The sequence below is a fragment of the Culex quinquefasciatus genome, chromosome 3 (genome assembly GCF_015732765.1).
Source record: "Culex quinquefasciatus strain JHB chromosome 3, VPISU_Cqui_1.0_pri_paternal, whole genome shotgun sequence".
NCBI classification, from domain to species: domain Eukaryota; kingdom Metazoa; phylum Arthropoda; class Insecta; order Diptera; family Culicidae; genus Culex; species Culex quinquefasciatus.
In genome coordinates this window covers 26,561,940-26,675,486 of record NC_051863.1, presented here as the reverse complement: position 1 = coordinate 26,675,486, position 113,547 = coordinate 26,561,940, and the positions used below count along the sequence as shown (strand labels likewise).

Genomic DNA, 113,547 nt, shown 5'->3' with positions numbered 1-113,547 from the left:
ATCTCGAAAATTCTTAAATTCTTAAATTCTTAAATTGTTAAATTCTTAAATTCTTAAATTCTTAAATTCTTAAATTCTTAAATTCTTAAATTCTTAAATTCTTAAATTCTTAAATTCTTAAATTCTTAAATTCTTAAATTCTTAAATTCTTAAATTCTTAAATTCTTAAATTCTTAAATTCTTATATTCTTAAATTCTTAAATTCTTAAATTCCTAAATTCTTAAATTCTTAAATTCTTAAATTCTTAAATTGTTAAATTCTTAAATTCTTAAATTCTTAAATTCTTAAATTCTTAAATTCTTAAATTCTTAAATTCTTAAATTCTTAAATTCTTAAATTCTTAAATTCTTAAATTCTTAAATTCTTAAATTCTTAAATTCTTAAATTCTTAAATTCTTATATTCTTAAATTCTTAAATTCTTAAATTCCTAAATTCTTAAATTCTTAAATTGTTAAATTCTTAAATTCTTAAATTCTTAAATTCTTAAATTCTTAAATTCTTAAATTCTTAAATTCTTAAATTCTTAAATTCTTAAATTCTTAAATTCTTAAATTCTTAAATTCTTAAATTCTTAAATTCTTAAATTCTTAAATTCTTAAATTCTTAAATTCTTAAATTCTTAAATTCTTAAATTCTTAAATTCCTCAATTCTTAAATTCTTAAATTCTTAAATTGAGTTTTTGATTTTTACGTTTTACAAATTTAATATATTTATATTTGTAAATTTTTCATGCTAGATTTTTATTTGAATTTTGGAAAACATGAGCCCAGTCACGAAATATTCTAGCAGAGCTGGTTCTGTCAGAATCCTGCTAGAACCATGGAACGTTTCTGCTAGAATCTAAGCTAGAATGCTGTTGGAATATCCACCTCTGCTAGAACTCTGCTAGAATCCTGCTAGAACGCCGTGACTGGGAGTTTTTGAGTGTTGGAATTTCGAGGTTTTCGTAAATTTGTATTTTCAAATTTCTATCCAGGTTTTTAAACGAAGATGGCGTGCGAATGGTGAACGCCCGAAAAGTCAAAATCACGCAGTGGTACCAACATTGCGAAAAAAAGTGCCATGGCATGACCGCCACGTTTTTTTTTAATGTTGGTGCTACTGCGCGATTTTGACATTTCGGACGTTCACAATTCGAACGCCATCTTCGCTTAAAAACCTTGATATTTCAATTTATTAAAACTTTTGAAATTTCTACTTGTAATTTCTGAAATTTTTCAGGTTTCAAATTTTTAATTATTCATGCTGTTGAATTTATGAATACTTTTATAATAAAAATCAGTCATTGGTCGAACTGTTGATTGTTTGAACTTCTGTCAAAATTTTGTCACCCGCGTCCAAACAGCAACTTTTTTTTTGATTCCGTTTTGTGCGGATGTTCGAACACAAACCCATGTTCACGCGAGTTTCAAACTTGAGTTTGAACTCTGGTGACAACAAGTGTTTGGTTTGCACGGTTTTCTAAGCTAAAAAGGATTTTTCTGTCGTAAAAATTAAATAATTTCAATAAAATAACTAATTATCGGCTGTAAAAGCACATGTCTGGCTTAAACCTTTGTTTAAGACAAATGTTTAAACACGGCTTCAAACAGTTGTTCGGTGAACCCGACGAACCCTGTTTCAAATAGAACGGTGTTCAAGGTCAAACACGAATGAAGGTTCAAAAGCAAACCGAGTTTGCCAGCGAACTCGTCACCAGGGTTCGATTTCAATGACTGATAAAAATATTATTCAATTTTGCATATTTTTTATTTTAAATTTCCAAATCCAATTTTCAAATCGATTTTTAAAAATATTTTTGTTGTTTAAAATTTCTGTTCTTATTGAATTATTGGTTTTTTAAAATTTTTTTTTTTTTTCAAAATTTTAGTTTATTATTGAATTTACAGCAAGAGAATGGTTATTTGTATGATTATCTTCAAGCTTATTTTCACTCTGGTTTTCATCGTTTCGGTCCCGCTAGTACAGGGTGGCCACCTCGGGAAAAAACCGGGAAAACCGGGAAAAACCCGGGATTTTTATCCACCGGGAGAAAACCGGGAAAAACTCGGGAATTCGACTGACAAACCGGGAAAATATTTTAAGTTTATTTAAATTTTGACAAAAGCCCCTCTTTAATGTATTCAATATCTGGAGTTTTTTTTTTATAGGACCAATAAACCAAATTTTCAGTTTTTGCTTTTTGGGTGTTTTTCAATACCCCTGACTCAAGGCGGTTCTAAAAACACCCAAAAAGCAAAAACTGGAAATTTGGTTTATTGGACCTTTTAAAAAAAACTCCCGATATGTTATTTTCTCAAATATAATATTATTCCTGTTATTCTAAATGATGAAATCGCGAAAACTAGCATTTTTTTCCTCTACAGCAGCGGTTCTCGATTACATGTACCCCTGTGGGTACCACGAGCGGTCTCAGGGGGGCCTGAAAAAACCCCTCAAACGAAATATTTAAGAGAAAAAAAAATTGATTTGAAGCAAAAGCTAACAACCATATTTAAGGTGCAGTGAATTACGGGCGAATTATTTTGACCAATCAGAAAATGTTTAAAAAAATATTTGAATGATAAACCTATAATTTGCATTCGTTAAGAAATTTTAAGAATTTAAAATAAAGTGCACCGTTTTAGAGTTTTTTCTTTTTGTTTTTTTCTACGAATATTTGTTTCAAATTTGTAAATTGTGCCATTTAATTTAAAACATTCAAAATATTTGTAAAAATAATCATATGTTTCATAATTTGGATATTGTTAATTTGACCTTTGTTTGCTAAAACATTAGTTGTGCATAAAATTTAAATCAGGATTTTTTTTAATTTAATGATCAAGATTTGTCCTTCAAAGAAAGCAGTAAAGAATTTTCTCAACCATTCGATTTTTTAAAGCTAAAATAGAATGATTTTTTAATGAAAATAGCTACAACTTCTAAAAAATACTATTAAATAGCATGTTTAAATCTGAAATCAAAACTATTTTTGAAAATTTTTCAAATGTATATTTTGGGCAGTTTAAAAAATCTCTGTTCAAAAACAATTCGTCGGTCATGATAAATTTATACAAAATTATTATTATTAAATATGGAAGAAAAAATAATAGAAAAAATAAAAAAAGTCAAAAAATCAAAAAATAAAAAATAAATCAAACCATCCACATTAACGACCCCCGGGTCTTTTGTGGTCTCTATTGCAAGTTTCTGCTCGAACCTAGGAGTCCGAAGGCTTGAATGGGGAGAGCACCCAAACCTCTTTTTACTCCAAGGAACCTTCCACCCCAGTGTTTGAGCTGACGAACTTTGGATTTCGAGTCCAACCGCCGCCAGCGATTCCACCGGAGTAGGCTTGGTTTGGTGTGTTGTTTGTACTTATGGTATGGAGACGACTCCTACACCTGGAATGACTTAACGGCCTAACAACCAAGGCCGGGACCAACATTTTACTTCCTCATTCGATGGAAGGTTGCAGCAGATGGGAATCGAACCCAGAATCATCCGCTTACAAAGCGGACGGCGTAACCATTCGGCCACGCACTGCCTGTTTTTTTATATTTGTATGGAACTTTCCTGCACTGCTGCCAAAGTGTATACATTTTTGTTTGGACTAATGATTCAAAAAAAGTCAATGAATATTTAATTAACAGAAAGAATATCTCCAAAATGCTTGGCATTTTCAGCAGATAGTTTAAGAAATACAGAAAAACATTTTATTTTGAAGTTTTACTAAGAAAACTGATTTGAAGAAATGTACATGGACGTTGAGTAAAAAAACAAAAAAATAAAATATAACAAAAAAAATTAAAGAACAAGCCATAGTCTCAACATTTGAATGCAAAAAGTGTTTAAAAATGCATTTTACACTAGTTCAGTTGTTTTGCAATTATTAGTCTTCAAAAATGTACGGAAAAACTTTTTGCGATACTAAAGACCGAAAATTAAAAAAAAAATCAAAAGATTATTAAATCAACCCAAACATGCTTAAAAATGATTTCAAACGCAGGGGAATGTATTTTAAATAGATTTCAGCTGATTGCACTCAATTTTCGATTGAAATTTAGATGTTCTATGAAAAAAATTTTTGTTTTGCCCCCTGATTTTTCGGGGCAACTTTGAAGGAAGGGACAAAAACTTTAAATAAAATTTGTACCAGCCTTATGTGTTGAAAAAATCGCAGCTCGATCATTTTTTATGATTTTTTACCATTTTGTGTTTTGGGTATTTCAGACAGTTTTTCTAAATTAAAATTATTTTCGAAAATTTATTCCATCAATCAACTTACCGAAGATATTTAATCGATAAAAAAAAGTGTCAAGATACCGTTTTTTAAATATTTGTATGGAACTTTCCTGCACTGCTGCCAATATGTATACATTTTTGTTTGGACTAATGATTCAAAAAGACTTTTTGGTTAAAAAGAAAGTACTCACCAAAAAATAATAATTAATTCACAGAAATTGATAATTCTTGGAATAATCGTTCTTCTTGAATACACAAAACCTTTTTTCAAAGAAACTTTACGAGCATTTATATAAATGTTGATAACAATGTATTTTTGCAAATCTTTTCTACAAAATTAATAAATTGTAAATGCCATTTCCTGCGTTCTAATAATAATTAATGTTATTCTAAAAAGTTTTTTTATTTTTAGTTTGTAAAATCTATAGAGCATGATGATGAAAAATCCCAATCATTAGAAAAATTAGAGGTTTGGATTGGAAACAGATAAAAACGGCTTCGTTTTCAACTTACTTACTTTGTACTCAAGATATTTGAAAGCTTTCTTGAGGAACTCAAACTTTGAACCAAATGTATGCGTTCCAAAAGTATGTTGATACCAACGTTAGCCTAAAAAAAAACATTGTAATTTGGTTTAAAAACATTCCGGAAAATTCCTTCTGGTCTCGGGAGAAAACCGGGAAAAAACCGGGAAATTGAAAATCGAAATCTGGTGGCCACCCTGCGCTAGTATGAATCAATCGGATAGCGTAGGGAACTCAGGTTGCTGGTTGGTACTAGCAATAAATAGTTGGCGACACGATAGGCGACAGTTAACAAAGACACATTTTTTCTCCATTTTGACCAAAAAGCTATATCTGTCCTTTTAATTTCAAAATTCTGCATTTTAAGATTCGGCAGGGATTTTCAATATTATTATGTGTATCGGTTAAAGGTGGATTAGATAACGTTTTATATGGAGGTTTTCGTTCATTTCACACACACACGTAGATCACGTATTTAGATAAATATTTAACTACAAATCATGAAAAAGTGTCAAACTATCTAAGTTTTCCGTGTAATTTGCGAATCCTGCAGATGAGGTTTAAAACAGTAAATACAGATTTCTATTCATCGCTCGATACAGACATTTCCTCTCACACTGACCTTCCAGCTGACAACCCTGATCGGCCGCATCGCCAAAGATCCAAAACTTCACTCCGGCCCGCGGTACGTGTTCCTTCTTCGATTCCTATTTTTCCGCCGGTAAACCCCATTCGCACCCATGAAACTCTCCGTTGCACTGGTGCTGGTGGCCACCGCCGCCGTCTGCTACGCCAGCTCCGAGGGCAAGCTGAAGATCGGCGTGAAAAAGCGGGTGGAAAACTGCACCGTGCGGACGAAAAAGGGCGACCTGGTGCATATGCACTACACGGTGAGTTGAAAGTTGGGAGGTTTGTGGGTTAAAAGTTTAATGTCTTTTTTGGGGTCAGGGTACGTTGGAGGACGGAACCGAGTTCGATAGCAGCATCCCGCGGGGCAGCCGCTTTCGTTCACGCTGGGGATGGGTCAGGTTATTAAAGGTTGGGACCAGGGCTTGCTGAACATGTGCGAGGGTGAGAAACGGAAGCTGGTAATTCCGCCGGAGTTGGGTTATGGGGAGCGTGGTGCTGGGGACAAGATTCCGCCGAACTCGGTGCTGATCTTCGAGGTGGAGCTGGTCAAGATCGAGCGGAAGACGGAGCTGTAGAGAGTAAGTTAATCTAAGTCAAACCATTGCTCATTTCGGATCGATTCCGGCAAATAAAAGCATTTATTTCGAATCTTCTAAATTCTAAAAATATAAAGTAGGGAAAAAAGACATTTCTTTGTTCTTGAGTTTGTCAAAAGTGAACACTTCCTGCGTAGTTTTCAGATGGGGGAAATTACAAATTTATTTTAGTGGGAAATAATCTGAGAGGGGGGACGATTAAGCTCCTAATACTTTTTGATTGCTTTCCGTATCAGCGCCAGCCGCTGCTTGTGCGCTTCCGTAACGGTGGCGCGCTTGTACGGCCGCAGCTCGTCCGTTCCGAAGCCGGGGATCCACATGTTCCAATTACGCTCTAGAAGAATATCAGAAATTTAGTTCCAATCCACTCTCAAAACGGTCAAAAGACCCTTACCGAGATGCAGCTGCACGTCGCGCACCTCCACCTTGGCCACCTTCCGGTGCTTGGCCAGCAGGCAGGCCGCGTTCACCGTGTTCTCGACAAAGTCGTCCGCGATCTGGAGCAGCAGCTCCTCTACCTCCTCGTCGAGCTGCTCGGTCGGGTCAATCTCCCGGACCAGCTCCTGCAGCCTTGGTTTGGTGAGAATCTACAAAGAAGGAATCTCAACATCACCGAAATCCGAAGCATCTCGAACATCCCACCTGTGTGGCCATGTCGGGCGCGCTGGAACCGCCACCGCCGGCCGCACCCCCGCCTTGGGTCCGCCCGAACCGCCGGCCGATGCCGCCGCACCCCGGAACGGCCGCTCCCGAGTTGGCCGGTGAGGCTTGCGAGGGCGATGCCATGCTGCTGCTCTGGTCAAAGTCAGCGTTCTGCTGGTAATCAATGTTATTGCCTATTACGGACATGGTTCTTGGAGGGTGAGATTGTTTGGTTTTGTTTTTGGTGCTTGCTTTTGGAGTGATAGATAGTGTGTGAGAGCCCTTGGAAGTTAAAGTATTAAAAGCAAGAGAAGAGGAAGGGGCACGCAAGAGACGTGTGCCCAAACTCAAAAACCTAAATCAAGAATAAATTTAGAAAAAAAAAGAAAATATTCCGGTTAGGACAATGTTTACGCTTGGACCATGAACCATTGAACACTCTACCACCAAACTGCGCCTGGAATGAAGGCCCGGAGGTTCCCGTAGAAAGACAAAACAGAACCAAAACACCACAAAAACTACAAGCGTGAATCGTTTGAATAGATAGAGGTTGAGTATTTGTTATTATTCGTGAGTAAGCTTATGAAAAACCTCTGCTGCTGCGGAGTGTCCTCGGAGATCGCGTTCCGAAGCGCCACTGATTGGAGAGTTCCGATGGCGTTTTTACTTTTAGACGGGGTGGTGATGTTTTTCTTTCTTTTCTTTCTCTGCCACACACTGACAGGTTTTGTTTGCTGACACTGACAGGCAGCTGCATGTGTCAAACATTTTTGCTACCAACTTGTTTGGTTGTGTTGGTGTCAGCGGGTTGGTAAAAAAAAGACAGTTTGGAAGGGGGAGGTGGGTTGGTAGCAGAAATTTAAGTTAGGGTAGAGTAGTCATCAATGAGACACGGAGAACAATGATACAATCTGGAATTTTTTAAAGGTCCAATAAACCAAATTTTAAGTTTTTGCTTTTGGGTGTTTTTTAATACCCCTTACTCAAAACACCCAAAAGCAAAAACTGGAAATTTGGTTTATTGACCTATTCAAATAAATAAATATATAGAGAATTTTCTGTGCTTTTCAAAATATTTTTTCGAGAGTGGGCAACAATGGGCACTATCCTTGGGCATGAGTAAGGACCTCGACGCCGTTAGCAATGTTGGCTTTAAAATAAAATTTCGTGATAATATCACTTCCCCCCAGCCAACATTTTTGCCATGCGAAGCGGGCCTCGACGCTGTGTCTAGGTTTAATTCCTAGCTAGGAGCCATCAGTGTCTTAAGAGGTGGTCCCAAGGCCGAGTAGGAGTTCATGAAGCAAATTAGTCGTCTCCACCCCTTTTAAATTGAAAAATGAACTCTGAAACCAGCGCTTACTCACAACAGAAACAGAGGCCTCTTCTAGGCATTGTAGGATAGAATAGATTTTGAAATTTATTTTAAAAAAATATTATTACGTAGCATTTTGATATGTCAAAATTTCCATAGAGTCTCGGTCAATCAATAGTGCGATGATATCGGACAAAATTCGTTAATCTGTTGAACTAACGGTTTTCGGATTATGGTTGTATCGACCATTGTTGCGAATCGAGGGTCTACTGGAGCCTTGACGATCAAATGGAGCCTAACATTTCAAAAGGGCGCATGGGTTTTGTGATGGCAGATCTGTTTCTAGTTGTAATGTACGACAAGACTATTGACGGACGTGACAGGTCGGCAGTTAGTTTTCATCTTTTTTTCTCTAGTATTTTTTATTTCCTTTAAATTTGGAATACATCATAGGTTTCTTTTGTATAGGTTTCCGATTAGTTACATTTTCTTATTTAATTAACTAATAATTTAATTTATTCCGGGCCTTCTTACTTTGAATCACAATTTCAGATTTTCTTTATTCAGTGTTAAACTTAGATTACCGTAACTGCACAAGTCATCCAAGTTCTTACTACTCACACCAACACTAATTTTCTTTCACCTCCCCCCTCCCGATCCCCTATATCTTCCGGTGGTGTTCATTTGGTATGCAATACTAGTTCGGCCACTACCCTTTTTTCCACAAGAAACCGGACTTGGACTGACTTGAGGCCGCGTCCCCCACCTTGCTCCGTAAAACGAAGAGTGGGCAACAATGGGCACTAATTTAAAAAAAAAGGAATAACTGCGACTTTTTTCAAAAAACATACTTAAAACGGTGCACTTTATCAAAATTTCACTAAAGTACTTTTTGATTGATATTGATATTCGATTTAAAAAAAAAAACAGTATTGATTCAAAAATTCATAACTCGGTCAAAGATTTTTGGCACATTCTGGAAATTTTTGAAATTTTGGCATTTAATATCCTCTAAAACATATAAAAAAATAAAAATAGTGTTTTTTTTTGCAAATCATGTTTTAGTGACAATATGGGCGTAATATTGAATGTTTGGCCCGTTTAAAATGTTAGTCTTGATTTTAAATTTTTGAAAATATTTTTTTCGAAAAGATCGGAAAATTTCACGAATGTTTCATGTTTTAACATTGTTAATCGGACCTATAGTTGCTGAGATATTGACATTAGAAAATGGTGGGTTGTTTGGGTGAGACTTAGAAAACATCAATTTTCCTGTTTTTTAGCCTTTGCATAGCAATATCTCAGCAACTATGGGTCGCATCAACAAAGTTGATGTCTCTGTATACGATAAAAGGCTTGCCCTTATGTATATTTTTGAAATAAAAATACAAAAATACAAAAAGTTCAATAAAGCAAAATATAGAGAATTTTTTCAGCTTTTCAAAAATATTTTTTTCAAAGGTGGCAAACATGGGCACTAATTTTAAAAAATGAAAAACTGCGACAATTTTCAAAAAAGTTACCTAAAAATGGCTGTAACGGTGCACTTTATCAAAAATTCACTAAAGTACTTTTTGATTGCAAATTCGATTTTACATCGAAAAATGAAGTTGAAAATTTTTTGCGACCGATATTTCGATTTTTTGAAAAAATCAGTATTGATTCAAAAAATCATAACTCGGTCAAAGATTTTTTGCCCATTCTGGAAATTACTGAAAAGTTGGCATTTTAAGTCCTCTAAAACATATAAAAAAAAATAATAAAAATAGTGTTTTTTTGCAAATCAAGTTTTAGTGACAAAAAGTTAAATAAAAAATCACCAAATTTTATATATGCGTCCCACCTCGCGACGCCCGAGACGCCATTTGATTTTGCTGGGACCGATTTTTCGAAAAAATGCCAAACTTTGAAGGTCTGTACCGAGCTCCAGGATGCTCCAAACTTCAATGTTATATATACCAAAAGATGCGCAAGGATCTGGCCTACACGCCAGTGATGTTTTTGGTAAACGCATTGGTGGCCAAAATGCCTCAAAAAGTGACATTTTTGAAAAAATCTTTTTTTACGGGTTAAATCCCATTTAAAATTGAAGGGCAAAGCGCCAGCTCCTGTTACGTCCAATCAAGCTCATATTTGGGATTTAGGCTCAGTATGCCCACCGGAACAAACCGCTGAATGCCCGCCAAAAAGTCATTTTTGTTACATCCTAGTATATATTTTATTTTGTCTTGTGTGTGTTTTCAAGTTTTGATCGGTTAGAAGAGGTTTTTTTTTACGGGGGACGAAGACCTGCGGCGAGAGTGTCATTCTGCGATGTCGCAGATAAATTTCTTGGCTGATTTTGGAATCCTGCAGCTCTTCTTGGTCAAGCGAAAAAATATCGCTTATTCTAGCGAAGCTGATCCAACAAACAGAGAAGATTTTCACTAAACCAGTAGGTTTTCAAACGGAATTAGGCAGTAAAGACAGTGTTAAATTAAAAATCCACTTGGGGGCAGAATGGACCATCCTTTTCCTGCTATATAAAAAACAATCAAAGGTTACGAAATTTGAGCTAAATGGATTATTTCACTCCTGGTAGCTTAACAAATCACGTTTGATGCAACATTAGAACATATTTTGCATCAAAATAGTTAAGCCTACTACACAGAATTCAGTGAGTTTTTATGTTTGGTGCATTTTCCTTAGGCGGGCCATTCTGCCCCCCCTGCCCCTAAAAGAGAACAGAACCATTTGAAAGGAAGACTGGAAACACCATGGCTATATTTTTATTGCTGTAACATTTTCCATTTACAACGTGTAACAGATTCCTAAAACGGTTCTCAAAACGGGAAGACCATCCCTATATTACCTACAATATAATAAATGCACTTTATTCACTGCCACTTTTCACCAAGTAAAATCAACATTTCTGTTCAATTCTTAAAGTCCTTCAACGGGTAGTGCTCCTTATGCTTCTCGATGTGCTCCTCCATCTGCTTCATCTGATCGCGCAGGTGCTGCGGCATCTCGTGGTACACATCCTGGAACGTTTCGCGCCAGTCCGCCTTCGGGATCTTTTCGCTCTGGTTGATCTGGGCCAGCACCTGCTTCCGGATGGCCTTCACGTGTGCCCCTTCAGCGGCCTCGTCAAACCACCCACGTTGCTTCATAAAGTTCTTCAGCTTCGAGATCGGGTGCTCGGTCGTGTTCCAGATCTCGAGGTCTTCCGCCGGTCGGTACGCCGTACTGTCGTCCGAGGTCGAGTGATGACTGATGCGGTACTGCATCGCTTCCATCACGATCGGCTTGTTGTTCTTCAGGACGTACTCGCGTGCCATTTTGGTGGCGTTGTAAACGGCGAAGATGTCCGTGCCGTCGAACCGGAGGGCGGCGATTCCGTAGCCGGCGGCACGACCCGCGATTCCATCGCCACGGTACTGTTCCTTCGAGGGCGTTGAAATGGCGAACCCGTTGTTTCGGCAGAACAGCATCACCGGACAGTCCAGGGTTGCGGCAAAGTTGAACGCCGCGTGGGCATCACCTTCGGAGGCAGCGCCCTCCCCAAAGTACGTAATCACTACGCGTTGGTTGTCCGGTTGACGCTTGAACGCGTACGCCGCTCCGACGGCCTGCGGAATCTGCGTTCCCAGCGGCGAAGAAATGGTCACAAAGTTCAGCTTCTTCGAGCCGTAATGCACCGGCATTTGACGACCTTTACCCTCGTCTTCCCGATTGCCGTAGCACTGGTTGATAAAGTCCGAGATGGTGAATCCCCGCCACACCAACACCCCAGCCTCGCGGTACTGTCCGTACACCCAATCTTCCGGGCTCAACGCCGCAGCGCTGCCAATGTGGCTAGCTTCCTCGCCAAAGTTCGTCATGTAGAACGAGATGCGGCCCTGCCGTTGCGACTCGTACAGAATCTTGTCCATCGTGTTCAGCAGCACCATATCGCGGAACATCTTGTGCACGACCTCCCGACTCAGTCCCGGATCCTGCGACGCGTCCTCGATCACCCCATCCGCGTTCATGACCCGATAGATCGGCACCGACTCGACATGCTCCGGCAGCACCAGCGTTGGCTTACCCACGAAGGCCGCCTGCGCCCCCGGGAACTTGGCCAATCCCGTCGCCGGTTCAGAACTCTGCGCCTCGCCGTGAATCGCCCGTGTTGTCAAGCACTGAAATGACGACCAGTCAACGCGATCTTCTTCCCAGCTGAGAGTACCCATCCTTACCTTCAACGCGAGCTGGTTCCTGCCGGCCAGCCGACCTGCCAGAACCGATGCCGAGCGGAGCAGGGACATTTCGTTTGTTTTTTTGCAGAACCACGAGCGCGGATAATTACGTCACGTCAAGTCGGTGTGGTCGTCGAGTTGAGTTGAACCTGTTTACGATACGACGTATACGCGCTTGTGATGGTGATAAGAAAAGTGACTCGACTTGCGAGGCGAGCTTAATTTGTTTTGACGAAAACGGCGGTGGAAAGGAAGAGAGAAGACACGATCGCACAGATACACAACGGAACGTTTGGCAAGCCGATCGGTCGATCGATGTAAGCCTGGTACGCAACTGCTTTCGAAAATAAAGTTTAAAATACGGTCCAGTATTTTTATTTTATTTTTTTTTTTCAATTTTAACATTAAATTCGAGTTCTGCGACTTTTTTTTTTAGTCAAATTTGAATAGTTGATTGCCTATTAAACAACAAAATACATTTTTTTCAACTATTGATCCCCGCCGTTTTGGCCGCCATCTTGGATTTAAAAATTCTAGATCAATTAAGCGTATTTTTTTTGCGTGATTTTATTATCCGAAGATTCAATAATCGAGTCTAGACTGTTTAAAAATATAAAAAATATAAACAAATTAAATTTCTCAAAATCAAAACTTTGGAAAATATCTGCAACAGCCTACTCACTTTTATATATTTTTGTTAAATTTTGAAATTTTTCAAAATACTTTATGTAAGAAAGGCAACCATAAAAAAATTGGTTCGAATTTCTAAGTTAAAAATCCAAATTGTGTGAAATTTTTCTGAGTTTCCCAATTAAAATATTTTCGTAATTTTTAAATTTGGTCTAAAATATGAAATGAGGGATATTTTCAATTCCACATTTTTCAAAAGATATGCTTGATTAACCCTCTACTGTCCAATTTTTTTTTTTTGGAAAATATTTATTTTTCCCATGTTCAGGAGGTCATTTTGAGCAACTTTTGTTCTACGAAAAACTTTAATTCTCTTGTTTTATGTTTTTCTTGTTTTATTTTTAGTATTTTAATTTGCATTTATCTTGTTTAGTTTATGATTGTTTTTGCTAGTATTTGGCCTACACTGCCACCTAATATAATTGCATTTTTCCTATCTAATTTTTTCATGTTTTTACAGTCACTTTTTCAATTTTTTTCATGTTTTCCACATTTTCTGCCTAAGAATGGCACCATCATCATTTAAATTGCAAAAAAAAAATGCGTAGATGCATAGTCTGGGACACTACTAAAAAATACTGCATACTTCTTTTTACTGAATATATAGGAGATGTTAGTAAAAACACAGCCAAACTTGACCCCTAAAAAATGACATTTTTAAAAACATTGGCAAAGTCACATAAAACAAGTTAAACCTCCAACCCTGAAATTTTCTAAAACTTTAAGAGTTCTACTTTCCAATGCTTTATAAAGATCAAAAGTTGGTTGGAAAATTGATTTTGGCGATTTTTTAGGTCGAAGCCCGTCCAAAGGCGGGGTTAGGTTGTAGAGGGTTAAAAAATGTCGGTCATTTTTAATGAAAGGATCAGCAATTCTCTACCAAATCGGTCTTTTTTCCTAAATTTTAATTTTTGAATTTTTTAATCCGACTGAAACTTTTTTGGTGCCTTCGGTATGCCCAAAGAAGCCATTTTGCATCATTATTTCGTTCATATAATTTCCCATACAAATTTGGCAGCTGTCCATACAAAAATGAAATGTGAAAATTCAAAAAACTGTATCTTTTGTAGGAATCTTTTGATCGATTTGGTGTCTTCGGCAAAGTTGTAGGTATGGATACGGACTACACTAGAAAAAAAATACAAGGTAAAATTTTTGGTGATTTTTTGTTTAACTTTTTGTCACTAAAACTTTATTTGCAAAAAACACTATTTGTTAATTTTTTTTTTTATTTTTTGATATGTTTTAGAGGACATCAAATGCCAACTTTTCAGAAATTTCCAGGTTGTGCTAAAAATCTTTGACAGAGTTATGAATTTTTTAATCAATACTGATTTTTTCAAAAAATCGATAAATTGGTCGAAAAATTTTTCAACTTCATTTTTCGATGTAAAATCAAATTTTCAATCAAAAAGTACTGTTCCGTCACACGTCGGAGTTTCGCCCCTTCCGCGCAATCAGAAATCCCGACGCCCATGCGCTAACAGCGCAGCCGTTTGACAGCAGATGAAGGAGAGAAAATACCGCGTGTGACGAGCGACGCGGCCAGCACTAGAGACCCTAAATAGGAGACTGGTCTAAGCATGCTAAATCGATCTGGCAACGTATGTTATGAGCTTGGCAACACTGATAAGTTTTGCTGGGCGTAAAGGCAAATGTTCGTTTGGATACGTCAAACTCGCGTCTGTTTGGGTACGTCAAATTCACTTCGTCCAGTCTCCCTATTTAGGATCTCTAGCCAGCACCAGCAAGAAGTTTCTCGACCAACAAACAAGACGGTCGTGTGCGATCCCAGCAGCAGCAGAAGAAAACACAAGAAGAAACAAAGAGAGAAAAGGTGTAGAAGTTAAATACAGTTTAGTTTTAGTTTAACTCCGCCGATGTTTTTCTTTCTGTGGAAATTCCCTCCCCAATACAGTCCGTTGAATAGGATTGGCCCGACGCGGCCAAATCCTCCCCACACCCCGAACAAGTACTTTAGGAAATTATGAAACATTCGTGAAATTTTTCGATCTTTTCGAAAAAATACTTTCAAAATTTTTAAACCAAAACTAACATTTTAACAGGGCGTAATATTGAATGTTTGGCCCTCTTGAAATGTTAGTCTTGGTTTAAAAATTTTGAAGTTTTTTCGAAAAGCTCAGAAAATTTCACGAATGTTTAATATTTTAACATTGAAAATCGGACCATTAGTTGCTGAGATATCGACATTACAAAATGATGGGTTGTTTGGGTGAGACATAGAAAACATCAATTTTCCTGTTTTTAAACCTTTGCATGGTAATATCTCAGCAACTAAGGGTCGTATCAACAAAGCTAAAAAAAGCAAAATATAGAGAATTTTCTCAGCTTTTCAGTAATATTTTTTTCAAAAATGGGCAAACATGTGCACTAATTTAAAAAATTAAAAACTGCGACTATTTTCAAAAAGTCACCTGAAAATGGATTAAACTTGAAAACGGTGCACTTTATCAAAATTTCACTAAAGTACTTTTTGATTGCAAATTTGATTTTACATCAAAAATAAAGTTGAAAAATTTTGCGACCAATTTTTCGATTTTTAAAAAAACCAGTATTGATTCAAAATTCATAAATCTGTCAAAGATTTTTGCACAACCTGGAAATTTCTGAAAAGTTGGCATTTGATGTCCTCTAAAACATATAAAAAAATGTGTTTTTTTACAAATTAAGTTTTAGTGACAAAAAATCACCAAAATTTTATTTACCGTGCATCATTTTTTTCCAGTGTAGTCCGTATCCATACCTACAACTTTGCCGAAGACAGCAAGTCAATCAATCAAAAGATAACGTTTTTTTGAATTTTCATTTATCATTTTTGTATGGCCAGCTGCCAAATTTGTATGGAAAATTATATGGACAAACTAATGATGCAAAATGGCTTCTTTGGACATACCGAAGGCACCAAAAAAGTTTCAGTGGGATTAAAAAATACAAAAAAAAAATCGAATGACAGAAATCGGAGAGAACTGCTCAAAAGTTCCATTCGAATTGTCCACGTAGTTTGTGGATGTCCCCATACCTTCGGTGACGTGATGGATGCAAGGGCGTCTATGCGAAGTGTCCCTTCGAAAAAAAAAACCATTACAATTTTTGGGGCGATCATAATACAGACTCCTCTCCCCAACACAAACAAGATTTTTTTTATGAATAGTTAAAAATAACGAGAAAAAAGTCCATAAAAGCCATTAAAAAAAAATCAGTTGCAAAACAAATTTGTAAAAAGATTGATGTCATTTAAATTTTCTATCGGCTCACAGCACTTATCGCTGCCGAACAATCACATCTGAAATCTCTGATACGAGTCTCAAATAAACATAATAATGCGACGACGCGAGCTCGGTTTTATTTTGGTTGTTCCCTTCGTAGTGCTACTTGTCGTTGCCGTGGTGCAGCAACCAATCGAAGCAACCTGTCCCGTGCTCGGTTGCCCGGCGGATTTGTTTGCAGCAGAAGACGGCGATTTGGTTGGACGCTCGACGACAATGGCTGGGAAACTGTTGGCCTGCGATTTCGAGGTGTTTGGAATTGTCCAAGGTAGGGGAGTTTGATTAGTTTTAATGTCGTAATAAACTATTTTTATTATTTATTTTTAGGGGTATTTTTTAGGAAGGTGAGACATTTTCATCAACATTTCAAGTAGTTTCTAACGGTAAATAACCATTTTCAGTACACTCAGAAGCAAGCCACCAGCCTTGGATTGAAGGGATGGTGCATGAACACCCGGGACAGGACAGTCAAGGCCAAATGGAAGGAGAGGCGAAGCCGATCAATGAAATGTTGGTTAAAAAACTAAAAAATCAATTCTTTAGCTTTTACACTACATTATAACTAATTTGTAGGAAGTACTGGCTGCAAAATAAGGGAAGTCCCACCAGTCGCATCGACAAGGCTGTTTTTGGCGAGCTCAAAGAGATTCCCAAGTATTCGTACAATGATTTCGGAATCAAGCGTTAGACGTGTGGTGTTGTGTTCCCCAAGGGATGTTTGAACATTGAAATTAGTTGTGTTCTGCGTGATTTACCTTATCTATTTAAAAAAATATTTCTAATAAATACCAATTGAGAAGTTAAAAATAAATTATCAAATTCGATTTCATAAAAAACCAATGTTCCCTGGGCTTTGTCATAATGAGTTTCATAGGTTTGATGCTTGTTTGGCAAAGAGTATGATTTGATTCGATGTGGAATTAAAATCGAAGTGTTCAGTATATTGCTGAAGCTTCCATTTTTACACATGGACACCACTTCATGCTGCGAGAACCCACTTTGGCGTAGTCTCAGGGCTTAATCGATGGCCGGTAAGCTATCATCGAGACAAGGAGGTTCTCTGATAGTGGAAATATAACATTTGTACAATGAACCGCTACATATGTGATTTTTCCCTATCTTAAGGTTAGGATGCGGGTTTAAAAAATAGTGTTTGTAGAATTTAGGATTTTAACTATAAATATCAACTTTTTATACTTTGCCTTTAGTTATTTAGGGACAAAATTAGTAACAGTGAATTTAGTAATTCTATCAGAATCGGTGATTTTCATTCAAGTAGCATAAAAACCATTCTGATTTGTCAAAATTTTCATAGAGTCTCGATCAATCAATAGTGAAATGATATCGGACTAAATTCGTTGATCTGTTGAACTAACGGTTGTCGGATTATGATTGTATCGACCATTGTTGCGAATCGAGGATCTACTGGAATTCTGACGAACAAATGGTCGTCTCTTTTTCAATTCACGACTTGTAAAATATCAACTGCTATTTTTTTGTTTTTCTTTAGAAGCCAGTCAGCTTTTAAAAGAAACGTTTTTTTGGTTAATAATTAAAATGTCGGGGATTTGAGATAAGAGTAGCTTTCGGATAGGTTGCTTTAAATCTTGTATTCAATTCAAGTTAGGTAGTTATCCGCAAATGAATATTTGGACTTATATGAATAATTGAACATTTTGGACTTATGAATAACACACAACTGTGCATTTATTCTAGAGTCAGATCCATACAGCGTCAGTGTTTATTTGGTCGAAGTGTACTAATTCATTGGCAGATCTGGTTCTAGTTGTAATGTACGACAAGACTACTGACGGACGTGAGGACGAGGGCCCAGTTTAGAGGTTTCGACATCAACGATGTGCGGCTGGATCACCCTCCAAAAAAAAAATCGAATTCATAAAAAACCAATGTTTTATGTTCCTTTGGAGCTAGGGGAAATTATTCACGTGGTTTATGTATGGTCCCATACCTTTGGTGACGTGATGGGTGCAAGGGCGTCTATGCGAAGTGTCCCATCACCCGTTACGATTTTTTGGGGCGATCATAATACAGACCCTATGTTTGGCAGGTTAAGCACTCGCTCCTATTTACATCCAATTTGTTGATTTTCACTATTCAAACAACTAATTTTGCAAAACTTTTGATAGAAACTTGCTTGCTCATTGAGCTATTTATCACTCGATTTTAGTTGAAAACGCTTTTAATTAGCTTTAATTGAATGTCAAAGTTCTGGCCTGCCAACATTAGAGGCACGCTGGAATTAGAAGCTGTTCCCAAGCAAGCAAGATTATTTTGATAGATTCGAAATTAATATGCCGATGGCTGCGAGACATTTCGCTGAGCGCTCTTTACGGAGGTCGCAATGGCTGCGACGTATTACAAACTAACCAAAGATTTACTGTATATGAGTGTGAGGAAGGCACCAGCCACCTTAAGATGTATAAAGTAAATTTGAAAAAAATATTTTTTTTTTTTTCAGCATGATCAGTTTTATGAAAATAAAATAGTTTTCGAAAAATAATTTGCATGAATTTTATATTATTTAAAACTTGAACAGTTTTAAAAATGTTTTCTTTGTTTTTTTAGTTCTTTCAAATACGGGATTTTTAGGGTTTTGAAAAGTAGAGTTTGTAGATAAGGGACCATCCATAAACCACGTGGACCCTTTTTGGGAATCTTACCCCCCCTTCCTTCGTGGACAATTGTCCATACAAAAAAAATAAATCGTGGACAATCGCCATACCCCCTAAAGTGTCCACGTGGTTTATGGATGGTCCCTAAATAGTTTAAAGGTAAAGCCGAGGTAAAGCCGTCAATCGATTTCAGGAAAAATGGATCAAGTCGTAAGTCGTCACCCAAAGAACATGAGCAGTTCTTTGATTTTTTTTAAATATGATTTTTATTTATTTTCGAGTGTTTTGCTTTCATTTGAGAATAAGTAGTTAAAAAAATACAATTAATTAGAACATTTTTAATTTTTTTCGAACATTAGCTTTTTAATCATCACCCTTTTATTTAAACAAAAACAATTTCAAACGATATTCAAACTTAAATATCACGGAGTTCTTTACATTTTTTCCTTTGGAAATATGGTTTCTACTGTTTAAAAACAAATATTTTGGTTTATTTCTGTAATGTTTTGTTTGTTTCAATCATTGCAGTTCGAAGAGAAAAGTTTTGTGAGTTTTTGCATTATTTTTAAGTCAAGCAGTTCATACCCTTCAATCAATTTCTAAGCACCCTGTGCTTGACAATCATCACATAAACATGACGAAATCCAGTCTGCACCCGCTGAGGTCACCATCTGCATGCAATGATTTTGCAAACATTTTTACAGCCAAAACTAAAATCAAAGCTTATGTGAAATTTTTAAGGAAAAAAAAACTTTCGGCGAAACATCCTCATGCAGGGGTGCCAAACCTTTGGGCACAGAATTTTTTTTCAATATTTTATTTTTGAAAATGCTGTAATTCTGCTCTGACTTTAATCTTGATATTTAACTTAAAGTTGGCAGCTGATTCGAATGCCGTCATTGGTTTTGAAGAAAAATTTTTTTTCCTGCTACTATACATTTAGTGACGTTGTTTTTAAAAATAAAATATTTGCAACGATATCAATCATTTTTTTCTATTGCAGCCTTGCTTACCCGTTCTAAGAAAATATCATGTTCATGTTCCTAAAAAAAGACTGAAAAATCAGTAGAAAGTGTTTCTAGTGTTAAAACCCATTTCTGATCACTTTTTTCATTTTAACCCTCTCCCGCCCATGGTTGAAATCGAGTGCGGTTCGATCGTTTTTGAGTAGTGTTTTTGTCGATTTTCCCGGAACTTTTGCCTGGTCGACTCGGAGGTTTCCTGGAGTTTTGTTGCGTACGGGGTATCACCGGTTTTCGGCCTGATACGGCGTGAAATCCGCTTTTTCGTCGAGATTTTTCTTATCGGAGTCGGCCTCGTGTTTGTGAAGTGTTTTGCGAGTGTGTTGGTGGAATGCGGTTGGCCGGAAGGAATGAGCAGGGCCACAGTGCCGGAGTGTTTTCGGTTTGGTGCCCAATCGTCCGGGAAGAGGGGCCTGGGTTCCCTGAACCTGGTGACAGGGTGCGGTGGAAAGGGCAGCGGCGATGGACGGGGCACGGGCTTTTTGCTTGTGTGTGTGTGTTGGCATGGTGTGCTCGCCGCTGTGAATCGTGCTGCCACCGTCAAAGCAGCCTTTGCCTTCCAAAGAGATGGATTCTGCTGTTGGTGTTTGACAGCTAGAGGGTATTTTTTCAGTAATCGGTACTTACAGACTTTTAAAAAAGCTGCAGACTTTTTACATTTTGGCAGAGAAAGGAAAAAAAAATCTTTTGTGTGTACAGCAATCTAAGTCTGTATTTGCTTTGCAATATGAACTAAATCGGTAGTGTTGGTCGTGCGAAGGAAGAGCTCTAGGAGCAAGTTTTTAATTATATCCCGAAAGCGTTATGGATGGAAGTTAACATTAGCAATGCAGTGTATCCTTTTCAAAGATTGGTTTCAATATTTCTATCAAAATTGTTCCTTTTATTTTTCTTTAGTTCTTATCTATCTACCTCTTAGAAACCTTTTCTCCCCTTTTGCCCATCAAACATTCTAATCGTCTTTGAGATGTTTACTTTAACATAATCTATACCACCCTGCTACTGTCCTTTAACTGTCCGTCCTTTCTCATTTCATTAATATAAGTTTTGAATATTTCAGCAAGGTATGAAGGTAAATAATTATATAACAAATGATAAAAATTGTTAATGATATTATATAATTACACTTCACACACCCTCCACAACACCAATGCGACTATAAATCGGAGCGTTTGGTACGGTATGTCCACGCATCCTTCCACCCCTGTAGATTCTGTGAAATGTGATCCGTTCTCAGAATCCTCTCTGCGGTAAACACAACGCAGTAGGGCTGGCTGCTTTAATTTTTGTAATACATTTTCGGGTGTTCTCGAATGTACTACAATTATTAATAATAAAGTGCTTGGGGCGTTATCTAATCACAAGACTTTCCAGCATGCTTTCATCGGACTGGCTGCGTTTGTGTTAGATTAGATTAGATAGATAGATTTAACCCTCTCCCGCCCATGGTTACTCCAGAGCACCAAAACTTTGAACTCAAATATCTGAACTGACACAATTTTTCATGGTGCTTTAAGTTGCAGGTGTTCATGTAGAATGTATACTAACATCTCCCCAAATTTCATCAAATTTGGTTAAGCACAAGCAAAGTTACAGTGTGAAATGTAAACAAAAATGGGACAATTTTAGGAAATAAATAAGACCTGTTTTCGAAAGCCCAAAATTACCAAACACAAAATTTTATGAAACAAAAAATGTTTTGCTATCATTTGAACCTTGGACAAGAACCCCTATGAATAACATTGTGAGTTTGGATCGGTTTTAAGTGTTTTTAAACCTTTTTCATTTGGTGCACCAGAGCACCACCTAGGCATATGAGCAACTAAATATTCAGGAGCACTTTTTTCTAAATTACAGAAAAAGCTTATTTTTATCAAAACAAAAGTGTATAACCGTTTTGACTATTCATAAACAAGACAAAACATTGTTATTAGACCGATAGTTTTATTATTTTCCTCATTTTTCATGAAAATGGTTGTTTGTGGGTTTTGAATGAGCCAATCAAATAAACCTGAAAATGTAGAGATTTAAGAATTTGTAGTTAATACTTCAGAAATATGGTCTTACAGCAAAGAATAAGTAGTTTTTAACACATTTGAAGCGTTTTCAAACAAATGAACCAATAGATTTGAAGGAAACGAGATTTTGTGGTTTAAAAAAAAGTTGCTCATCTTCCTGATGGTGCTCTGGTGCACCACTTCAAATTCTACTTTTTTGCCCCAATTCGATGTTTGTGGGCCAAAGTAAAGTATTTCCTGCATTATTGTATCAAAATTAAGCCATTTACTATTTTTACGATAAGCAAACAGCTCTGGGCGTTAGAGGGTTAATGCAAATTTGACAAGACAACATTTTTTCGATGGATCAACTATGGTCCCCTTGGAACGAGCTGTCAAGTAGGACCTTTTCTGTCAAGAAGAACAGCGAAGTATTTTTTTAAATTGATTTAAAAATCCGTTTTAAATGTTTTGCGATCGTACCCAACCCGTTTGACTTTTTTTTAGTTTGCACCCCGTTGGTTGGTCAAAGTCAAACTTAACTTGAAGACTTCCATAATTGTCATGATTTTGCCTTCAAAGATATAAATTTTGCGTCGCTTTCAATATTTTGACAAAATTCCTTCAACAAGTTATTAAGAATAGTGCCCTACACATGCTGATTCCTTATGGTAACGATTATCCCATTCCTTGTTAAGTTATGGAAATCGTCATTAATCAATGATTGCCAACTAGAACGTCAATGACGGTGCCACAAAATTATATAAATTTTGAAGCACAATTGATTCAGATCAAAAATTCCTTCAGTGGCTTCAAGAAGGCAACAACCGGCACTTGCTGATTGCTTTTGGTGCTGAAATTCGTTAAATTGAATTTAATACACAAATTTTTGTAGTGATGATTAATTTTCTTCAAAAATGATCAACGGCTTCACCTTAAAAGTGACGAACTGTCACTTTTTACACGGTGCTTACGCACACTGTTAAAACAAACGTTTGATAGTGTGCGTGAACGTGAACGTTTGAGTGTACCCAGAAAAATAAGCTCTATCGTTGTGGATCCAAACAATAAGAAGTGACATTTCAGTTTGACAGATATGCAGTCACTGATTTTTCAGCACCGAATTTCAGCTGAAGTGATAAATACTGAATCGCATTAAGTTAATTATTTTACTGAAATGGCAATCCAAAATTTGCTGTGTACGATACAAATATTTTCAGATTTTAAAATCTGACCTAACATTTGAAAACGGCCAAAAATGCTTTTATAGCGGAATGGGGGTTAAATGGACTCTGATGATTTTTGCGGTGCGGTTCTGCTGGCTGGGATTTTCTCATAAGTTTGCATTTTGGATGGCCGCATAAAGCCTCCGCTCTAAATACAGACCGATTTTCATGAAAAAAATGGGGAATTGGGGCAAAATGGACCCATTTGTGCGGTGGATGAAACCATCACCAATCGATCCCCCGGATTTTTTTACAAAAGAAACGCTATTTTTCAGGTAACCAGCCGCGTTCAATTAAGTCCGATTTTAGGTTCCATTTCGCCCACTAAGCATTGGAAAAAAGAACTCCTAAAATTAAAAAAAAAAATAGGGTTGGAAGTTTGACTTCTTTTATGACTGTGTCAATGTTTTTAAAATGTAATTTTTCAGGTATCAACTTTGACTGTGTTTTTGTTACTAACATTTCCTATATTTAAGTAAAATAAGTATGATAAATGATAATGATGTCATTCTATAGTAGAAGATGTGAAAAAAACAAGCAAAAAATAGAAAAAAGTGACTGTAAAAACATGAAAAAAAATTGATAGGCAAAATGTAATAGTAGGAAGTGGTAGAATAGGCCAAATACTACTAAATACAAACAAATACTTAACAAGATAAATGTAACTTAACATACTAAAAATAAAACAAGAGAATTAAAGTTTTTGTACAAAAGTTGTCCTAAATGACCTCCTAAAAACAGGAAAAAAATGTATAGTAGAAGGTTAAATGAACTTTTTTTTAAATTAATTTCAATTTAAAATATATAAACAGTCTCGATTTCTGATTATCAGAAGATTTGTATGGGGCTTCGAATAATCGATAAACGATTACATAAATCAAACTTATTTAATTGCTAAAGCACTAAAACAAAACCAAATAAATGTTAAATAAATAAATTTTTAATTTGTTATCTCAAGTTCATGTTTTGAATTTATAAATTTATATAGCATGTCATGAACGTCGTCAAGGGCCAGTCAGAGTCGAACCGGACGTTGGACAGCCCTGTCCTCATGTCATCATTGTGATGAAACAGTAGCTAGAAAGTTAAATTATTGCATTTCTTTTTATTAAAAATTTAATAATACATTTAATCTTTGTGATTCTTCATGTAGCCCTTTCTTAATGGATAGAACGGTTTGATTTCTTCTTTCCTCTAGTCTTGTGCGTAATTTTCACAAAAAAGAAATAATTAAAAACATATTTTGGACTCGAATCTCCTGTAAAGCTTTTGACGCCTTCCCGAACAGAAACACCTTCCCTAACCACACTGACTGCTGCACTGGGGGGTATCTTACTAAATTTATCTTCTCTTCGAAAATGACTCACAGACAATCACAAGCAATCTTTCCACCGTCAGCGAAAAAAGGCACTCTCTTTTCTGTTCCCGATTGGTTCCCTCCTCCTCCTCCTTCTCCAAGAGACTCGAAATAATTATGGCCGGTTCTCTCTTAAAGCTAGGAATGTATTACGGGTTCACCGTTTCGCCTTCCCTTAGTCCACCCCCGCGAAGCCCTGACTGCCCTCGATCGCCTTGACCAGTTTGTCCTTGAGCTGGGAGTAACTCTCGTACGGTGGCAGGTCCAACCGGTTGAAGCTGGCGGAAAAAAAAGAAGAGGACGGTTCGAGAACTCACCAGGTGTGCGCCCGCGGATAATTCGCCGGCGTGCCCCACTTTTCGATGGTGAACATTTGCGGCCCGTTCGAACCGTACAGCTCCTTGAAGCCGTTCATGGGGACGCGGCTGGTGCCGGTTACGAACTGGAGCAGCCGGGCGCGCATTTCGTTGTTGAACGAGAGAACCGCCCGCCAGAACCACTGCACGACCACGTGGTTCACGTAAAAGTCACCCTTGTACAGCGTGTTGCGCTTCCAGTCGTTGACGTCGATGCTCTGGATGCCGCACATCAGCAGTTCCAGCTCGTTCTCGTCGAAGATCTTGAGCAGGTTGAGCGGAACGAGCGAGCCGAACCCTTCCAGGAAGGCCTGCATTTGGCTTTTGACCCGAGCGACGAACCGCCACTCGATCACGAGCCGGATGTACTCGTCCTTGTTTTCGTTCGTCACCTCGATGTTGGCGCCGTCCGGTTTGAGTTCGCGTTGACTGGTCGTTCCGAAGCTTTCCTCGTCGACGCTGAACGTCAACATCAGTTCGCTCGGATCGTTCTCCTTGATGTAGAGCAACGAGTTGTAGTACTCGTATCGACCGACTCCATGTCCCGGAGGTCGATCTGCTTCTGGAGCATCATCTTGTAGAACGGCCGGATGAAGAACGCGTCCAGCAGCTTGCCGTGGTAGACGGCCATGCCCGCTATCCTGCCGATGAACCTGCGGGACAAAAAAATAATCAACATCATTAGAGATCATTCCAAAGTTTTCAACGCTTCCTAATCAAAGCTAGAACAAACAATATAAATATTTTTTGTTTTATTTTCTTAGGCCGTTGCAAATATTTTTTGATGTTCAGGTATGTCTCTCGACTCTGACCATAGTTGGAGGAGGGGCAAAAAAGTATGAAAATTGAAATTATTTGCAAAAAAAGATTTTTTTCAGATGACAAAAATTATTACTGGTGCATGTTCCGGTGGGCTAACTATGGTCAAATCCCAAATATGAACTTGATTGGACGTAACAAAATCAGGCTTTCCACTTTGGATTTTAGAAAGGATTTAAACCGTAGAAACATTTTTTCTGGATTCAAAATTCTTGGTTTCAAAATGAAAGCTCTAACATTAAAAATTCAGAAATTCCAAACTTAATTTTTTTTTTAAGTTTTTAGTCTAAAATTAAAAATTAATAAAATATTAACTATTTTTAAATAATATTTTTCCCTAAAATCTAAATCTAAATTTATAAATTCTTTTATTCTTAAATTCTTAAATTCTTAAATTCTTAAATTCTTAAATTCTTAAATTCTTAAATTCTTAAATTCTAAAATTCTAAAATTCTAAAATTCTAAAATTCTTAAATTTAAATTCTTAAATTCTTAAATTCTTAAATTCTTAAATTCTTAAATTTTAAATTTTAAATTCTTAAATTCTTAAATTTCTTTCTTTCTTAAATTCTTAAATTCTTAAATTCTTAAATTTAAATTCTTAAATTCTTAAATTCTTAAATTTTAATTTTAAATTCTTAAATTCTTAAATTCTTAAATTCTTAAATTCTTAAATTTCTAAAATTCTTAAATTCTTTTTTTTTTTCACCATAATAGATTACAGAAAATCTGATAATTTTGGAGCATTTGTGAAGTCATTCTTAAATTCTTAAATTCTTAAATTCTTAAATTCTTAAATTCTTAAATTCTTCTTAAATTTAAATTAAATTCTTAAATTCTTAAATTCATAAATTTTAAATTCTTAAATTCTTAAATTCTTAAATTCTTAAATTCTTAAATTTTAAATTCTTAAATTCTTAAATTCAAATTCTTAAATTCTTAAATTCTTAAATTCTTAAATTCTTAAATTCTTAAATTCTTAAATTTTAAATTCTTAAATTCTTAAATTCTTAAATTCTTAAATCTTAAATTCCTCTTAAATTCTTAAATTCTTAAATTCTTAAATTTAAATTCTTAAATTTAAATTCTTAAATTCTTAAATTCTTAAATTCTTAAATTTCAAATTCTTAAATTCTTCAAATTAAATTCTTAAATTTCTAAAATTCTTAAATTTACATTTTTTTTTCACCAAAATAGATTACAAAAATCTGATAATTTTGGAGCATTTGTGAAGTTATATTTTAGGTTAGAGAAATTTTGAGAAGAAAATAATACAAATTTCATTTTTCTGAATGACAGTTTTATGAGGTTAATGAACTCACATCCGATTTATAAATTTTAAAAACGATTGTTTTTAAATTTTATGATTTTTTATTTTTGTGTTTAAATTTTATTTGTTTTTTAATCTAAATTCCTAGATATTTTGATTCCTATTTTTATTACTTTTTTTTGCAAAAATTATTGTTATAGATTTTCCTCTGGATTACTTTCTCCCAGCAAAAATAAATAAGTCCATATATTTTTCGGCTTTTCATGATTCACTCTTTCCGACGTAGCCTTTAAACATAAAACGAGTTTAATTTTTGTTCTCAAATACTTTCATTGTAATTTCATAAAACAAATATTATAAAACTCTGTTGTATGTTTGTAGCGCGAAATTATTATTTTTTATATGACGTAGATTTCGCGCGGATTAGTTTTTGGGACGGCGCGGATATGGCGCGGATTTTTGGTCGACTTCTCCGTAACAACCCTATACCTTAAATACCTTATGTTTATATCTGAGAACCAATAAACCAAATTTTCAGTTCTTGCTTTTGGGTGTTTTTAAATACCCTTAGCTTAAGGCGGTTTCAAAAACACCCAAAAGCAAAAACTGAAAATTTGGTTTATTGACCAAAAAACTCCATATATTCATTTTTTCCATATTGTATACACATAAAACTTTTTTGTATTAAAAATTAAGGAGGTATTAGACTATGACAAACAAACAAACAAACTAAATAAGAAACAAACCAAAACGCTCTGCAAACAAACACACAATTTGGTCTTGTTACGCTCCATACAAAGTTTAGAAAAATTGTAAGGATTTTTTTTAACGAGTGCCGGGGTTCAACATAATAACAGAACACTCCCTTATCTAGTTTGTTTGTTTGTTTATCATAGTCTAATATCTTCTTTGAGCAATCTCTAAGATTTCGGTCATTCGATTTTTTGTTGTTTTGTTTTGTTTTTTAAATTCGGCTGAAACTTTCTTGATGCCTTCGGTATGCCCAAAGAAGCCATTTTGCATCATTAGTTTGCCCATATAATTTTCCAAACAAATTTGGCAGCTGCCCATACAAAAATGATATATATAAAATTCAAAAATCTGTATCTTTTAAAGAAATTTTTTGATTGACTTGCTGTCTTCGGCAAAGTTGTAGGTATGGGCAAGAACTACACTGATAAAAAATGATACAAATGATTCTTGGTTGTAAAAAATCTTTGACCGAGTCATGAACTTTTGAAACATTACTGTTTTTTTAAAGAAAAATCGAAATACTGGTCGCCAAAATTTTGCAACAAAAAGTATGTTTGGCCCTAGAAACCGGAATATTTTGACAGCATTTTGTATGGACTCTGTTAACATTATATGAAATTTGGTATGATCAAATGTTGCAAAACTACTTCCACTTGAAGTAGTTCAGATGTCTCGCCGCACAGCCCGCTGAACAACGGGTTGATCTGCAGTGTAGTTGTCCATCGCCGAGTACTCGCCGTAGTACGGGTTGAACATCTCCTTGGACAGCAGGTGAACCACTCGCGCGCCAGCCCACCGTAATCCAACCCTGCCTCGCCCTCAAACTCCACCCACAGCTTGCTCTTGAGCAGGTCCACCTTGGTGACCGAGCGCGACGATCCAGACGACGTCCGCCGGATCTTGATGTCGATTCCGTTCGAGGGACGCTGCCTGCAAAAATCACACTGATTTCAAAGCAACTCACCTGCCTTCGAAGCTGACTTTGAGATATTCGTCTTTTGTTGCAGTCGCGTATTGCACCGCCTGGCTGGCGATCTTGATTAGACACCGCGATCGTCCGCATTGGCCGTCCGCGTGTTGTGACGATGAAGAACGTCCATGAAATGGGTATAAATAATGACAAGGCATGCTGCCCAACCAATATTTGTTAAAAAAGAAATTCATCAAATTTTATTTTTAAAATTAAAGAATTTTAGAATTATATGTAAAATTAAGTAACAAAAGAATTTTATGAACTTTATAATTTAATAATATTAGAATTTAAGAATAATGCATTTTGAGGGTTTTATAATTTAAGAATTCAGAATTTTTTTGTGTAATTTTTTGAATCTTTTGGATTATAATTTGAATTTTGGAAATTTAACATTTTATAATTTTAGAAGTTCATTAATAAGAATTTTAGAATCTCAGAATTTTATAATTTGAGAAATTCAGAATTCTAGAATTTTAGAATTGTTGTAGAATTTCTGAAATTTATAATTAAATCTTAGAATTTTAGAACATAACAATTTCTGAATTTAATTCAATTATAGGAATAAAGAATTTTAAGATTTTTGAAATTAATAATTCAATAATTTTAAAATTCTGGAAATAAACTTTTTTTAAGTTTAAGATGTTGAGCACTTAATAATTACATAATCTTACATATTTTTTTGATTAAAGAGTTTTAGAAACTTCGGATTTTGTAATTAAATTTTTTTACGATTTTAAATATGTATGTTTGAATTTCAAACATTCCAGAATTTTAAATTTTTTTATTTTAGAAATGTAGAATTTAAGAATTTTAGTTCAAAAACGGTTCGAAAAATCAGCAGGCAAAAGTTAGCAATTTCAATATAATTTTAGATGCACTCAGTTGAACACGATTTTAAATGCATTTCCTGCGGTTATAATCATTTTTAACATTTTTGAGATAATTCAGGAATATTTTGAGTTTTGTGAATTTACTTTTAACAAGACCGAACAAAGTTTTTTCCCTTCGTAATTTTTTTTAAATCCAGATTTTTTTTTTTAAATTCATGACTGCAAACCGATTGCAATGCTTTTCACATTGCATTTTCCATCCTTTTTTTAATGTTTGAAGTATTGAATTGTCATTTCTACTTTTATATTTTTTTTACTTTGAAAATATCTGCATCGGCCTAATTTAAGAAATTTAGAAATTCAGAATTTTATGATAATAATAGAATTTTGTGGTTTTATAGTTAATATCCAAAAATTATGAATTTGGGAATTTTGTCATTTTAGAATTTTAGCTTTTCAAAGTTTTAGGATTTTAGAAAATTTTTTCTAATCCTGGAATTTTAAAAATAATTGATTGATTTTAAGTTTTTGTCTCCTTCATTACCCACCAAAATGTCCCCAAAAATTTGATCTGATTTGAAATTTTAGAAAGTTAGAATTATGAAAATTTAAGAATTTACGAGTTAAAGAGTTTTAGGGTTTTAGAATTTGAAAAAAATAGAATTACAGAAAACTGGAATTTAGAATTTAAAGATTTGAGAAATTCAGAATTTGAAAAATTTAGAATTTCAGAAATCTAAATATGAAAGATTTAGGATTTGAGAATTTCAGAAATTTTGAATTTTAAGAATAATTACTTATATTTTGTTTTAAGTTTTAAGTTAAAATTTTTCTTGAGAGCAACTCTCTACGAAATCGGCAGATTTCGACCATTTTTATTTTTTGTATTTTTTTATTTGACTTAAACTTTGTGGGGGCCTTCCCTATGACCAAATAAGCTATTTTGCGACATTGGTTCACCCATACAAGTCTCCATACAATTTTGGCTGCTGTCCATACAAAAATGGTATGTAAATTTTTTAAACAGCTGTAACTTTTGAGTGAATTTTCTGATCAATTTGGTGTCTTCGGCAAAGTTGTAGGTATTGTTGAGGACCTTTGAGAAAAAAATAGATACACGGAAAAAAAATTGCAGATTTTTTTATCAACTTTTTTTTTCACTAAAACTCAATTTCCCAAAATACGTATTTTTTGATTTTCGAGATTTTTAGATATGTTTTAGGGGACAAAAATCCGCAACTTTTGAGCCATAGAGAAACATGGTCAAAAAATCTGCCGCCGAGTTATGAATTTAAAAAAAAAACAGTGATTTTTGGAAAAATTCGAAGTTTCATGCAAAAACAAGTTTGACCTTATTTTTTAATGCAAAAAAAGGGCTCCGTTTTCAAGATATTGCCACCGAAAGTTTAATTTAGCGAAGTATTTGCAGTTTTTCAATTTTTAAAAATAGTGACCATAAGTGACCATTATTTTTTGAGAAGTTCAGAAAATTTGCTATAAAATTGTCTAAGAGACATTGAAAATTGGACCTTGGGTTGCTGAGATTTTTGTTAAAGAAACACGAAAATTGAAGTTTTCATTCTCACCAACCCACCATTTTCTAATGTCGATATTTCAGCAACTAATGGTCCGATTTTCAATGTTAAAACATGAAACACTCGTGAAATTTTCCAATCTTTTCGAACAAAAATATTTTGAAAATTTTTAAATCAAGACTAACATTTTAAAAGGGCCAAATATTGAATATTACGCCCATTTAAAATGCTAGTCTTGATTTAAAAAAATTCAAAATATTTTTTTCGAAAAGATCGGAAAATTTAATAAATTTTTCATGTATTAAAATTGAAAATTGGACCATTATATGCTGAGATATGGTCATTAGAAAATAGTGGGTTGTTTTGGTGAGATTTAAAAACTTCAATTTTCGTGTTTTTTCTTAAAGCTCAGCAACCCGAGGTCCAATCTTCAAAGTCTCTCAGACAATTTTATAGCAAATTTTCTGAACTTAAAAAATAATTTTGAAACGGTTGTTTTGAAATTGAAATTGAAAACTGCAAATCTTTCGCTAAAATCAAACTTTCGGTGGCAATATCTTGAAAACGGAGCCCTTTATCAAAAAATCTGTAAAGTACTTTTCGATTGCAAATTCAATTTTGCATTATAAAATAATGTCAAATTTAAATCACTATTTTTTCAAAATTCATATCTCGGCGGCGAATTTTTGATCATGTTTCTCTATGGCTCAAAAGTTGCGGATTTTTGTCCCCTAAAACATATCAAAAAATCTCGAAAATCAAAAAATACGTATTTTGGGAAATTGAGTTTTAGTGAAAAAAAAGTTGAAAAAAAAATCTGCAAATTTTTTCCGTGTACCTGTTTTTTCTCAAAAGTCCTCAACAATACCTACAACTTTGCCGAAGGCACCAAATTGACTAGGAAATTCACTCAAAAGTTACAGCTGTTTGAATATTTACATACTATTTTTGTATGGACAGCAGCCAAAATTGTATGGAGACTTGTATGGATGAACCAATCACACAAAATAGTTTATTTGGTCATAGGGAAGACCCCCACAAAGTATGAGCTAAATCAAAAAATACAAATAAAATCCATTTTCGGTTTTGGAAGAGAATGGCTTTTAAGAAATTAGGGAAAAAATAGACGAAGACCTAAATTTTAATTGAAAAACAAAAACATGTAAAATCGTTTATTAAAAAAAACCCTTCTGAATACATTGCATTATTTATTTCATTTAATTATTTATTTTTTTTATTTCAAAACTTTAGAATCTATATTTTTTTAGAATTTAATAATTCAAGAGTTTTAGAATTTGAGCATTTGAGAATTTAAGGAGTCAAGAATTTTAGTATATCAAAATTTTTGAAATTTAGAATTTTAGAATTTTTGAAATTTTATAATTTCTGAAATTTGGAAATTGAGATAGTTAGAATTTTAGGTGTAGTGGTAAGCATGATCTCACCTCAGTTTGAATGGGTTCAATCCCCGTCGACCCCGGTAGGCATTTTTCCAGACGCGATTTGTCTGATCACGCCTTCCGTTGGATGGGTCAAAAATTCTTGAAAGATTGTGTTTTTTTTTGGGATTGATTCCTCTCAAAAGTATCTCATATTTTTGAGTGAAAATGAACATACAAATGTGAGGCAGGCCCCCAACTTCCCTCAAGTGAATTGTTTTATTCACTTCGTTTAAAAATAGATCAAGCTGCAATCCTTTGGCTAAGACGCTCTAGTAAAAACGCGTCTCGACGCTCAATCACTGCATTAATTAACTGAGCAAATTCGCTTGGGGCACCCTCCACTTCACCAACACTGCGATTATCTGTGTGTGTGTGCGCGCGTAGAAGTTGTTATCAGCCACGCTCGACCATCGAAATGCCCACTTTTAATTAATCGCCTTATTACGGCTAAGCAGGATGAAGCTGCTACGGTGAGTAACCGACTTGATTTGTTTTTGATTGGTTCTAATTCATGGATATTTTGGGGCAGGTTTTGATTCTGATCACGCTGGGAACCTTGGCAATTGCTCAAGTAAAGAATCATACCTGCGTTCCGAGTGGATACAGCCGGATTTGCCTGTTGGAGGACATTTACTACGAACGCAATGGGACGACAACCCACGTCTTCCCGGAGAAGCAGAGCCACGTACGAATCGGAAGCATCGGAAGCTGGGTGAATAAGCATTCCCATATTCCGTATTTTGACGCTGGGTTGTACCTTATGCTTGGGAAACCGCCCATCCTGGAGGCGATGAACGTCGGCATTGAGACGCTGGACATTCTTACATCGCTCAAACATGGCAACTTTGCGGACAACAACATTCGGACCACCTGGGTTACCGGGTACGAAGACGACAATGCTGAACCTGCGCTGGTCTATCTGGACCTGTCCCAGAATTGGTTGCGTCAATTGCCGAACGGAATCGGTAAGCTGGTGAACCTGGAAGTCCTCAACCTGGGCAGCAATTCGCTCGATACCATCCCACCAAACACCCTGACCAGACTCACCAAGCTGAGGATCGTCAACCTGTTCTTCAACAACCTGCATCAACTCTCCACGGAGCTATTCCCGACCAGCCTCACCCACCTGGATCTGTACTACAACAACCTCGCCCAGCTAGAATACGCCAATTTGCACTTCCCCGCCCTGGAAACCCTCAACCTCGAGCGGAACCACCTCAGGCAGATCGACGCCTCCGCACTGATTCTGGCCATGCCCGCGCTCAAAATCGTCGGCATCTCCGGCAACTCCATCGGCGAAGATCAACTGCGGACAGCGCTGGGTGTGTTCCGGCGGCGCAACATCACCTTCCGGAACGATGCGGACGAGGAGGCTTGCTTTCACGACGAAAACACCGTGGAAGGGGTTTGCCTGCCGGGGAGCAGTGCCGAACCGATGGGAGTGGCCCAGGCCGTCGTGTTCACCGTGATGGTGGTGATGGTCGGGGTGGTGTTTGTGCTGGTCACCCGGTGGGTGCTGAGGGCGATGAACAAGTAGGAGAGTGTGTTGAAATTTTGAAAATAATTTAGGAACAAATCTTACTTCATTGTTCATAAAAATAAAAAAGCAGGTATTAGCTTTAGAACTATTTCAACATTCAAAAGAAAAGAAAAGTTCACAATGGTTTAGAATAAATAGACAAATACAGGGTTGTTACGGGAGAGTCGAAAGAAAAATCCGCGCCATATAAAAAAAATGCGGCGACCAACATTTAAGAAATTTTATTTATTAATGAAGAAAAACTAATTCATAAAGTATTTGATAAAAAAAAAACTCGTTTTATGGTTTAATTCTCCAAAAGAATGAAAGCAATGAATTCATTTAAAAAAGTCCTCAAGAGACGGTCAAGGCAAGGGTCATGAAAAAATCTTCAAAATAGAAAATACAATATTTAAAAACCTAAAAATATAACTTCAAAAATATAACCTCAAAATTAAATCAAAATCTAAAACTTTAATATGATAAAATTTTAAATTTCGAAAGTCTAAATATTCAAAATCTAAGAATTTTTATACAGTTTGTAATCCAAAATCCTCGCTGAAATTTCACTCCGAAAGAAATTTAATTTCCGATATTTTAAATAATGTCTTTTCATAATTTCAAAATCTCTTACATAAAATAGGTCTTCAAAAATTGTGGAATTCAAGAATTTAAGAACAAAGAATGTAAAAATAAAAACGTTTAAGAATTTACGAATTTAAGAATTTAAGAATCTCAAAATTTTAAAATTTTAGAATTTTATAATTTTATAATTTTAGAATTTTAGAAGTTTAGAATTTTAGAATTAAAGAATTTAGGATTTTTAGAATTTAAGAATTTAAGAATTTAAGAATTTAAGAAATTAAGAATTTAAGAATTTAAGAATTTAAGAATTTAAGAATTTAAGAATTTAAGAATTTAAGAATTTAAGAATTTAAGAATTTAAGAATTTAAGAATTTAAGAATTTAAGAATTTAAGAATTTAAGAATTTAAGAATTTAAGAATTTAAGAATTTAAGAATTTAAGAATTTAAGAATTTAAGAATTTAAGAATTTAATAATTTAAGAATTTAAGAATTTAAGAATTTAAGAATTTAAGAATTAAGAATTTAAGAATTTAAGAATTTAAGAATTTAAGAATTTAAGAATTTAAGAATTTAAGAATTTAAGAATTTAAGAATTTAAGAATTTAAGAAGTTAAGAATTTAAGAATTTAAGAATTTAAGAATTTAAGAATTTAAGAATTAAAATTTTGAGCTTAAGGATACTAAAATCATTTTAGATTTGAGAATTTTTTTCTATATTGTTTTGAATTTGATATTTTTTTTTAATTTTTTTAAATCTTCAAATTTTAGATTACCCAAATTTTTGGTATTTTGAATAATCTGAAATAATCTGAATTTCAAAATTTCATTTTTTTTAAATAACGATTTTATTAATTTCGAAAAAAAAATAATATGTATTTTGATTCTTTTTGTTATTATAAAAAATATTAAAACATTTTTTTTCGAATTTTTGAATTTCTGAAGCTTTGAATTTGGAATGTTCTGATCTTTTTATTTTCGCCAAGAAAGTTTAAATTTAGAAAAAATATTTCTACCGATTAAATTCCATTCCAAAATTCTAAAGTGGAGGCCAGCTTCTGTTACGTCCAACCAAGCTCATATTTGGCGCCCACCAGAACAAGCCCCAATAATAGTTTTTGTTACACATTCTAATGCCTATATCTTCGGGAAAAGTTTGTAATATTTGATTTACAAAATTAAAAATTGAATAAATCCAGTATAAAATTAAAATAAATAAGGTTAAAAATCATTACTCAAAACTCAAAAGAAATTAAATATTCAGAACCGGAGATGTTAAGAAATGACAAAAAACATATAAAAAAAAATTTCTACATAATCTTTATCTTCACTTTTCGACGTTTTGTACTAAGAAAATACAAACAAACATTTTCAAAATTGCCATCCGCGCGAAATCCGCGCCTGAGCAAAATTAGCCAGCAAATCCGCGCGATCCGCGCCGTCCGTAACAACCCTGCAAATACTTACATCATTTTTACTAGTGAAATAGCAAGAGAATGTCCAAATAAAGGTCCTAAAAATAGCAGGGATGACAGAAAAATTTCATGTTGCATCCCATTGACAAATTACCCCAAAAGTGTTCCGAATTTGTGGGTGTTCCGAATATGTGGGATAACTGTACTGAATATTTGTGGTTTCTCTGACAGAGCACACCATTTGAATCAAACTGCATCAATAGCTCAAAAGTGATGAAAATTCATATGGGATATTTATGCGAACAGAGCCAGTGCATGGCGGAAGTTTATATTATGACCAAATAAAAAGTAATTTCAAAAACTTTTTGAAAAAAGCTATAAAAAATAAATAAAAAATATTTGTTGGAAATCGAAAAGTATCCTTATTAATGGTTAAAACAATCACAACAATTTTCATTTTTTGACTCTGTTGATCCGACTTTTGGTTGCTGAGATATGGCTTTTCAAAAAACATAAATTTGGGGAAAACACATATTTCTGTACTCCTCAATAAGCCATCATTTTTCAACCGATCAAAAATTTAACCTTTGTGATTTTTATTCATTTCTTTGAAAACATATTTTCACGACTTACATAAAAAATGCAAAATTTTTGTGTTTTTCTAAGCATTCACCCTCAAACTAGACTTAAAAATGCTAAAAAGTCAAAATCGTCAAACAATGGCCAAAAAGATCAAATTTAATGCACTTTTAATCACAATTTCTATTTTGCGAGACCATTTCTCATCATTTTGTTCGCACACACACCAACACGCATTATGAGAGTTTAAGTCGCCATCAATATCTTTTCACTTGCGCTAACGTTTTAAAAGCGCTTAAGGTTTGAAATTGCCTCCAACTACCGGCACCATGTTCTTTTGAACATAAGTTTGTCACTCACTTGAAAAATAATCCCGAAACATGTCAATAATTAGCTAGCACCATCAAAAAAACAAACGCGCCAAGACTTTTGACGTTTGACTTTTGACGACCCATTCTAATCGAAGGCTGAAGAAAACCGAGCGAGAAGCGAAGGCAAATAAAGAACAACACCACCAGCAGCGCCTGTTGGAGTGAGCCAGTAATGCCAGGAAACTTTCTCTATGAATGCAACTTTTCGTGAGTGTTCGCTTAATATTTTCTTACAATTGGAACTAAGCTGAAAATAGAAAAATGGGCGTGGCCCAGTGCATTCTCGTCTGATTAGAATACAGTTATGAAATATTTTTTCAATGCTTGTAAAAGGAATAGAATAACTTTAAGTAAAAGTGAAAAATAGAAATTATCACAAAAAGTTGCTCTACTCGTTGGTGCACTTGGTTTGGTTAATTATCAGCATCATTCAAACACGACCGCTTAAAGGCTTGAAATGGGTATATTTCCCCTACAATAACAATAAATGTTTTTTTTATCATGCCCTAAAACATATTAAAAGTCCAATGAAAATTAGATGAAAACATTTTTAAATTTACAAATAACTCTAGCTGTTTTCACACTACGAAGCTCAAATTTTGCAAGCATTCTTTTGCAATGTTAAGGGGGTGCATATTAGCCCCTCTCCCCCTATAAGGCTAGTACGCAGATCGGAAGGAAAGGGGTCAAGAAACAGCTTTACGAACGGCAGAACAAAAAGAGGGAACGTTTTCTTGGGCCTTTTCTCCACCTCTCTGGTTTGCTTTCGCTACCGCTGCTGCCCATTTGAAATTTTCCTTGACCGGTTCCTTCCTAAGTGCATACCATACAATAACATAAAAATTATAACTTTCTAGTATTTATTGTCAGATTATTGATATTCGTTTTAAAAATTCCGTTTAGTGCTCATAACATAAGAAAGTGAGTTTTTATAACTTCCGGATTGTTGTCTTTTTCTGGATGGAGTATTTACTCAAACTGAATCGAAATTTAATGCCATTAAATGTTTTATGAGAAATCAAATCGCAAATGACGCACTAAACTTCACTGTACAATTCCACGGAACGGTATGATATCAACAACTCTCTAAAGCCATTATCAGTACAGAATATGAGAAGAACACTAAACTTTCATACATTCTAGTCTGTACAGTTGATCGAGCAAGATGCACTTTCCACTCTTGTAAGTACACTCGACCCCCGGTGGTTGGTCACGTTCTCGTTTGACACTTTTTTAGTTTGTACCCCGTTGGTTGGTCAAAGTCAAACAAACGAACTGTCACTTGTTACACGGCGCTCACGCACACTATCAAAACAAACGTTCGGTAGTGTGTGTGAACTCCGTGTAAAAGGGGTGTCAAACTAAAAAGTTTTGAAATTGGTCTAATTCAAACTCCCACAAACCAGGCTACTCATCATGTGCGTCCAAGTCGCGTTCGCCAAACTGAGCTACCGCAACCACACCTGTTCACCGTCCAGCTACGCCGGCATCTGCATCCTGGGCCACCTTCACTACAAACCTGGCGATGAGCAGGTGGTTCACAGCTTCCCCCGCAATCGCTCCCACATTCGCATCGTCAGCGATTCCCGACGGGTTGGCAGCACGACCGAGATACTGAACGTTGATGGCAAGTTTCACGAGCTGCTTGGTCGACCTGCGTGCTTGGAAGTGCTGGAACATGCCGTCCAGCGGATGGAGTTGCCGCGAGCACTTCGGCATGGCTTCCCGGATTCTTACATGCGCGAGTTGAGCGTGGAAGTGGGGGTGGGTGATCCGGCGGTCGTGTACTTGGAATTGACTGGGAATATGCTGAAGGATGTTGGAGTGTTGGGGGTTGGTTAACTTGGAGGTGCTGCTTTGGGTGACAACATGATCAAAAGTATAGATCCGGCTACGTTTGCGAATCTTGGCAGGTTGAGATATCTTTGTTTGAGGTACAACTATCTTGGCCGGATTTCGTTGAGCATCTTTCCAAAGAGTTTAACCCACCTGGATCTGTTTGCCAGCGAAATTACATCGCTTAACTATGGTGAGTTGTACTATCCGAACGTAGAAACGTTCAACATTGAGAGCAATTCGTTGACATCGATCGACGGATCGGCGTTGCTGTTGGCGATGCCAAAGCTAAAAATGGTTCGTATTGGGTGGAACTTCTTGGACGAAGATGACGACGAACTTCAGCAAACTATTCAGCTGTTCCGGCGGCACAACATAAGTCTACGCAGCGAAGCGGATGACGGTGCTTGCGAGATTGTTGGTATTGAGGGAGTTTGCTTTGCGGAGCCCGGGCCACCACGATCGGTACTTCCGGATATTCTGATGAGCTTGGTGGTGATCTTGGTTGTGATTGCTTTGGCAGGGATGCTACGCTGGGTGTTTTTGGCCATGCATCGCAAGTGAGGTTAGTGGGGAAGACGAGGATCTGTATTGATAAACCGCCAGCAACGATTCAACAGTGTTTTCATTCCTGAGAAATCCCTTCTCCCTCTCGTCGTTATCAGTACTAAATTCGAGAGAGAGACCAGCTGCACCGCAAACACTCTAGTCGGCGCTGTTGATCGAGCAAGATGAAACTTACGTTCTGGTAAGCTCAACCTATTAAGTTTCAATCAAATAGCTCAAGCAATCATTCTCAGGACGCTGCTGTTGCTGTCCTTCCAAGCCGCGATCGCCACCACACTCTCGGTCCGGAATCACACCTGTGTGCCGTCCGGTTACACCAAGATTTGCATCCTCGACAGCCTTCACTACAATCCGAATGAACCGTCGAAGGTGATCCACAATTTTCCCACGAATCGGTCCCACATCAGGATCGTGACTCGCCCTTCTGGATATAGCAGGGATGTCCTAATTATGAATGCCAAATTGTACGCCCTGCTTGGCCAACCTGAGACCTTGGAAGTGATCGAACATGCCGTGTGGAGTCTGCAAATACCGCGAGCACTCAAGCGAGGAAGTTTCCGCATTCCTACGTCAGAAATCTCACCGTGGAACCAGGCACGGAATCCCCAGCGCTAGCCTACTTAGATCTAACAAACAATTACCTGCGGAAAATTTCCAACATAGCCAGTTTGCATAACTTGGAGGTTCTCCGCCTGAGTGACAACTTCATCTCAACTGTAGACCCGTCCACATTCGAGAATCTCACCAAGCTGCGCTACCTCGACTTGAGCTACAACGACCTCAGCCAGATCTCCATCACCACCTTCCCAAAAAGCTTAATCCACCTAAACCTCTACAAAGGCCAACTCTCATCGCTCAACTACGCCACCCTTAACTACCCCTCGCTGGAAGTCCTCAACCTCGAACGCAACGATCTACCCTTTATCGACGGCCCCTCGCTGATCCTAGCCCTGCCCAGTCTGAAGCTCGTCCGTATCGCCGGAAACCCCCTCGAGAAGTACGAACTCCAGCAAACCCTGCTCCTGTTCCAACGCCGCAACATCAGCTTCCGGAACGAGGCGGACGAGGCGAGTTGTACGGCTGGTGAGGACGTTCACGAAGGAGTTTGCATTGCCCAACCCAAGCCACCCCGGACGGTGCTGAAGGACGTGGCGATGAGCTTGGCGGTGGTTTTGGTGGCGATCGCGTTGGTGGCGACCCTGCGCTGGGTGTTTCTCGCGATGGGTGGGAAGTGATAACGGAAACAAGTACGTTCGTGGAATTGTTTTGCAGTTGGTTCTAGATTCCAATGAAAAGAAGAGTTGTGGTTTTATTCTCGGTAGAAGTGATCACAAACAATCCTCAGAAGCGGAGTGAATTCCGGTACAGTTCGTCATTTTTGAGTTTAACTTTTTCCATCCAGATTGGCTTGGTCAAACCAATGTTTCGCTTTGCTTGAAGACGGTGATTTAAGCAGGTTGCAGACTGGACTTCGCTATGTGATGTGATGATCGTCCACCATGACAGCCTTCCGTTGCCGGCCGCTCCCATCTCCACCGCGTATGAATTTAAGAATTTAAGAATTTAAGAATTTAAGAATTCAAGAATTTAAGAATTTAAGAATTTAAGAATTTAAGAATTTAAGAATTTAAGAATTTAAGAATTTGAGAATTTAAGAATTTAAGAATTTAAGAATTTAAGAATTTAAGAATTTAAGACTTTAAGACTTTAAGAATTTAAGAATTTAAGAATTTAAAATTTAAAAATTTAAGAATTTAAGAATTTAAGAATTTAAGAATTTAAGAATTTAAGAATTTAAGAATTTAAGAATTTAAGAATTTAAGAATTTAAGAATTTAAGAATTTAAGAATTTAAGAATTTAAGAATTTAAGAATTTAAGAATTTAAGAATTTAAGAATTTAAGAATTTAAGAATTTAAGAATTTAAGAATTTAAGAATTTAAGAATTTAAGAATTTAAGAATTTAAGAATTTAAGAATTTAAGAATTTAAGAATTTAAGAATTTAAGAATTTAAGAATTTAAGAATTTAAGAATTTAAGAATTTAAGAATTTAAGAATTTAAGAATTTAAGAATTTAAGAATTTAAGAATTTAAGAATTTAAGAATTTAAGAATTTAAGAATTTAAGAATTTAAGAATTTAAGAATTTAAGAATTTAAGAATTTAAGAATTTAAGAATTTAAGAATTTAAGAATTCAAGAATTTAAGAATTTAAGAATTTAAGAATTTAAGAATTTAAGAATTTAAGAATTTAAGAATTTAAGAATTTAAGAATTTAAGAATTTAAGAATTTAAGAATTTAAGAATTTAAGAATTTAAGAATTTAAGAATTTAAGAATTTAAGAATTTAAGAATTTAAGAATTTAAGAATTTAAGAATTTAAGAATTTAAGAATTTAAGAATTTAAGAATTTAAGAATTTAAGAATTTAAGAATTTAAGAATTTAAGAATTTAAGAATTTAAGAATTTAAGAATTTAAGAATTTAAGAATTTAAGAATTTAAGAATTTAAGAATTTAAGAATTTAAGAATTTAAGAATTTAAGAATTTAAGAATTTAAGAATTTAAGAATTTAAAATTTAAGAATTTAAGAATTTAAGAATTTAAGAATTTAAGAATTTAAGAATTTAAGAATTTAAGAATTTAAGAATTTAAGAATTTAAGAATTTAAGAATTTAAGAATTTAAGAATTTAAGAATTTAAGAATTTAAGAATTTAAGAATTTAAGAATTTAACAATTTAACAATTTAACAATTTAACAATTTAACAATTTAACAATTTAACAATTTAACAATTTAGAAATTTAAAAATTTAAGAATTAAAGAATTAATGTTTGGAAGACGGAAAGCGTTGATGTTTCATTTTTTAATGGGATAAGGAAAAATCTCCACGGGATCCCCAAGTAAGGTTCGCTTGGAGTTGAACGGTTTTTGGAGAGGTAAAAGATCTAGAATTCGCTCTAAGCAACCGTTGCTACCTTTGGAGTGATATGTTTAGTAGGTAAGCATTTATTCTCAAGGCAAGCAATCAGATGCTACTGTCGAGTCATTTCCCGTTTGACACACACGAATTTAATTTAAATAGTTTTTCAAACCAAATGGGTTATAACCTAAAAAATTACAAATTGGGTACTAAAGCCCTATGTAAATTTTTATGTACAACGGTAAAAAACACGATCAAAAACCATTTCTGATCACTTTTTTTCATTTTAATGCAAAAAAAAAAATAATGACAAGACAACATTTTTTCGATGGATCAACTATGGTCCCCTTGAAACGAGCTGTCAAGTAGGAGCTTTTCTGTCAAGAAAGACCGCGAGGTTAATTTTTCAAAATTGATTTAAAAATCCATTTTAAACTCGTTGTGGTCGTACAAAGGGTCATTGTACTCAGAAAAATAAGCTTTATCACTGTAAACAATAATATTAGAAATCTAAGCTTCATTTTAGGACCCAATTACCGGAATTTTGGTGTATCGGCATCTAGCATCATCTCCACTTAAAATTTTAGGGTCAACATAAAAAAAAATACCTAAGACGTTATGTCTCAACTTAAGTAAAAAACCGAAAACAACTGATTTTTTGTTGTTGATGTAGCTACTTTTTTTTAAAGCAAGTCCAATTAAAATATTGATCAGAACGAAAATTTAGCAATGTGCGCGCTTTTAAAAAAGAAGATAAAGATTAGGATTTTTTTTAAATTACCTTTTGATCACTGGAAGTTGAATTGCAAAATCCGATTTAAAATTTCGATTTTATTTTTATTTTTTGGAAGATTTTGGAAAATATTTGCAACAGCCCAAGTTTCAAAGTATAAATACTAAAGAAAATGCGGTTTATTTCGAATGTACTCAAATTTTAATAATTAGCAAAGCGGAATTTATCATATTTTTACCGTTTTTTATACAAAATACTCAAACTTTCAAAATTTACAATATGGGTAACAAACGAATCGAAATTTTGCAATCAATCGTTGCAAAATTGTCAATGCAAATTTTGCTCCGTAACCCATATTGCAAGTTATGGAAATTTTAGTATTTAAAAAAAAACTACTATATTTTGTGATTTTTTTTTTGTGTTTTACAAACCAAATAATGATGTGAAAATGGATTAAATATTTCGCTTCGTTTGATACCCATATTGCAAATGATAAAAATATGAGTATTTTCGAAAAAAACGATATTTTGTGAAAATTTTAGAATTCGAAGAACACTCTAAGTTGTGAAAATCCATAACGAAACTTTGTTTCGTTTTATTCCCATATTAAAAATTTTGAAGATTGGAGTATTTTCGAAAAAATAAAATATTTTGTGAAAGTTTTAGTATTAAAAAAATTAATAATGCTCCATTTGATACCCACATGCAAATTATGTAAATATGAGTACTTTCGTTAAAAAAATTTCATACTTTGAAACTTACTAGTATTTATCGCCGATAGAAATATCGAAATAACGATATCGAACTATCGTTATCGAGCTTCGTTTATCGTTAAAAACCTCGATTGTAAACCATAGAAAAGCTTATATACACAGCAAAAAATCCGATGGTAAAATTGCATGCAAAAGCATGCACATCACCTTCGTCAAAAAGACACTTAATATTACACACTGTATGTACAATTTTTGTAAACAAAAAAAAAGTTGCAACCGACGGGAATCAAACCCAGCACCAACAGCCTTAGCCCGCTGGGCCATCAGACCAATGAAGAATTGAAACGCATATATGAGTTTGACATTTCGGTCAAGTAGGTTTCCCATACTGGTGGCCTACATATTTCAGGATGTAATATTACATAGAATCAGGCTTGCCACACGTACAGATATTTTTGGCACAGACCAAACACTCAATCAAGTATAACTTTAAAGAAAAACATTTTTATCAAAAACTAAACAAGTAAAAAGATGCAAAAAATGTTTATCTTTTTAGTGCAGTTTACAAAAGCTACTCAAGTGTATTTTAACTGTAAAAATAATTAGTTTGAGTGTTTGGTATGTGCCAAAAATATCTGTACATGTGGCAACGCTGCATAGAATTTCATAAAGTAATGCAACATTTTAGCAAAACAATGCAAAAGGACCGAAGCCGAAGTGTAAACAAAGAGTCTATCCTGCTCGTTCCGAATGTAAACATCAACTGACGTGAGCAGGATAGACTCTTTGTTTACACTTCGGCTTCGGTCCTTTTGCATTGTTTTGCTAGATTTATTTTACACCCAGGCCTTTTACACGCAGCTGGATTGCTACTTTTTTGCTGTGTACATATTTCGCAAAAATAAACCTCTCTATTTTTTTTTAAATCAAGTTTGATAACGAAAAGTCTTTGTTTTAAACTGCACAGTTTTCCTATTATAGACACTTTAAGATCGATTTTGAAAATCAATTCATCCTGATCAAGTTGTAGTTGTCTGTAAATTTTCATAAGAGAATTACACTAAAAAAAAGGTTAAATCGAAACAGCGCAACCTGCTGACAAAATCGTCAAAAAATCTTCCCATACAAACTTCATCCTCGAGTATCAATCAATCGTGCATATTTTTATTTTTTCGTCAATTTTCCGAAGACACCAAATCTATCCGAAAATTCCTTCCAAGGATATAGAATATTTGGTCAATTTTGTATGGATATCCAGGACTTGAGAATATCGTAACCAGACTTTGAACTTCTGCTTCCGTTCGTTCACAAACGCATAAACATCTCCTTCCCTATGACTGCGTTCGAATGATTGCTGCCATCGCGCAGCACCGCACAAGCAAGAAAGAGAGGGAGAAAAAGAAAGAGCAAGAGCGTGTGGTGGTTTCGCTGTCGAAATTCCAATCATCTTCCCTTTGACGCACCAGCACACAGGCAAAAAAGAGAGAAAAAGAAAAGAAAGAGAGAGAGAGAGCGTACGGCTTTGCGCCGCGCGGCTGCTTGATTGTCAAGCTCGGCATTCGTTCGTTTCAACTTCGTGTGTAGTCTCTTCGTAATGACGGCCGATGATGAAAGCTGACTGACAAGGTCTTTCAAATTTTGTGGGCAATGATTGAAGACAATTTGTCGTAACATAATTCTGGAGTTTTTTTTTTTGAAAAGGTCCAATAAACCAAATTTTCAGTTTTTGCTTTTGGGTGTTTTTAGAACCGCCTTGAGTCAGGGTATTGAAAACACCTAAAAACAAAAACTGAAAATTTGGTTTATTGGTCCTTTTCAAAAAAAAAAAAAACTCCAGAATTATTTTTAGCTTTGAAGCAAGAAAACTTTTAAAATAATATAAATTTGATAGAATAATATTTCAAAAATCAAATTGGCGATAGCTTATCATGAATTTTTAATGATAAGGCTTGTAGAAACGTAGGAACTAGAACTAAAAAATCGGCAAAAGAAACAAAAGACTACAAAAATAGGTTGCACACTGAATGATTTTAAAGCCATTCCTAAGCCTAAGACAAACAAAACGGGTTCTGGAAATAAAAATTAAAAACAAAACGCACACACATCGCTTCTCAGTATAAATACAACGAGTTCTTATCACCGACAAGTCTTGTTGTTTGTGATTAATTCCCGCGAATATGTAGGCGCGCGCTACAAGTTTACCCACCCTCGTGTGAGTGAGTTAATTGCACGATCGAAGTCGATCGGTCAGTATAGGAGACAGTTCGTCACTAGTCGTCCAAGTCGGTGCACTAGTCACACTATTCGCAAGGATGAAGGAAATTCTGTGGTAGCTTAGAAGTTGTTGGTAGTATTAGCATGTTTTTAATCGAGAATTTTAATTTAGGACCTTCCTGTTGATCACGACGTCCTACGCAAGTCGCGTAGTCCGCGAGCACCGGTGCATTTCGCCGGCCGGCGAGGACATGTGCATCCTGCAGGAGGTCTTCTACAACCGATCCACCACGGACAACGTCTTCCCGCAGAACTACTCGCACGTCCACATTGGATCCGACACGACGCGGACCTTCCAGTCGCTGGTGCCCATTCTGGACGGTCAGCTGTTCCGAGAGTTGGGCGAACCGCAGGCACTCGAACTGACCTACGTGAAACTGAAGACGCTGGAGATCCCTCGGAAGCTGGTGCTGGGCAACTTTGTGGACAATTCGCTGCGCGAGTTTTGGCTCGAGCCGGGAGAGATGGCGCCTGCGTTGAGCTATCTGGATCTCAGCCGGAACGAGGTGTCCAACTTGACCAACATCAGCAGCCTGGTTAATCTCGAGTCGCTGTACATGGTCGGCAACGAAATCGAGCACATTGCACCGAACACGTTCGCCGGATTGACCAAACTTAAGTTGCTCAATCTGAACCACAACGAGCTCAAAATGATTCACGGCGCGGATCTCCCTCCCAGTTTGATCTGGATTCGCCTGGCGGACAACAGTCTGGAGTCGCTCGACGCGGCCGAGCTGAAGCTTCCGCTGCTCGAATACCTGGACATTTCCAACAACCACCTGACGACGCTCAACGGTGCCGAACTGATCATGGACAAGCCGAACCTGCGCGAAGTCTTCTTCGGCGGTAATCGGTTCGATCTGGCCACCGTCCAGAAGGTGACGGAACTGTTCCAGCGGCACAACGTCTCGTACACCCTGCTGGACGACACCGAGGACAACGAGTTCATGCACTGTGACTACCGGAGCAAGCTCGTCGACGGGGTGTGCGTCCGGCGGGACCAGATTCCCAACGGTTGGCTCAAATCGACCGGACTGAGCGTGCTGACCGTGCTGGTGGCGGCCCTGTTCGGGATGGTCGTGCGCTGGGTGTTTCTCGCGATGAGCAAGTGATAACGGGTGGTGTTTAGACGGCGATGGAGGCTATTAGTTTATCAATTGTGAATAAAAATGATCAATGTTTTAGTTGTACGATGTACTCAAAACAAACGGGGCGGTGATTAGTTATGGAAGTAATGAGGAATCCTTATGTTTTTTTCTTTTCTGTGAAGAGAGTGAACGTTCATTGGAACTCGAACAAAACAAAGCAAATCATACTCTAGAACACATGTTCCATAGTAGAGCAATTCCAGCCCAAAACAGGAATTTTTAGGTACTTTTTTCTTGACCTCTCCGATTTCAATGAAACTTTGTAGACATGTTATCCTAGGCATATATAAGCCATTTTGTGTATATAGTTACACTCGATAATGACAGAGGGCGTAAGTTTTAAATATTTTTGTATTTCGTAATTTAAATATTTCTCTAGCCGCATCGTATCGAAATGTGGTCAAAGAAACTTGTAGGAAATTTAACGAGCTTACACTGAAAGAAAATTTTGATTTTAAGAGTAAAATTTGAAGGGAGCCCACGATTTTTCGTTCAAAATTTTTGTGAAAATAGCCTAAGATGTTACAAAAAGACTCACGAAAAATGCAGGATGGAGCAACTCACCTAAAAAATTACAAAAATCATTTACTGAAACTGTTTTTTTTTTAAAGTGCTCTAAACATCAAAATTTTCAAAAACCGAACTCAAGAGTCGATTTTCCAGACAATTTTACATAAAAGTCTCTATATTGACCATTGTCCTAAGTCGAATCCTTGTGAAGTTACAGCGAATTTAAAAATAAAAATGTTGAAAAATAGGTTTTTTGATGGTTTTTGGCAATTTTTATATGACAGACTTGATTTTTCAGTCTCGAAAATATTTTTACCGGAAAGCTCGTCCAATTTCCCATAAGTTTGTCTTAGACCACATTTCAATTGGATGTATGGGCTTACAGATATAAGCTGATTTACTATCCAGGTTACTATACTACACTGAAAAAATATTATGTTTTCAGTTATGAGCAATGTAATTAGCTTATATCTGTAAGCCTATACATCCAATTGAAATGTGGCCAAAGACAAACTTATGGGAAATTGGACGAGCTTTCCGTTAAAAATAATTTCGACACCGAAAAATCAAGTCTGTCATATAAAAATTGGCAAAAGCCATCAAAAAACCTATTTTTTCAACATTTTTATTTTTAAAACCGCTGTAACTTCACAAGGATTGGACTAAGGACAATGGTCAATATAGAGTCTTTTAGGTAAAATTGTCTGGAGAATCGACTCTCGTGTTCGGTTTTTGAAAATTTTGATGTTAAGAGCACTTTTCAAAAAAACAGTTTCAGTAAATGATTTTTGTATTTTTTTAGGTGAGCTGCTCCATCCTGCATTTTTCGTGAGTCTTGTTGTAACATCTTAGGCTATTTTCACAAAAATTTTGAACGAAAAAAAATCGTGGGCTCCCCTTCAAATTTGACTTTTAAACTTAAAAATCAAAAAATCTCATAAAAGTGGCGTGTATTTTTCTTTCAGTGTATTTTTTTTTTCGGAAAGCCCGTTAAATTTCCTACAAGTATGTGTTTGACCACATTTCGATACGATGCAACGGCTTCGAGATACAGAAATATTTAAATTACGAAATACAAAAATATTTAAAACACTTACGCCCTTCTCAAATGTCATTATCGAGTGTAAATGGCTTATATATGCCTAGTATAACATGTCTACATAGTTTTTATGAAATCGGAGAGGGTCGGGTACAACCGATTCCCTATTTGACATGGAATTGCTCAAAGAAAGCCTCTCTAGGTTAGCGGTTTCTTCTGAATTAAATAACCGATTTGCGATAATCCAGTTGAAAAAAACTGTATGTAGCAGTATTTTGTAGTTTCACACAATTTTTTAAGTTTAAAAAACCAAAACATTAAATTTGGGCTCCAAATCTTCCAACAAATAGTGTATTGATATTTTCATCTAAAACAAACTTTTAAGTATAAAATAACCTATTAACTTAAAAGTTTTAACTCTTTTATGTTAAATAACCTAAACGATGTTTACTCAATACTGGTCATGTCTTTAACATAACCATCTGTACTTTTTCTTTTTTAAGTTTTTGCCCTCCGGCACAATTTTCGCGAAAAAAAAGGTTCATGAAACTGTAATCAACATATATGATATTGCATATAAAACACTAGCAGACGAATTCAGGCTGGTTTAATATATTTTTATAGGAAAAGGATTATTTTCTCCTTTGGCATTGAGCAACGGAGCACCCGATTCGAGTGGTAGAAATGACAGTTCTCCCATAAGGAATACATTGCAGAAAAAAGCAATACAGTCATCCCACATATTCGGAACGGTTTCCAGATCGGCCAATGTTCAAAAGATCATAGCAAATCGATAATTGAACTTAATGACTCGCCTTCATTTGAAAGCTTTTCTTGCGATCTTTCGAATGCTGTATCGAACATCTGCAAATTTTAACTTTTATATGAAGTTTTTGAAGAATTACTTTGACCCTTGAAATCCACAAAATCGGAACACTTTTTTCTTACGAATGTAAACAAACTTTGGATCTCTCCAGGAGTACATATTTATTATCAAATAATGACTTCACACGCTGAAACCAATGAAACTCAAGCTTAGTGATGTTTTATACATGGTTTGATAACTTTTTTTGTGAAAATATCAGTTAAATTCAGGTGTTCCACAATTGTGGGAGGCACAATAACATCCCACAATTATGAAACAGGCCATTTGGTAGGGTCGACAGAAAAGCTACATTTGGCATGCTATTGACAAATTATCATAAAAGTGTTCCGAATTTCTGGGTGTTCCGAATATGTGGGATGACTGTAACTACTCGAATGGAAATGCTCCATTCTGTGACACTTCGGGCAATGATTTTATTTTTATTTTCATTTGAAGATTCTCCATTCAATTTTGGCAGCTGTCCGTACTAATAGGTTTTTAAGATATTCAAAAACCTGTATCTTGAAAATGGATTTTCTGGTCAGAGTGGTGCTTGGGACTTCCCATCAAAAAAAAGTTTAACTCTAAAGTAATCAACTCTTAAAAAAATAAATTGCGAAAAAAAAAACATCTTTGAAGAAAAACTTCCCCTTCCCTTCCCACGCCTTGTCTTTAACATCAATTCCTTCCCTACCCCTAGTAGGCCAGAACCCGTTTGACAGCTCAACGTGGTGGACGCGTTTTTCCTCTGTTGTTGCAGCGCGAAAAGTGCTTGTGGATGAAGGTGGAAGATTCCTCCGACGACGAGTTTCTTCCCGTTGTCGGAACGCAGAAGCGGTAGAAGACAAGTGTACAAGTGACGACGGAGCCGACGTCGGAAATGGCAACGAGGAACAGCTTCTCAACAACAACAAGTTCAGCCCGCTGGTGGAGAACAACAACAATAACAAAGTGCCTTTTTCCCAGCCGGGAAAGGAAGCATCCCACCGGTTCCAGTGGCCAAGAAACCACCTCCTCTGATGGTAGAGAATATGAGCTTCGACAAGCTGATGAGTGTAATGTTGTCGTGCACAACCAAGCCAAGTTACAAGCTGCCATCAAGAGAAAAGCAAAGTTCGCCTCATCGACGGAAACCCCGTACATTGTTACGTTCCCCAAGGGGTACACGAACCTCAAGAAGCTGAGTGAAATCAAGCTCTTGACAGCATTTCACATCCGGTTGGAGGCCTACCGGAACAAGCGGCCGAACGTGACTCAGTGCAAGAACTGCTTGCAGCTGGGTCATGGGACCAGGGGGAGGTACAACAACTGTGGGGGTCCCCACAAGACGGACGAGGGCAAAGTCCAAGAAGCAGAGCCGAAGCGGTGTGCCAACTGCTCTGGAGCCCACGAAGCCACGGACCGCAGCTGCCCGGAGGCGCCAGCAGGCGTCGAAACCGAAACCGCCGGCAAGGAAGGCGGAGAAGCAGAGTCCAGCAGTTCCGGCGTTCACGCCGGCGGAGTTCCCTCCGCTGCCGGGCGCAGTTCCGGACGGAAAAGCGAAGGATCGCCCTCGACCCGCAGGAAGCAGCCAAAGTGGCTCCCGAGGCGGTGGAGCCACGGAGGAGGAAGCCGGGTAGGTGCTCTACAGTTCGGCTGAGTTGTGGGGCATTTTCTCCGAGTACATCGGCAGGTTCAAGACCTGCAAGACCCGTTTGGACCAAGTAACGCTCGTCAGTTACATGATCTCCAAGTACGGATTTTAAGGAGTTATTTTTGTTATTATTATATATTTGTTTTTAAACCGATCCTCGGCCCTAACCTGGTCGCAGTACCTAAAAGGACACATAAGATCCTCTGTAATTACTCTTAGCTTTAAGATCAAAGCCGACTCGGTCCTAACCAGGTAACAGTACCGAAGAGGCACCTAGTAAAAATAATTTTATGAAAAAAAACCTAACAGTATTAACAGTTACGCGATTTCACTTGTTACAACCACAACAGTGGATTCAACATGTTGCAAAACGAAGCAATACATTCTAAGTTGTACGAAAGGAAATACTCACTTTCCTTATTTGATTGTGGAGTTCCCTGTCCATGTGGAAGGTTCTCACTGGATCACACAACTAATACAAAGTACCTTAAAACTTAATGAAATTTTGTCCCAAACTCATAGCATTTTAGCTCGGAAGGCACCGTTTGATCACCAACTTCATGTTTTTTGTGTTGCCAACACTGTTCATCTGATCGCCCACATAAACTAACCCCATCACTCACCGCACTGCTGTTCGCTCCTCCTCCTCCTCCCCCTCCTCTCTCACTCGAATCACTGGGATCGTTGCTAATGTGGAACCTCCGCTGGAAGGCCACGTTCGACCGCTCCGTGTCGTTCAACGCCCCCGGCTGGGCCGGCAACGCCGTCGGCCGTTCCCACTGCGTCGTTCGCGCCACATGGTTCACGTAGTACGTGCGCCCGATTGCGTCCTGGCGCTCCTCCCAGCCCGGCGGCAGCCCATCGTTGGGGGCGGTGGCCGCGCCCTGTGAGGCGGCTTGGGCCGCGCGCATCTGAAACGGCGAGATGGTGGGGTGAAAGTGGCATTTCAAGGACTGAAGTAGATCTTACGGTGGCGTTCGAGGGTTGATCAGCGGACGAGGCGGACCACGCGTTCTGGCCGGCCGCGTCCTGGTCGCGCATGACGGCGTGGTAGATCTCCAGCGTGCCCCGGATCTTGGAACGCAGCATGCCGGATATCTTCTTCGGTCGCAGCGGGTAGCTTTTGTTGGGGATTGTGCGGCCTGCCTGTTCGCGGGGCAGGTTGATCAGCGTTAGCTCGACCATTCCGAGGAAGCCGTCCCGGGTCAGTCGGTTCTCGTCGAACACCTGAAACACCAGCTTGTGCTCGTTGGGTTTGACCCGGAAGATAAACTCTTCGTTCCACACCGGGTTGAGGGTCTGCAGAAAGGGAAGAATTCACGGTTATTTCCAGACGATCCCGAAGAATCGTTCATAACTGACCTTTTTCTTCGTCTTGGTGACCATCGAGTCGATGTTGACGTCGCCGACGATCGTGTTCACGTCCACCTTCACGTACGGGTCGCTGTTGCCGAAGATGTCCTTCTTGGTGAGCGAATGCGCGGCCGCCACCTTGATCCGGACCAGCGTCGATTCTTCGTCATTCTGCAAAAATTCGCACACGCGGGAAGGAAAGTTGCATTAGTCATAGTAGGCTTAGGCAAGTTGAGGTTGGATAAGTGACACGACCGTAGCTGTTATCAGTTAACATTTAAAAAATAGTTTAACAAATTTACCAAAAACATTTCCTCTATTGTTTTCTGTCTCCAAAACCTTCACTAAACTCTCATTTCCGAAAAAAAAAAATAACTAAAAGTCACAAGACACCTGTAAATCTGAAAACCTCTTCTCCACTCAAGAGAACGACTCAACAGTTGTTGTGCACGCGTTACCACCGTCGATAAACTGGAGCGGCTCGAGGGAGAGAGAAGAACTGCCAGCAGCGGCGTTTATCACCGATAAGCTTGGCAGGTTTTGGTCGGGATAGTGATAACAACACTCGCAACAGGTCCGTAATGACGACGACGACGGTGAAGGTGGATAGAAGAGGGACGCGGGCAGATAAAAACTGAATGGAACACTTTGGTAGCAGTGGCGTAGTTTGGGAGATCCGGAGCCCTTGAAAAAAATGTTAAAATTTACGTAGATTTAAAATTCTACAATTCCAAAATTCTAAAATTTTAAAATTCTAAAATTCTAAAATTCTAAAATTCTAAAATTCTAAAATTCTGAAATTCTAAAATTCTAAAATTCTAAAATTCTAAAATTCTAAAATTCTAAAATTCTAAAATTTAAAATTTAAAATTCTAAAATTTAAAATTCTAAAATTTAAAATTCTAAAATTCTAAAATTCTAAAATTTAAAATTTAAAATTCTAAAATTTAAAATTTAAAATTTAAAATTTAAAATTTAAAATTCTAGAATTCTAGAATTCTAAAATTCTAAAATTCTGAAATTTAAAATTCTAAAATTCTAAAATTCTAAAATTTAAAATTTAAAATTCTAAAATTCTAAAATTCTAAAATTTAAAATTCTAAAATTCTAAAATTTAAAATTTAAAATTCTAAAATTTAAAATTCTAAAATTCTAAAATTTAAAATTCTAAAATTCTAAAATTTAAAATTTAAAATTCTAAAATTCTAAAATTCTAAAATTTAAAATTCTAAAATTTAAAATTCTAAAATCTAAAATTCTAAAATTCTAAAATTCTAAAATTCTAAAATTCTAAAATTCTAAAATTCTAAAATTCTAAAATTCTAAAATTCTAAAATTCTAAAATTCTAAAATTCTAAAATTCTAAAATTCTAAAATTCTAAAATTCTAAAATTCTAGAATTCTAAAATTCTTAAATTCTGAAATTCTGAAATTCTAAAATTCTAAAATTCTAAAATTCTAAAATTCTAAAATTCTAAAATTCTAAAATTCTAAAATCCTAAAATTCTAAAATTCTAAAATTCTAAAATTCTCAAATTCTCAAATTCTCAAATTCTAAAATTCTAAAATTGTTGAATTCTAAAATTCTAGAAATTTTTTAATTTGAAAATTTCAAGAATTCTAAAATCCTTTAAATTCTAGAAGTATTAAGGTGAAATCGGTCCACATTGGGCTTCTTATTCTTGTTCTTCCTTTTCTTATCCATCATTGAAATCATTGATCATCTGCAATATATTTGTGTTGGTAATATCACCACACACACTACTACTAACCGAGTTTGTTTACTAACATTACTTTACATAGTTTTGATGGTTTTGACAGCCTTTTTTGTAAAAGTTAATTGAAAATAATTCGTCAAGTAAAATGCTGTAAGAATATTCGCAATTTTTCAAATCCAGTTCGTGTGTAATCCAGACTTATTACTGCATGGCCACCAATTTTAGATGATTCAGAACTATTTCAGCAATTATTAGTTTCAATTTTGTAAAACAAAAGGTGAATTTGGGAAATCTGGATTTAAAATTTGATAGTTTTTTTTTTGGAAAAAAAATTCACCGTATAACAAAAAATCTCCACGTTTTAATAAATTTTATTTTTCTTCTGAAACATCTGTAGTACATCTTATAAACATTGCCTTTCGTAAAACTAACTTATGCTAAAGCACTTCATGTTTTTTGATACAGTTCCGATTTTTGGCGTTTTGCGTATCGTAAAAGTTGCTGCCGAGGCCCTGCTTTGGCCCTTGACTATTGCGCGTATTCCCGAGAAAGACACGCGGCAAACCAGCCTCGAAACGACGCGCCGCACTTTCGGCAAATGCGTGCTGTCAAATCCCATACTGCGCGTTTTGTTTTTGTTGATCTTCTTCTTCGAATCGCCCGGCATTGTTGCCAGGTATCTTTTATATTGTACCAAAAGTGCAGAAAATCGCTGGCAACAAGGTCTATGGCATATTCTGAAATGCCACGCGGCGTGTACCTTTGAAAGAAACGGACAATAACATTTGCTTTTTTGAACGCATCGTCGACGTTGAAATTACCGCTTGCCGATTTGATAGATGGCACTCTTGTGGACCGCCTTACCCCTCTCCGTATCTTAATCGTCTTCGTCTTGGAAGTTCTCCTTCTTCAGGAATCCCTCGATGAACCTGGACCGGGCTTCCATTGAGTCATGTGCGCCGAGAACTTGCAGCAGCACAGCCGCCGAACCGATCACCTTGTGAAACTCGCTTACTCTGACCACCTGCAAAGATCTACTTTCGGACCTGTTCTTCCCTCCACTATCATTCCGCTCCAAATCCTGGTCCTTCCGTTCAACCGATTCCATCACACTCTTGGTCATACACTACAAATCGGGCCCCTTCAGCACTACTTCTTCGGTCTAAACGTCATGTCGAAGGTCAACCCGCGAATATTACGCCGTCTCGGAACTATTGCAGTGACTTTTTTCCAGCCGATCCAGGAAGTCCCGGGCAGAACTCAAGTTTGGTTGGGGGAACATTTGCCAGCAGGTTTGGCCTTCGATTGGACAGTGCGGGACGAAACTTCTAACACTGTTTATCAAAGGCTTGCCGCGCTGCAGTTGTCGATAACTTGATCTTGCTGGGGTCGTTGGGCAACGCGACAAACTGGCAGTTCCGGCAGTTGTCTTGCAACTGCCATCCTCGGGACAATACCATGGTTTCGACGAGTCCGGAATACAATTTCCTACAGGGCAGTTTTCGGGCCAGACAAAAAGCCATTTTCTTCACCTCTGGTCGCCTGAATCGAGCACCTTCGGGCGATGTTTGGCCAGAGCTGAAACCGGTTCCGGCAAATCCAGAATCAAAAAAGTTCTTCAGATATGGAAACAGTTGCGATTTGCTGAAAACAAAACTAATGAAATATTGAATTCAACTTTATTACACCGAACTCACTCTTGGCGCTACAATATTCCGTTTCTCCAAAGCTACCAACAACTTCAGCCGGAACTCCACCACAGTCTGGCCAGGTCCAGTTTCCTGCCGAAGAATTCGGATGCAACAGTTCCGGAAAAGAACTCTTAATAATTCGCTCCGCCGGCTCCGCCACAACTAGTCCAAAATAAACAACAATCAAAGCCACTAGATTTGTGTTGGTTTTCTGCCAACTTGACAGAACGATTATGGCCCCTGATTGGCTGAAAGCAGCAGTGATGCCAAATCAAGAGTGAACAAAATAATATCAAATTAGATTTTTTCCTAATTTGGTTGAAAATGTTGCTCCAAGAGAATTTTTTACTCAGTAAATTGTGTGTTGTATCAAATAATTAAATTGTACTGCTTTTTAGTGTGTTTTAAAAGAACTAATTAATTAATTCAAATATTATTGTACATTTCAAAGCTGAATGTTGCTGGCAACCCTTTATGCATTGATCAAAGAGTGTTTGGAAACGGCTTGTACAAAGGAAATTGAAGCATTGGACTAGGTTTTAGGTACGACTTTTCAGAATATTTGTCAAGAAAAGATGATTTTCAGCTTGCTGGGTAAGAACAAAGAAAAAGAAAACGAAAATTTGCTTGGTTCGGATGCTCGGGTTTCGAAAGTTTCGGCAAATTACGAGAAAAATAATGTTTTTCGCGTAACAAAAAGTACTTTTCCTACAAGTTTTCACCAAAACAGGATTTGCTTAGTGGTATGAAGTGTATCTAGTGAGTGATTATCGGAGTTTTGATTGAAATAATGAAGGGCCCAACTTTTGTGAAGAAGACTAGAAAATTCGTTGTGAAGAAGAAGCCTGTGATTGAAAATTTGTGCTGCATCAATACTTCAGGACATTCTGAGGTTTTTGAGTGAATAATCTTAACAAAAAAGTTTCTATTCGATAATTGGTGAACATACCGTGCCGGAGTAAACTTTTGGTGAAGGTAGGTGGAAAAATAGTGCTTAAAAACCCAATATTCTGAACACGGTTGTTCTCAGCCAGTCGAGACTAAGGTTATGTTTGTTATCATTGATTGAAATTAAGGTCGACAGACGGTAGCCTTTTCCGCCATTTTTCTGATACCTTAGAATTTCACCTTTTAAAATTCAAAACTTTCAAGAATTCTAAAATTCAAAACTTCAAAAAAAAAATCAAAATTTTAAATTTGGAAATATGGAATTCTGAAATACCCATTCTGGGAAATTTTTTTTCATTATTTTTTTTATGTGTTGATCAAATTACAGTCGACTATCTGGTTGTCAATATCCAAGGGACCGTCGAGGAAGAGAATCATTAGTTTACAGAACGATGCAAAATGAAGACTCGATTGAAAATATGTTTTTCTTGGTACCCAGCTATGGGAGATAATCATGGCAACGTCCAGCAAACAAAAACAAACTAATGTCAAACACCCTTCAAAGCTTCGTTTCGCAAAGAAAAATGTCTATGCAAGCCATGAGATAGTGACAATATTGACAACCGGAAGAGATTTTTAAAGCAAACGGAATCCAAGGGACCGTCGAGGAAGAGATCCTTCAAGCAAGAGAAAATATCGAGGAATAAAGCCGATCGAAGTATGCAGTTTGAAGGGACTGAAGAATTCATCGATAGATGGAGCAATATTGATATCGAGAAGATCGACAGCCAGAGAGTCGACTGTACTAAACTCCAAATAAAAAAAATCTTTAGATTATTTTTTTATTTCAAATAGTCAAAATGCGTAAATAACAAATCCCTTATAAATTTAATAATTCAGCAATTTAAAAAAAAATATTCAAAAATTTAAAATTCGAAATTCTAAAATATAAAAATTCTTGAATTCTACAATTCTAAAATTTCAAAGGTTGAAAATTTCAAGATTTTAAAATTCTAAAAAGTAAAAAAAAATAAAATTCCAAGATTTTAAAAATCCGAAATCTCAAAATTGTAAATTGCAATATTTTGAAATTCTTGAATTCCCTGAGTTTTTTTCATAAGTTTTTTATTTTTTTTTTAAGTCTTAAGCTGGGTGATGAATAGAGAGAATGCGTAGCGTGATTTTCGAATGGTCCCACTTTGTTTACATCCACAAAGTAGGAGGCTGTTCAAGCACAAGCATGAGTTTTTCTTACTGGAAAATGAGCTGTTTTATGATCAGTAGCTTGTGTTTCATTTTTCTAGTATTTTACATATTTTGCTGGAAAATTGTGTGTGTTTTCAAATATCGATCGGTTAGAAGAGGTTTCTTTTTTTACGGGTGACGAAGAACTGCAGCGAGAGTGTCATTCTGCGATGTTGCAGATAAATTCCCTGGTTGATTTTTGAATCCTGCAGCTCTTTCTGGTCCAGCGAAAAAACATCGCTAATTCTAGCGAAACTGATCCAACAAACAGAGAAGATTTTCAGTAAACCAGGTTTTCAAACGGAATCAAGCAATAAAGACAACTTTTAGATGGATAAAACCGCATCGACTCCATTAACAACTTCCATTCATAATTATAAAAAATTACGATCTCGCCTGTAACTTTCTTAAGATTTCTTGACTTAAACCCAGGTCCTCAAAAGCCACACATTTTTTTCATTCTTCCAAAAAAACAAACAATTTTTAATGATCGATAACAATACTCTCTACTTTTGGCGAACAGTAAATTGGTTCCACTTTGACAGTTCCAAATTGAGGCCGTTTTGCGAACCACTATTCCGCACCCAGGTCTTAAGATAACATTTTTTTAAATGTCAAATAACAAATCCCAAAATTTTCAAATTCAAAATTTGTAAAAATTCAAAGATTTTATAATTTAGCAATTTACAAAAATATTTTATCCTAAAATTTCTGATTCTGAAATTACAAAATTTCAAATTCAGAAATTCTAAAATTTTCAAAAAATATTAAAAAAAAATTAAAAAAAATAAAATTTTAAGAATTCTGAAATTTTTTAAAATTCTTCAAAAATCTAAAAATTTTAAAAATTCAGAAAATTTCAAAAAAAATTAAAATTTTAAAAATCAAATTCTGCAAATGCTAAACAAATTGAAAATTCTGTTAATTCTAAAGATTTAATAAGTAAGAAATTTCTAAAAATTTTGAAAATTCTTAAACATTTTGAAAATTCTGGAAATTTTGCAAGTTCTGAAAGTTCTAAGAAATCTGGAAATTTTGTAAACAAAAAAAAAATAAGTTATGAAAAAAATTAAATTTCTCAAACTCTGAAAATTAAAAAAAATATAAAGATTCTAAAAATTCCCAAAATTCTAAAAAAATAAGATTCTAAAAATTCTAAGAACTCAGAAAATCACAAAAAAACATATATATATATATAAATTCAAAAAAATGTGAAAATTCTGAAAGTTTTCAAAATTTTCAAAATTCTGGAAATTCTGAAAGTTTTTAAAATTCTAAAAATATTGCAAAATTCAGAAAATTTCAAAATTCTAAAAATGTTGCAAAATTTAGAAAATGTTGCAAAATTTTCAAAATTAAAGTTTTTAAATGTTAAAAATTCTGAAAATTTTAAAAATTCTAAACAATTTAGCAAATAAAAAAACGGAAAATTTTAAAAATTCGGCGAATTAAAAAAAAATCTAGAACATTCAGAAAATTCTAAAAATTCTGAAGGTTTCAAAAATTGTAAAAAAATTAATAATTCTGGAAATAAAAAATTTTGAAAATTTTAGGAATTTTGAAAATTTTAGAAATTTTTAAAATTCTGGGAATTTAAAATTATTACACTCTTAAAGTTTTATTATTCTAAAACTATAAAAAATAAGGATTTTTTTTAATATATTCAAAGACTCATTTTTGAAACTTGTAAAAGAAAATAGTTTCAACATTGTTAAGATCTTGGCGACAACTTTTTAAACTCAATTATTGAAAGTTTTATATTTTATTAGATATTCTTGTTTGAATATGTAGCTCGAAGTTAAAACGGATAATAATTTACAAATGTCGGTTTTGGCGCCCTTGGGGCTCGCTAAGTAAACCAACCCTTAGGTACGGCGCTGGAACATTTAAACCAACTAAAAAACAAGGTGTGAGGATAAAGGTCCGAGTTCAGGTGTATTTTAAATAATCGTCGATTATTGGTGGGAAAAGTGTCAAACTAATTGGTCGATTATAAAAGAAAGATCGATATTTATCAGGAATAATAAATTGAGCATCTAATCTATTCTAATAATAGAAAATTGAGAAAATTTGTTGCTTAGTTTTTCTTAAAATAATATTTTAAAAACCTAGCCTTTTCAATAGCCCCAAAAACATCGCATTTGGTTTTCTTTGGACAAATTAATAGTGCGGCTCATACGCCAATTTTCAACGTCATTCTTAATCGTCACGGTCATAATTCTGGGCTTAATTCAACCGACTTAAACGCGTGTGCGTGCATGTGCATGTGTGTGTGATATATGGAACATTGTGACACACAACAAAAAAAAAAAACCCAGAGATAAAAATACATTCAACGAAGAGTGCCATACTAAATCATACAGTAGTTCAACTCTTGTCCAGCAGCGGAGGTGTCTGTGTAGTATCCGCCTGTAGTTTCGTTGAGGCCACAGACTTGGGCCAGATGTGTTCAACTCAGGACCGACGACGACGACGACGACCTTGACAAACAGACGCAACAGAGAGCCAATCTAAAGAGCGTCCACGTATGGCTTAGTGTGGAAAAGAGAATTTTAATGTGTGTGTGTGGTGAAGAGGTTAAATTTCCGGTAATTTAAATTGAATCACAATACAATCTAATGCGGAGAAAGTGGATTACTTATTCAAGACAAGGCAATTTTTATTAAGAAATTGTTATTTTTTATGGTATTTGACATAATGTTTTAAAATAAAATAAGATTGAAATAAGGGAAAGAAAAAAACTTTAATTGTCTTGTTTTATGTTTTTCTTCCAAAATTTTCAAGTATTTTACATGCATTTAGTATGTTTAGTTTTTGTTTTTTATTCTTCAAGGTTTTAAAATTCTTAAAATTCTTAAAAAAATTAAAATTCTTAAAAATCTTTAAGTTTTTTAATTTTTTAAAATATTTAAAATTTTTAAAATTTTTAAAATTCTAATTTTTTTAATTTTTTAAATTCTAATTTTTTTTAATTCTTAAAATTCGCAAAATTTTTAAAATTCTTCAAATTCTTAAAAATTCTTATAATTCTTAAGATTCTTAAAAAAATTTAAATTCTTAAATTTAAAAAAAAAATAGAATTCTTAAATTTTTAACATTGTTAGAATTCAATTCAATAGAATTTAAATTTTTTAATTTTTGAAATTTTTAAAATTCTCATTTTTTTAATTCCTTAAATTCTATTTTTTTTTAATTCTTAAAATTCTTGAAGTTCGCAAAATTTTTAAAATTCTTAAAAAATTTAAAATTTTTAAAATTTTTAAAATTCTTAAAATTCTTAAAATTCTTAAAATTCTTAAAATTCTTAAAATTCTTAAAATTCTTAAAATTCTTAAAATTCTTAAAATTCTTAAAATTCTTAAAATTCTTAAAATTCTTAAAATTCTTAAAATTCTTAAAATTCTTAAAATTCTTAAAATTCTTAAAATTCTTAAAATTCTTAAAATTCTTAAAATTCTTAAAATTCTTAAAATTCTTAAAATTCTTAAAATTCTTAAAATTCTTAAAATACTTAAAATTTTTAAAATTCTTAAAATTCTTAAAATTCTTAAAATTCTTAAAATTCTTAAAATTTTAAAATTCTTAAAATTCTTAAAATTCTTAAAATTCTTAAAATTCTTAAAATTCTTAAAATTCTTAAAATTCTTAAAATTCTTAAAATTCTTAAAATTCTTAAAATTCTTAAAATTCTTAAAATTCTTAAAATTCTTAAAATTCTTAAAATTCTTAAAATTCTTAAAATTCTTAAAATTATTAAAATTCCTAGAATTCTTAAAATTATTAAAATTCCTAGAATTCCTAGAATTCTTAAAATTCTTAAAATTTTTAAAATTCTTAAAATTCTTAAAATTCTTAAAATTCTTAAAATTCTTAAAATTCTTAAAATTCTTAAAATTCTTAAAATTCTTAAAATTCTTAAAATTCTTAAAATTCTTAAAATTTTTAAAATTCGTAAAATTCTTAAAATTTTTAAAAAATTTAAAATTCTTAAAATTCATAAAATTCATAAAATTCATAAAATTCATAAAATTCTTAAAATTCTTAAAATTCTTAAAATTCTTAAAATTCTTAATATTCTTAAAATTTTTAATATTCTTAAAATTCTTAAAATTCTTAAAATTCTTAAAATTCTTAAAATTCTTAAAATTCTTAAAATTCTTAAAATTCTTAAAATTCTTAAAATTCTTAAAATTTTTAAAATTCTTAAAATTCTTAAAATTCTTCAAATTCGTGAAGTTAGAAAAATTCGCAGAGGAATGGGTTTAAAATTGATTTCACTTAAATTGAAATTTAGATTTTTTTTTGAAAAAGATTTTTCTTTGCCTCTGATTTTTCGGGCCAACTTTGAAAGGTAATGGGGAAAGGGTCTTAATAAAATTATTAAAATTATGAAAATTATAAAAATTATTCAAATTATAAAAATTACATAAAATGCTCAAATTCTTAAATGCCACCAGATAGCATTAGAACAATTTGAAGAAATATTTTTGGTTAGACACCCAAATTTTTAGAAGAATATACATTTTGTGATTCGATTTTTCCGAGTGAAATTTTTGCAAAGACTTCTGATCGTGTACGATCTGTTTTATTTTCTTATTGGTAGAATTATGAATTTTAAATCTTTAAATTATTTTTGTTTCAATTTATGCATTTTTGTTTTGTTTTGACCCTCGGCTTTTTTTTTCCTCAAACTTCATGCATTATTTTGAAAAAAAAACAGCATCACAAAATGCCTAATGCATTCTTACAGTTATGCTTCTGTTGCAAAAAAAAAGGCGTTCTAGTTATAAATTTAACAAAACATTCAAATTATGTTTACTAAGTTTGAGAGCTGAGGCTTTGTTTGCACCAGATTTGCTTTCTCTTTCTAGCAAAAATATTTTTGTCAAGCGACTTGTAGCTGATTTTTTGACTGACCGCCCAATATTTCAGTCAACAGGGACTGTGACAGCTCGAGCTCGATCATTGTTTGCACCAGAACACTGTGACGAGGAGTTCGCCATTTTTGAGTTAAATTATTATATTTTTTTTTCGCTGGACCTAGAAAGCCTTATTAGCACAGTATCAATGAATGAGAATTTTTTTTTCTAAGTTTCACGTTGTTTTCTGGGGTTCCAAAATTAAAAATTTGTTAGTAGCTTAAAAAATGATCAAAAAATGCAGAAATCAACGTTCTTCAATGTATCCTTAATAGTTTACATTAGGGTCCTAAAGCCCTAGGTAAATTTTCATGTACAACGGTAAAAACACGATTAAAAACCATTTCATTTAAATGCAAAAAAAATATTGGCAAGAAATTTTTTTTCGATGGTTCAACTACCTTGGTTCAACCCTTGGAACGAGCTGTCAAGTAGGACCATTTCTGTCAAAAAGGGTTGCAAAGATAATTTTTGAAAATTGGTTTAAAAATCAATTTTAATTTTTTCGCGGTCGTTCTAAGGGTCATTGTACTCAGAAAAATAAGCTTTATTGTTGCGAACAATAAAAACTCAAATTTAAGCTAAATTTTAGGTCCCAATTAAAAAAAATATAATAAAGGTGGTTATGTTACACATGACCAATATGACAAAGAACGTTGCAAGAAGCTTGCTGTAATGCTGGCAAATGGATCGTACCATTTCGATTTGTCCGAAGAATGGTTTAATCGGACACAATTTTCCCAGTCCGAATGGTTTGCTGCGTATCTTGACAGGTCATCTTTCCATTGAGCAAAAAGTCCAATGCATAGGAAAGGAACCAATGTTTTTATAAAACATTGAAATAAAATGATAAGAAGTAGTTTATAAATCTGTGTGATATCGCAAGAAATTGCATAGGGTTTCAGGACTTTATTGGATATCTTTTGGGAATCACCGGCGCAATACTTCCAGGCAGCACCTTGTTGCCCCTTTCCCATCCAACCTCACCTCCTACCTCTTCACGCCTCACTATTTGCTCTTATCTTATCAGACAAACAATAATTGCCGTGCATTGCATTGCTGCTGACCATTTCTGAAAGCGTTTCTGGGCTCCACGAATCGACCGTAATGTAATCATATAATATCGCTTATCATTTGCCAGCGCGACGGCCCGATCCGGCCACTTTTTCGCGTGTCCCATTATTGACTTCACCTTAAGCCTATTGTTTTTTTTTTGTTTCAATATCTTCGCCCCAGCATCTTCGTCGTAATCTTGGTGGTTACGAAAGATGCAACATTGGAAAATTTGCACCCGAGTCGGGACAGAAGGGGGGGGAATGACCACAGTCTCCGGCTTGGCAGGAACAGCCCTTGTTTGCGACGTTCTTTGTTCTGGGACCGGCGACGACCTTCGCGGGTTTTCCCCGCATTTCCCCTTTCTGGACTCACCGCATTGAACAGCGAACCCCGCGGGGTGGAAGAGGCCAGCGCCAGCGAGCTGCCGTAGGCGGAATTCCCCACGGATTGGGCCCTGCGGCGGGGTGGCCGCTGGGGAGTTCCGGAACCCAGTGACGCCGTGCTGCCGCCGGGCGCCAGCAGCGAGGCGTTAAAGTTGCTTAGCTGCGACCTCATCCTGCCGCGGCCGCCCCAGCTCTTCTGCCCTGGAACAGTCGGAATCCGCGTGACTGTTTTTTTTTCTTGTTTCTTCCGAGCAAACTATTACTCACACTCTCGGGGAGCACTTAAAGGGTAGAATGATTTTACGCCTCACACCACTTCTTCACCACGGACAAACCCCCTCTTTCAGTGGGGCACACTCGCGACGGTCACCAACCTCCGGATCCGTAAAAATCGAAAACGTCACAAGAGAAATCCACCAACGGTGAACCCGTTCCGACCCGATGACGACGACGATCGCGAGGACAAACGACGACCCGCACACACAGGGGGGAGAGAACCTGCCGCAGGGCAGAAGGAAAATGGTAATCAGCGGAGCAGAAAACTGGCACTGAAGTAAAATTACGGACCGATGGTGTTGTGTGCGTGTTTGTTCTTCCAGCTGCGAGTCGACCGTCGGAGCTTTTTTTTTCTGCCAGCAGTTGGATGACGGTTCGTGCGGTGTTGTTGTCGTTGAAACTTTTGTTTTTGTGGGTGTGTGCGAAACTGTCATCAAACTGTCACCACCACCGGCAGTGGGGCCAGATTTGCGGAAAACGGTGAAAATAAATCTTTAAAATAAAACATTATTGAAAATAGGGTCCTAAACACGGTTCTCAAGCCCTATGTAAAGAAACCTTGAAAGAAACACGATTAAAAACTATTTCTAGTCTCTTTTTTCATTAAAAAAAAAATTCTAGATTAAACTCTCAAAACCATCTAGCCATCATGGGTTTCCTATGCAGATAGGACCTTTTGAAACTTTAATGTAGAGCTTTATTATGATTCGTTTTTCTTCGTACATGAATGTACACACACAAAGAAAAATCACAATTACTCTAATCTAATCTAATCTAATCAGACCCTAGCGCAGCCAATCTTTCGAAGGGATCCTGGAGAGTGCCTTAGGTTAGATGACGCCTAGCACTCTTCTTGTCATTTATTAACATTTGTAGTGCGCCATTGCATTGAAATGCATTGAAACATCACAAGCGTTAAAGCGGCCAGGCCTACTGCGTAAAGCCGTATCGCAGAGATGACTCGTAATTGGGTTGAGTTTGAGCACTGAGTGTTCGAACGACAACACAATTCTGAATCGACAGAGGAGGAAGAAGCGTGGGGACACACCACCATACGCTCCGAGATTTTTGGTTGTATAAGGCTTTCTAGGCCCAGTGAAAAAAATATAATATAACCCAAAAATGACGAACTTCTCGTCACAGTGTCCTGATGCAAACAATGATCGAGCTCGAGTTGTCACAGCCCTGCGAGGTATGTTGGCTGACATATCGGGCGGCCAGTCAAAAAAACCAGCTAGAAGTCGCCTGACAAAAAACTTTTGCTAGAAAGAGATAGGAAACCTGATGCAAACAAACGTCCAGCTGTAATGTAAACATACTTTGAATGTGTTGGTAAATTTCTGACTAGAAAGCCTTATTCGTTGGGAGCACCATGCTAAGAAGGTTTGGTACTCCGGGACCCTCTGGGATGGGACATTGTATTTCCACGAATGCCCTGGACACTATTTGCCGTGGTTATAGCGCCACAACTCGCTCTCTGTAACAGTATTCCTAATTCCAGTCCACGTTCACCAAGTCGTTATGGCCTAGTGGTTAGCATTTTTGCTTACCAATCCAAAGGACGGGGGATCGAACCCCGCCTCGAGCGACTTTGATTTTTCGTTCATATTCATCATTTGAAATTTATGTGTTCTTAACTTTCTCGTTGGGAGCAGATGGGCATCGAACCCAGAACCATTCGCTTACAAAGCGAACACCGTAACCAGTCAGCCACGGCCGCTCCTCTAAAGAAAAATCACAATTACTCTAAATTTAAAAATATCGTTCGTTGGATTAAAAGTTCGCGTTAGTGAATATTCCTAGAAAGTTCAAACTTTTCAATTTAATAGTTGGAAAGTTTTTGATACTACCATGCATTTATGGAACAAAATCATTGTATTGGTAAAAGTATTTTACTTTTAATTGGAAAAGAAACCTTTTATGGAAAGAATACACAACATTTAGCGCAACAGGGATAATTTCGAAAAAAGGGGCTTGGTTTTTTTACATTTATTTAAAAAAAAACAGTATGTTAGAAAAACACTTTTTTTGTATTTAACGCTTCTCCACTAGCTTCTGCTTCATATGGTACGCCACCGGTCACTTCCGAATACCCCAGGCTGGACGGTTCCGGATGGAGGCTTCGACGCGCGACAGCAGTGTAACACGATAATCACGTTTCCGGCCTCAATCAGGCCAGTCTTGGAGGAGTTGGCCATTGATTCGAGAAGGGTGGTCGACGTTTCCCGGCTGGAAAGTAATGTGCCTGAACGGGGAGTTCCCGATGCTGGAAGCGCATCCGGAACATGGAGTTGATGAGGCCCTCGGAACGGAGTTCGATTTTGAGCTCGTAATCCTACTTCGAGAATGACACAGATTTTTTTTGGCTCACTGTCCAGATTCATTCGGCTGAAGCTGCGCCGTCGCGACGTGAGTGTTTGTGGGCGGGAAGTTGCTAAAAGAGATGGAAAGTGAAGTTGGCTAGCCACTGCACACATTCTCAATACTCACCGGTGCTGTAAACCGCCGGCACCGAGTGCAACATCTGCGCTGACCACCTCCGATTATGTAGCTTTTCGTCGTCCTCCTCTTCGTTGGAGGCCCATCGTAAAAATAAACTTTCGCGTACTTGTCCAAAAACCGGAAGTTAATCTTCTTCAACGCAATCTCGTTGTTCACGCAACGCTTCGGCAGCGCCATCTCCTCGATGATCTCGCCCCAGTCCTCACGCAAATTGACCTTCAACCACCAATCCCGGGCCACCACCACCCAATACAACCGGTGCGAATCCACATTCCTACCTCTCATCCTACAAAAACAAACAAAATTAATCACAAACCCCACAAAACATCCAAGCTTCCTTCTTACGCATTCCGGCCGTGGAACAGCTGCAGTTCTTGCAGGGCATTCGACCTCGTCCCGCTCCTGCACCACCCTCCTTCGAAGGCGTTCCGCTGCTGCTGTTTGGCTCACGAAGATTTCCGCGTCCGAGTCCTGGCTGCTGCCGCGGTCGGCTTTGCTTTGCATCCTAGACTCACCAGCACCACCGGAGTGTTTGTTTACATTTGCGACTTAGGCGTACACGAGAACGTCAAAATGAAAGAAATTTTACAGTCGAATTAAAAGTAAAAACTTTTAAATCAGTGAGCAATGAGATTATCAAAAACTGTAGCAGTAAAAATTTTCATTTTCAAAACAAGAAAAAAACTTTTAATGTAGCCAATTTTAACAACTTTTTAATTCAAAAGTAAGTTACTTTTGCCATTACCGTAATATTTTTTTTGTGTGTATGGTTAATGCAACGCAGTAGGCCTGGCCACTTTAATTTTTGCTGTACATTTTTGGGGTTACTCGGATGTACTGCAATTATTAATATAGACAAGAAAGGACTTGAGGCGTAATCTAACCGCAAGTTCTTCCAGGATGCTTTCTTCGGACTGGCTGCGCTTGTGTTCGATTAGATTAGATTAAGAATTTAAGAATTTAAGAATTTAAGAATTTAAGAATTTAAGAATTTAAGAATTTAAGAATTTAAGAATTTAAGAATTTAAGAATTTAAGAATTTAAGAATTTAAGAATTTAAGAATTTAAGAATTTAAGAATTTAAGAATAAGGCGGTTTCAAAAATACCCAAAAAGCAAAAACTGGAAATTTGGTTTATTGGACTTTTTCAAAAAAAAAAAAAGAATTTAAGAATTTATTTAAAAAAAAAATTTTGTTTGAGAATATCCCACCGTGAAAATGTCTTTTTGCAGACAACGTGTGTTCTTCTGCAGATATTTTTTCGTTTCGCCTGGCATCCCTGTCCGCTGTCAAACCCCAAAAATCGTGTCATGAAAGAAAAGAAAAAAAAGCAAAGCAGCCAGAAGGTCGCGCGAGAGAAGAAAATGTCTGTCCAAGTCCAAATTGTGTAAAAATTGTTTCAATAGTAGCTGTGTAAAATGAACAAAGTTATCCTTTAAATAAGTGTTGCTCAAAAGACTATTAGATAACGCTTCCCCGGAACACATTTCCGTACGATTGTGTGACCAGATTCGGGTGTGTGTTTTGCCAAAAGTGGGGAGAAAAGAAAAAACGCAATCTCACGCACTTTACCTTGCCAAATAGTGGAGAGAACTCCCGGAACCTAGACGAGATAGTAATGGCCGAAAACTGGATCGGGAAGGCGGTGTCGATCCACTGCCGGGGTGACATTGGCGTGTTTCAGGGCGTCATCAAGCAGGTCAGCCCGGTCGAAATTGTGATAACCAAGGCCGTGCGGAACGGGATTCCGCTGCGGAAGACGAACGTGGAGGTGACGCTGACCTGCAAGGACATTGAGAAGTTGGACCTGATTGCGGGTACGAATTTGCCGAATCTGTACCCGTCGGCCGGCGGCAGCAAGCAACAACCGCAGCAGCAGCAGGGGGACGATTCCGTCACGGCTGGGTTGGACAACTTGAAGATTGCTGGCGGAGGCAATCGGCAGCAGAATGGAAGTGGGCAAGTTGTCCGGAACAAGACACCTACCGGCGATGGCCGGAAGCCGCAGCAGCAACAGCAACAGCAGGTGGCGGCCAAATCACCTGGACCAAACAAATACTCGCAGCAGCAGCAGAATAGCAGCAACAATGGCCAACGGAACGGGTACGAAAACGGTTCCGCCAAAAGCACGAGCCGTCCCATCGAGATTAACGGTGGCAAGGGTGGTCAGTCCTTTGCCCCGTACACGAAGAACGATAATCAGCAGCAGCAGCAGCAGCAGCAGAAAAAGAAGAATCCTCGCAACGGAAGTGGCCCCGGGAATGTCGGAAACGGTAACGGCTTCCAGCAGCAGCGGTACAACAACAACCACAAGAATTCCGCGTTCGGAACGCCCGTGGACGATCCGATGATGGACGAAGACTTTGACTTTGAGAAAAACCTGGCCCTGTTTGACAAGCAAGCGATCTGGGACGAAATCGACGCCATCCAGTCGAAGCCGGACCTGCTCCGGCAGACGGTTTCGTCCGGCAAGAAAAAGTACCGCCACGACGAGAACGTGCTTGCGTCCGAACCGACCCAGTACCGGCAGATCGAGCTGGAGGGTGGCGGCGGCGTCGGCAGCCTCAACCAAGAGTACCTGACGGACGAGGGTCTGGTGATTCCGTCGATTCCACGCAGCACGCGCAACCTGGTCCAGCAGCTGGCGGAGAATCACGGCCTCGGGGCGGACCGCCAGAACGATCTGCTCGCTCGGGGCGCGGCAGAAATCGCACTCCAGCTGCTCGGAGGTTCGCGACGCCTCACGCCGAACAACCAGCACCAGTGGCCAAAGATCGCGGTTGTTTGTGACGAGCCGTACAACGCGCGGATCAGTGAGATTGGCATTGCGACCGGGCGGATGTTGGCGTGCCACGGGCTGAAGGTGGTGGTGTACGTGTCCTGTTCGAGCAAGTCGACCCGGGTCAGCCACGAGCTGGAGCTGTACGCGGCCACCGGGAATCTCTTTACGTTTAATGTTAATGGTGAGTTGAGCAAGGGCGTCTATGCGAAGTGTCTTTTTACCCGCTACATATATTCCGGCACTGGGAAGCCAGTTGATCGAATTGATGGTCAACCAAACTAATCGTGTTTGTTTTGGTTTGCATTGCGTGGCCAAGTTTTTTCTTCTGTTTATTCAAGTTTGAAACCATTTTTTTTTTGGAACGCCGAAAAAATCGACGTGTTGCAAAGTTGCGCAATATTGTAATAAATCCACTTCATTTTTCGAAAAATAGCATTATTGCTTCTTTGACGTGAAGATTTCATAAAAAGCTTTAAAGAGTTCGATATTTTCAAAATGTTTAAATCAAGACCAACATATCAAAAGGGCCACAGATTCAATATTTTTACCGTTATCATTTTTTTCAGTGTAGTCCATATACCCATCCATATACCTACTACTTTGCCGAAGACACCAAATCGATCAAAATATTCCTTCACAAGATACAGATTTTTGAATTTTCATAAATCATTTTTGTATGGCCAGCTGCCAAATTTGCGAGGAAAATTATATGGACAAACTAATCATGCAAAATGGCTTATTTGGGCATACCGAAGGCATCAAAAAAGTTTCAGCCGAATTAAAAAATACAAAAAAATATCGAATGACCGAAATCTCACTTAGCTCTCGCTCTCGCACACATCTGAACGAATGAGCGCAACGAAAAGTCACTCATACAGTCATTTGACGCTCACCACCTCTCTTATTCGCGCCGAGAACCAATCACCTTCGATCAGAGTCTCGACCCGAAACTTCAAACACGAACAAAAGCACACGCAGAAAAATGTTTTGTAAAATCAGCCTGTACGAGGTTTGAATCAACAAATTTTTTGTTGAATATAATCAACGTCGATTTTGCGTTGAAACAAACCTCGATTTTCTGACGTCACGATTTTTTCCTCTATAGAGGAGAAAATCGTCAGAAATGAACTCAAATCACTCAAAGTTCATTTTGTGAGTGACTTTAACATTTTGGCCTAGTTTGACAGCTACATTGTCCCCAGTTTTCTGTGGGAGAAAAAAGGAGGCGAATACTTCCTTGGGCATGAGTAAGGACCTCGACGCCGTTAGCAATGTTGGCTTTAAAATAAAATTTCGTGATAATATCACTTCCCCCCAGCCAACATTTTTGCCATGCGAAGCGGGCCTCGACGCTGTGTCTAGGTTTAATTCCTAGCTAGGAGCCATCAGTGTCTTAAGAGGTGGTCCCAAGGCCGAGTAGGAGTTCATGAAGCAAATTAGTCGTCTCCCACCCCTTTTAAATTGAAAAATGAACTCTGAAACCAGCGCTTACTCACAACAGAAACAGAGGCCTCTTCTAGGCATTGTAGGATAGAATAGATTTTGAAATTTATTTAAAAAAAAATATTATTACGTAGTATTTTGATATGTCAAAATTTCCATAGAGTCTCGGTCAATCAATAGTGCGATGATATCGGACAAAATTCGTTAATCTGTTGAACTAACGGTTTTCGGATTATGGTTGTATCGACCATTGTTGCGAATCGAGGGTCTACTGGAGCCTTGACGATCAAATGGAGCCAACATTTCAAAAGGGCGCATGGGTTTTGTGAACAGGAGTGTGTCTCCTTCACTCAAATGACAGTTTACATAAGGTATAATAGAGATGCACTCTTGTTTGCAAAGCTCTATGCCCTAATGAAATGAATGGCATGAAATAGTCGTCTTAATTACTACACCCAAAATTCAGAGTCGAGATAATCGTTCTCTCAAAGTTTATTGAGGGCTCAGTGCCAAAATCGATAGAATAATGGTACCAACTCACACCATCATAACAAATGAGTTCATTCGTTAGTTGAATCAATAAATCTCCAACAAGTGTCATACATCGACTTCTGACTTCTCCTTGGTCACCAAGCTGTGGTGGCCGAGGCAGCTAAGTCATTGGATTGGTTTATCAAAGGTCTCTGGTTCGATTCCCGTTGTCGACACTTTTGGTTTTTTGTTTGACGGATGAACTTTTTTTGCAAATGAACCTCGAGAGAATAGTTCTATCGCCCATCTCGAGCTGTGTTCTCTGCGTCCGTGAATGGTACCACTATTCTCTCGACTCGAGACCATCATTCTCTCGGACTAGCGCTGCCAGTTTTGGGTGTAGTGTTCAACTTATGAACTGTTCATTTATGTTTATTGGTTTTTGGAAGCGGCAAGACTGGTTTAAAAACAAGATCCTTTACCTTATTTGGCGTTATAATAAAACATTCGGGGATTTGAGATTAAATTTACTTTCAGACAGTTTAGTTTAGGTTGTTGATTAAAGTTAGATAGTTTTCCGTGGATGAATAATTGGACTTAAATGATTAGTTGATTTGAACGAAGTGTAACATTTCATTGGCAGATCTGTTTCTAGATGTAATGTACGACAAGACTATTGACGGACGTGACAGGTCGGCAGTTAGTTTTCATCTTTTTTTCTCTAGTATTTTTTATTTCCTTTAAATTTGGAATACATCATAGGCTTCTTTTGTATAGATCTCCGATTAGTTACATTTTCTTATTTAATTAACTAATAATTTAATTTATTCCGGGCCTTCTTACTTTGAATCACAATTTCAGATTTTCTTTATTCAGTGTTAAACTAAGATTACCGTAACTGCTCAAATCATCCAAGTTCTTACTACTCACATCAACACTAATTTTCTTTCACCTCCCCCCTCCCGATCCCCTATATCTTCCGGTGGTGTTCATTTGGTATGCAATACTAGTTCGGCCACTACCCTTTTTTCCACAAGAAACCGGACTTGGACTGACTTGAGGCCGCGTCCCCCACCTTGCTCCGTAAAACGAAACGAAAACGACAGCTGCCAAATTTGTATGGAAAATTATATGGACAAACTAATAATGCAATATGTCTTCTTTGGGAATACCAAAGGCATCAAAAAAGTTTCAGCCGAATAAAAAAATAAAAAAAAACTAATGACCGAAATCTCACTTAGCTCTCGCTCTCGCACACATCTGAACGAATGAGCGCAACGCAAAGTCACTCATACAGTCATTTGACGCTCACCACCTCTCTTATTCGCGCCGAGAACCAATCACCTTTGATCAGAGTCTCGACCCGAAACTTCAAACACGAGCAAAAGCACACGCAGAAAAATGTTTTGTAAAATCAGCCTGTACGAGGTTTGAATCAACAAATTTTTTGTTGAATATAATCAACGCCGATTTTGCGTTGAAACAAACCTCGATTTTCTTAAGTCCACAAAAGTCTTTTGTTGTTTCGAAAATACTGATTTGACGTTTAGCGTTGATTCAACAAAAATAATGATTTTCAAATCAACAAAACGTTCGGTTGATTCAAATATGCCTTATTTTTCTGCGTGCAGTGAACCGAAGATTGGCAATGACGTTTTGTAATTTTTGACAGTCTGGACCGAGTGAATAGAGGAGGAAATCGTGACGTCAGAAATGAACTCAAATCACTCAAAGTTCATTTTGTGAGTGACTTTAACATTTTGGCCTAGTTTGACAGCTACATTGTCCCCAGTTTTCTGTGGGAGAAAAAAGGAGGCGAATACTTTATGAAAATCATACCTGTCAAAATTCCTAGCCTCAAAATTTTGTCGCGGTTTGCTTTTCTCCTCTATTACCCCATTATCGGTTTTCTGCACGGGTGAAGTTGAAATTGTTGCAAATGGCTAAAGTTGTGAATTTTGCAACAAATTTTAATTTATGCTAAATTTCAAAATTTAAATGCCTAGGTACAGCAAACCGGTTTGAAAACTAAAGATAAATTGAAGGCATAATGCTTTGGTGTATAATCTTGCTTAGAATAGTGATAAAAGCGGTTTAAATTGAAAATTTAAATTTTTTTCTGTTCTAGAATTCAAAATTCAAAATTAAACACAACTGTTATAAAATTAAACAAAATTAAAATCAAAATTAAACACAACTGTTATAGGGTACGTTATCCATTAGTGGACCCCTTTCCTATAGTGGACCCTCTGAAGGGTTGTTGATGAAAAATTCAATAAAATCAAAATTTCCAGCGTGTTGTTGCCTGCAAATCTTTTATTTGACATGTTCAGCATCATTTAAATCAATGTTGACTGATATTGAATTGTCTTTTTTACCAAAATAAGTGTTTTGAGTTTGACATCTGAAATCAGCCATGGCCACTAGCATTTTCACAACAAAACTGCATTTATATTTAATGATTGAATTAACTATTCAATCATTTTTTGACTGATTATTCAACTTCAGCAGGTCGAAATAATGTAAGTTTAAGAAACTTTACTAAAATAAAGCGAAGAATTGCTCATTTTCGAGCAAAAATTAGGGGGGTCCAATATAGGACAACGAAAATCTAAACTTTTCCAAAAGTGGACCCCTGTTAATTTAACTTACAAAAATAAAGAAAACTGTGTATTTATGCAAAAGTTTCTCTAAAATATACAATAAATGCTTGTTGTAATCAACCTAAACGCATATTTTTTCAATTATGAGTATAAATATAGCTGTTTTCATGTTAAAAGTACCAAATATGCTGAAGCCAAAAGAATTTATAATTAATCAAAACTTTAGTTAATGGTACTTAACTGAAGCATCATAGTTGCAGTTTGAAATGATATTTTATAATAATAAATCAATTACAAAACATTTTTTTTTAAATAAACATGCGTGGTTTTATCAGCAACTGTAAACAAATCTATTGTTTAGTTTCGGTCAATCATTTATGTAATAAATATGGAAAAAATTGCATCAAAATTACTTTTTTAAATTATTTGTATGTTTACAGTGGTTTTTGAAACGTTTTCTCTGATCTTTTTCGGAAATAAATGTGTTTAAATGTCTGTTAGGTTTTTTTGTTGTTTAAAGCCAAATTTGTTAACAAAACATATTTTTTCATGATGAAAAGTGAGCAAAATCCATCTTTTATTCATTATATCTATCATTAGACCCACACAATGCATCAAAACATCAAATATCGATTAAATTAGGTATAAAAATAACAGTTTGTCTATAGTGGACCCGGGTCCACAATCGGATTATGGACCCGGGTCCACTATAGGAAAAGGGGGTCCATAACAGGCAAAAAAAACTTTTTTTTTTTCAAATGGCTATTTTTCTGCTCAAAAACAAAAGACTGATGAAACAAATACTCAAAATTGTTCAAAACACTCCAGATTCCATTATTTTGTTCAAAGGGTTATGAAAAAGTGCTTAAAATATTGAAAATTTGTGAAAAATGTGCTTCGGCTCTACTAGGGGGCCCACTAATGGTTAAAATACCCTAGAAATTTGTACAAAAAAGTATTTTTTTCGGTTCGTCCACCAACAATCTCATGTTGGTAAACAAATGACGCCATATTGCAAATGTCGGTAGCTCATATCTTGGGGTTTTTTTTTTTAAAAGGTCCAATAAACCAAATCTCCAGTTTTTGCTTTTTGGGTGATTTTGAAACAGCTTTGAGTCAAGGGTATTAAAACACCCAAAAAGCAAAAACTGAATATTTGGTTTATTGGACCTTTTTTTTAAAAAAAGAAAAAACTCCAGACATCAGGCCATCGTCAGGGCCCTGCCTTCGATTTAATTGAATGCTGTCACCCACACGCAAGCAAGAAAGAGAAAGAGCATGTGCGGTCGTGTCGCCTGGCTTTTTGAGAGTGTTGACTCAGCATTCTTTCGTGTCATCTTCGTGTGTATCAACTAATCGGTCGCGTTCTAATGAGCGCTGTCACAAAATCTGATTTTGTGCGTTTTTATTTTTTGTTTTTTTTTTTTTTAATTTGGCTTAAACCTCCTTATATCACTCGTTGTCACCAAAAAATCTTTTCAGCCGAATTGGCCGAACTGTTGATTGTTTGAACTTATGTCAAAATTGTGTCACCCGCGTCCAAACAGCAACTTTTTTTTTATTTCGTTTTGTGCGGATGTTCGAACACAAACCCATGTTCACGCGAGTTTCAAACTTGAGTTTGAACTCTGATGACAACAAATGTTTGGTTTGCACGGTTTTCTCAGCCAAAAAGGATTTTTCTGTCTCAAAAATTACATAAATTTCAATAAAATTATTAATTATCGGCTGTAAAAGCGCATGTCTTGCTTAAACCTTTTGTTTAAGATAAATGTTTAAACACGGGTTCAAACAGTTGTTCGGTGAACCCGACGAACCCTGTTTCAAATAGAACGGTGTTCAAGTTCAAACACGAATGAAGGTTCAAAAGCAAACCGAGTTTGCCAGCGAACTCGTCACAAGGGTTCGATTGTAATGACTGCTTTGCAGAAAATTCTAGAAAGGTCTAAAAAATCGGTGACCAAATTCTGATTTTTTAAAATGCAGCGACTTAAAAAAAGTCCTAAAGAAGGCAAAAACAACTGTTTTACTACATTTATTGCTGTAACTCGAAGCCGTTGCATCGTATCAAAAAGTGGTCAAAGACAAACTTATAGGAAATTTGACGGGTTTTCCGGAAAAAATACACTGAAAGAAAAAAAAAAGAAGATGTTATAAAAAAGTCTCACGAAAATCGCAGAATCGCACTCACCTAAAAAAAATACTAAAATCATTTTCTGAAACTATTTTTTTAATAAGTGCTCTAAACGTCAAAATTTTCAAAAACCGATTCTTCAGACAATTTACATCAAAGTCTGCATATTGACCAGTGTCCTAAGGCCAATCCTTGGCTTTTTTGTGGTTTTTGACAATTTCTCTTTTGATTTTTCAGTCTGGAAAATATTTTTACCGGAAAGCTCGTCTAATTTCCCATAAGATTGTCTTCGGCGTATTTTTTTCTTTCATCGTATTTATCCGGAAAGCCCGTGAAATTTACTACAAGTTTATCTTTGACCACTTTTTGATACGGCTTTGAGATACAGCAATATTTAAATTCCAAATTACAAAGATATTCAAAACACTTAAGCCCTTCTCAAATGTCATTGTCGAGTGAAACTGGCCTCATATACACAAAAATTGCTTACATAAGCGTAGGATAACATGTCTACAAAGTTTTATTGAAATCTGAGAGGGTCGAGAAAAAAGTACCTAAAAAATTCCTGTTTTGGGCCGGAATTTATCAATAGGGGAAATATACCCTTTCTAATCAAACACCTATCTTCGTCATATGGAAAGTTTGATGCTCGATTAAAGCTCCAAAAACTATTGGGCTATAAACTTACCAGCAACAGCACCGCCTCGAGTAAGCACGCAAATGTATGCCACTTACTGGCCAAAAAGATCAAATTTAATGAACTTTTGATCATAATTTCATCATTTTGTTGGCACACACACATCCACACGCAAGAGCTTAACCGCTTAACGAATGTCGCCATCAATATCTTTTCACTTGCGCTAACGATTTCAAAGCGCTTAAGATATAAAATTGCTTCCAACTATCGGCAACATGTTCTTTTGCACATTAGTTAGTCACTCACTTGAAAAATAATTCCGAAACATGTAAATAATTAGCAAGCGCCATAAAAAAACAAACGCGCCAAGTCTTTTGACATTTGCCTTTTGACGACCCATTCCAATCGAAGGCTGAAGAAAACCGAGCGAGAAGCGAAGGCAAATAAAGAGCAAAGGGTGGCCACCAACACCACCAGCAGCGCCTGTTGGAGCGAGCCAGTGATGCCAGGAAACTTTCTCTATGAATGCAACTTCAGCAGAACCAAAAGAGTGCTGGAAGAAAAAAAGAACTAAGCTGAAAATATAAAAAAGGGCGTGGCCCAATGCACTCGTCTGATTAGAATGCATTTGGGAAATATTTTTTTTTTAAATGCTTGTAAAAGGAATAGCGTAACTTTTAGTAGAAGTGAAAATAAACAGAAATGTTCACAAAAAGTTGCTCTACTCGTTGGTGTACTTGGTTTTAGTGAATTTCAAGGAAACATCCAGATTATCCAGCATCATTCAAACACGACCGCTTATTAGGCTTAAAAATAAAATATATAAAACTTAACAATACTATTTTGAGAAATGACACTTGTTTAAACCAGGCATTTAGTTAGACGAAAAACGAAAACATTATGAAAATATTACTAAAAAACATATTCTGTTGAAATTTAAAAAAAAATCCAAATTCAAAAAATCGTTCAAAAATATAAACACAATTTTAATTTTCTACCTTTTTCTCCTCCCACCATTTCCAGCGCTTCCCTCCTCCGACCTGGTCATCGCGGCCATCAAGGCGCGCCGCCTAGCGGACCCGCTGCGCAAGTGGATCCTCGAGAACCGCGCCCCGGTGCTGGCGATCGACCCGCCGGCCGGTGGCTTCGAGGCGGTCCCCGCCAAGTGCACCCTGCTGCCCGTCCTGCCGCTGACCGATCTCGGGCCGGAGTCCGCCACGGGGCGGCTCTACCTGGCCAACCTGGGCATTCCGGACAAGTTTTTCGCCGACTCGGGCATCAAGTACAAATCTCCGTTCGACAAGGCCGTCATTCCGATCCACCGGCGAAAGAATTAGGGAGGAAGGGAGGGGGGGGGGGAAGTGGAAGTGCATTTTTTCTGTTTTTTTTTTTTTACGAAGAGTGTGTCTCAGTTACGGGGGAGATTTTTGCGGGGTAACAAACAACTATTGCAGCAGAGAACGTGGAGGAGTGGAAGTGGGGGGATTGATCGTCTGTTTGAGATGGACGTTTTTTTATGTTTTATTTTAAACTTTTGGGGGTGAAATCCTAAGAGAGAGACACAAACACAAAACTGACTGCAACGAACAAAGAACAAGACGACGACGAAGAAGAAAATCAAAGACATTTAGTTTCCTTGAAGATGTTTACAAGAGATTGGAAATGTGTTGCCGGGCTGATGGTTTGTACGAGGTCAACAAAGCAAAAAAAAAACAAACGACAGCAAATGCAAGCAATATATATTTCAACTGGCGAAAGGGATAAACACAGCCAGGAAACTAAACGAACCCGTGTAAGTTTACGCTTAGAATATCACATCCCAACGGAAGCAACGATTCACCCCGGAACGTGTGGAAGAAGCAATTAAAAATGTTCCAGGAAAGTATTAGATATCCAATTTAGAAGCCAAAGCGAAAAGGGATGTACCACATGTATGGGGAGCACATCAAAGACACGAGCTTTGGGTTCTTGAAATTTTTGCCGGCGTGTCCGTTTATCGGGTTGAATAAGGATGTAATCGAGGGTGTAACGTAATAAAATATGGGTTGAACGGTCGGTCGCAGGTGTCGGAACATTATTAAGGGATGGTTTTGGGATTTCTTCAAATTCATGTTCATATGACAGACGTTTTTTATCCAAGTATAAAAGTAAGTATAAAGTATAAAAGTTCAACTTTTCAGAACTTGTATCGAAAAGTAATACTTTTGGTTTTTAATTGAGAACTCATATTTATAAGCTCTTTTTGAATTGCAAATGATGGTGGTACAAAACTACTTTTATTTATCTGTAGTTAAAAAAAGAAGTATTTTCCTAGAATGAATTATATTTTTGGAAGAGATTTTCAACACAGGTATTTTATTTTATTTTGATGAAACTTTGTCCACCTTTCCTAAGTCAAAAGAAGCCATTTTGCATCATTAGTTTTTCCATACAATTTTGGGGGCTGGTCATAAAAAAATTACATATTAAACTGAACTATGATTTAGCAAATTAATTAATGATCCAAAGTAGTCTAATTTTGTGTAATCTAAAATGTAAGCAAAATAGTGATGGTGAAAGGGAATTACAAAATTAAAGAATTAAATTCAAGAATTAAAGAAATAAAATAAAATAAAATTATGGAATAAACAAGGTTGTTACGGACTACATTTAACTCATTTAAAAAAATACTGACTCTGAATATTTAATTTCTTCAAAGTTTTGAGTAATGTTTTTTATCCTTATTTATTGTTCTTTTATACTGGATACATTCAATTTTAATCTTGTGAATCTTAATAATATTTAAAACTTTTCTTGAAGATACAGACATTTTGATGTAATAAAAATTATTATTGGGCATGTTCCAGTGGGTGTGCTGTGCTTCTATCCCAAATATGAGCTTGATTGGACGTAACAGAAGCTTCACCGCCTTTGAATTTTAGATGGGATTCAAACAGCAGAAATATTTTTTTTTTAAATTTGAACATTCTTGAAGAAAAATAAAAAAATCAAAACATTCAAAAATTGCAGCTCCAACATTCAAAACTGGATTATTCAGAAATTAGGAAATAAAATTAGGAAAAATAGTATTAAAAAACCAAAACAAAAAAATTCTTATCAAAACAGAAGTTAAAAGATCCGAAATTTTTAAATCAAACATTAAAAAAAATCTGAAAACAAAAATCAAAGATATCAATATTCAAATAAAAAAAATTAAATAAAACAATCAAGAGAACAAAAAAAAAATATTAATTTTAAATTCTTAAATTCTTCAATTCTTGAATTCTTGAATTCTTGAATTCTTGAATTCTTCAATTCTTCAATTTTTCAATTCCTCAATTCTTCAATTCTTCAATTCTTTAATTCCTCAATTCTTCAATTCTTAAATGCCTTGATTCTCGAATGCTGCCATTTTTGTTACCATCTTAGAAACCTGATAAAATTTTAAGTGTTTTTGGAGTTTTTTTTCGGTTAGAGAAATTTTGTGAAGAAGATGTAGGAAAATTTGCTTCGATTTTTTCTAAGTGACGCTTTGGTAAGATCATCGAGTATGAACTGTATCTTAAATTTTAAACCTCAAGATCGAGAATTTCTTACAATTTTTAATTTTTTTTATTTTTTATTAAGATTTCATTCAGTTTTTAGATCTAAATTTCTAAATGTTGAAATTTTTGATTTTTTTTACCAGAATGTTTGTTTTGGCTTTTTCCTTTAGTTAACCTAATCCTAGCAAAAATACATTTTCAGGGTTTCAAGATTCTGCGTCCCCAGATTACAAAATAGAATTTATTATGAAACTCTTTTGAATGTTTGTCGCAAAATTATTTTTCTTAAAATGACGCGAATTTTGCGCGGATTGGGTTTTGGCATGGCGCGGGTTTTTTTTTCGATTTCTCCGTAACAATTCTGAATAAAGGAATTTGAGAGTTCAAGAATTTATAAAATATGGTCTCCTCGGAAAAGTTGTTTTTTTTTTTTATAAAAACACAATCAAAAATCGCATCGTCCTAATTCGTTTGAAAATTCCGCAAACGCAACAATTTTAAAATTAAACATGACTTCTTACTTTAATTCAAATTTTCAATTGTTTTTTTGAAAACTTTTAACTTTAAATTTTCCTTGGGAAAAGAAATGAAACTAACTAATCGCAGTTTAAAATTTGCAACAATTGTAATTATTAATTATTTCTAGAGTTTTTTTTAATGGTCCTGTAAGCTATTGTGTTTCATATGTTTAACAGGACCCATTCAAAAAAAAACTCTAGATTTTTTGGTAAAGGGCAACATTTAAAATGGCATCACCAGATAAAAAAAACATAGGACAATTTTATGGTTGCTCATTTTGGATGTTCGATTAGAAAAAAATGATTGACAAAATAAAAAAAAAGTTTTAAGTATTTGCAGAATCCATCGTTAAAAAATAAAATAAAAAAGTCATTGATTTTTATCAATATCTTAAATTTTCAATATTCAAAAAGGAAAATGCATGAAACAACAAAAACGCTCCAAACAATATGGTAGTAAAAAATAAAAAAATAAAAATAAATTGGTGGTCTGGAGAGGTCAGGGAAAAGTCAGGGAATTTTATTTTGGTATTTGGATCGACACCATGTACCTAAAAATGGCTATAACTTGAAAACGGTGCATTTTATCAAAATTTCACTTAAGTACTTTTTGATCAAATTTTACATCGAAAACTAACTTAATCCACCTATGTGGTTGATGCCTTCCTCTTTTTTTACCAACAATGGGTAATATGAGTGGTTTGGACACATATTTGAGCTATTTTTTTGAATCCAGAAAAAAACGTACACACATATAACTTAAGTAATCATAAATCGAGACAAGGTTGCCAGATCTTCAGTGTTTTGGATTCGTTGGAAAGGTTTTTCGATTACCTAACCAACGATGGGTCGGATGGTGGATCCGGACATAGTTTACATACATTTAAGTGAGATCCGGCTTTTAAAAAGTACATAAATATTACTTAAGTGGCCATATCTTGAGACAGGGTTGCCAGATCTTCAGTGTTTTGGACTCGTTGGAAAGGTTTTTCGATTACCTAACCAACGATGGGTCGGATGGTGGATCCGGACATAGTTTACATACATTTAAGTGAGTTCCGGCTTTTAAAAAGTACATAAATATTACTTAAGTGGCCATATCTTGAGACAGGGTTGCCAGATCTTCAGTGTTTTGGATTCGTTGGAAAGGTTTTTCGATTACCTAACCAACGATGGGTCGGATGGTGGATCCGGACATAGTTTACATACATTTAAGTGAGATCCGGCTTCCAAAAAGTGCATCGATATCACTTAAGTGGTCATATCTCGAGACAGGGTTGCCAGATCTTCAATGTTTTGAATTCGTTGGAAAAGTCTCTCAATTACCTAACCAACGATGGGTTGGATGATGGATCCGGACATAGTTTTCATGCATATAAGTGAGATCCGGATAAATGTGAAAACACATTTTTATACGTAACTTTTTAACTATTTATCGAAACTTCAAACAATTCAATAGCGATGTATGGGACCCTAAACCAAGTCGAATGCAACTGGTTTGATCAAAATCGGTCCAGCTAGTGCTGAGAAAACTTGGCAAGAATTTTGAATACATACATACACACATACACACACACAGACATTTGTTCAGTTTTCGATTCTGAGTCGATAGGTATACATGAATATAGGTCTACGAGCTGTATTTCAAAAGTTCATTTTTCGAGCAGGATTATAGCCTTACCTCAGTGAGGAAGGCAAAAATGAAGTTAAATTTTTTTCCGACGAAAATTTCGATTTTTTTTTTAAAATCAGTATTGATTCAAAAATTCATAACTCGGTTAAAGATTTTTTGCCAATTCTGGAAATTTCTGAAAAGTTGGCATTTGATGTTCCCTAAAACATATATAAAAAAAATAAAAATAGTGTTTTATTGCAAATCAAGTTTTAGTGACAAAAAGTTAAATGAAAAATCACCAATTCCATCCAAATTCCTTCCAAAGATACAGATTTTTGAATTTTCACACATCTTTTTTATATGGATAGCTGCCAAATTTGGATGGAAAATTATATGGACAAACTAATGATGCAAAACGGCTTCTTTGGGCATACCGAAAGCACCATAACAGTTTTAGCCGGATAAAAAAAGACAAAAAATTAAATTAAAGAAAAAAGACCGATTTCGTAGAGAACTGCTCTGTTATGGCATGACAGCCACACTTTTATTTTCTAATGTTGGTTCCACTGCGCGGTTTTGACATTTCGGGCGTGCACCATTTGTAACGCCATCTTCGCAGAAAAACCTGGATAAAAAGTCTAATAAAAGTAAAATAAAGACGATATAAAAAAGTCGAGTTCTAATTTGTAAGAAAATATTTAACATAAACTCTGAGACATTTTTGCAGCGGTCTAATTTTAATGCCATAAGATTGAAACCATACTCCAGTTTGTACCCAAATCCTCTGCAGCAATTCAAATGGAGGAGCCCCACGGTAGTTTGTTCAACATTTGTCCGTATGAATTTCCTAAAATTTAATCATTTCCTGGAATCACCCTCGATGCAAATCTAGGTTAACGACTTCTTCCTGCAAACCGGGTGTACTCCATTGGTGGCCTCATCCGGTTCCTTATTTCTTGCCCTTTCCCTCCCTGCGGATGCCAGCTGACGCGCGACTCATGACTCAAGCAATACCTACCCATCCCTACAGGACAGGTAAGCTGTTTTGCTTCCCCTTACGACCTCACGAGTCAGCATCGTCGTCGTCGTCTTCTTTGTCGTAGGAATTTAAATTCATAAGGATTAGGTAACGAAGATGCAAAACCAGTGTGATCCGGTGTCCCACCTTCTTTGGTGCCAAAGGTGTGTTGCCCCTGCCAGGCAGTGCCACATCCTTCCGGATCGAGAGCGAGGGAGAAAAGGGAGAAAAAAGAAGCTCGAAAGAGGATTTCGTATCAAAAAGTAGATTAAATCAAATGCTGCCGTTCTTTTATATTTTCTTCTTCTTTTTTGTACATTTTTATTTGAGCTTCCCAGGGGAAACGGTGAGTGTTACAATGTTCCTGCATCTGATTTGATTTCACATCCGAGGGACGAGGACAAGGTTGGTGAAAAAAGTCGGATTTATCTATCTATCAGTAGAAAAAATGCTTTAGGATTTGAGATAATAATACTTGTGACGAAAAAAGACAAAAAAGACAAAAAAGACAAAAAAGACAAAAAAGACAAAAAAGACAAAAAAGACAAAAAAGACAAAAAAGACAAAAAAGACAAAAAAGACAAAAAAGACAAAAAAGACAAAAAGACAAAAAGACAAAAAGACAAAAAGACAAAAAGACAAAAAGACAAAAAGACAAAAAGACAAAAATACAAAAAGACAAAAAGACAAAAAGACAAAAAGACAAAAAGACAAAAAGACAAAAAGACAAAAAGACAAAAAGACAAAAAGACAAAAAGACAAAAAGACAAAAAGACAAAAAGACAAAAAGACAAAAAGACAAAAAGACAAAAAGACAAAAAGACAAAAAGACAAAAAGACAAAAAGACAAAAAGACAAAAAGACAAAAAGACAAAAAGACAAAAAGACAAAAAGACAAAAAGACAAAAAGACAAAAAGACAAAAAGACAAAAAGACAAAAAGACAAAAAGACAAAAAGACAAAAAGACAAAAAGACAAAAAGACAAAAAGACAAAAAGACAAAAAGTCAAAAAGACAAAAAGACAAAAAGACAAAAAGACAAAAAGACAAAAAGACAAAAAGACAAAAAGACAAAAAGACAAAAAGACAAAAAGACAAAAAGACAAAAAGACAAAAAGACAAAAAGTCAAAAAGACAAAAAGACAAAAAGACAAAAAGACAAAAAGACAAAAAGACAAAAAGACAAAAAAGACAAAAAAGACAAAAAAGACAAAAAAGACAAAAAAGACAAAAAAGACAAAAAAGACAAAAAAGACAAAAAAGACAAAAAAGACAAAAAAGACAAAAAAGACAAAAAAGACAAAAATTGCTAACAAAAAAGGTGCAATACTGCTTCACTCCTTCCAACAATCCACCTTCCGAAAACGTAATCTTCCACCGGGTTCGATTTCCGCTGAAATCTGCCACACTCGTACCACCGTCACCCTTCCGTTTGTGCCACACCTGTGTCGCGTCTGCCAAAGCGCTGTCTTTAGGGTTTAGAGGGGCACGGAATGTTTCCGGCTCATGATGGTTCCCATCATATACAGAAGAAAGAAGAAAAAAAAACACAACCTGCAGTCAGCGCCGCACCGACCCCGGTCGGAACCATTGGAATAAATTTGCATTTCCCGGTGAGTTTCGATTCCGCACAGGACTCGTTTCGTCGCTAATAGGCTTTTCTCGTGCGATTCTGTGCTGCAACGGGCACGATGACACAGAAAATCGCTAGGCTGCGGGATTGTCTAACGAGTGGAAACGGCGGCCCGTTAAACGAAACGAAGTAGGCTGTTTGAAGCAGTTTATTCATACAAATTACAGTGAATCCGCAAGGGGAAGTCGCGATTCGAAAAGTTTCGTTCAATCATCTTTGAGACAAAATATCAGTTACTGACAGAAATTGCTGCTCGTTGAATGTTCACTGACAGCACCGGTCACGAGCGTCAGTTGAACGCGACCGTCAGTTGACACACACGAAGGTGACACAAAAGAATGCCGAGCCCAACACTCAAAACAGCCGGGCGACACGACGACATATGCTCTTTCTCTTTTTGGGTTCTCTTTGTTTACTTTTCTCTGTCTTGCTTGTGTGTGATCGGAATATGGGAAGAATTCGAACGCACACCCTTACCAAAAATCATGATTTTTTGAGTTCCAAATCCCACTTTTCATACGATGTTTTGAGTTCAGGTACTACAACCATAAAAATGGTTATATGGGTTGAACTGAAAAATTCGTATGAAAAGTGGGATTTGGAACTCAAAAAATCATGATTTTTGGTAAGGGTGCAAGAGCTCTGCGTGGTGAGAGTCAAATGACTGTGTGAGTGACTTGCGTTGCGCTCATTCGTTCGGATGTGTGCGAGAGTGTGTGAGTGTGTGAGAGCGGAGTATCAAAGTCAAACGAGAGACGAGCTCAGTCAACTGTCACAAAAATGTCGATTGTTCATAAGCCTTGATCCAAAGCCGCGAAGTTACAATTTCTCAAAGTTCTTATAACATCATTTTTGCCATCTTGGATTATAGGGGAAATATACCCTTTCTAATCAAACACCTATCTTCATCTTATGACGAGTTTGATGCTCGATTAATGCTCCAAAAATACTATTTAGGCAATAAACTTACCAGCAACAGCACCGCCTCTAGTAAGCACGCAAATTTGTGCCATTTACTGGCCAAAAATATCAAATTTAAAGCATCATAATTTCTATTTTGCGAGACCATTTCTCATCATTTTGTTGGCACACACACATCCACACGCAAGATGAGGGCTTAACCGCTTAACGAATGTCGCTATCAATATCGTTTCACTTGCGCTAACGATTTCAAAGCGCTTAAGATATAAAATTGCTTCCAACTATCGGCAACATGTTCTTTTGCACATTAGTTAGTCACTTACTTGAAAAATAATTCCGAAACATGTAAATAATTAGCGAGCGCCATAAAAAAAACAAACGTGCCAAGTCTTTTGACATTTGCCTTTTGACGACCCATTCCAATCGAAGGCTTAAGAAGACCGAACGAGAAGCGAAAGCAAATAAAGAGCAAAGGGTAGCCACCAACACCACCAGCAGCGCCTGTTGGAGTGAGCCAGTGATGCCAGGAAACTTTCTCTATGAATGCAACTTCAGCAGACCCAAAAGAGCGCTGGAAGAAAAAAAGAACTAAGCTGAAAATAGATAAAAGGGCGTGGCCCAATGCAATCGTCTGATTAGAATGCATTTGGGAAATATTTTTTTTAAATGCTTGTAAAAGGAATAGAGTAACTTTTAGTAGAAGTGAAAATAAACAGAAATGTTCAGTAAATTTCAAGAAACACTCCAGATTATCCAGCATCATTCAAACACAATCGCTTATTAGGCTTAAAATGGGTATATTTCCCCTATATTTCTTGTAGTATTTTTGGGGTTATTTTTGAGCTGAATCAAAATTATTTGGTTTTTTGAAGAAACTTTTTTGCGAGGATTTTGGACTGTAAATTTTCTAAATCTGGAGTTTTTTTTTGAAAAGGTCCAATAAACCACCTTAAAAAAAACTCCAGAAATATTCTTCGATGGTAATCGAGGAATGTCTGCGTAAAAAACTATCAAAGATCAAATCACAAAATTTCTTGCCAGCTGAAAACTCGCCATGTGTCATTCATGTTGGCTCATCGGAGCGAAAAGTCGGATCTAGGTCGGAAATCGTCACGGTTTCGAAGTGAAGCGGACGTGGGATGCTTTGGATGGGGTTTGATTGCGAACAAAAAAGCAATGGATCCCGCACCGAACTGGGACGTGGATTGCGGCTTTTCCGTTGCAGTTTTTACCTCTCATGTCTAGGGCAAAAAGGTTGGCAGAAGATGAAAGGAAAATCCATCGTGCAAAATTTTGATGGGAAAATGAAGGAAAGAAAAAACGACTTGTGATGAGAAATGGTATGCAAATAGGGTAGAATTTTTGTTGAGGGAAATTTATGGATATACAACGAATTGAGATCTATCTATCTTATCTTAAATTTGAAGAACAACTTCATTCCGGATTCGAAAAATTGGAACCACCCTAGTGGTGAAACAATGAGAAAAAGTGGTGGTCCATAAAATGCCACACGTTGACCCCTTCAGGTGTCGTATTTGCTGATATGGGTGTGACACTCCTAGTTTTAGTTGTTGATCTCGAAGTTCATTCTTGGGTTACAATATGGAAGCAGTAACGAAGCCGAAATTGGATCTTTTTGCTTTGAATTTTGGGGCTCAAATTGGGTTAATTCTAGCTTAGGCCTTTTTGTTTAAATTTAAATAGGTCAAATAATTCTCAACTACCTACTTTATTATATTTTATATTTTGTTTAACTTGAAAGTTTCGCCAATATCATAGATTTCCTTAAAAGCAAGATAAAAAAACGAACCCCATAACAGTCTGGCGAGTTAATTAGTGCTGCTTTATTTCCTCATAATTTTTGTGTTCTCAAAAGAACCCTGCAAATATACAAAATTTTGCAACCAAAAAAGCCACAAAATCCGCTTCCGGCCGTTTTTTGGGGCTGCCACACACATATTATGAACAGCAGTCGAGCGCGATGTGGTGGTTGCACTTCGAGCGTGTAGATGTACGATTTAAATTTTTAATGAAGCAGAAGCAATTAAAAACTTTTTCAATCAAAATCCACCAAAACAAACGTGTATGGGGTCGCGCACGGCGTGGCTGGAGCAAATTATTATAAATCGAGATACCTCATCGGAGAGTTAATGTTTAACCGGCCTGGATCAGAAATTTTAAAATTGAAAATATTCTTTTGGTAAAAAGGGCGTAGATAAATCAACACAATATTTGTTAAACAATATTTTATGAGAAAATTCTTACTTTTTTTCAAATTCTTTTTAAAGTTTGATCCGTATCCCGTATTGAATGTATTAACACAACCATAATTAGGCTGATTTTTGAGTGATTTTTTTTTGTTATTTGAAAATACTAGACCAATAACATTTTATGTTTTTTATAACAAGATTTGTTTTTCATCGTTATGATTTGTTTGTTATTGGATTGTTTTTGTTTATTTTTCCAACTTATTTTTGTTATTATTTTTTTTGTTATTTTAACTACGAATCCTATCATCCTAATAACAGTTGGAGTTATTCTTTCATAACAAAAAATGTTATTCTCATGTTGTTTTGGCTATCAACCAATATCAGACCAATAACAAATTTTGTTAGGATAACATAAACTGTTATTAAACTCTTAAGCAAAATGTTTTTTTCGAGAAGATTCCATAAAAATTTCTGTTATTTTAACCGTATTTATTATTGAAATGACATGAATTTTGTTATTACCGTCTGTCCGGGTTTGCATTAAAAAGACGTCTTTAAAGCACGGCTACGTCACGACTGTCATCCACATATAAAGAGAGTGAAGTCAAAATCGAACCAAGATCGAACCAACCCGGGCAGACGGTAATAACAAAATTAATAATATTTCAATAACAAATCCTGTTAAAATAACAAAAAGTGTTATTATTTTATGCTGAAGTTCAACTTCAAGAAGAAAAAATAATAACAGTTTCTGATAAAATAACAAAATTTGGTATTGAAGTGATATTATATTGAAAATGTTTAATAACACGCTAATAAGAGGAAATGTTATACATTTCAAAAACTCTTCTAATAACAAAATTTGTTATTCGTTCGGTATACTGACTTAGAAAAAAAAATGCCATAAATCGCACAAATGGAAAAGTTTCTATGTGTCCATAACACAATCTGTTATTATTTTTTCTTTTGTTAAATATGTTTAGATCTTTGGGATAATTTTGTCTAATTTCGTTTCGTTTTGACCATGAAATGGGGTCCTTAAGCTTAAACTATTCTAAAAAGTTGAAATTTCGAAAGTTGGTTTTTTTATTATTTGATATACGATATACCTCCTAAGGGATTTTACTAAAATTGGCTAGAACTATGAAATAATTTTGACCAATTTTATCGGGGTCATTTATTTCACCATGAAATGGGGTTTCAAGCTAAAATTAATCCGATAAAATTAACTTTTGAGAGTTCATTTTTTTTTTTAAATTTTGTTATATTCCCTAACGGATTATTGATTTATTTATTGAGAATATTTGTAGTGCGAATAACAAAAACTGTTATTATTTTCACAGAGCCAGGAAGTCGGAGCTGACGTTGAAGTTCGAGCTGGAGTGAGACCTCGGAGACTGCATCGGATTCAGCAAATTTTCAGCAACTTTTACTTGGAGTCGGAATCTGTGAAGTCGGGTATTTTTGGAGAGCTGAAGTCGTCGTTGACGTCATATCCTGCATCCAGAGTCGGAGTTGTCTTCAAAGTATGGATTCAAAGTCGCTTGGAGGTACCCGACTCTGCAGCCCTGACTAGTACAGAGGAGTTATGGCAACTGCAGGTTTATTTGCAAATTACAAATAAACCAAAACAATAACTTTTTTTGTTATGGAGACATACCAGTTCAATAACATTTTTTGTTATTATGCTGCTCCACCTCTCCGCACAAAATAACAAATCTTGTTATTCCTTCATGATTCCTTCTGTGTTATTGGTTCCCGATCAGAAAATTACATCTTACGGTAAACTTGTCATGTTGCCAAAAACATGAAGATGACATGTTTCCAGAACGCTTGACTTAAGAGATGTAGAAACATAAAATGTAACATGAGTTACTCTACGAAACATCAAAAAAATATCAAACCAAGTTGACATTTTGAACTTAAAAATATCATGTCATGGTACCGAAAAATATCATCCAGGAACATGAAATAATCATGGCCAATTCTGCTTTTTCCTGAAAAAATTGGTGCGAAAAAATATCATTAAGAAACATAAAAAATCATGACAGGTTCAGGTTTTTGCCTGAAAAAAACTGTTCGTAAAAATATCATCCAGAAACATTAATGTATCATGAAAAGTTGTGATTTGTGAAGAAATCTTACAAATCCATAATTCGTAACTTCCCATGATACATTTTTATTTTCAGATGGTATTTTTCGACAGAAAACTTAAAAGGGCTTATTTTTTAAGTAAAAGTGCATCGCGCTATCTGAACTGAGTACACCCTTACCAAAAATCATGATTTTCTGAGTTCAATATCCCACTTTTCATACGATTAACCATTTTTATGGTTGTAGTACCTGAACTCAAAAAATTGTATGAAAAGTGGGATATTGAACTCAGAAAATCATGATTTTTGGTAAGTGTGTAAGCCCAATGCACTGTTTACAAAAAAAATAGTCAGAAGAAGTTTTTTTTATGTCAAAACTGTCATCTGAAAACATAAAAGAACTATGAAAACAAGTGATATATTGGTGTTTTTTTTTCTGAAAATATATAAATGTACTAGAGTCTAACTTATTTACATAAATTGATAATTTTGTTTGATTTGGGGTTAACATTAATAAGCATGGGTACCATAAACCCATAAACCATAAAGATGACTTTGATTGAAGATGATTTTGCAAAACGAAAATATGACTGAATACGAATTGAAAAAACGTGAATCATACAACTGGTGTAATCGTCTTATTGAAATGCTGAATTGCATATTTTTAGATTCCTTTTTATTTTTGCCAATAAATAATTCTAGATTACTTTTTCAAAACCACCAAAGCGCCATGAGTTTCCTATTAACATAGGACCTTTTTAAAAAGTAAGCGAGAATTACAATTTGCAAGAAGTTTTTCTCAAAAGTAGTTTTAAGGGTAATATCTCAAAAATTAACACCATGAATGTTTTCAATTAAGACCCATTATCTTAAAAAAAAAACGGGAATTGACATGTATTTAATATCCAATTGATAAAAAGTGATATGTTCACATAACAATATTTTTTAACATACCTTGTAAATGATCTCTAAATCCATCCAGTCAATCCCCTATGATGAATACTATGATATGATGATGGTTGTCCAGAAATTGCTGTCCTGTGAAAGAGAAGAGAACACAAAGTATCAATTCTAAAATGAAAATGTAAATCATTTTTGTAAAGATACTCCGCCTTTACAATAATTATTAAATGTAACTTCTACAAAATGTGAGCAAACAATACTTATCTGAATAAAAACGAGAATTCCGTTGTCGAAATGACCGGATTTGTCCAATGCAAATGATGGCTACCGGAACGATGGAGGCCCCAAAATCTTCCGGTGGAAGATGGTGCTGCTAAATAGGTAGGACCCGCCCCGCTGGAGACAGTTACAAAACGCAGCTGCTTATTAGATTGCACCGTTTTGCCTCGTCCTCCTTCAGAGGCTGAAAATAAAAAATATTTGAACCGGGCTTTTGACGGAGGGGACAAGCTGCAGCAGAACAAAAACATTGGGGGCTGTGATAAATAAATAATACCTTGCGACTGCAAAGCTCCTCTTCCGCGAGATGCATCTGTCAACAGGCAAAACTAGCACCGTCTGCCACAGGAAGAATCTGGAGATTGTAGAGCTTCCGTAAAGCTGAATGATGGTGGCCATACCGGCAACGAGGATTCCTCTTCTGACTTCTTCTGTGACAGGTGCAAAAGTCGATCGCGAAAAACCTCCTCCGAATTCTTTTGCAAACCACATCCCCACATAAACAAACTAATACACACGCAATTACCGACATAAAACACATAAACAAAAACAGCACAGCCTGCCGGGTTCACTCCGCACCGAATTGAAGCCTCAGTTTCCATCGGTGGCCCACTCTGGCGGTGGTGAATCTACTTAGTTTTCCTTCTTCTAATGCACCAAAATGGTGACGCAAAAACACACAAGGTTCTCGCTACAAATCGTTTTTTTCCGCGGTAAAACGACAACCTCCACTTTCTCCTCACTCACTACACATAAACAAACACAAATACATACGACTATCGACACATAATGCACCAAAAATGCACTTTTTCCCGATTTACGAAACATAAAACCACAGCACCGGTTTGTTTTGATTCCTGTTTTGACATTTCGCCGTGTGTGCGAGTGTAAGCAGCAAGTGGGAGAAAAGCGAAAAGAGAGAGAGAGAGCGTGCACGCACAGTGAAAGCGTACTGTGAAAAAACATTGCGTATAAATTGAATTAATTATCAACATTGATATTTAAATTGAATCGATTTATGTATTGAGTTTTTGCCATTAATATTCATTTTATATTAATGCCACAAAACTCAGTAACAATGTGTATTTTTATGGGACACCAGTCATATCTATTTTTGAAGGTTTTTGTTAATAACTTTCAATCAATCTGTTATTAAAATGATGTACTGAAAGTCAACAATATTTTTAAATGTAAAAATAATTAAAGAGGTTCATTAAATATTTAAATAAAATTTCACTTTTTTGATATTGCAAGTTACATAGATCATCAGTTTTTCAATGTAATATAAACAACTTTTTGTTGGAAAAAGTTACATTGACTTTAACATAATCTACTTCTAAAAAAATCAATTTATAAACTTAAAAACGATTCATGCCCAAATTCTTTAAAACACTGAAATAATAAAAGCAAATCAAATATTGAAGAAAGATGATGTTCTTTCTTCAGTTGAATTATTCGCTCAAAACCAAAATCTTTCTTTGAATTAAGTTTTTAAAGGTACTCCTCATCTCAGCTTAGGACAACTACTATACCATTATAATACGGCAACAACGTTAAATAAAAAAAATCTCTTCACGAGAACGTCTTTAAAAAATATTTAAACAATAATTCGCACAAAATATTCTAGTGACTTCCCAGAAAAAGATTTTCGAAGCCATCTGTGATCAATATATCTTGGTGAAAATTCAATTAATATAAAATTTATGACTACATTGATTTGGTTTGAAAAAATATATTCGCAAAATTTACAAAATGAAGTTCGAACAGTGATAGGTTCACCTTAAAATAATATTTTTCGTACATACCTGGTTAATCCTCTTCCAATCCATCCAACCAAAGCATGATTGCATCGCAGTTAATTTGTCTAATTAAACAAAATGCCAGATGCTGAATGTCCCGAAACATGTCCAGGTTGTGGTCCTGTTGAAGAAAACAAAACACAAAGTATCAATTCTCAAACAGAATGTCCAGGGTTTTTTTTATCAAATAATCCAACATGATATTTAAAAAAAATAGAAAAGGAAAGCAAATAATACTTATCTGAGTCAAAAAATCGTTGAAATACTTCTTCCTACTAAGAATTTTGAAGCAGCATGTACCATCGATTCAGATGGACTCCACTCTCCACCTTCACCGGGAAACTGCCCGCGAGTCGCTCAATAGATTACCTCCTCCGAAATAACCAGAGAAAGGTTCTTCCTTCTGTCACGGACACCCCTTAAGGGGTAGAAGCAATGTCACATTGTCACGTCCCTGCCCCTGCCACACACTCACAATAATCAATTAAAAACGTAAACAAACCCCAAAGCACAGTCACATGAACAATCGCAGGCCGCAGCCAGCACCAACGCGGATTTGTCAGTTTTTCTCTCGCTCACCCCCTCCGGAAACACCAAGAAAGTTTCATCCAGTTGTAATCACCCGTTCACCAAGAATACGTCAAACGTAAACAAACACACACGCACACAATCGCGAATTCGCGAAAACAATGTTCCCCCACAAATCAGGATTCCAATCACGCGACACCAAAACCAAAACAAACTTAACCAGCGGTGTTTTCCTTCACCGAGAACTCCCGAAAACGAAACGAAACTATTGGCACTACGCCCCCCGGGGCATGGCCTTCCTCTAACGTGGGATTTCTGCTCCAGCGCCTCTGACGAGACAGGAGAAACCGGGACCGACGTTTTACTTCACCATCCGATAGAAGCTCAGTGGATAAGGCGGGAATCGAACCCGCGTCTCATAGCATCATCGGGATCGGCAGCCGAAGCCGCTACCCCTGCGCCACGAGACCCACCGTGTCCTGTCAAATCCACCGAAATCGTTCCGGCGTTGATCCGTGTCAAGACAGCACCTGCAGGAGGAGGAGGAGGCCAAGTGACATTAAGGGCAAGAGGATTCCTCTTCTGGGGGCAGCTGCTTGGCCTGAACATTCCTTGCATCCGCCAACACTGAGCGGAACTTTTTCTTCGCCCCCAGCCACCAAAACAGAAGCAATCACTTAACCACAATATATCGCGGCTCCCGAAGGCCACGGATCGATCGAACACACACTCCCTCGGCCATAGAACGTACTCACAACCCGCGGCGATTCGCGGATTACAATTTATCCGCGGAAAACTACTGCGCGAAAACGTAAACAAACCAGCCCGCCACGAACGCAAAAGCTGTCTGTCTGCCGATTGCCGATTCCTGTCACGACATGTCTCGCGCGTTGCGTGCGAGCAGTGAACGAAAGAAGAGAGAAGAGAGAGAGAGAGAGAGAGAGCGAGCGCGTGGGCTCATTTTTGCACTTTTCGATGAAATTTTATGTGCGGTAAAATACTGTTTAATGTGATTTGTTTAACTAGTGTATTTAAAGTAAATTAAAGTGCAAAAAAACTCAATAAAAATTTCCATTAACAAAACTGGCATTTTGTGGAGGAGTGAAAATTTTGCTAAGTCCAACGAAAACATGATGAAAAATAATTGTTTCATCTCATGATTGACAGGTCGGTTTTTTCTAAGTCCCAAAATAATTGGGCATTCGAAATTCTGCTAAGTCCAGCGAAAACAAGATAAAACTAGAAAATATCATCTCTTGATGGAGAGGTCGAATTTTTTCTAAGTCCCAAAATAATTTGGCTTTCGAAATTTTTCTAAGTCCAGCGAAAACTTGATCAAACATCAAAATATCATCTCATGATAGACGGGTCGAAATTTTTTCAAAGTCCCAAATAAATTAATTTTCGAAATTCTGCTAAGTCCAAAAATATCAAATAGAAATGAAAATAAAACATTTGATGATCCACTGTCTAGGAACATAAAAAGTATCATGAAATTCGGCGGCAATTTTTTAAGTTTTTGGAACAAACAAAAATCATGCCATGTTCGCAAAAACAACTCAAGTTATTTTTTTGTTCGTCCCATGATGCGACTTTCTGCCCGGGTTTGTTATTGCAATAACAACATAATAACAGTTTAAGTTATTCTTCGAACAAATCTTTGTTATTGATTTTTGTTATTTTAACAACTAATCCGATCATCTCAATAACATATTTCGATCATCTCACAATATCAAAAACTGACCTTCCCAAGTTATTTCCGTCTGCTCGGGAAGTTTTTAGCGCGTTGCGTTTGAAAAGGTCGTATGCGCATTGGACATAAATTAAAAAAATAAAAACTTTTTCCAGTTCTTTTTTCTTTAAAAAGATTCAAGTTTAATATAAGGTTTAATCTCAAATTTGAACTTGGGAACCATTTAATTCCATCGAGAACCTAATGTTGGCAAATCAGCTCTTTGGTGTTAAATTACAGCTAGTTTAAATCATTTTCTACTGAAATTTAGTAAGTATTCTAAAATTGTAATTAATTTTAAACCAACGGTCAGAACGAATCAAACTAATCTTATTTTGTTTCAAGGAAACTTAAGCTATTTAGTTCATTAGTTTAGTTCAGTGTGTTGTGTTTTATTTCTTGAATGGTCAAGCAGAACTTGGATTTATTCATCTAATAAATGTTAAATGTGGAAAAATTTAAATAAAACTTATAACTATCTCGCATAATGGTTTTAAAGGTAAGAGATTCCTTGACAAATCGGTTAACATAATTTTTTTTTAAGATCAATCTCAATATATGGCCAGTGTGGTGTAATATGTTTGTATGGAAAAAAAATAAAGTTGTCCAAATTTAGCGAGCACAGCAATTTTTCAGTTCCTTTTGGGGTCCTAAACAACTCCCCAAAGTTTGGGAACGATTGGTTTAGTCCTCACTTTGCGCAAAGCGATGCAATTTTCCATATAAATTTGTATGGGAAAACCCATTTTTTTGGATTTTGATATTTATAAAATCCACGTTTCACGCTGTACTAAAACCGGATTCATATTCGGATGCTCTGGAAGGTGCTCTACAACTTTCCCGAAAAGAGTATAGTGCTAACTTGCTCCTAAAAAAAGATACAGCGTATTCAAAACTCGTCTTAAACGTGTTTTTTGATCGAAAATCACGTTTTAGACGAGTTTTGAGGACGCTGTATCTTCTTTCAGCGACAAGCTAGCACAATACTCTCTTCGGGAAAGTTGTAGAGCACCTTCCAGAGCATCCGAATTTGAATCCGGTTTTAGTACAGCGTGAAACGTGGATTTTTTAAATATCAAAATAAAAAAATGTTTTTCCCATACAAATTTATATGGAAAATAGCATCGCTTTGCGCAAAGTGAGGACTAAACCAATCGTTCCCAAACTTTGGGGAGTTGTTTAGGACTCCAAAAGGAACTGAAAAATTGCTGTGCTGGAAAATCGATTTTCATATTACACCCTAATGGCCAGGTCAGTTCAAAATCCTAACCAAAAATCAAAAACCTTAAATTAGTGTTTAAATTTTTACCGATAGAATATATTTCTTTATACATATTCTGATTAAGGCCGGCAGAACACAACTTGTTACGTATAAATCTCCGATGGGATATCCCGGTTTAAAATAAATTTTGCTCCAGCCACGCCGTGGGGGCGTTCTACATGAAACCACACCAAGGGGTGTGCTCACAGGAACGTACGGGAAACAACAAGTTGTTTTTTTTAAATGTTTTTGTTTTGCTTTCTGGTGAAATCACGCTGGCTAATTTGAATTCCGTGTGGGAACTGTGATTCATTTGTTTTCTTTTTTTTAGGCGTAATTTAGCTGGAAACACTATGACTGCATCATCGTGCCTATACCATATGGAACGTGATGTTTGAAATGTTGTCAACGACAAATTTATCGAAAAAGTGTTCCAAGTTTCCATGCAACCATTATGCAAATCCACTTAAATTTCAAAGCTAGTTAGTTTTTGAATATTTTTTTTCCTTGTTCAAGCGGCATTCATACTTTTTTAAGCGACAACTTTTTCTTTTCTCGTTTTTTAGTATTTTTAATTTCGTTGTTCTTGCCTAGTTTTAATTTTTGTTCTGGCTTTATTGGGCTGTCCCTTTAATTTTTTCTCATTTTCCAGACATTTTTTTCTTCAACTTTGTGTGATTTCGTCTAAGGAAGAGTGGTTATGAGATCATTATGCGACTCACTTGAGTTGCTAAAAGTTCAACTTTTCACAACATCGTCAAGCACACAAAAAGAAGTGCTCAAAAATTGCAGTTTTAGAAATTGCAAATTATGGAATTCGGGCTGAAAAAATCTTCATTTTGCAACTACTACTAAAAAAAGGGTTATTACAAGAGTTATTTGGTCATTCCGTGTCAACTGGGTACACTTTTGGACTCAATCTTTTACTTAAACTGTTAAACCAAAAGACTTTCACTGGTTGCATTTTATAGAAAAATGTCTAAGAAATTCATTAAAAATAAAATATCAACCCTCAAATGCCTTCCAATATTGTTTTGTTTCTTTGCTGTTTTGGTTTAAAACTTGATTTTCACCCATGCCATAATTTTATTTTTTTTATTCGACCACCATCGAGTTCCCCGTAAAATTTAGCATAAAAATCAATGCATATCTCAAACTAAACCAAGCCATTGCCTAGAAGCAGCCCTTCAAAAATTAAAAGCCCTGAATTTTCTATGGGTAATTCTCCGCCAACTCACACAGCAGTTGCTCCGACCCCTCTTCGATTTGCGTGAAACTTTGTCCTAAGGGGTAACTTTTGTCCCTGATCACGAATCCGAGGTCCGTTTTTTGATATCTCGTGACGGAGGGGCGGTACGGCCCCTTTCATTATTTATTCTGTTTCACGACGGAATTGCAAAAAGATTTTTTTTATCTTTTTACAAATTTTGAATTTTGAAATGAATTGATAATTCGCTAGTTTTCTGGACTTTGGTGACATATGTTTCGCCTTATTTTTTTTGGAAATGAGGCTTGAATTTGTTTTATTTTTATGTTTTACCCTTTTTCCTCCATTGAATTTAACCAAAAAATCATAAAATAAAAAAAATAAGTTTTGATATTGTGAGAAGATCGAAATACGTTATTGGGATGATCGGATTAGTTGTTAAAATAACAAAAATCAATAACAAAGATTTTTTCGAAGAATAACTTAAACTGTTATTATGCTGTTATTGCAATAACAAACCAATAACACAGAAGGAATCATGCAAGAATAACATGATTTATTATTTTGTGTGGAGAGCAGGAGCAGCATAATAACAAAAAAAAGTTATTGTTTTGGTTTGTTTGCCATATGCAAATAAACTTGCCGTTGCCATAACTCTTCTGTACAAGTCAGGGCTGCAGAGTCCGGTGCCTTCAAGCGACTTTGAATCCATACTTTGAAGACAACTCCGACTCTGGATGCAGTATATGACGTCAACGCCGACTTCAGCTCTCCAAAAATATCCGACTTCACAGATTCCGACTCCAAGTGAAAGTTGCTGAAAATTAGCTGAATCCGATGCCGTCTCCGAGGTCTCACTCCAGCTTGAACTTCAAAGTCAGCTCCGACTTCCTCGCTCTGTGAAAATAATAACACTTCAAAAATTCTCAATAAATAAATCAATTTCCTTAGATATTATGACGTACTTAAAAAAAAACAGCTTTCAAAAGTTAATTGTATCACATTAATTTAAGCTCAAGGACCCCATTTCATGGTCAAATTAATGACTTTGTCGAAATTGGTCAAAATTATCCCATAGTTCTAACCATTTTAAACAAAGTCCCTTAGGGGGTATATCAAATATTAAAAAAAATCAGCTTTCAAAATTTCAATTTTTAAGAATAATTTTAGCTTAAGGACCCCATTTCATGGCCAAAATAATGACCCTGACGAAATTGGTCAAAATTATCCCATAGTTCTAGCCAATTTTAGCAAAGTCCCTTAGGGGGTATATCAGATAATTAAAAAAATCAACGCTCAAAATTTCAACTTTTTAGAATAATTTTAGCTCAAGGACCCCATTTCATGGCCAAAATAATGACCCCAACGAAAATGGTCAAAATCATCCCATAGTTCTAGCCAATATTTGCAAATTTCCTTAGGGGGTATATTACATAATTAAAAAAATCAACTTTCAAAATTTCAACTTTTTAGAATAATTTTAGCATAAGGACCCCATTTCATGGCCAAAATAATGATCTCAACGAAATTGGTCAAAATTATCCCATAGTTCTAGCCAATTTTAGCAAAGTCCCTTAGGAGGTACAGTATGTAAAAAAAGTATTTACACCCCTTGAGCACGAAAATAAAAAAGGTGCAAAAAAAGTTTGTACACCTTTCGAAAAATTAACATAAATAATGTTATTTGTTGACAAATCACCATAAATCCAGTCTCCCAACTCCAAATAGGCATCCTTGACTGATTAAAAAAATGATTTGGATTGAATATAAAGTTTACTAACTACTTAGTATAAAAGTTTATATAACTCTGGAAATTCTATATAAAACTTATCTAAACTTAATTTTGCAAACTTTTAATTCAACTAAATGTCAATATATTACCATAGAATTGCTAAATAAACATTTTGGAGTGGGTATAACACCGTTTTGGGGGTATTTGTATCGATAGAATAGATTTTTCGTTGGAATTTCGTACCAACCCGGAATTACGTCGTCGGAAAATCCGCCGGCATTCGAACCGGTCCACAATTCTTAAGTCAACCTATGTGGCATCGGAAAGGGCATAAAATTTCCGATCTTTTGATACCCATACATCTAGGTTTTCTATAAAACCCACGTTTTTAAATACCTGGGCAAAAAGTAAGTTTGATCCACGAGAACAAAAATTACGAAATTCCATACATTTTTGGCAGATTGCTCAAACAAAACCATAACAACGTTTTTACCTAGGTATTTAAAATCAACTTTTTAGAATAATTTTAGCTTAAAGACCCCATTTCATGGCCAAAATAATGACCCCGACGAAATTGGTCAAAATTGTCCCATAGTTCTAGCCAATTTTAGCAAAGTCCCTTAGGGGGTATATCAAATAATTAAAAAAATCAACTTTCAAAATTTCAACTTTTTAGAATAATTTTAGCTTAAGGACCCCATTTTATGGTAAAAATAATGACCCTGACGAAATTGGTCAAAATAATCCCATAGTTCTAATTGATCAGTAGTGCAGTGCCTGTGTGGACGCGCAGTCCTGTTTTTTCGTGTTATTTTTCGTCTCTTTTGTGTCGCTGTTCGAGTGCATGGGGTGATTGGTCATTATAAATAAATAATGGCATCAGTAGTGCGGTGCCTGTGTGGACGCGCAGTCCTGTTTTTTTTTTGGGTTATTTTCCGTCTCTTTTGTGTCGTTATTTGTGTACATGGGGTGATTGGATTTCTTCTGATGCGTGTTGTTTTCATCTCTTTTGTGTCGTTGTTTGTGTGCATGGGGTGATTGGTCTTCTTCTTCTTCTTCTTCTTTTTTCTTTATTTTTAGTTCGCGCGTTCGTTGGCCAATGAGTTTATTTTTGTTCTCTTTACATAGTTTTCGATAGAAACGATCCGAATTCTTTTTTTTCGAGACAAGCAAGTCGTATTGCTGGATTAAGTCGTTTCTATATCATCGATGATCGGAAGGCACGCCGACGAATATGTTTTAAGGCTTATGATATAAAATCATTTTAATGAATAAAGCCCTTCTTACATCACCGTTGATCGGAAGGCACGCCGACGAAGAATTTCTGGAGGATCGCGGTCGAATTAATACTATATTTAAAATTCTAGATAGCTATCTTTCGGATTCGATTGTGAGTAGCGGGACTTCGCGGTTACTATGCAACGTATTTTTGGAGTCTTTTATATTTTAAATTTATAAGTCCTTCTTTTATCATCGTTGATAGGAAGGCACGCCGCCGGTTAAGTTCGTTTAAGTTATTGTTTTAATTTCATTACAATCGGTTACGTGGTGTCCTGTTTTCTTTTCGTTTATATTCGTTGATCGTAATAATTTATTCCAACTGGCAGCTTTAGTATTAACTCATCTACTATTTTTGACATTTGCTCGCGTTATCTTAATTGTACCAACAGTAAAAATATACTGATAAGTCCAGCCCATAGCACTACCGCTCGGTTGGCACGCGTTCGATTAAAACAAACTTTTTAAATAATCAATTATTTATCTTTCCGCAGCCGACTGCCTAAGATTTAAAATTTCAACCGATAAACAAAATGCTCATGGTCACATCACTGCCACTCGTGAATCCTGACCTCATACCCATCTACTAACCCCTCAAAACTCATGTGATACTTTGTCGGAGAAGCAGTCGATTGGGCGGTCTCTATCACTCAAGTATCGGACTAACATTCCCATCCACTTCCCCGTGACCCTACCACTGGTCGTGGCCGGCGCCGGTATTGATCAGCATGATAGGGGCCTTTGAGAAGTTGCGAAGCGAGGAAAGATCCCAAGTAGCAAGAAAAACATCGCTTTTTATATTTTTGTTGAACAATTGCTGCACAAGTGTTTTTATACGTTAATTATTGAACAAGTGTCATATCAATTGGTAAATTGTTCAAATTTTGCTCAAAAAACCATTGTTAAACATGGTTGTGTAACATAAATGCCAAATCTAGCAACGGATTACGAAAAGTTCATTTTGAAGTTAATTCTGACTTAAATGAAACATGCTTGTAGAACTCGGAGAGCAAAATGAATTTGCAGACATGATGTTTCATTTCAGTTTGCTAAACATGATAACATAGTAGATTTGACCTTTGACTTCGGCTGGGATTTCTCGTAAACAAGTTGTTTATGTGTAGTTTGCCTTCGTGTTTTAAAAACCGAGAAAGAACATGTTGATGAAACAAGCACAGAGAGTTCTAAAAATAGAAACAGCTTATGTTCAAGGGAAGTTTTAGCAAACTGTTAATGAACTTGGTAAAAGCTAGATGACCGCAGACTTCTAATTGACGTTTAGGCCTGCTCATCCAACATAACCCCTCGTGGAAAGATGCAGACGCGCGCCCGGACTTGACATTTGGAGTGATCGAGGGTTCGATACTTGCCGTGAGGATTCTTCATCAAAAAGGAAAACTGAAAATGCAGCCACCGGGGGGGAACCAGCAGCAGAGTGTATATAGCAGCAAGCGATGTTGATTAGTACTAAAAAAATGAAAAAAAAATATCTTCAGAAGCATAATAATGAAATTGAATGATTTTTTTTTGTTGATATTTTTATTATTCATCGAATCCCTGTCAAAACTGATAAATCACAATTACTAGTAGTTAAAGTATCGTAAATTGACATTACTCACAAATAAAGTTTAAAATAAAGAAAATATATTTAAAGTGAATACTTGGGACGTATATTATGAAAAGCCTTTTAAATTTCTTGTCTGCCACGATATGTTCTTGGACGGTTCTCAAAACGTTTTCCTAACTCACTTCTGAATCTTAAAGGCAGGATGTTGTTAAACGGTTCTAACAACGTTCACCTAACCCAATTCAGAACCTTATAGACAAGAGTTCTTATGAGATGTTTAACAAACGTTCTCTATGCAAGGATGATTTGCATTTGCAAAACTAACTTAAACCACGCACATTTCTGACGGATGAGAGATGTTCAACAACTGAAAAACGTGCGCTATTTCCAGCGTTCAAGAGTCCTCAGGGACGTTGGAAAAACATAGTAAACGAGTCCAACAAGCAGTTCAGAAATCTCTTGGCGAATAAAGTGTGCTACTTGGGATAGCACCCACTTATCTTCCACGGCTCGTGGATGTAACTTCTGGAGGTCCTGGTCAATAACGGAGTAGCAACTGCGGGTGGGCACCTATGCTTATGCTTATGCTTATGCTTATGCTTATGCTTAAAATAATCCCATAGTTCTAATCATTTTAAACAAAGTCCCTTAGGGGGTATATCAAATATTTAAAAAAATCAGCTTTCAAAATTTCAATTTTTAAGAATAATTTTAGCTTAAGGACCCCATTTCATGGCCAAAATAATGATCTCGACGAAATTGGTCAAAATTATCCCATAGTTCTAGCCAATTTTAGCAAAGTCCCTTAGGGGGTATATCAGATAATTAAAAAAATCAACTTTCGAAATTTCAACTTTTTAGAATAATTTTAGCTTAAGGACCCCATTTCATGGCCAAAATAATGACCCCAACGAAAATGGTCAAAATCATCCCATAGTTCTAGCCAATAATTGCAAATTCCCTTAGGGGGTATATCAAATAATTAAAAAAAACTCAACTTTCAAAATTTCAACTTTTTAGAATAATTTTAGCTTAAGGACCCCATTTCATGGCCAAAATAATGACCCCGACGAAATTGGACAAAATTATACCAAAATTCTAAACATATTTAACAAAAGAAAAAATAATAACAGATTGTGTTATGGACACTTAAAAACTTTTCCATTTGTGCGTTTTAGTGTAATTTTATTTCTAAGTCAGAATACCAAACGAATAACAAATTTTGTTATTAGGAGAGTTTTTGAAATGTATAACATTTCCTCTTATTAGCGTGTTATTAAACATTTTCAGTATAATATCACTTTAATACCAAATCTTGTTATTTTATCAGAAACTGTTATTATTTTTTCTTCTTGAAGTTGAACTTCAGGATAAAATAATAACACTTTTTGTTATTTTAACAGTATTTGTTATTGAAATATAATTAATTTTGTTATTACCGTCTGCCCGGGTAAGTCAATAAATTAATAAATTGTTAGCAGATGACTATGAGTGTGCTGGGCTTGGAGTGTACAAACTTTTCTGAAATATACATATTTCAAAGAAACAACCAATGCCACAGATTCATTTGCCCGGAAACAAATACTTTGTTGCACATTTTCGAACGAAAGAATTTCGCCTCTTCCTTTCCCCGACAGACAAAACGAATCTCACATTCGACTGCAACTGGAATTTCTCCGAATGCATTGCCGTTGGAATTAATGGAGCAAAAAATCGTTTCTGAAGCAAGAGAGAGAGAGAGATGGCACTTTACAACCTTTTGAACTGCCAGTCAAGTAGAGTGTAATCCCTTACATGAAGCTGTGTCTTGGTGAGTGCACTTCTTTTTTCCCGAACCGAACCTCTGTTTGCAAGCTGGATGCAGAATGTCTGCTTGGAAAAGCCATAAGAGAGAGCGCAAACAAAGTGAGCATATTGCAATGCAACAAATAGATACTGCAACGGACATTGCCCACAACAGGGGGAGTTGCATTCAAGGACTGCACTGTACTTGGGCGGTCCATTTTTTGCTTTCGTTGAGATGTACACAAAAGTGCACCCCAACTTTTACGGGCAGGTCAATTTTGAAGTTCTTCGAGTTGGTTTGCTTCAGCTGTAACAAATATGCACGATGAATTGATCTTGAATATCTCTCAAAGATGAGTTTTGAGAAACAGATTAGCAAATTTAATCGTTTTTGTCGGATCCGAGTTGTGAGTTGATTGAAACACAGTTTTTCGAGACTTGCTCAGACTGTTTCACTGAACAGCACAGTGCCCATGCAACTCGGATTTTTTTAAATGCGATAAAAACACACTCACATGTCCATTGCAACAGCTGACCGGGGTCCCACGTGTCGCCGCCTGCGGGGTCAGGCGGAGGAAATTCAATTCCATTAGACAATTTCCGGACTCGGCGCCACGAGCACCGCACCGTCCTGGATTCTGGCCCACATGCGTCAGCACCCCCACATTGTTCCGATGGCGAATATCGTGTGAAAGTGGATTGCGGACATTTTTTGCGTGCGATTTTTGCTGACTCGATTTCTGCGTGCGTAAGCAGCGATATTTTGAGTAAAAAGTAAACATCCAGAGGTGATCGTGATTTTAGTTCGTGGAATAATAATAAAGGAGTGTATGCTTTTAGCAAATGAATGGAGTTGCATGATGATCTTTCGAAACTATAATTTCGGGCAAAAAATTGGCAATTTCCGTCAACTAGGGCAAATCGGACCAGAACAGGGGCAGCAGTTTTGGGGCGTTTTAAATCTTAAAATTTGAAAAAACGATGCGCACTAGTTTTGTTGTTCTGCGGCTATTCTATCCGAAATTTATAAACAAATTATATCAACATATTGTGCAGTAAATCAGCTGTCACAATTCACCCCATGTGTCCCGGTTTGCCTCAGATAACAGTACGCGATTTCGTCAGGCATAACATCCAAAACTTTTTTTTTCTAGAAATCAGGAGGAAACCTTTTGATTTTTTTGGGACCGATTTTTTGAAAAAAAATGCCAAACTTTAAAGGTCTGTACCGAGCTCCAGGGTGCTCCAAGCTTTAATGTTATATATACCAAAAAATGCGCAAGGATCTGGCCAACACGCCAGTGATGTTGAAAATAAACGCTTCAGTGGCCAAAATGCCTCAAAATGACATTAAAAAAAAAAAAAACTGTTTTTACGGGTTGGGACCTGTGTGCTGAATAGTGGTACGCGAAACGGCCTCAATTTTGAACTGTCAAAGTGGAACCAATTTACGGTTCGCCAAAAGTAGAGAGTGATGTTATCGATCATTAACAATTCTAGAGTTTTTTTGAAAAGGTCCTATAAACCAAATTTTCAATTTTTGCTTTTTTGGTGTTTTTGAATACCCCTGACTCAAGGCGGTTCTAAAAACACCCAAAAAGCAAAAATTGAAAAGTTGGTTTATTGGACCTTTTCAAAAAAAACTCCAGAATTGTTTTTTTTTTGCAAGAATAAAACATGTGTGGCTTTTGAGAACCTGTTGGTGAAAATCTTAAGAAAGTTGAAGGCGAAGTTTTTTACGGAGTCGATGCGGTTGTATCCATCCAGAAGCTGCCTTCATTGTTTGATTCCATTTGAAAACCTACTGGTTTAGTAAACATCTGCTCTGTTTGTTGGATCAGCTTCGCTAGAATTAGTGATGTTTTTTCGCTGGACCAGGAAGAGCTGAATGATTCCAAAATCAGCCAGAGAATTTATCTTCGTTACCGGTAAAAAATAAAAACCAAAACTTAAAAATACACACAGTTTTCCAGCAAAAAATCTAGCAAAACATTGTAATAGGGCTGAAGCCGAAGTGTAAACAAAGAGTTTATCTTGCTCGTTCCTAATGTAACAATAAACTGACGTGAGCAGGATAGACTCTTTGTTTACACTTCGGCTTCGGCCTTTTCACATTGTTATGCTTGAAAAGTGAAAAACTAGGCAACATGAAACACATACACGCAAACCTCGCGCTTATCAGACCGATCTCTGATAATCGTCTATCAGAGATTCTCTGATAAACTTTTTGGTTTGAGTTCATCCAAGAAAACAACTTTAACGCACACATGAGCACAACACTGTATCGTACACGAGAATTCACCCCAAATTCATCCAAAGATCGTTGCGCCCCTAGTGGCGGATATCGGCATAAGCCGTCATCTCAGACGGGGCGCATTCAGCGATTATGTGAAAGGGGCATCCAAAAATTACCTAACCCAATGATATATTGGATAAATTTTGAAAAATTGTTTAATTGTTTAATTGTTGAATTCGACAATTTGACACTTTGACAATTTGACAATTTGACAATTTGACAATTTGACAATTTGACAATTTTACAATTTTACAATTTTACAATTTTACAATTTTACAATTTTACAATTTTACAATTTTACAATTTTACAATTTTACAATTTTACAATTTTACAATTTTACAATTTTACAATTTTACAATTTTACAATTTTACAATTTTACAATTTTACAATTTTACAATTTTACAATTTTACAATTTTACAATTTTACAATTTTACAATTTTACAATTTTACAATTTTACAATTTTACAATTTTACAATTTTACAATTTTACAATTTTACAATTTTACAATTTTACAATTTTACAATTTTACAATTTTACAATTTTACAATTTTATCATTTTACAATTTTACAATTTTACAATTTTACAATTTTACAATTTTACAATTTTACAATTTTACAATTTTACAATTTTACAATTTTACAATTTTACAATTTTACAATTTTACAATTTTACAATTTTACAATTTTACAATTTTACAATTTTACAATTTTACAATTTTACAATTTTACAATTTTACAATTTTACAATTTTACAATTTTACAATTTTACAATTTTACAATTTTACAATTTTACAATTTTACAATTTTACAATTTTACAATTTTACAATTTTACAATTTTACAATTTTACAATTTTACAATTTTACAATTTTACAATTTTACAATTTTACAATTTTACAATTTTACAATTTTACAATTTTACAATTTTACAATTTTACATTTTACAATTTTACAATTTTACAATTTTACAATTTTACAATTTTACAATTTTACAATTTTACAATTTTACAATTTTACAATTTTACAATTTTACAATTTTACAATTTTACAATTTTACAATTTTACAATTTTACAATTTTACAATTTTACAATTTTACAATTTTACAATTTTACAATTTTACAATTTTACAATTTTACAATTTTACAATTTTACAATTTTACAATTTTACAATTTTACAATTTTACAATTTTACAATTTTACAATTTTACAATTTTACAATTTTACAATTTTACAATTTTACAATTTTACAATTTTACAATTTTACAATTTTACAATTTTACAATTTTACAATTTTACAATTTTACAATTTTACAATTTTACAATTTTACAATTTTACAATTTTACAATTTTACAATTTTACAATTTTACAATTTTACATTTTACAATTTTACAATTTTACAATTTTACAATTTTACAATTTTACAATTTTACAATTTTACAATTTTACAATTTTACAATTTTACAATTTTACAATTTTACAATTTTACAATTTTACAATTTTACAATTTTACAATTTTACAATTTTACAATTTTACAATTTTACAATTTTACAATTTTACAATTTTACAATTTTACAATTTTACAATTTTACAATTTTACAATTTTACAATTTTACAATTTTACAATTTTACAATTTTACAATTTTACAATTTTACAATTTTACAATTTTACAATTTTACAATTTTACAATTTTACAATTTTACAATTTTACAATTTTACAATTTTACAATTTTACAATTTTACAATTTTACAATTTTACAATTTTACAATTTTACAATTTTACAATTTTACAATTTTACAATTTTACAATTTTACAATTTTACAATTTTACAATTTTACAATTTTACAATTTTACAATTTTACAATTTTACAATTTTACAATTTTACAATTTTACAATTTTACAATTTTACAATTTTACAATTTTACAATTTTACAATTTTACAATTTTACAATTTTACAATTTTACAATTTTACAATTTTACAATTTTACAATTTTACAATTTTACAATTTTACAATTTTACAATTTTACAATTTTACAATTTTACAATTTTACAATTTTACAATTTTACAATTTTACAATTTTACAATTTTACAATTTTACAATTTTACAATTTTACAATTTTACAATTTTACAATTTTACAATTTTACAATTTTACAATTTTACAATTTTACAATTTTACAATTTTACAATTTTACAATTTTACAATTTTACAATTTTACAATTTTACAATTTTACAATTTTACAATTTTACAATTTTACAATTTTACAATTTTACAATTTTACAATTTTACAATTTTACAATTTTACAATTTTACATTTTTACAATTTTACAATTTTACAATTTTACAATTTTACAATTTTACAATTTTACAATTTTACAATTTTACAATTTTACAATTTTACAATTTTACAATTTTACAATTTTACAATTTTACAATTTTACAATTTTACAATTTTACAATTTTGCAATTTTACAATTTTACAATTTTACAATTTTACAATTTTACAATTTTACAATTTTACAATTTTACAATTTTACAATTTTACAATTTTACAATTTTACAATTTTACAATTTTACAATTTTACAATTTTACAATTTTACAATTTTACAATTTTACAATTTTACAATTTTACAGTTTTACAATTTTACAATTTTACAATTTTACAATTTTACATTTTGACATTTTGACATTTTGACATTTTGACATTTTGACATTTTGACATTTTGACATTTTGACATTTTGACATTTTGACATTTTGACATTTTGACATTTTGACATTTTGACATTTTGACATTTTGACATTTTGACATTTTGACATTTTGACATTTTGACATTTTGACATTTTGACATTTTGACATTTCGACATTTTGACATTTTGACATTTTGACATTTTGACATCTTGACATTTTGACATTTTGACATTTTGACATTCTGACATTTTGACATTTTGACATTTTGACATTTTGACATTTTGACATTTTGACATTTTGACATTTTGACATTTTGACATTTTGACATTTTGACATTTTGACATTTTGACATTTTGACATTTTGACATTTTGACATTTTGACATTTTGACATTTTGACATTTTGACATTTTGACATTTTGACATTTTGACATTTTGACATTTTGACATTTTGACATTTTGACATTTTGACATTTTGACATTTTGACATTTTGACATTTTGACATTTTGACATTTTGACATTTTGACATTTTGACATTTTGACATTTTGACATTTTGACATTTTGACATTTTGACATTTTGACATTTTGACATTTTGACATTTTGACATTCTGACATACTGAAAAACAAACATTTTTTTCTGAAAAGTTTCAAACATAATCTACAACTTTGCCAAAGACAACAAATCAATCAGTAATTCCATCTCAAGATACAGGTTTTTAATATATTTATGTGCCCATTTTGTACGACCAGCCCGCAAAATTCAATGGAGACTTGTACGGAAAAACTGGGAGTTGAAAAGACAGAATGCGTAACATGATTTTTGAATGCTTCCACTACTATTTACATCTGCACTACAGCTGTAAACATAAACAAAGTACAAAGCTATGTTCAAGCTCAAGCGTGACTTATTTATTTTGCTGCTAAAGTGATTTATTTTGAAACATTGTGGATCTGTTGATGTAAATGGCCTTTTTTTGTTTTCCACTTGACAAAAAATTGCGTCATAAGTAGGTGGAGTTTTGTGAATCAGAATAGCAACCGAATAGAAGTTCCGACATTATGTATCTTTGAAGCGCAGTGATAATATCGGAGTAAGATTGTTCAATATTATTTGGCTGGTGCCATTCATAGTTATTGATAATCCGTTGCTAACATTTCTAAAGGGCCCTAGGGAATGTATGGATAAAGTTACATCCAAATTAAACATTGTTAGGTAATTTGTGAAAATCCAGAGTAATACTATATCAGCGATTCCACGTCAAACAGTGCCTCAAATTTGGCACGGAAGTTGGTTTGGTGATTAGGGTGCTCCTCCTGAACGAAATAGGGTGGTCCAAAAATATGTTTTTCGTGGATTTTCGCAAAAACCACATTTTTTGAAAAAAATATCTACAGAAAGGCTAAGCCAATTTTAGAGCGACACGTTTCAAAAGAAATGCTATGAGTTGAACATCTGGCAACCCCTTTTTCAAGTCTTACCCACTTAATTGAAATTTACGAACTTTGTTTAAGCCTCTTTTGGTTCATTACCGGAGCAGTTCTCTAGGATTTCGGTCATTCGATTTTTTTTGTATTTTTTAATCCGACTGAAACTTTTTTGGTGCCTTCGGTATGTCCAAAGAAGCCATTTTGCATCATTAGTTTTTCCATATAATTTTTTTTTTGATTGAAAATTCAAAAATCTGTATCTTTTGAAGGGATTTTTTGATCGATTTGGTGTCTTCGGCAAAGTTGTTGGTATGTATACGGACTACACTCGAAAAAAATGATACACGGTAAAAAAAAAATTGGTGATTTTTTCATTTAACTTTTTATCACTAAAATTTGATTTGCAAAAAACACTATTTTTAATTTTTTTTATTTTTTGATATGTTTTAGAGAACATAAAATGCAAACTTTTCAGAAATTTCCAGGTTGTGCAAAAAATCTTTGAGCCAGTTATGAATTTTTTAATAAATACTGATTTTTTTCAAAAAATCGAAATATTGGTTGCAAAAATTTTTCAACTTCATTTTTCGATGTAAAATCAAATTTGCAATCAAAAAGTACTTCAGTGAAATTTTGATAAAGTGCATCGTTTTCAAGTTACAGCCATTTTTATGTAACTTTTTTCAAAATAGTCGCAGTTTTTCATTTTTAAAAAATAGTGCACATGTTTGCCCACTTTTGAAAAAAATATTTTTGAAAATCTGAGAAAATTCTCTATATTTTGCTTCATCGGACTTTGTTGATACGACCCATAGTTGCTGAGATATTGCAATGCAAAGATTCAAAAACAGGAAAATTGATGTTTTCTAAGTCTCACCCAAACAGCCCACCATTTTTCAATATCGATATCTTAGCAACTAATGGTCCGATTTTCAATGTTAATATATGAAATATTTGTGAAATTTTGCTATCTTTTCGAAAACAATATTTTCAAAATTTTCAAATCAAGACTAACATTTCAAAAAGGCCAAACATTCAATATTACGCCCTTTTAAAATGTTAGTCTTGATTTGAAAAAATTGAAAATATTGTTTTCGAAAAGATCGGAAAATTTCACAAATGTTCCATATATTAACATTGAAAATCGGACCATTAGTTGCTGAGATATCGACATTGAAAAATGGTGGGTTTTTTGGGTGAGACTTAGAAAACATCAATTTTCCTGTTTTTAAACCTTTGCATAGCAATATCTCAGCAACTAAAGGTCGTATCAACAAAGTCCGAAGAAGCAAAATATAGAGAATTTTCTTAGCTTTTCAAAAATATTTTTTTCATAAGTGTGCAAACATGTGCACTAATTTTTAAAAATGAAAAACTGCGACTATTTTCAAAAAAGTTACATAAAAATGGCTATAACCTGAAAACGGTGCACTTTATCAAAGTATCACTGAAGTACTTTTTGATTGCAAATTCAATTTTACATCGAAAAATGAAATTGAAAAAATTTTCGACCAAAATTTCGATTTTTTGAAAAAATCAGTATTGATTAAAAAATTCATAACTCGGTAAATGATTTTTTGCACAACCTGGAAATTTCTGAAAAGTTGGCATTTTATGTCCTCTAAAACATATAAAAAAAAAAAAATAAAATAGTGTTTTTTTGCAAATCAAGTTTTAGTGATAAAAAGTTAAATAAAAAAATCACCAATTTTTTTTACCGTGTATCATTTTTTTCCAGTGTAGTCCGTATCCATACCTACAACTTTGCCGAAGACACCAAATCGATCAAAAAATTCCTTCAAAAGATACAGAATTTTGAATTTTCATACATCAATTTTGTATGGACAGCTGCCAAATTTGTATGGAAAATTATATGGACAAACTAATGATGCAAAATGGCTTCTTTGGGCATACCGAAGGCACCAAAAAAGTTTCAGTCAGATTAAAAAATACAAAAATTAAAATTGAAGAAAAAAGACCGATTTCGTAGAGAATTGCTCACCGAAAACCAAGTTTGATGTTAGATTTCAATTATTTTCGTGTTTTTTGTGTGACCAATTTTTGGTAAGGAGGTAGACACCAACCACATAGGTTTTGAAATTAGTAAATTTCAAAAGTGTTTTATTTTTTGATAATTGGAAATTGGACCATTAGTTGCTGAGATATTGGGATAAGAAAAAGGGGTCCTGTTTGGGCGAGGCTTTGAGAATGTTTTATCTTATTTATTGAAGGTACCTTTCAATTTCACAACAAGCTAAAGACCATTTCGTTAAAAAAACTACAACATTAGTCGGTGCCGATAGGTCATCATCACCATTTTAGGTCTTACCGACCTCTTAATTGTAGCCAAAATGGCAAGGGTGATTC

At 35.3% G+C, this 113,547-nt stretch overlaps 10 protein-coding genes across 16 annotated transcripts; 6 read left to right on the top strand and 4 right to left on the bottom strand.

Moving 5' to 3' along the window:
* Positions 1-5,377: 5,377 nt before the first annotated feature.
* Positions 5,378-6,067, top strand: LOC6045116 (peptidyl-prolyl cis-trans isomerase FKBP2). The gene is given in 3 exon segments (XM_001862485.2): positions 5,378-5,641; positions 5,700-5,745; positions 5,748-6,067. Coding segments are annotated over 3 exon segments (405 nt in total). The 5' UTR covers positions 5,378-5,491; the 3' UTR covers positions 5,957-6,067.
* A 44-nt stretch (positions 6,068-6,111) lies between these two features.
* Positions 6,112-7,352, bottom strand: LOC6045112 (transcription initiation factor TFIID subunit 12). 6 transcript variants are annotated; one of them, XM_038259404.1, is made up of 5 exons: positions 7,211-7,345; positions 7,064-7,137; positions 6,620-6,974; positions 6,372-6,564; positions 6,112-6,311 (listed from the first exon to the last, which is right to left on the bottom strand). In XM_038259404.1, exons 3-5 carry the CDS (start codon positions 6,824-6,826, stop codon positions 6,184-6,186), a joined length of 528 nt encoding a protein of 175 aa, XP_038115332.1. In that variant the 5' UTR covers positions 6,827-6,974; positions 7,064-7,137; positions 7,211-7,345; the 3' UTR covers positions 6,112-6,183. The 6 variants fall into 6 exon arrangements, with proteins under 6 accessions (XP_038115332.1, XP_001862521.2, XP_038115336.1 ...); XM_001862486.2 differs by lacking the exon at positions 7,064-7,137 and having other exon boundaries at positions 6,620-6,793; positions 7,211-7,352; XM_038259408.1 differs by lacking the exon at positions 7,064-7,137 and having other exon boundaries at positions 6,620-6,790; positions 7,211-7,352.
* Positions 7,353-10,671: 3,319 nt separating this feature from the next.
* On the bottom strand, positions 10,672-12,387 carry LOC6045117 (2-oxoisovalerate dehydrogenase subunit alpha, mitochondrial). Its single transcript, XM_001862487.2, has 2 exons — positions 12,155-12,387; positions 10,672-12,097 (listed from the first exon to the last, which is right to left on the bottom strand). The coding sequence occupies exons 1-2, from the start codon at positions 12,221-12,223 to the stop codon at positions 10,850-10,852; spliced, it is 1,317 nt and encodes a 438-aa protein (XP_001862522.2). The 5' UTR covers positions 12,224-12,387; the 3' UTR covers positions 10,672-10,849.
* A 3,751-nt stretch (positions 12,388-16,138) lies between these two features.
* On the top strand, positions 16,139-16,945 carry LOC6045118 (acylphosphatase-2). The gene is given in 5 exon segments (XM_038264084.1): positions 16,139-16,399; positions 16,459-16,475; positions 16,533-16,599; positions 16,602-16,641; positions 16,705-16,945. Coding segments are annotated over 5 exon segments (453 nt in total). The 5' UTR covers positions 16,139-16,185; the 3' UTR covers positions 16,820-16,945.
* A 7,145-nt stretch (positions 16,946-24,090) lies between these two features.
* LOC6045123 lies at positions 24,091-64,970 on the bottom strand. The gene is given in 16 exon segments (XM_038260704.1): positions 24,091-24,644; positions 24,684-25,248; positions 25,251-25,375; positions 28,218-28,235; positions 28,237-28,272; positions 28,274-28,337; positions 28,340-28,490; positions 33,522-33,860; positions 38,295-38,544; positions 38,862-38,936; positions 40,170-40,419; positions 45,971-46,919; positions 51,674-51,961; positions 52,020-52,349; positions 52,413-52,574; positions 64,293-64,970. Coding segments are annotated over 16 exon segments (3,888 nt in total). The 5' UTR covers positions 64,476-64,970; the 3' UTR covers positions 24,091-24,541.
* LOC6045121 lies at positions 37,945-39,260 on the top strand. Its single transcript, XM_038260265.1, has 2 exons — positions 37,945-37,994; positions 38,219-39,260. Exons 1-2 carry the CDS (start codon positions 37,978-37,980, stop codon positions 38,652-38,654), a joined length of 453 nt encoding a protein of 150 aa, XP_038116193.1. The 5' UTR covers positions 37,945-37,977; the 3' UTR covers positions 38,655-39,260.
* Positions 39,333-39,840, top strand: LOC119768843. Its single transcript, XM_038260267.1, has 2 exons — positions 39,333-39,396; positions 39,449-39,840. Exons 1-2 carry the CDS (start codon positions 39,380-39,382, stop codon positions 39,828-39,830), a joined length of 399 nt encoding a protein of 132 aa, XP_038116195.1. The 5' UTR covers positions 39,333-39,379; the 3' UTR covers positions 39,831-39,840.
* LOC6045122 (leucine-rich repeat-containing protein 23) lies at positions 45,725-47,097 on the top strand. The gene is made up of 2 exons (XM_001862492.2): positions 45,725-45,910; positions 45,968-47,097. Exons 1-2 carry the CDS (start codon positions 45,894-45,896, stop codon positions 46,965-46,967), a joined length of 1,017 nt encoding a protein of 338 aa, XP_001862527.2. The 5' UTR covers positions 45,725-45,893; the 3' UTR covers positions 46,968-47,097.
* A 1,965-nt stretch (positions 64,971-66,935) lies between the features above and the next one.
* On the bottom strand, positions 66,936-67,457 carry LOC119770033 (AT-rich interactive domain-containing protein 2-like). The gene is made up of 3 exons (XM_038264128.1): positions 67,427-67,457; positions 67,070-67,367; positions 66,936-67,013 (listed from the first exon to the last, which is right to left on the bottom strand). The coding sequence occupies exons 2-3, from the start codon at positions 67,364-67,366 to the stop codon at positions 66,960-66,962; spliced, it is 351 nt and encodes a 116-aa protein (XP_038120056.1). The 5' UTR covers position 67,367; positions 67,427-67,457; the 3' UTR covers positions 66,936-66,959.
* Positions 67,458-68,453: 996 nt separating this feature from the next.
* LOC6045124 (enhancer of mRNA-decapping protein 3) lies at positions 68,454-78,934 on the top strand. Of its 2 annotated transcripts, XM_038264015.1 has the most exons (3): positions 68,454-68,596; positions 68,666-70,044; positions 78,175-78,934. In XM_038264015.1, exons 2-3 carry the CDS (start codon positions 68,700-68,702, stop codon positions 78,486-78,488), a joined length of 1,659 nt encoding a protein of 552 aa, XP_038119943.1. In that variant the 5' UTR covers positions 68,454-68,596; positions 68,666-68,699; the 3' UTR covers positions 78,489-78,934. The 2 variants fall into 2 exon arrangements, with proteins under 2 accessions (XP_038119943.1, XP_038119942.1); XM_038264014.1 differs by having other exon boundaries at positions 68,454-70,044.
* The last annotated feature ends 34,613 nt before the right edge of the window (positions 78,935-113,547 follow it).

Coding starts and splice junctions, on each gene's coding strand:
- LOC6045112 (XM_038259404.1), bottom strand. CDS start 6,826: ATGTCCGTAATAGGCAATAACATTGATTACCAGCAGAACGCTGACTTT. Junction 6,565..6,619: donor CGCCCGACATGGCCACACAG/GTGGGATGTTCG, acceptor CCTTCTTTGTAG/ATTCTCACCAAACCAAGGCT. Junction 6,312..6,371: donor CGACGTGCAGCTGCATCTCG/GTAAGGGTCTTT, acceptor ATATTCTTCTAG/AGCGTAATTGGAACATGTGG.
- LOC6045124 (XM_038264015.1), top strand. CDS start 68,700: ATGGCCGAAAACTGGATCGGGAAGGCGGTGTCGATCCACTGCCGGGGT. Junction 70,045..78,174: donor CTTTACGTTTAATGTTAATG/GTGAGTTGAGCA, acceptor CACCATTTCCAG/CGCTTCCCTCCTCCGACCTG.
- LOC119770033 (XM_038264128.1), bottom strand. CDS start 67,366: ATGAGAGGTAGGAATGTGGATTCGCACCGGTTGTATTGGGTGGTGGTG. Junction 67,014..67,069: donor GCCGGCGGTTTACAGCACCG/GTGAGTATTGAG, acceptor CATCTCTTTTAG/CAACTTCCCGCCCACAAACA.
- LOC6045117 (XM_001862487.2), bottom strand. CDS start 12,223: ATGTCCCTGCTCCGCTCGGCATCGGTTCTGGCAGGTCGGCTGGCCGGC. Junction 12,098..12,154: donor GGAACCAGCTCGCGTTGAAG/GTAAGGATGGGT, acceptor TCGTCATTTCAG/TGCTTGACAACACGGGCGAT.